General features: G+C 34.3%; 1 protein-coding gene across 1 annotated transcript; it reads right to left on the bottom strand.

Annotated features, from left to right (window-relative positions):
- Positions 1-3,799: 3,799 nt before the first annotated feature.
- Positions 3,800-123,133, bottom strand: LOC134271150 (Kv channel-interacting protein 4-like). Its single transcript, XM_062753403.1, has 5 exons — positions 123,007-123,133; positions 103,019-103,138; positions 7,031-7,164; positions 4,093-4,156; positions 3,800-3,949 (listed from the first exon to the last, which is right to left on the bottom strand). Exons 1-5 carry the CDS (start codon positions 123,029-123,031, stop codon positions 3,858-3,860), a joined length of 435 nt encoding a protein of 144 aa, XP_062609387.1. The 5' UTR covers positions 123,032-123,133; the 3' UTR covers positions 3,800-3,857.
- Positions 123,134-125,272: the final 2,139 nt, after the last annotated feature.

Below are 125,272 nucleotides of genomic sequence, written 5' to 3'. Positions count from 1 at the left end.
CATTTTTAACCTATACTAAAACGTATCTGTGGAAAATAGGGGGGCTAAACCTACGAAGATATGTTCAATGTCTATACTAGGTATATATTTGGAAAAAAAGTAGGGGGGCTAAGCCCCCCTAGCCCCCCGGTTCCAACGCCTATGTAGATAGAAAATATATAGAATACAAATAAAAGATAAACAATTCCAATGGAAAATTAAATATTACAAATGGTTAATTATGAAATACTTATACAAATTATACAATGCCACTGAAACATTATACAATACGAATGGATAGCTACAGAATATAAATAAAAATTATGAAAAAAATATATACAAAGTCAATACAAATGGAAAAGATCAAATATTGCAATACTTGACATGCCACAAATATATTGTCATAGACGATAACTACGCTGAAACAACTTTTGTTTTTTCTGACACTTTACATATTGAGCACTTTGCTTGCTTTCGCTTTATACTTTTTGACCCGTTCATCCGTCTGTCTGTCTAGCCGTCTATCTGTCTGTTTGTAAAAAAACAACTTTAAAACTGCCAATAACTTGATTGGTTGAAAGTATGACTTTCATATTTCACATGTGCATTCCTTGTGGCAAGGCTTTTCTTTGGCTACCCACACATGTGACATATACAAATATATATTGTTTTGGGTCTAAATATATATGACCTCTTAGTCTTAACATTAGAGTTTGACCCATATTGCAAAAAAAAAAAATTACCAGACTTAAAACTTGGCCATAACTTTTGAACAAATGGTGCTAGGGCTTTCATTCTTCTCAGATTTATTAATAGTGACAGGACCTTTCCATGGATACAAATATTTTACCTTCACCTTTGAGTATGACCCACTTAAAAAAAAAAACTTTCCATAAATTTTGAATAGTTAGAACAAGAGCCTTCATATTTCACAGTTGTATTCCTTATGTCAAGAACCTCCTTTAAATACCAACAATAATGACCTTTTAATATTGACCTTAGAGTTTGATATAAGTACTTTTGAAAAACATTAATCTTGACCATAATTTTTGAACAGTTGGGGTTTGTCTTTATTATTTACCGTTGTATTTTAAATGACAAGGCCTTCCCCTGGATACCTTTAATTGATCTTTTGACCTTGACCTTGGAGTTAAAAAACTTTTACCTTGGTCAGTTTGTACTTTGGCTTACATAACCTCAGAAGTATATTCATTTGGGTAGCAACAACTTTGATCTTGGAGATTAATTTGCAACAACTAATACGGGGCCTCAGTGTTTCACAAACATATCTTATAAAATTTTTGACAAAACAATGGAAAAAGTGAATTCATTTTATAATAAAGCTTAATTTAATATAATTCATTACAAAAAAAGTTCTACGGTTTCAGACTCAAAAGAATTCATGTTTATCAAAACCGGATGGTTCTACGCCATAGGCCAAAAGTCCTTGAATCTCCGACCTGATAAAAACGGATTCCGACAAAGATTTAATTAGTAATGTCCTATCTCACTGTCATCGCTGCATTCTACACGAAAAAGAGATTTTCATGCATCGCAAAATATCTGATAGCTTGTCCAATTTCATTACGATTTCCCTGCTGAATCTTATTCGGTATAATGGGGATACGACTTTCCAAAGCCATAGCTATTGATTTCTAAGCAAATACTAAATAGGTCTAGAAAATGGCGAAAACTACTCGGAAAGGTTTAGTTAGCTTTTGTTCAATTTTTTTCCCTGCGTGTTGGAAAACTTTTATCAGGAATCACACACTTTAGCAATGTAAGGATTTTCACTCCATTACGTGTAATATGAGAAAAATTATCTGATGGTTAATGGATGGTCTAGGAGTAAATTCACCATATTTGATTTGTCTTCAAACACTTCAAGAAAAAAAGCTTATCCGGATGACTAACAGAAAAATTGCAATGAAATGGATCTGGTACACGCAGCTTCCAGAACTGTACTTCAATATAACCCCTCCTGAAATAAGGGTGGGGTCGAATCCGTTACTGATCAATAACCAGACAACCCAAATCTATGATCGTTAGAGCAAATTTACAGTTTGTTGAAAAAAAAAGTCTCTGGATTTCTTTTCTTGTTTCAACATATTTGATTTATTAGTTGAAATACACTGAAGGATTGATTGATTGACAAGTATATTTTTTAACGTCCCTCCGTCTCGAGAACTTTTCACTCGTATGGAGACGCCACCACTTTCCGGTGGAGAGTTGCAAATTTTGTCCTACACTCGGCACTCGGGCCATTGACCAAGGAGGGATCTTTTTCGACATTTACTATTACTTCGCGACTTTAGAGCAGACGCTCTAACCACGGGTGACCACCTAACGACAGTGGACATATCTTACAGAGCTTAGTTGCGGATGTAGTTTTATGCTGCCCGTAAGAACTTTGCGCTGAGCGATTTAAAACAGTCCTCGGAGAAACTAATTCAATCATTAGAATCATGAAATATCCTCAGTAAAAATCTTGCCCCAATCCTATATTGAAGATATATTTCTCAGTTAAATAGTTATCTTTTAGCATTAGTCAAATATCTGTTTGCTCATTACTGTCGGTATACAGACATACAAACGGTATACAACGCTGAAGTTTTTTTTTTTTTTTTTTTTTTTTTAACAGTCTTCGGACTACACTTCCTCATTTTTGTGATTGGCAGAAATTTCAAGAGGAGAAAATTTTCAATCATTTCATTGATTGAAATGCCGTTTAACAAAGGGAGATAATTTTCTGATGATCTGATTTCGTACGACTTATCTATACAGTGTATTTCAAGATTTTCAATCGTAAAAATTCTGACAAAACGAACAGTGGAAATTGGCAGTAGAGTAATAACCCATAACTAGTTAGGGCTTGTTTATGCCAGTGACAAACACTAATGAAGAAATATAAAACCAAGAAATTCTCAAGAATAACTAATACAGCCTGATAGGTGTAGGTCAGTTTATGGTTGTAGCTGAAGGCGGTAAGCTTTTTTAAAAAAGCTCTACTTGGTAGATTAATTCTAATATTCTTAGGGTTGTTTTTAAAGAATGTAATGGATTCAAGCAAACACAGCCTACTAGCTACAATAAATTATTTGCTGTTTCAAAAACACACTGATATATATAGTTAATGAAATAAGCTACTCGGCAGCACTTAAAGGTAATGGAATCGGAGAAATAATGGTGACAGGAGATTCTTCAGTCCTCTCAAGTCATTCATTATGGATGAGCTCTAAGTTGTGCTGCCTTATTATGGAATCCATTAAAAAAAAAGACCTAGCTCTTATCAATTTAATTTATAATCCAAGCATTTCACATGCACTCATATCAATAGTTTCCTAGCTTCTGTTACATCAGTCGATCTCCTTCAGTTTTACCATTTATTTTCTCAAATTAATTTCGACAAGCTTTTTCATAGAAGCTTTGTCCCCCGCTTAAGGAAAAAAAGAAGAGCATGCAAGGATCTAGGTGTTTTCACTTTAAAAGTGCAAACTTTGTAAAAGCTTCTGGTGAGGGAATGCCATTCATAAATGTTAAGCAATCATTCCTCTCTTTGCATCAGTGAGTCTGAGTAAATTTCTAGTTATGGAATTTCGTTTGTTGTTTTTTTTTTATTATAATTATTTTTTTTTTTGCAAACCCTATTTCAATTAAAACATCCAAGCAAAATAAGGAATCTCCAAGAATAAGTGGAATTAAACGCTTTTAAACAACAAACCATAAATAATATGACATTGAACACAAAACTCATGGCTTCGCCCAATATGCAAATTGTCCCACGTGTCCAACTGCCGTTAATGCCCTAACATACACAACCAGCTGGACTTTGGCTCTTTAAATAGGACACTTTGAACAGTATGCTTGATATTTTATACTTATATAAAAGCAACACTTACCTCAAAACTAAGGGAGCCATTTCGGTCGTGATCGAAAGTGTTGAACACGTAGTGGGCATAAGCACTGGAATCTGAAAACAGAGCGCTGAATTCAGGAATAGATAGGTATTTATAAATTATATCACTAATTGTAACAAAATTCTAAATGATATAAAGAGCATTATGATACAAATCTCCCCTGAAGACTTAAGATCCTCCCCTGTTTTGTACTTACCGCCTTGTGGGAAGAATTGTGCATAGATCTCCTTGAAGGTTTCCTCGTTAACGATCCCGGTGGGGCACTCCTGTAGAAGAAAGGTGCTGTCTTTGAAACAAACTTATCTAAACATTCATCCTCTTTATTACCTGAATACACCGATTAGAGAAAATAACAGAAAGATTTGGGAATATCAACAACCACTGTCTTTACAAATAAAACCTAATTTCAGAGCACTGTTTGAATACTCTAGACACGTACAAATCTGTAGTCAAGTCTCAAAAGTTAATAAATTCTCACCTTTTTTTGGAAGTATTTTTATATTTTAAATTCAGTCAGCTATGAAAAAAGCACAAGTTTTGATACAAAAACATGCTTGTAAGTTTTGCGAGTCTTTGGAGCATACCAAATCGTGATCACTACTGTAACGTATACATTGCATGTAGGGGTAGTAGAGGACTAAAATGGGAAGAAAGATATTTCTGTCATATAAAACATATCAAAGACATCACAATTTTAACATGTTTTTGTCGTTGGAATTCACAATCATGATGAAAGGTTTCGTTATTCAGAACTGAATGGATGAAACTTCTTTTTCACTCTGTGGACGATATTTAATTCTTAATAGGACTTTTAATTGTCTATTGTTAGAAGAGTTTATAGTTTTGTCTTCATTGATATATATTTTGATAGATAAAGTTCATTTGCTTTATCTTTTTCATACACGCATTCACCTTCCCAATTGAAAGGTTTCTGATCTACTCCGCTCCTATGTAATCGAAACCCTGGACCTGGGAAGATGACACCTATTCAGAGAAGACAATGCAACACACAGACACAGCAATCCTTGTTTATGACAATCATTTCAAAACTTCTATTAAGGTTCTGAAGGATTTCAAGAGATAACCGATCTTGGTCCCTACATATTGTTGAAATTTCTAAAGAAATACAAGAAATGTGGAGAATTTCATGTTAAAAGACTTCATTGAAGGAGGAATTTTCCCAGAGAGATTGTCGAATTACAGGAAGAAAATTGAATCCCACGTCATGTCAGAACAGAGGACCTAGAGGAGAAGAATCAATTGATGTTCCATCGATCTCCAAACGAGACAAATTAATAGAGAAAAGAACAGGCTAAAGAGTCAGCAACGTAACATCAAATTATTGCTGCGGGTTTGTTTAACTTGTCATACAAAAATGTTCAAATAACAGCCGTTACCAGTGCATAGAGAAGTCGTCATGTTTTATTTCCTGAAAACAATCGTGACTTGCCAAATCAAAGTTGTAAAAACAAAATAACTCGAGTTTCAAGCAAGATCTGTAATTGATCCTAGACATAAATCATTTCAGGGGTTCTCAGCGGAGGTAAAACTTGCTCTATACAGAACCAGGGAACTAAAATAAAGAATGATTAAATTACATAACTGTGCAGGAACTCACGTCAAGATTGGGAAGCTCTGAAGTCAATATAGATAAAAGAAAATCTACAATGTATCTGCACATTTCTTGTGAATTGCGATTCTTTTTAGAACTCCTCCATTTCTTTTGAAGATATTTATAAAGTAAGATTTGCATGATTTTTTCATAGAAAGTTGTTTTTATTTCAGTGACAACGAAATAGCATATCACTTGGAAGTTTCACAAACCTCGCTATTCCAGCGTTATCGATTGCCGCGCAGGCGTTCTGCGCTTAAAAAAACCTACTTCCTGTAATTAAAATACTTCAAAGCTGAGTAAGGGTCTATCATTAAGTGTTAACGATAGCTCGTTTCGGGAAAAAAACTTTTTTTAAAACGCAAGCATAGCGAACCAATATCACTTGCTTGTTTACAGTGTAGAACAAAACAAAGGGCTGTGGGAAGACCTGCTTGTTGTAATATAGTGAACAAGTCGTATACTAGTAAATATTTAAATTACTTTCACGTAAACTAAATAAATTATCGTCTACAATGAAATGTATGAAGGTAACAAGCAGTATTCAAGATCACAATACAAAGCAGGAGCAGAGCAAACACGGACGTCTAAAACATCAGGTGCGATCTGGTGCCAAGTAGAAGAGATTTCCAACATGCTAGTTGCATCTTCTTTAAGTCGGCATGCAACTTGTTTACGCTGACGTGGAACTTGCTTATGTCGACATGTAACTGTTTACACGTAATTTATGTTGACAAGTCAGATAAATATGTTGACATGGCTTTTTTTTATGTTGACAAGCACCTTTTTTGTTGAAATACAAACAATTATATTGACATGCAATTTATGTTGAAATGCAAATAATTCATGTGGTGAATATACTTAAATTCTCAAAATAAGTTGCATACCAAACATATTTATCTCGCAAGACAAAGCTGAAAAATTTGGATATTAGCATATTTACAAGTTGCAAATTAACATAAGTTGTAACTATAAGTCACATGTATATGGAATGGGCGATATTTGAAAATTTCTACGTATTTATCCGAATTCATTTCTCATGCATGATACTTCCTTATATATTTATGTTGCATGATGACATATTCATGTTTTATGTAAGAACATGCTTGCATGTCGATATTGAGAAAAAAAAGAAGAAAATACCCATGTGAAATCTATTTGTTTTTATTTAGCTTGGAATAAGGCATGCGATAGGTGTTTTGGATTGAGGTAAACATGGACATGCTTCTATACCCCATCATGTGTAAATAGCATACTCATAATCCATACAATGTACAACTGACAACAGTCAAGTAAAGCTGAAGCAGGGTTGAGCCATTTGTTCACTTTTTCATATTTAACGAAACCCAGATTACACTATATAATACCGTTTTCGTAAACAGCAAACTTTAAAACGAATGGCTCAATATTCAAAGTGCAAACAGAATCGCGGAAATAGATTAATTAATTATGAAATTCTTTTAAATAATTTGTGCGTGTTGGCGACACGACGGTTTGACGACATCTATGAAATCTCACAAATACATTCTACCTGTTTGAAGCCGCGATACATGATCTGAAGTTCCTTCTTGCTGAACTTGGACTTCCGGCACAGAACTTCAAGCCCTTCCGGTTTGTAACGAACCACTTGCATTTCCAGATCCTCCAAGTCATGATCTGAAACAAGGAGGAAGGCGACATTAGAAGATTTCATTTGATTGGCAATCCTTTGCAACCGTATCAAGATTCTTAAAAACCCAGCCATTTCTATCATTCTTCTACCAAGGAAAATCAGGAACAACAACAATCTTTTTAAATAATTTCAAATAGCAAAGGTTGCGTTATAATTATTACAGTGATCGGATACTACTGAGTAATTGGCAAAGTGATAGAAGTTATACCAGTGTAGACTATATTGCAACATGTTTAGGAATGTTTCTATCTTATCCAGTATTTGTGGATTTCTTGGGTCTTAAGTGGACATTTATTGTACCTTTAACATACTGTGCAGACCAAGTTTCTCAAATGTTTGAAAATGAAATTAGAAAAACAATTCAGGTATGAAAAAACAATACAAGATTTTCTACCAACGTTGTACTTCTAAACGTTCTATTTGTCATTCACGAAATTGATAAAACCCAAAACATAACAATTTTAAATATCTGCCTGATGCCAGAGTGTTCTTTGTGCCTGAGGCTTCACAATATCACTCTGTTCATTTGTTGTTTTTCCTCGAAACTGTCGGCATCACGGAAGCTGTTTTATCTGTTGCCGAGCTAGCTTTGTAGTTGTAAGCTTGTGTAAATATATATCGGTAGATCAACAAATAACATGTCAACGATCCAAAAACATCTTCCACACAACGAGAACTTAATTTGGTATCTATATGAGTGTCACCCCCGTGAATAGCACGCACTCGGCATCTGTGTGAATGCCGAAAGTATAAGTTAATTAAAATGTAACTTAATGTCTGGTTAATAAATCCTACCGAATAAAATTTTCAATAAGCTTCAAAAATCATGTCTTACGCCCAAAAGATATTGGAGAATATGTCATATTGTTAATATAAATCAATGCACCTGTTTTGTATACAGGACACCCCTGCTTATTTTTATGGATGGATGCCCTGTATACGAAACAAGTACTGCAGGTTTGGGAATGTGTGCATGATGTCAAATAAAATGCTAATCTATCCTTTTACTGAGAAGAGCATTGAGATGGACATTTAGGGGTAAATGCATACGTGCACTCCTGTTTCCAGAATATATACGACTTCGCATCTTTGGTGAGACGCACCTGTCTGACATTCAGAAGAGTTCAAACCCATAAACACTGGAATAGCTAGAATAATGACCATTTCTGTACCACTAATGACGTCTATAGCATTATTGTCTCATTTCCAGCTCAGAAAAGGATTCCAGGAGAAAAGAGCCGTAAGATACAAACTAAGTCGAGGATCGGCGTCTCCAAGCCAGAGGAATTGATTTTTTTCTTATTCTTTGCCTTTATCACGACCAAATTGTCCTTAATTGGACGAACACAGAACCTATTTGAAGAAATGTCTACAATTTGAAGTAGTTATCAGGAAAAAAAGCCAGCTCAATGCTGCAAGGCAAATTTCAAGATAGCAGAAGCAAACAAATTACGATCTAGAGAGACAGTCTGCAATTGTAGCTAAAAAAGTTTATTATTGCAAATTTTATTTTATGGACTCAAATTGATAGCACAACTAAAGAGTTAGTATATTTGGGTTTATCTGTTGTTCGATCTATGTTGTACGTAATATCAAACAGCTGGAAGGAAGCATACCGCCCTCCAATCAATTATGACTAATAAACATTACTACCAGTAATTCACAGTTTATAAAATTGATTTTGTAAAAACAGGATTTTATATTCAAAAGTCGATAAATTATTTCTCTTTCAAGTTCAACACACACATACAGAGAGGGAGAAGGAGAAAGAGACACAAACACGAGATTTGATGTTTGACATTGAATCAAGCACAAAAACAACACCGTCATTCAAAACACGAAATATTATTTCATCTAACAGTACGTCTATTTCTTTTAATGAAAATTGCATGGAATTAATATTACTAGGTATCATATGTAAACCGAAGGTAGATTTTAATTTAAAAGTCTCAGAATCTCTCTACTTACTGATACATTAACTTTTGCCTATAAATCTAATAACTGTAAGGTGTTAAATAAGGTTCCAGTATTTCACACCTTTACGACACCTTCAGTCAGGTACGCGTACATCACCGTTGGCTGCAGACGTTTCCGATTTTTTTTTAAACAATAAAATTAACGTTAAATAAAACAAGGCTGCAACATTGCTTTTTCATATGCAGCCATAAATCTCCAGGAAAGAAAAATAAAAGAACATTCTGAGGTCCTGGTGTCTTTTACTGTTCGCCCTTTGTTATGAATTAAGGATGAATTTCTCATAAATCACAGGAAGTTCTCCAAATCCAGACCGATGTTTGAATGAGACCATCAATTGCAAACTTATACATATTTATAATAAACCAATTAATATACGTGAAATATTGCATCTAAAATCAATTTACGAATGAAGAGAAGTATTGCTGGTAAGTCTTCAATAGCGCTAGACTTAGAAAATTTTCTTAACCTTCATTGAAGATGAGGCTAGAACTTGACATTAGAAAAGATATTGTGTTATATAAAAAGGCATTGTACCAAGTAGCTAGAAGACAAAAACTATTCGAACACACTTTACAATCTATGTTACAACATATTGTAAACAAAATATTTTACCCGAATCCAATACTTTGTCGTATATAGCTCCCATTTCAGCGGATTTTAATTCCAGATAAGAACTGTTTTTTATAAACAAACGATCGCCATTAATATTTCTTATAGATCCTGTCACACGTATGCTACAAAGGTCTTGACATTAGCTGTGAATAGCTTTGTTGTCACGATGTAATTTTTTTCACCAATGTCCCTGTGTATCAGTCGAAGCCCGAATTCTCGTTAACGCTAGTAATTGTTCAAACCTCCACGGAGAATCTGCAATCCTTTTTGTTACATTTTGACGAAAGTTTTAGAAAATGACTTCTGGAGATGTAATAAATGCCACAATTATCCACGGATTCCTCATCTTCCCGCACACGCACGCATTCTATATACATTGGATTGCCAGATTTCTTAGAATTCCAAAGTCAACACGGTAAAACAAATCTCTACACCAGGAAGCCAGAGCTAACTTTGGGAAATGCTAATTGCGGATTGGACACGCGGCTGAAATCACAGCACAGACCAATCCCTTGTAACAAGTGAATCGGTCGACAATCCGGGTGTTCGCGTACTAACTGTAATAAGAGATCGATACATGGTCCACAAGTGATTCACATTCAACAGATCGCAAATTACCAATTTACAGGTGCCCGCTGTCTCCTCTTGACAAAAACTGTACAGTACTTATGATCTGATGGTTATTTTATTATCTGAAAACGTTACCGTAGTGGTAATTGATTTCGATTAAACGCCAGACTTTAGTAATAATAGATCTATATTAAATTTGTTACAGAGACAGTATATAACAGGGTTTATTTAATAAAAAAATATCCTTGCAACTGGAGAAGCCCACACACAAGAAATAATTTGGTGCCTTTTGGTAAACAATGAGGAGTCAGAAGAAAACATGTTAGAGACCCTTCTCTTTAACATTAACTGACAGTAATAATTATGTTACCTCTGTTCTACATGCAACATCACCACTGAAATTGTAGTTCTTGTTTATGTTTTTTGTAAATGCCACTTATAAGTTTTAATAAGATGTTGGAAAAATGTAAAAAAGAGTCTTAGCGATTTTTCAGTTGATGATCTCACAATGCATGTAAAATTGAAGTCTGCATATATACTGGTCTTATAGAGTGCAGGATTTCCCCTCTAAACTCGTTATCCCCGGTAAACTGGCTCTAGAGTAGCACGCCCATCCCACTCCACCCCATCCACAGGAAAATACAGTAGGATCTAGAGTAGGATATGCCCCCCCCCCCCCCGGAGGAAAATGACTCTTGTAGATAGGATTTCCCCTACGGAAATCCCACATTCGTTTCTCGGGGGGTGAACTCCTACTCTGCTTTATAAAGTGCAATTTCCCGTGGTTGAGAGCCTACTTTTCACCCAAGTAAAATTGTTACTCTTTATACATGTATATGAGAGGGTATTTTATTTTATGCCTATTTCTTTAATTGTATTTCAAACTTCATATTAATTACGATATTGATCAATATGCACGTTTCTGTCTAAATTTCTAGTGTTTAAAAATATGTTTTAAAAAAAAGCTGCAGTTGTCATGGAACTGAAACTAAATTCATTAATTTTTTATGAAAAAAAATGAAATTTCGCAATACTTTAAGAGAATTTTCTTTCTGCTTTCTTTAAAAAATAACACTTTTTGAGGACAAGGAGCGTAATAATAATATATTTTTTTCAATAACATATAATATTCAACGTAGAAAGGTATGGTTTTGTTCGATGTGTTTTATTCAGCAAATCTCTCTTCTTTTTTCTCTCTCTATAGATGTTTTGTTCCTAAGATAGATTTTCATAATATATCAACTTATTCGAACATACTTTTTCTTTGATTTAAAATAATTTTGTATCTTCTTTGATCGTCATAGAAACTGAGTGTGAACATTCTTCCATTCATTAGTACAAGGATCAGTGAGTAGAGATCTCATTACTTAAGAAGAGAGACAAACAACATCTCGAGAAAATCACTGACGAAGGTGATTCTTGTAGCAAGATCATAGACAGTAATTAAAGAACAATCACTTAACAAGGGACACAGACGAAAGCTTATATTATAAGCAGAAACTCTGATCAATATGTGGAAAGGAAATGCCTTGAAGAACAGTCGCTTCTTTGGCTTGTCTCCTCGGGGAAGACGAGAGTTTTTGTTGACAATGAGACATCGATCAGTCCGTTACCACAGTGACCAAGTAATGGAGGATACACCGCTCTCCTTCAGCAGAACATCAATACCAGCCATCATTCCGCTCCGGTCTATCGGGTCCCAGGAAAGGCCTCGTTAAATCTGAGGACCTGACATTCAGATTGGCCATAATCTCAGCATCATCACGTGATTTTTTTTATTCGTGACGTCATACTTGCAATTTTAATGGTTCTAAGACAATTAGCAATACATTCCGGAAATGCCATAATTAATTGTTCAGCACAAAATTATTTCGATTTGGTAGACCCTGTTTTAATGAAAGTTACGTGACTATGTGCATTAAAACTAGCGCATGTTTGGTTTCTACTGTAAAACAATACCTGTTAAACATTATTACGAATAAACCATCGAAAATTGATATGGCAGTTCCACTAGAAATCATATGGATTTTAATAATTTATTTATGCTGGGATTTAAAGCTAGACTGAGTAGAAAAGACAGTAAAATGATAATGATTCACCGGATCTAAACCCAGCAGCTCTATCCAGGTAGAAAGTGCTTTTAATTTGGATTGATTGCTAGGAGCGAATTAAGAGGTTCTTACATTACAAATACTCAAAACATATATGGCATTTAGTTAATGAAATACAAATAAAGCCTTAAAATACCAGGATAATCATTGCGTGTACACTGTAATACCCGTCTATTGAGTTCTCTAGAAATTGCCGTCTTATAATTTTATGAAGAATAGTTTAATTATGAACATTTTCATTTATAAGTCGCTTCCCCTACATTTTATGCCGAAATAAGTTGGTCTTTGGCGTATTTAGATAACTAAGAAAAAGATCGCCCCTCTCCTTCCCCCAAAATGGGGTTTTTGAAGTTAGGGTAGCTTACGCTATTTTATTTACTTATTATTTTTTTTTGGAGACTCCTCTCTGAACAAAGCGTTGCTAGACCTTGCACGTTTTATCCACAATAATATATCTCGAATTTATTCTTATTCAAAGTTAAATTTTCGTTCAAGAATTATTCCTATGTTTCATAATGCTTAGTTCGGATACTTACTGCTTTATGTACCGATATATGACACAACAAAGATTTGCTCCTCGAATAATTAATTTAGAAGTCAGCATTGGCAAATTGCTAAAAAAGTACTTAAAAGAATTGGACAAATCTTTTGTATAATATATGAAAACAACAGCACAATCATAAGAATTTCTGGAAAACCAGTTGTAACTTTTATAATGAATGTAAAATCGCCGAGCTTTGAAGTTGTCAATTTTCTTTAACCGATCTTTCTGAATATTAGTATATTCAATCTTTGGTTGATAGAAAGTATTTCGACGATCATATTACAAGTTACAACATTTGACTATTTACTACATAATATATTTACAAGAAAAGCTAGTCAAGGCATGCACAATTCAATAAATTAATATTTATTTCCAGCTTTGATTATTTTTTTTATTATCCATTTTAAATTTATAAAAAAAAATCCCTGTTCATCAGATATTGCCTTTTTTTTATAATCACGTTAATAAAATTGCTACACTAGTGAACGAAGTCTACAGATATCACAATTTATTATTTCTTCTTCTTTACGGAAATAAAAAAAAAAAAGGACCAACAACTCTGGTTAGCGAATGAATAGCAGAAATTAGAGTTATCGTTCTTTTGCCACAACAGAGAAGGAAATACAAGCAATTTTGTAAATGCAACATGCATGTAAATTTCTAGTCCTATATATATACGGTGGCATGCAATATAGCGCATTATTATCTACCAGTATACTGATATATACTCCTTGCTGATATAGGTAGGCATTGCACATACATATACATGTATATATTTATATGAAAACATATATTTTATTTCGCTCGTGTTCAGAATATTAAAACTCTCACCAACTGTACGTGGGTCCAATGTGGAAGAGAAAATAAAAAGGTAGAAATTAGACAAATATAGAAATCATACAAAATGGTGAAGATGAAAATTAATCAACTGTGCAAATGAAATGAGGGAAAATGTGATGGGATGGTAATATGTAAATAAATTGTCTTAAAGTTCGTGTTAAACTTTCCTAAACAGATTTTTCTATTATTCTGAATGAAAACAAATGCAAAAATTATTTTGCGACAAGTTGTAATTTTATTTATTTAAGGAATGACTCTAATCCTTGGCCAAATTATTCGATTATAACCTGGTTTGGGTCAGTTTACGCTTAATAATCCGCGAAGCGGATTATAAAAAAGCATAAACTGTCCCAAAATAATTAAACAACTGTGGGTGTAAAATTGTGCTGCTTTTCAAGAGTTCAAATTTGCCGCTCAATGATACATCTTTAGTAACGGAAGTGATGTGAAACAAGGGGAGGTAATAACTGATACACAGATCTAGCAGCCATGATGTTTGTTTACATGAGGTAAGATCGAGCTACTGTTTGAAGTTAAAGGTACATTTATTAAATATGGAATTTTCCATGAATCCCAAGGACTGGAAATAAGGGGATTGCATGGATACAGATGATTAAGCTGGTTGTCAAGGGGTGTGTCCCCATACCAAACCAGGTTATTGAGAAATAATTTGCGTTCTTTTTTGGAAATCAACCAATGAGAGACTAGAATACAAACAAAATTAAATTATTACTTTTTACACAAGGAAATTTAATATTATATTCCTTGTGTGTTAAGTTCTGCATTGTGTAAAAAGTTCACAATGGAATAATTATATGTTAAAACACAGAACATACTAAAAAGCATGTTAATATTTAGTGCTTTAATTGATTCCAATAAACTAAATACCGCCCCATGAATACCGAAAACTTAAGTTTTCGAGCAAAATAATTAAACTGGAGGTCAACATTACCGCTACATTGCCAAAAATTTTAACTCATTTATACCGATACGTCGAACGATCATTACATTTTATCAATAGGACTTTTGCCGAAAACAACTCATTACCGCTACATATCGAATCAGCCAGCAATGGTAGGGAATACGAGTTCCATTCAATATATTTGGCCCTCTCTTATTAACTTTAAAAAATAAACTGAATTACACGATCGACTTTTAACGAGAGAGAGAGAGAGAGAGAGAGAGAGAGAGAGAAAGCACGTTCCCCAATATTAAAGACCCTTAGAATTCGTTTGTTTGGAGAAACGATATTTCAACTGAGCTGTTCTGAAGTATAATTTAAAAACATGACAAACGAGAGGATCTAAGCAATCTTTCTTGTATTAATATTGATACAAAAAATGAAATTGACATGCATTTATAAATTAAATAAAACACTAAGTAAGGCTTTCATTTCAGTCCACAGTATGACTTTAACAATAGCATTGCAGACTACAGACTTGTTCCCATCACCCTTTCTACATTTATTTATTTCAACTTTTTTTTAGAAATACATGCCAGATACATGTACCTATGCAGTGAAGTATCCCTAATAATGTAGGTTAGGTATTGAATGTTAACAGAGATATGCGTAATAAAAAGAAAATAAACTTTCCCAGGAACAGAGTGTAACATGCAATGATCTAGTTCCGATTCTGAGAAAAGCTAAAGCCATCATCAATCACTCTTGCTACGAGTAAATGACAGGAGATGATGAAGATATTGAACAATCCGATCACCCTTATCACCGCCGGAATACCAGAGTACTGCTAAAGTGACCTTGAACTTGGCTCACACCCTGTCTGGCAAGAAAAGAAATTTCTGATTCCTCCTAAGAATATTGTTCAGCGTTTCAGTCTTCAGTTTTCCTGTGTTTGTTAAATTGCACTCACAACATCAATTTTCAATAAATTAATTAAGTACAAGAAACAACCCCAAGATCATATGTCGTTACATGAGACAAGTACAAAATAGTAGAAATAATTTTAAAATCTGAAATTAATCATCCCAATGTACCTCATCATAACTTTTGATCCAGAGCAGGCGCCGGTTCTGACGGTTTCCTGGCACCTCAAATATCAAAATCGTAAAAAAAATAAAAAAACAACAACAAAAACCAAAACGGAAAAGGTCAGATATTTCGGACCAACAGGAAATAAATGAATACGTAAATAATATGATTTTCTTTTAAATGTGCAACCTGCCATTTAATATGAGATAGAGTTGTGCAATGGACATATGCGTAGAACAACATGATATTCTTTGTTTCCTTTTTCGGTAAGAACGGGTGTTTTCATTTTCTCAGAGAGCCTCAATGCCACCATTTTAGAACGGCTTCGTTCTTCAATCAATATAAATTGCCCGCCTGGCGCAGTAGTAAGAGCGTTTTAATTGATCTTAACACATTGCTGGTTTGAATCCCATTGCGAGACCTGGAGACCGTTTCTTCGATATTGACGCCTAAGGTTCTGGCGCCAACACTGCTCAATGGCAATGTTGGCCCTAAGTGCCGAGTATAGTTCTTGCGACCCTCCTCCGTCAATTGGCGGCGTCTCAATTTGATTGAAAAGTTTTGATTGATTGTATGTTTAACGTCCCTTTTGAGAATTTTTTACTCATATTGAGACTGATTGATTGTATGTTTAGCGTCCCTTTTGAGAATTTTTTACTCATATTGAGACTGATTGATTGTATGTTTAACGTCCCTTTTGAGAATTTTTTACTCATATGGAGACGCCACCACTTGCCGATGGATAACAGCAAATTTTGTCCTATGCTCGGCAGGTCTACGGAGCAGGGGGGACTCTTTTTCGTGCCAGCACCTACTGCGACACGGGACCTTGGTTTATACAGTCTCATCCGAAGGACCAGTCTCTATGTCACCCAGTGGGATTCGAACCCACGACGTAAGGATCAACTCCCAACCTCGCGACTCTACAACAAACGCTCTATACCACTGTGCCACGCGGGAATCGATATTACACATATCAAATCCATCCGTTAATACCAAACTACAGATTTAAAAATATTTTATTTTCAGCTAAGAAATCAATGTAACTATGTAACCTTTTTTAAGTTTCATTCATAATAAAATATAAGTTTGATTCAATTTAATCAAAGGTAACCTTGAAAAAATTATTTCTACATTTTCAAGTTGGAATTCGTTCAAAGGAGTCGCCCGCGTGGCAGTGGTTAGAGCGTCTGCTCTAGAGTCGCAAAGGAAGGAATTGATGCTTACGTCATGGGTTCGAATCCCACTGCGGGGCGTGGAAACCAAACCGTATAAACCGAGGTCCCGTGTCGCAGTAGGTGCTGGCACGAAAAAGATCCCTCACTGCTAAATGGCTCCGAGTGCCGAGTATAGGACAAAAATTTATGGCTAACCACCGGCAAATAGTGGCGTCTACATATGGGTGAAAAATTCACGAGAGGGACGTTAAACATCATACAATCAATCAATTATTCAAAGGGCCCAAAAGTGTTTTCTATTTTTGCTTGTTTGGAAATATTGACCTGTAAATCCTGCCGTACATGTGGGTGATGGACAAGGAAATGAATTACATTGATCCATGCAGAAGTATAATTTAGGCATCATGTCACCATACCTCAATGCCAACAGACATAATTATTGATGCGTGACCTTCAGTCTATAGGTCATATAACAAAAGTGTATATCTAGGAAAACACTATTTCATCCATTCCAAATAAAGGCTCTATAATTACAGCAAGGATAAGATTTAAAGTAAAAACCAATATATAGCTTTAATGTGGATCTTTTAATTAAGGATTAATTTGGTTTTGTGTACGTCCCTTCCAGAATTTTCATCTCTCGCTTACACCGCGGCGTCTATTTCAATAGGGAACCTTGGTTAATATAAGATCTCAACAGAAAGACCGTCCACTGGGGAGACGGTCATAATTCACATTAACGTTGCAATCTACACACAGAACATGAACTTCGATTTACGAGGGCTAGGTGGTTGTAGCCATTTTTAAACTATATTGACCTCCTTTAGAAGAAGAGCTACATATAAAGATATACTAAATGAAGGGTATGGAGATAACGAACAGCATCCAATACCAAAGTCCATAAAACAATACAAAATAGGAGCAGAGCAAATACGGACCTCCAAAACATCAGAAATGGGATCAGGTGCCATGGAGGAGTGAGCATCCCCTGCTGGCCGGTCACATCCGCCATGTGCTCCTTGTCATGATCGGGAAATAATGGAAAAATCCGTCGTCAATTCTGTATAAATAATGGACTAACAATTAAAAAACGCCAGTCAGCATTTGACTTAATGATAAATTGTATTTGCTGACAAGGTCATTGTATCGACCAAAGAACTTACGAAATGATGACTTTAAACGAGACAACGGATATTCTTGTTTCTTCAACTTGTTTGTCAATAATTTACCTCGTTTTAGAAATTGTTCAAATATAGAGCATGCTCTTGCGTATTGAATCAAATGAGATATATAAACGCCGTGTGCAGGTGATGAAGGTATATCGCTGCATAAGTAAGGGAAGTTGACGATAGAAAAGTTAAAGTCATCACGTTTATCATAGAGCTTGGTTGTTAGATTACCATTTACGTCTTTTTCAGGTAAAATATCCAAGTATGAAACAGATTTGTCAGAAACGGTGGTATCTTTTATCTCAAGCTCACTAGGATATATCGTATCGACATAGGAATGGAAATTACCATTGTTAATTGACAATACGTCGTCGATATACCTATTAGAAATATTGAGTTGAAGGCCACACCAAGTGATTTCTTCTTTTCACGCATGATTTTGCACAAATTCTGCTTCATATGAATACAATGATAGGTCTGCTAATAATGGAGCGCAATTGGTTCCCAAGGGAATTCCAATAGATTGTTGGAATACCTGGTCTCCAAAACCACTACTGTCAATTTGAAGCTCAAGCATCTTTTTGATGTCAATTTCAGAGTGTGTGTGCAATCAAAATGTGTATTAACAACATAATTTTGCAAATGACCAATGACCAGATAAGTAAATTTACGAGTTCCATTTTTATTGAAAAAGCAGCTGTCAGTGATATCAAAAAGTCTGGACTTTGATTTATCGTGAGGAATGGTTGTGTATGAAGTTGAAAAGTCGTACGTTTTTAAGCTGTTGATTTTCGTAAAATCTTGCGATTTAAAATTGTCCAAAAGTTATTTGGGATTTTTGAGCATCCACATCTGATTTCATTTCCACTTCTTGAATATAATTTTTGAACAGTACTCTTGAAGTTTTTCCTTCACTACTGTCGGTATCTTTAATAGTGAGGAGTAAAGAAAGAGGCTTGGTTGAACCACAGGCCTTTAGATCGCTTAGAAAAAAATTGAGGTGTTGAAATTTTACACATGATTGTTGTGTTCGTAAGGATTATTATGAAGATTCGGAATCCAATTATGTATGGTACTTCAAATTCATTTGGTTCTTTGGGATATTAAAAATATTCAAAACTGACATATGACTAAAGTGATCATTTTAAACTAAAATGCATGACTTTTTTCTTTGCCAAATGATAGCTTACAGCTTAAGATATCATATTTAAAAAAATAAGTTTTAAATAATATGACATCAAGCCTTCTTAACTCTCTTAATTAAAAACTTAAAGATCATAAACAAAAACCATGCATTTGGTATTAATTAAAAGTTTGAAGACAAAATCAACCAATAAAGAAAAAAAACAAAAATAATTTGGATGAAAAAATCTGACAAAGAAATTTCAAAGATAAGTCTTAACCTTTGGTTAACAACAATTATATACGGATCAGGATGACACTAATCCATCCTATATTTATATGTACATGTATCTAATGTGCATCACGTACAGAATCAAGATCACTGGACAGTAAAAGAAGGACATTTTCACTGGAAATTCTTTAATCGACACAAACCACATTATGAAACTTAATCTTAACAGACACAAACTTATACAACAAACGTTAAGTCAAAACATCGATACAAACGTCTACATGCTGTTAAATAACTAAGACGTTGCGCACGGTGTTGGTACAATAATATCTAACTCTTTATGTCGCAAAGAAATTGGCGGTTTCGCGATGTCATATTTACTTTAAATTAAAAATAAAATCATTTATGTTATCTAAAGTAATGAATAATTCTTAAAATTTTCTTTAAAATTATTTAAAATTATTTTAGCTATGATGAGGTGTTACTCAGTATTGGTCATTTACGGCGAAATTCCCGTGTCCGACGTTACATCAATTATTGTTCGCGCAACTAAAAGGTATGAAAAAATGCACTTACAATACTCTGAATTAAAAGAAATTTAGGAGGTACAATAAAATATATGCATTCTTTAAGATATTGTTGAGTTTTTAACATCATTTTATCAATTTCATGAATTTAAACTGGATCTACAGTGCTTAAGTAAAATGTCTAACAGTAAGAAATCGTTTCTTTACACTGACATTAGCCGAAATGGAGATGTGTATCAGACATAAATCCCAGACAAATATTAATTTTGGTGAAAAATCTTTTTGTACATATATTTCTTAGATTAATTGAATGGATACATTTTATATTACTTTTCCAACGTAAATAGTAGGAAGGCTTTCTTAAGTGTAGCCATTTTGTTATGCACGCACGAGTCACTGTATTGTTACTAAATATGTCTCAGTAACATAACAAAAATATATAAATTAATGTGAGATATGAAGCAATCATGTATGTAGCCTGAAAGAACATTAAATGCTGCATTTACTAATTACACAATCTTTACAGTAATGGTCTACATGAAATAAATGCAAGCATCAATGAAAGTGTAGCCATTTTGTCACAGGTACGAAAAACGTCATTTTACACAATGCATACATATGACGTCGGGAGCGTCAAATTATTATCGCCGTGACTTTTTTCATGCAGGTCCGTAGTACCAACTCACAGGTACTTGTAGACATGCAGGCCAAGCCACCCCACCCCCAATATTCAACCCCGGAGCTTGTTGGAGATTTTTTCACAAATTATATTTATTACACTTAATCATCATGTGTACATGTAACAAAGGAAAACAATTATGAAAACCCCAAAATGATATCGTTCCACAAAAAATACCCTACTAAACGAAGTATGCATTCTTTCACCAAAAATAGTAAAGAGATTCTAGAATTTTCGTGATAAACGAGATTTTCAATAATGGTGAAACGTCTCCATCCCTCCCTTTTTCATCCCCTCAATATACTAAATTGATACTTTTTTTTTAAATTCAAAATTACACCAGTTCCATTGAAACGTAGGAAGTATAAAAACTTTAACTCTCATTTTTTCTCTATACACCCAAAGCGCATGCGGACGCTATATAGAAATAAAAGACTTGTAATGAATTAACTGAAAAAAAAATATCGAAGGAGGTTGAAAGGGAAAACTACTTATATATTTTCTCCTTATAAGACAGACAAGTGAGAAAAATAGAGAGAGGAATATTCACTGAGTGCCTTTGGCATTGCAGTAATTAAAATTTTATTATTAAGATTTATCAATAAACATCTAAATATTTCAAAAAAGAACGTTCAAACATTGAACATTATGTGCCCTTTTATTTTATTTTTTTTTATACTTTTGAAAAATAAATTTCATTTAAAGAACTAAAATATGCATGTATAAGGTTCAAAACGTTATAACAACGTTATGACTTTTTAACGTTATTTTGACGTAACGTCAATGTGTATCAACACCGTGCGCAACGTCTATATAGTACGGTCGAATTTCGCGGTCTGAGGAAGACAATTTGATTACGAATTGTCGAGTTTTTTTCTTAATTTAATGTTGTGCATTATGTGGAAGGCATAAAGTTGTGGGTTTCTTTATACAGCAAAAGTAAGTTCCCACGATTTCACGAATTTTAATTTCAAAACATATATCATATTCATATAGTTTAACATCCATAAAAAAGGCCTCAAGACCATAGACTGAGAACAGACTTAAGTCAAAATTTAACTTTTGAATATTTTTATTACGATTCAATGAAAATGCTTAAATACTTTCAAGTCGTTACATATTTTGATACAAACATAACTTAAAAATTTTGTTTCATTTTGGAATTTATTTCAAAAGTTACACAGATATGAAATATTGACTCAATAAGGCATGTCGTATATCATAATAGCTTACTGTGTTTTATAATGAAATATAAAGAGATAACGTACAGAATTAAAGCCCAAAAGTCAATTAATTCAAAATAGGAGCAGAGCAAGCACGGACCTCAAAAACCTCAGACGTGGGATCAGGTAATCATTTTACCAAAACTGTATGTATTTCACAGAGGTATATTTACTATTAATAACCATGAAAACGCCGATCAGGATATCAAAAACCGATAAAAAGAAATTATGCATCATTGTGTAATCTACGAGTGTACCAATGATTTTTTGTAATCCAACCAAAACAGTAGGAATACATGTAGCATTTAAGTAAATGTACATGGACATACCATAAAACTTTCAAACAGATGTGTGGTCGAAGAACAGAACTCAGAAATTCTTCTGTAACTTCAGCATTAGAGTTATTTGCTTATCATACTTACCTGAAGAAAAAGGGTTACGATATACCGAATAGTGGATAATCTCATAAACCATGTAAACTAGGAATCGCGAAGAGGGATATAAATTTCATCCATCAATAGATGATATTTGCAAATTAGGTCAATATAGCAACCATAGAAATAATAAAATCCTGTTTTGTGAAGATTTTGTTTAAATTCCGTACAATTAACTTGTTTGTCAGCAGCTTTCTCGAGTTTAACATTTATTGAAATATATTTATTTTATGTACCGGGTCTTACTAGTATTAAATTGAGTTGCAGAATTTTAAGTTAGGTCGCACCGCATTCGAACATACAAGTAAGAAAAAGAAATCTCATTCATAATCTACTACATGTAATTAAAAACCAATTAAATAACATAAGATAAATTAATTATTGATAGGAGGAATGCCCTAATACACCTTTAAATTAGTATTTTATAAGAAATTATAAGGACCCGGGAATTCGTTATGGGGGAAAATCTTAGAACATACCGTGAATAACAAAATCTTACGCTGAAAAATCAACAGTTCTAAATGAAATGTTCAGCGCCCTCACATTTGAATCGTGAACTGCCAAAAAATTGGGGTAACTTACCTTTCTTTCTAAATTCATTCCTTTTAAGGTTAAGCCAGTTGGTTAGAGAATCCATGCCTCTTGGCCTGCTCAGGTTACAGCAGAGGAAAGAGTATCCAACAAGAAAAATAGAGCAGTTCGGCAACAGTAAATTATTTAGGCATTGCTCTGTTTTTAGATCCCCAAAATAAGCATGTAAATATTTCCCCCGAGAGAATCGGTATACTGTAGGAGATCTCTGTTATTGACTTTTGTCGAGAGTAGGACTTAGTCCAAGAAGTGAAGTTTCTCTTGGCCTAATAAAATAAATTCCTCCGCCCCGCTGTTGAGGATAGATATAAAACAATAAGGGGAATTAAATATTCATGACGGGCTGCAGAAAACCACTTACAGCCATACAAGGTCTTGTGTGAATCATTCAGAAGTGCAGTTAGGGGTTCCGTCGGTTACTATTTGTGCTGTCTCATAAAAGTAAAGCCAAGGGAAAAAGAAGTAGGTTGTTGCATGGAACGTCTAGAATGGATCTATAGAGTGGAGCACTAGGCAGAGACCAACAGGGTTAGCGTTCTATGCCCAACTTTTACAAGGACATCATCCAATTTCTTTTCTTTACCTACTAAATCAATTTTTGTGCTTTAGGTGAATTGCTCATTTCCTGTTTTATTTTCTGTTGTTTAATTAGTTAATAAATTGTCATATAAATAAATATAATAATAGCTGAAACATTCTTTACAATTTATCTGTGTACCCACTAGCCTGGAGCCAAAACATGCTTATCGACTGCACTTTTTAAAAAAAGAGACACACAGGTGATTGAACCAAAATCACCAATTGAAAATATTTCTTCCAATACTGGTATTATGGTAACACTTAAATAGGGATCTATTTGTATGCCCCGTAATCGAATATGTGGGGGGGTTTATTTGTTGTCTTGTCCGTCTTTCTCTCTGTCTGTTTGTCCGCAAAACTTTGACCTTGCTCATAACTTTTGAGTGGGTGGGCCTGTGGGGCTATGGCTTTCACAATTTACAGGTGTATTCCTTGTGATAAGACCTTTCTTTGGATATCAAAAAAATTTGACCTTGGAGTTTGACCCATTATTACAAAAAATTATCATACTTTAACCTTGGTCTTACATTTTGAACCGTTAGTTACAGGGCTTTCATACTTCATACATATGTGTATTTATTGTGACAAGACCTTTCAGTGGGTATACATATTTTTGACCTTGATTTTAGAATTTGACCCACTTTTTTGAGACTTTTAACCTTGGCAATAGCTTTTGAACAGTTTAAACTAGGGCTTTCATATTTCAAAGGTGTATTCCTTTTGGTACCAACGACCTTGACCTTTGGAGTTTGACGTGCATTTGAGAAAATTCAACCCTCACCATAAGCTGCAAGGGCATCAGTGTTTCACAAACACATCTTATCTAAAACCAGAATTCTGTAAATGTAAATCTTTACACGCGCATGTACCATTTTTCTTGTTGTTAACATGTGAGACGGAAAACAAAGTTGCATTACTACATCAAAGAAGAGGCCCAGGGGTCACACTGCTCACCTGAGTAGCTCTGGCCATGTTGTTCTTCACCAGAGTTCCCCCTTGTAACACCTATTGAGACCCCACCCTATCCCCAGGGGTCATGATTTGAACAATTTATAATTTGCACTACTCCAGAATACCTCCACTTATGTTTCAGCTTTTCTAGCCCCATGGATGTTGAGGAGAAGTTTTTAAAGATTTTCCAGATATATTTTAATGTTAAACTTGGATTCCCTATTGTGACCCCGCCCTATCCCCGAGGGTCATGATTTGAAGAATTCAGAATCTGCACTAACCCAGGATGCTTCCAAATAAATTTCAGCTGTTCTGTTCCGAGGTTATAGAGACGATTTTGAATGACCATCACCCTATTTTTGTATAATCTTCATTATCTCTCCAATTTTCAAAATTTATACTCTTTTTTTCGAAAGGATGCTTGGTACCAATTTTGGTTATAGTTGGCCTAGTGGTTCTTGAGAAGAAGTTGAAAATGTGAAAAGTTTACAGACGGAAGGACAGACAATGGATGATCAGAAAAGCGTTTGACGTCTTTAGCAACAACCTTCAACAGTTAACTGACAAACGCCAACCAAAGTTGTATTATTCTTCAGCTTTGGCCTTAAGATGGTAACCGCTTTTGTAGACATTAGCCCTAATTTATAAAACAAAGGAAAAGAATGAACAAAAATATTGATGTTTTATGCCAAAAAGGAAACATTCTATTAACCATGAAAATGAACCGAGAAAGAATTAATACTAGTGCAATATTAGTGTCAGTATCATTTATTCTTGGGGAGATTCGTTTTGTCAATTTTATAAAGATTGAATAAATATCTTGAAAAATTCATAAGTCGTACGAAAATAAGATCACTAGAAAATTATCTCCCTTGATCTGAATAAAATTTTATCAAATGAAATAACTGAAAATTTACACATGATGCATTTTCGACAAATCAAAGAAGAGAGGAAGTGCTTCGTCCAAACACATTAAAACACCTGCTATCTTCCAAGACGGTAATGAAATAATCATGATTTTTTTTTTGGTCAAATTGTGAAAATGATTGATTTTGTTGTGTATTTACAATTTTGCTTGCCAGATATACCTTTTTTAAATTAGTTTCTCGCAATATTTATTCTTTGGTATCCATGGAAATAACATTGTAGTCCTTAACAGACAATTTCAGCTGATATTACCTGGTACTATTAGCAACGTATACCCATTAAAGAAACAATAGTGTAATCCAATGGAGGCTGGTCAAATAGCTCAAAAAATCCAATAATCAAGAGAGCTTAAAATTGCTCGCCAAATGTGTTATCTGTGATCATATAAGTATCGGGATATAGCAGTCATGCAGCTATAGATGCATGAAATCCCATTGAATGTTAGTAAGCGCTGTCTTAGGCTCTAGGCGTTGTTTCGGTTCATATCGGGATCTAGGATTACCTCGGCTCTCGGCGCTGTATTGGTAACTATCGGAGGATTACGTTGTATCGGTAACTATTTCGGACTCAGGGATTACCATGTGTGTATGCGCTGTTTCGGTAGCTATCGGACTATAGGGTGTCTCGGCGCTGCGTAGGTTACAACCGGGCGCTATGATTGCTTCGGCTTGCAAACTTCTCGCTCTTATTGTCTTAATAGACCGTCACAACATCCTAATCAATATGGCGACTCGGGAGATCGCAGAATTTGATTTGTCATTTAATCAAGTCTACCATATGCCAAATTCGTGTCATAAAATCGATGCTTTATACCCTTTAAATCTGTGACTTTCTCAAGAGAAGATCAAGCCAGGCCTAAATCCATCGCTCTCTAACGAAAATGACAGACTTTGTCTCCCAAAGTGTTATTTGATAAATGGCTATTTTGAATTGGAATCGTATGATTTACTATCTTGTAATGCAAATAGCTGAACACTAGTTTTTTTCTTGAATATCAGCCAAATTCAATAGGGCACCGAGGAGCGTAGGGGATAAATTTCTACTGAAGTACATTTGAGCTCCAACTGTCGGCTACTACACAGAAATCACTTATGTTAATTTCACATCGCTTTCACTCAGAAGAAAAAATATTTAAAAAGCCACCGGATCTTTTCATATGTACTAGTAAAGCGTGGTGCAAGAAGCCTTGGTGCTTGACATCTCTCTTTGCAACTTATAGAATCAATAAAAAGTGTACCCATTTTTGTAGTGACTTTTCTTTTAGCTAAAGAACTGTTTTAACAACTAGCCTTGCACATAAAAAAAGATTTGGAAGTTTTTTCAATCCCAGAAAAATATAATATTGTAAAAAGATATATAATAATTATAGAGGTGTAGCTCGACGGATTTTTCCGTTATTTCACGATCATGACAATGAGCACACGGCAGGTGTGACCGGTCAGCAGAGGATACTCACTCCTCCATGGCACCTGATCCCACCTCTGATGTTTCGGAGGTCCGTGTTTGCTCTGCTCCTATTTTGTATTGTTTTATGGACTTTGATATTGAATACTGTTCGTTATCTCAATATCCTTCTGAAAAAAAAATAGGATGGACGACCAGAGAACTACAGTGCCACCTATGGGCAGCACAGTAGGTCCATCCTATTTCTTCTGACCAGCGAGGTACAGATCTGCAGCTAATACAAGATCTGAAAGAATTTAAAAGTAATGAAGTCTTGAGCTTTAAAAGAGTCCTGGTATATGTAGGTAACTATCTAGTACAATCACATTCTAAAACAAATGAAACAAAACTGCGTCATTTTCTCCTTTACTTAGTGAGTGCATACGTCAGTCTTTTGTGACGAAACAGAGATTTCATACAACTCTCTAAGAGGCTTAAAAATACGTCAATCAGAGATGGGTATATTACGTACAGCTGTCAACTTGGATCTCTCAGTAACATCTCCTACGCTATGACTGGTTGTGATGTATAAGACACTTTTATTGTCTTCTCTCATTTTCAGCGTCAGCTTTCTTACTAGTATTAAAATTCATTGACACGTTTTGCCCGTTAAGCGGGCACCTTCCTAGCCAATGGGGGAGTAGTATTCACAGCAGCATCTTAGGACGGTCAGAATGCTGGTAGATTTTGTTTGATCAGCGGTTTCTATTGATTGGCCCCCAAGGTTCTGCTAAGTCATTAAGTTGTCTTATTAACTGCAGAAGGAAACAAAATAGAGAACTCTAGCACACATCGAGTTTTTGACGCCACCCAGAAGTGGTTGTACAGATGAAATGAGAAAAAAAATTCGCAATAATAGAAATTGGTCCAATAGAAGTGTTTCCAATAAAACAAGACCATAAACAGAATTCCTTAATAAATCGTCTTTTACATGAAATCGGGGAAGTGGAATTAAGGTTATAGAACAATAGTACGAAAAAAAACTCTTAAAAGTAAATAAAATTAAGTATTAAGTATCGTTGTTTCTTTGGGTTTGCTAAAATAAAGGGATCTAAAATAGTGTCTCCCTATTTGGGGGTCAGGAGTTGACAACCTTGAAACATCAGTCGGTAAAAAACTTATCATTAAATTATCCGAATGCTGAGGAAATTCAATAAATACGACTCACTATAGTTTAGGAATGGCTAACAAAGGGGATCGGTTTGACACGGGACTATAGAGTGAAAATGTATTATGAAGATTTTACACGAAGTTTGTTCAAAATTGCCACCGGTCTTAAAATGACTCAGGTCAGCGTTGAGGACCCTGGGCCTCCTATACTTTTGTTTTATTAGAATCACAGAGAGATATAGCGCACCAGGCAGAGAGTCGAATTTTGTGACAAGTCCCACAGCACACTCAGATTTCTAAAAGAAACGTCTATGAAACTACGCAAGAGAAAGATGTGGCCCATGTCAAACCAAAATCAATATAGAAACAGTTTAATGTTGATAATTATACCCCATGGAAAAAGTATCCATCAAGTCCGAGAATTTTATCTGTGTGAAAACCGTCACATAAAGTTAAGTTTTTTTTTCATACAATATGTGATAAAGCTTCGTTTCGATTAATAGTTCACGTCGAAGTTGTTGTGCAAAGCAAGTACAAATTAAACGCAATGCAGATTGGGCTTTCGGACGGCCTTTTTAGTGCTTTTGTCAAACTATGACGCTTTTTTTTTTTTTAGAATTGAATTCACCGTACAAAATACACTTCTGTATACTTACATGTAAGATGTAGGCTCATAATATACTACTAAAGTATAACGTTTTTAGTAAACTTTGATATAATAACCAATTTCGTCAACTAACGTCCAATTTCTACATTTTACATATTCCTGCCGTTAGTTTAACACTATTAAGTGTGACTTATTTAAGATTTTTTTTCTGTCGAAGGATTAAATTCCTTATGACTTAAATGGAAAGCTCGGGTCAGATGAAATATTTTACTCTCGTCGAGAAAATTAGATCTTTCCAGTGACAATTTAGTAACCATGCATTCAGTGACAGTATTGAACTGTGGCAGATAGGCTTCTATTATCTTTCAGTCACAATTCAGCTACATTTCAAAGGCATTCAACTTACGTCTTTTCCATTCTTTCACTGGCCTTCCCGTACTAAACCGTTGACTATTAAATTATCTTCCGTTGGTCCTCCGAGAACCTTGCAGTGGTAATTCATTGCTGCGTGAATTTTGGGTACCTTTTTATTAACTATTCAGTAACTTTATACGTATCTTTCAGGCCAACAGGAAGAGCAAACAAACGTACATTTCAAGTTTCTTTGCAGGCTGTTCTACCAAAAAGAAATCCCGACTGGCCAAATTACGGGAAAAGAAACCTTTAGCGTTGATATTAAGGGGCACAAGGGTAATGCAGCTATGAAATATATGGATTGATTGATTGTATATTGTTTAACGGCCCTCTCATGAATTTTCACACATATGGAGACGCCACCACTTGCTGGTGGAGAGCTGCAAATTGCCCCCCGCTTGAAAAGTGGGGGGTATTAATTTGGGTTTGTCCGTCCGTCCGTCTGTCCGTCTGTCCGTCCGTCCGTTTTTCTGTCTGTAACGCTTTCGTTTCCACACGATATCTCGAGAACCCTTTGAGCTTTTGCAATGAAATTTAGCATAGCAACTCCCTATGGACTAAAGAAGACCCCTATTGATTTTGAGGTCAAAAGGTGAAAGGTCAAGGTCATAAATAAGCAAATTCTCTCTGTTAAAACACTTTCGTTTCCACACGATATCTCAAGAACCATTTGAGCTATTGCAATGAAATTTTACATAACAACTCCCTGTGGCCTAATGAAGACCCCTATTGATTTTGAGGTCAAAAGGTCAAAGTTCAAGGTCGTAAATTTATACATTCTGTCTGTATGTAAAACTATCATTTCCGGGCGATATTTCAAGAAGATTTTGAGCTTATGCAATGTAATTTTATACCAAAACTCCTAGGACGTCTCTCGCCCCTCTCAAAGTACCCTGCCCCGTTTGTTTTATTAGTATTTATAGTATTACATGTCGCTATTTTTAGCGCAGGGGCATGAGGAGAGTTATTGCGTATAAAACAGGTTCTCGGCGGACATTATGTTCTTATTACATCTATTAGAACTGTTTAATAAAGGCTAAATAAATCAAACACCATGGATTGTGTAAAATTTTGAGAATACCGAACATGAAAACATGAATATATACATGTATGTGACTTCAATTCTGCATATACTTCGCAGCGCGTAAAGCGATTCCGTGGTCTAGTGGTTATGTCTCTCGCTTCAAATGTGAGAGGTACCGGGATCGAATCTCGGTCGATCCTTTCTTTTTTTCTTTTTTTTTTTTTCAAATACTTCTTTTTTTTACTAAATGATAGTATTCAGCATGTGAAATGAAAAATTTATGAGGTTATAAAATCATCATTACAGTGTGATAAACATTCCATATAAAAAAAATCTTCTATACACATAATAAAGAATAAGCAATCAAATCTTTATATGCATATTGACATACATGTATTTTATTTGCTTCAGTATACATGTATACATTTAATAATTCTACAAATTCAGTCAGGGGGAGCCGACTTTTTCCCTAAGCGGGGGACACGAATTCTCTGAATTATTTTGTTCTATACTCGGCACTCGGGGCCATTTAGCAGGGAGGGATCTTTTTCGTACCAGCACCTACTGCGACAGGGGACCTCGGTTTATACGATCTCATCCGAAGGACCGGTCTCCGCGTCCCACAGTGGGATTCGAACCCGTGACGTAAGGATTGACTCCTTACTTCGCGACACTAGAGCAGACGCTCTAACTACTGCGCCACGGGGGCAACTGAAATATATGGAGATAACGAACAGTATTCAAGCTCAAGATTCAATTAAACAATACAAAATTGGAGCAGAGCAAACAAAGACCTCCAAAACATCATGGGTGTGATCAGGTGCCATGATAGAGTGAGCATCCCCTGTCGTCCGGTCAAACCTGCCACGTGCTCCTTGTCATGATCGTGAAATAAAGGGGGGGGGGAATCCAACAATTCAGTGTAAATATATACATAATGGTCTAACAATTACTATGAAAAAGGACAATCAGCATAGGTCGTAATGATAAATTTAATTTTCTGACAAGGTCATTGCATCGACAATAAAACTTACGAAAGAATTTTATGTTCTGTTGCATGAAAAACATAGCTTTATATCATTTCATGATAATTCAATAGTCTTATTTTCTAATGCTCAAAACCCACAGTTTTATATCATATTATGATTATTCGTGGGCATTTACATTTTGCTTTTTGCTTCATGTCATTTTAACAATATTTATACATGCAAAGCAATCTCATAGTGGTAATCATTTGTATGAAAATTAATGGGTTTTTCTGAAGCATGCTGTTCTCGGTCAAGAGCCTACGTCTGGAAATTGCATGTCTGATTGTGAGAGTTGTTATAATTAATCTATTATTGATTTAACCAGTTGTGGAAATTAAAACAAAAAATGAAAAACATAAAGATCATGAGATTGAGAAGTAGATAACAAGTAGACAACAATAGGAACTGATATCTGTAGATTCTTGAAGTATTAGATAACATTTTGAGCCCTCACGGGAGAGCCAGACGAGAGTTTTTTAAACAGACAAAATTAAGGTTGTACAGTAGCATCTCCTACAGGGTACTTTTTATGTGATGCGCTGTAGATATACGCAGTAAGCTCTATAATCTCTCTCCCCTGATGACTACAATTTAAATCTAATTCAAATTATTCCTCCGCGGGAGTAAAGTGGCAGCGGCTGATAATGATGTGATGTACCAGAGATTACCAGACGCAGCTACACGCCGCAGGTTCTCCGCCGCTACAGGTGGGACGCCTTATGTAAATTGTTTTAATGTATAATTTACATATCCTGCCATGGTGTGCTGATAAATATTATCAAACAATCGGTTTTAAAAAATTGAATCCCAAGAGTTCTGAAGATCGTAGAGGGCTATCATGTCTTAAGTGATCACTGACGTAATTTGAACAGGGAATTGGTTCGTTTTAAGTCTTCGAAGTTCACAAAATTCATCTTACGAAAGATAAGCATGAAAACAAAGAATATAGAGAGTAAATGCAGAAATTTCTTATTCACTACGTTACATTTAACCCATTTAAATTCAAAGTTATGAAGAATTAAGAAACACAAACATCCGGTAAATGGCATAATCCAAAAGACACATCAACATTATTGATTTTAACGTGTAACATTGATCAAATACCATTTTCAAAAGATAAATAGAGTCAAATCAACTTTTTAAAATAGTTTCAGCCAAACTGAAGAATTTGCATTACCAACACGTGTTCACCAACAACCTCCTACATAAATCACACATTAACCTCGTTATTCTGATAAATGGTGCAATCTTGACATCTAATGCACCAAAATGCATCTTCCGCCTTTGAAAAAACATCTTACAAGAAAAGCATATGTTGACTTAACACCTCTCAAATGACTTCACCAAAAACAAAACAACAATGATGAGCATGTAAACATAACAACATTATAAACCGCAAGATATGAGGGTCATTGCAGTGCTGCTGGGCAAATCTTGGGGGTAGCTGAGTAAATAAACACGATATGGTTTCAATTTTCTGGCTGGAGGTGCATCAATGCACGTGCATTTTTGCATTAAGGTCGCGTGGATTGAGAAGGTGTTAATATCCGCCGTCTGCTTCTAATCAGCGCCTCCAATAATTACATGAGATATCAACTCATAATATTGTATGTAGGAAAAATGTCTGATCCAGATAAACTACCGACTTTTACATTGCATTAATTGCTAACTTTTTACCTTACATTTTCCTAGAGAACATTTAACTCTATTACTCAATATTTTCTTACGTTTATTCAGAGATCGTCAAAGACAAAAGATCGTACCAATTAAGTGCCATTTTTATTTCGTTCCTCTAGACTTCTGACCGAGAAACTCCATTAAACGATGCATTTTTCCATTTCTTTTACAGCTCATTAAGACAAAAGTCATGCATAAATTTTCGATATTCGATTTCCCTCAATCGATAGCTTGTTAACAAGCATGCCAAATGAAGGACTGTCCAGGGAAAATCACAGGGGGTTAGTAATCGTCCAATGTTGATCCGAGAGTAAAGACACACGCAAGTAACTGCTTCATGATATTCAATGCGTCATATTCTTATTTTGAAATTAAAAACTGTTACTTAAATTTCTCCAGTCATAATGGCAGTGGAAGGCTTAATAAATCAAAAATAGAACAGATGACTATATGAAATTAATATGTAAAATTCTAAAACAAAAAGTTAACAGATCTCGGGTAAAAACCTAAAACTTACTTTTCTCTTTGTTGAAAAGAAGGTGTTTCCTGAGCGGAGGAAACAGTCGGTAAATGATCATGCGAAACATGCGTCCACTTTTGCTAGGACCTGTATCTCCACACATAAGAACTTAACAGAATTTATCAATGGATGTTCCAGTTATTCCATAGTCATTTCAGCAACAGGTAGTTCCAAAAACTGGCGACCTTTGGATCACAGGAATTCCCAACACGACAAACGCGGTTAATCAGAAATATGACTAGATACAATTCTTATTTTATGCTTTTTTTCTTAATCAATAGTATGGGACGCACTGTTTGCAGACTTCTTCATTTTCGTGGCATTCGGAATTCAGCCAATAACTTTCAAATTATGAAACAGAAACGTCACACGGAAGGGGATCCAAGAGGAAAGGGCGGGAAATAAATCGAGAAATTCCAAGACACCGAAAGCTCTCAGAAAGTGGTTGCTTCAAACCGTACAAAAGAACTCTAGATGCTACGCTCCAAGTCTTGAGGCGAACTGGGCTTTGTGAGGAGATCGCATGCAAGGCTGTGATGATCTGATATAATTCGCTTATGTTTCGCCAAATCCTAGCGAAAGTCCATACGATAGTATATGTAGGAATACATGAACGGTAAACAGTTGATCGAGTCCAGTAGGGGCTACAAAACGATCATCAGACTTAATTAAGCCTTATTATTTCCTAGGCTATCTTTTATTGGGAATGAATATTTAATTAATTCCGTATTCATACACGGTATAGAACACTAAAATGTGTTCTAGCAAGGTCCCTGTACACAATCGCCTTTCTGTCTATGATTAAAATGTGTCTAATTATCTAATAGAATCAAGCCATCTCTCCTTGACCTTACTCTACCTTCTACAAGCCCCGCGCATACGTAAAAAAATATTCTTGATATCAAATAATACTTCCTTGGAAAACGTAATCCTCTTCAAGAACAAACCAATAATTATTTTATATCGATAATTACAAAAGTGTAATTTTACAAAAATATTTAAGGCATAAAATCTTTTTGCTTTTATGAAATCAAGAAACAAGATTGCCAGCCAACCAAAGAATTAGGGAGTGGCTTAATTGCTAAGACTTCCATTTAACTCTTATCAGACTTGGCTGAATTGTAATAAATTAAGCATATACAACCAAAACCGTAGAAATCTCTAAAGAAAAAGATTACAAAAACGAGACAACATTCTTGTATTCTATCGAATCATGGTTCATCAGTATTCGGGTTATTCATGTACACTGTGTGAATAGCTCATAAAAATCAATGATCGTAATTGTCTGGACATCACACATTATGGATATATAACGAAGGAAACATCCCCAAAACCTCAGGCACAGAAACACGCTGTCATTATTGTCAAATCTGACAAAGGAATGGCATTTCTCATGCAGTGAACGTTAACTTTAAAAATTTGATTGGGTTCGTCAAAAGACGACACGCATTGGCTTTGAAGGATTAAGTAATACTCTATATCTAAAATGCAGCCATGTGGCGCAGTGCTTAAAGCGTCTGCTCTACAGTCGCAAAGTAAGGAGTTGATCCTAACGTCGCGGGTTCGAATCCCACTGTGGGACGTGGAGACCGTATAAACCGAAGACCAAGTAGACCAGTAGGTGCTGGCACAAAAAAAGACACATCACTGCTCAATGACCGTAAGTGCCGAGTACAGGACAAAATGCAGCTTTCCACCGGCAAGTGGTGGCGTCTCCATACGAGTGAAATATTCTCGGGATGGACGTTAAACAACATAAAATCAATCAATCTTTGTTACAAGCTACTGTTTTAAAATAAAATAAAAAAAAAATCACTCTCGTGATCCTTTTCAAAATTATTACTGTACTTTTGTTTAAAATGAATTTTTAATGTTTCTGCTCTTTAATTTTAAATCCCCGATAGAATTCCATGTTTCTATTTCGTTGGATGATGACATATATTTCTGAGACCTGGGGCAAGTTTTACAAAAGAACGTAGGAATAGAACCAAATTTCAATCTGCTCGTAACTTCCTATTATACTTTGATTTGAAAATTGTTTTAATCTTTTTAAAAAGACTTTAACATGCTATTTTTATGCCAACTATTTTAAACAGAATCATTAGAACCATTTCCAGCATAGTTTGGACTTTCAGTAAGGCGTGGCATTCTTGTATAATTAGCTTCTGAAATTTACACATCTTTCCTTCACTGTTGAAATATACATGGGATAGAAATTCGGGCAAATAATTAGCTTCTGAAATTTACCCAGCTTTCCTTCACTGTTGAAATATACATGGCATAGAAATTCGGGCAAATGACAATTAGTGTATAGAATAACCAATTACATGTACATTGTTTCTTCCTGCAAAGAGGTGGAGCTCAAGTCGTCTCATCGTTGTCAACAACAATTTAAAGTTACTGATGTAAGTAATTTCTTAACCAATGAGAATCTATTCGCCATTTGACAGGCGGTAAACATGTAGCGCCGAGAATGCCACGCCTTACTGAAAGTCAAAACTAAGCTGGAAATGTTTCTAATTTTGCAAAATTTTAGTCAACTTAAGTTTTTAGGTCCTAGTCTTAAGTTATTTTGTAAAACAGCCCCATGACTTTAACAACCATAGTAAATCAGCCACCTCGTCCTAACATCTAGTTCCCGCGGACAAAGCATGTTAACAACATTGAGTTCTACAAGACAGTGGTAATCCAACTTATACCAATAGCCCCTTTCTCAGAAAGAAATTCTTTAAAACCATATGAAAGTTGAAATGAATATTAAACATTTTAAATAATATTTGAATATTTATATATGCCTAACAATCAAAATGAATTTGAATTAAATGTACCATACAAATACAGGAATCCAAAACTTCATTAAAATTCTAACAAATAAACACAGCGGGTCCCAGCAAATATTCTACCAAGCCTCTTCCTTTAATAACATCTCACTAAGATATTTACAACTCCTACAGTTTCCTGGATAACTGTACAACAGTATTATTTTTGAAAAGTAATGTAAAACAGTGTACGGGGGTAATTAAAAACTTTACTATACGGGCTATACGAAACGAAGTCCAGTCTTTTGATATCATAGTCAACTAGTGAATACCTAATTACATAGAATTATCCAATGGTCCCGGGCACATGTTACCGTTGGACGGCAACGTGTTGACTCAGAACCCTTGGCATTGCGAGGATGTTTCAAACGTAGCTGGAAGGTTACGGGGATATGATAGTTACAATCTCTGTAACTCAGTGCAATTTGAAAGATATTAAAGTGAGCACGGGTAAAAGCTCTTTTTTAAAATACTGTAAATGTATTATATTTGGCGTGTACGATATTTGGCGGAAATTGAATTTTCAACAAGTTGGCGTAGATTTGATTAAGCGCTTTTTGAATGTAAGTTACACAAACCTTTACACACAAAGCATTTAGCGATGTACTTGATTTAGCGAAGGCTACTTTCCGCAAAAGGCACTAAAAATAATACACAGCCAAATGTGATACGTTTACAGTAGTCCATTTTGGAAATCTTAATTTTTTTTTACAAAGATTTACGAATTCATTATTGGCCTCAGTTCGATTTTATAAAGGCATGCCAGATGCAAAATAAATTAGTTTTTAATCTATGCCTGTAAAAATATACGTAATACATGTATGTCAATGATGTTTTGTGCTGGGTCATTTTGCTACCAAGAGATGGTTCAGGTATAACTTTATACAAATGGAATGACTATATTCCTACTATTCTGTGGCCCAGACGATCCCATCACCCCCTAGCTCCATGCCAGTAATCAACCCTATATATGGAGAGGGCTTATATAGGCTATGCCTGCTGCCCAATCCATTTATATATTTTACATAATAAAATATGTTCAAATCAAATCAACCCTATATCAAACCGAGAAGAATGTCTCGAGGAAATTTTTGGCAAACAAACACCACCTTTATAAAACAGGGGTAGCGGATGAGGGCAGTGAGTCACTTGCTTTTCCTTTTTATAGGTTAGTCTGTAAGACAAATTGATGAGTGTCGTACCTCGAGAAAGCCAGATTTTCAAAACATTTTAATATTTTTTGATACAGTTTATATTTAAAAAGTGGGGTTGGGCGACTTCTTGTAATAGTTTTCGGTAGCGGCTCAATTAAATCAATGCTAAAGAAAGAGTGTAGAATTCTAAAATTAAAGAGATATTTTGATTAACCTCTTTAGCTCACCTGAGCAAGTGATTTTTGTGATCACATTCTGTCCGGCGTTCCCGTCTGTCTGTAAACTTTTCACATTTTCGACTTCTTCTCCAGAACAACTGGACTAATTTCAATCAAACTTGCCACAAAGCATCCTTGGGTAAAGGGGATTTAAAATTGTTCAACTGAACCGCCATGCCCTCGAGCTCTTTTAAGGAGAGATAATTGAGAAATGGTGAAAATTAGGTGGCATGTTTTAAAATCCCTTTTTCGAGAACCATTGGGTCAGAAAACATAAAACTTAAGTGGAAGTATCCCCAGATAGTGTAGATTCAAGTGTGTTTAAATCATGACCCCGGGAGTAGGGCAGGGCCACCATATACGATCAAAGTTTTACATAGGAATATACAGGAAAAATCTTTAAAAATCTTCTCATGAACAAAAAAGCCATAATTGATCATATTTTGTAAGGAAGAATCCTCAAGTAGTGTAGATTCAAAATTTCAAATCACGACCACCGGAGATTGGTTGGGGCCAAAATAAAAGTTCAAACTTAAAGGGGAAAAACCCACAAGTCGGGACCACTTATACAGTTAGGCTTTTTAAACAGTGTTTGAGTTTGCTTTTTTCTGTCCACAGTGCTCGGATGAGCGATGTGACCTATGGGCCTGTCTTTGAATATTTGTATTTGGATAATGGAAAATTTAAATTCGACAATCATTACGTATATTTTGACTGTCCATTGAGCATAAAGCTCAAAACTCTAAATTTGTTGTAACGTGAATTTTGGGTATTAGAACCATTTCCAGGTAAGTTTGGACTTTAAGTAAGGCGTGGCATTCTCGGCGCTACGTAATAAGCGTCTGTGAAATGGCGAAGAGATTCTCGTTGGTTAAGAAATTAATAACATCAGGAATTTTAAATTGTTTTTGACAACGATGAGACGACTTAAGCTCCACCTCTTTGCCTGAGGAGACAATGTTATTGGTTATTCGATACACTAATTGGCATTTGCCCGAATTTCTGTCCCATGTATATTTCAACAGTGAAGGAAAGATGTGTAAATTTCAGAAGCTAATTATGTAACGTCGAGAATGCCACGCCTTACTGAAAGTTCAAGCTAATGTGGAAATTGTTCTATTTTTCATTTGAAAAAGATACTGCAGTAGTTGTAAGAGTCGTACAATGATCGTTTTGATCTCTTCTCTCAGTATTCACTACTGCATCAGTATTTTGATATCAATACAACACTTACAGTTCAATTACACGAGGAAGTTGTTCTTTAAAAGCTGGGCATTTTCCTTCTAATCGATTGACAACCGTAAGAAATCCGAGAAAAACGGTCATAAAATATATCAAGCTGCCCTTTGGGATTAGCTCAACAGGAGATAACGTATAAATTCGGGAAACGTGGAAAAAACGAATTAATGTGGAGTTCTTATTTAAATCCTTCATTTATTTACAGACAAGATACAAAGTTAATATCATAACTCATAGGAACCGCAAAAAAGTAGAAATACACCGTAATAAGACGAGCCTGACACGTGGGGAGGAAATCCACTTAAATCTTTCTCGTTTTTTGAATTGTAAATTTTCTTTGGACAATCATAGAGAACAACACCGAAGAAAGAGTTGAACTGCAGAGAGCATCACGATCATTTTACCGTGGAGGGCATCACGATCAATGACGGCGGATCTGTAGTGTTATGTTCATTAAAAATTGCAACAAGATTATTCACTTACACAACACTCGAGGAAAAAAACTGGAGAGTACTCTTCAAGGTCGTGTTATTGTTTATCGATGTTTACTGTAGTTTTACTGTTGGGTGAAATAAAGTACCAGTCTGTAACACCTTAAAGTATTATTCCTATATTAGTATAGATCAATTTCAAACAAGACCACTTTAGCCGAAGCACGCTATTTTAAGTAAATAGACCTGCCGTCAACAAACAAGAACCTCAGATTAACTTTATTGTTTCTACAGAGAACATGAAATATTAAGATAACAGAAAGTAATCCAGCTCAAAAGTCCACTGAACAATACAAACGGGGAACAGAGCAAACACGGGCCTCTAAAAACATCAAACGTGGGATCAGGTGACATGGAGGAGTAATAATCCCACAAACCCATCGTGTGCTCTTTGCCTTTATAATATACAACCTTCCAAATGTGAAATTACTCACAAACCAACAAAAGCGTCTTGCAAATCCCCTTTAGTAAGCAAACAATGTATTCATTCCAAAAATTAGCCTAACAGAAATTGCCTTGGGTTTTTTTTTTTGAAGTACAAGATTGGCATACATGTAATGCTCTAACCACCGTGCAGTTCGAATCTTTCCTCACTTGAACACGTCTGAGACATTTTGGATCGAAGTTACGAATGCAATCATTTTAAATTTGATAGTATTAGTAGGTTGTTTTACGTCCCATTCGAGAATATTTCACTCACCATACACCGTGAAAGGCTTCAAACTTTGACCTTTACTCGGCACTGACGGCCTATAGCTGTGAGGGATCTTCATCATGCCAACATCTACCGTGACACAGGGCCTCGGTTTTTAGGGCCTTATCTGAAGGACCCGCAACTTTCACTTCCAGGTAAATGAAATATATACAGTGGACCCTCATTTATCCGGACGCTTTGGTTCCCAGTCAATTTGTCCGGATATGTGAAGCATCCGGATATCTGAATCACCAGTTAAACAAGACAGAATAACAATTTCAAATTTCGTTCCGATGAAAAATCGTCCGGATACTGAAGCATCCGGATATCTGGCGTCCGGATATCTGAAGGTCCACTGTACATTGTTTAAAAATGACGAAAGTAAACTGAACCAAAGTGTCATTACTGATAACATAAGAAAATTGCCTTTTGAAGAGTTATTTGCTCTTGGGGAAAAAGAAACTAAGTTCAATTTTGTCAAAACATCTGTGGTTGATGAAGGATATGGAGATAAAGAACAGTATTCAATATCAAAGTCCATAAACAATACAAAATAGGAGAAGAGCAAACACGGACCTCCAAAACATCAGAGGTGGGATCAGGATCATCAGGTGCCATGGAGGAGCGAGCATCCCCTGCAAATTTGCAAATTCCACCAAGAGATTTGCATGAACTTTAATTACTTATAACGAAATCTTAATAAAACATGCCCTGCAATAGACTTCAATGTAAAACTTAAGTTGCAATTAATTGGAGAATAATCAAATTTTTAATAGTACTTTGGCGGATTACTTTATTTGATAACACCCATTCAAACTGCTTCCATGATGAATAGTATCGAGAGATTCATTTACTTGTAATTAGTGCAATACAATGGAACAATTGAAAAAGGCTGCTCAAAACAGAGTACGATGGAGGACTGTTGCTAAGGCCCCATGTTCCAACACGAACCATACATAAATGAATAGTCGTTTTACATTGAATACCTTAAAATGAAGAGAAAAAAGTTTTGTATTTCATACGTTTCATGAATAAACTTGCTTAATGTAATTAAAGCGGTTTTGTTTTTATTCGGTTTCTAAATCCAAAGCTTTGCAGTCGTTATCCCCCATGCTTACACATATGCACCCACAAAACACAAGTAAAGGGAAAAACTGCCCATTAGTAAAGTATGCTTTACATGCTGGCAAGAAGAAACAAATATAACTGGGTTCGCCTATTGCACAGTCGTCGTTAATTAGGAACGTATGGATTTTCTGCAATTTGAAAACTTATTTTTAATCTGGTTTGTTAAAAACGTTACGGGCACCTGTCAAAACCGACATGCCATGAGGAGTGAATGCTGTGATAAATGTTATACCACACAGACGTACAGACGGGGCACGAGAAAACCATAAATAGGGAACAGTTAGAAAACAGCGGGTTCTTCTGAACTATATATCTCCAAAAAATGTTTCCTAGCAAGTTAGCAAATAGTTGGCTAATTACACGAAAAGCCCATAGGCCTTCGTAGTCACCCGAGTTTAACGACTCTCCCCACTAATTCCCATCTTCGCCTCACCCGGGACTTCAGTGGACTTATACGAAATGAATTATAAGATTCCTTCATTGGATTTATCATTATACTAAAAAGAAAGTGTTTTCTACATGTTTTAAACTAAAGCAGACTTTTAAGAGGCATAAATATAAGTGTAGCTTCAAAATATTATGAAAAGTCTTCCGTATACGATTGCGCCTAATTCCTGGACATACCAATGTAACTGTGTAAACATAAAACAAGTCTGTGTGACCGACTTAGCATCATCCTTAACGATCCTAATCCCCGGATCCGGAGGGAACGCATTTTACAACAGATGTCTAGGAGTCATTTGCAAAGATATAAATAAATGCACTTTTCAGTAGCAGACTATTTTACCGCCATAGCGAAGCGGAACCTTGGACCCAGGGGACAAGCATTACATTAAAATGCAGACTCCATGAATTTCATTAATTGATAGAGGGTCTTGAATAAAAAACTTTTGAAAAGTGCATTCATTTTAACATCTGCAGTTGTGATCCATCCTCTCCGATCCAAGCTTTACAGGTACACGTAGCACTGAAACCTTCGTCCCTAAATACTCCACTTTAGAAACCGAAGCAATTGGTTCACTTATAGCAATGTTTGTAGCAAAGGTGATTTTAAAAAATTTACTAACACAAACCCCGTTGAACCATGAGTAATTTTTATGGATCAGAAAGAGGTTTAAGATTTTGAACGGATTAAATTTTCCTTTTTTAATTAATCTCCCCCACTTGAGCATCTGTGTACCAACATCCAGCTCATTGTGTGCATATCTGTCAATGGTCTGTATTAGCATCTTCTCAATTCCTAAATGTAGAGCCATCATCTACACCTGATAAATCGATTCAGTTTTTGCCAGACTTAAATTGTTCTCTATACACAAAGTCAGCGGATCGACCTTTCTACAATGAGCAGTAATGAGTTATCGAACTTTCATCGTATTCTTTTTTTGGTCTTTAATTAAACAGTCGTGGGTAGATAATTTTTCGCGCTCCTGCGTTGACATTTTATAAAAAGGTAATAGGGTTTGATTTGTAAACATAAATGTCAATCTGATACTCCCATGCATGTAATCCTACCCGGCTATAGACAATCTATATCATTAGAGCCTGTATTTTACATTCCGGACTTCATTAGAAATTGAACACTGGATCGTAAATGCCAAAAGTCCCTTCTGTTACATATTTCACGGCTAACAAGCTTTGGGTTATGGATACAGATTTCCCTGCATCATCACGAACACTGAATTTTGTCACACCACACTTCTGCTAAAACCAAAACATGTTCTCGTTCTCTCTCTAGTATCTTAACATGAGAATGGTTGTAGTCATATACATATGGAATTCGTAAAATATTAACTGTAAACAAGATTGTTGACATCATTGTTTCATCAACTTTAAAAAAAAAATTCAACAGATTTAATTTCCTTGTTTCAGAAATTTTTTGCCAAGGGAAAAAAGTTGACATTCTTACACCTTCACATCTTGACCTTGATATTGTATATATTACATGTATCTTGGTCTAGGATGCGGTTTCACTTTAATTCATTTATTATCTGAGAGAACCATATTAAGGGTACAAATAATTATATACATATTTTCCAACAAATTATAAGCAATTGGAAGAAAACAGGCAACATGATATATTTGTGGGGTACTAGTACATGGAATATATGCATGGAGATAATGAACAGTATTCAATCTCAATGTCAATTAAACAATACAAAATTTGAGCAGAGCGAATGCTTATTAATATTTGTCTTCAAATTTAAATTGAAGTCAGAAATTCAGCTTCTTGTATTATTCTTTTGCAAACTTTAGCTAGAACAATTATAATTTGATTTTTGTATACACTGTGATCTTGAAATCATATATAAAACGACCTTGACACAGGATCAAGGTCAACAACTGTCACAAAATACCTTTGTAGTTTGAATCTATTCCAGAAACTCGTTAAATTCCGGGTCCGGGTTTTTAGTACGATACTATCCCCTGCCACCTTTACCTCCGGGAAAATACTAACTCGGACCCCGTGAAATTCGGACAATTCAAAAAGGTTTCTTGACTTACTAAATACTGAATTTTCTACTACAAAGTAAATAAAAGTAAGTTAGAAATGTGAAGATGTATTTTTTCAGTTTTGTTTTGCATGTTAATCAAAAGACATGCATTAGGATGGTATCAATTCTATAGAAAAAGATTCACGATGTTCTGTCTCAGACTTTGATTGCAAATATTGTACTATCATTGCTCTAAAACAAATGAAACCGATTTTTTTTTTAAATTTCAAAATAATAAAACCAGTCCCAAATGCATTGCTTCTGTTCATACGGTTTCCTTTTATTGTAACTTCTCACTGGTTAACTGATTAACAAGCAGGTGACCTGATTTTTATTTAATCAAGCAGATTGTTTCCCAGTCAAAAGACAGTATAATTATAGGATATCGGGTCAGGAGAAAGTATGCTGTAATACAAACGGAACTACTCAGCTGTCATCGAGTGGTTGGAAGATTATTCCAGCCTTCATTAGCGATTATCATCTAACAAGATTATTACTATTCAATTAGAAAAAGAAAACCTGAATTCTTGGTCTATATGGCTCACGTCAGTGATGTTATAAACTTACCGACTGTTGGAATATGGAGATAACAAACAGTATTCAAGCTCAAATGTCTATTCAAATAAAACAAATAAGAGCCAGAGCAAACACGGACTTCTAAACAAACAGAGGTGGGACCAGGTGCCATGGAGGAGTGAGCATCCCCTGCTGACCGGTCATACCCGCTCCCTGTCATTATCGAGAGAAAGGGAAAGGGGATTTTAGTTGCTGACAAAGTCATTATATAAATCGTGGAATTTGTAAAATGGTGTTTAACAAGTCTACTTATATTTTTGTTTCTTCAATTTGTTTGTAAATAACTTGCCCCGTCTTAGAATTTGCCCGTAAGTAGAACATAATCGTACTAAAAAGGAAAGTTGACGATTGAAAAGTAAGCCATCATGAAGTTCTGTTGTTAAGTTAACATTAACGTTCTTTTTAAGTAAATTATCAAAATATGATAGATGCACTATAATAAACAAAGTCCAAAAGACAAGACAAAAACAGCAGTGTGGTTATTCTATAAATTTTATCATTTTTTCATGACAATTGTCGCTATATGACAATTCCTTTCAAAATTCTGAACTTGGTAACTGGTTGCCAAATTTGGTACAAAACAAGTTTTTTTCCGGAAGAATTCTAGTAACGCTGCACTTAAAAAAATTGAGAATATTAAATAAACACACCATAAACCTTTTTTAAAAGTGAAAACAATGTTTTAACGAACATTCAGCTTTGTCAAATACACACAATGCCCGACACGATAATGACGTAAGAGAACATTTAGAGAGATCATTGGTTAATGTGTCTTTTTTTGCTATATCGACTATTGCACAGTGCAACAACATCCTCAGAGCATTCTGCGTAATTTGTTGGAAATTAAAATCCTGTCCAACATATCCCCGTTTGATATTTATAGTAACTTTCTACATGTCTCGACGACGAAATGTCTGTCTTTTCTACACGACACTAAACACAAAGCTTTGTCATCAGGAAAATGAGAACTAGGAGCCATTCCACTTAATCAAAATTTTTATCTTCAGTCTTGCACTTACTGAATTTATCGCAAACAATTATAATGCTGTACTGCAATACCCAATGGGTTGACAGTAATTAAAAAGTTTTAGTCCCCCAAAAAATAACATAAACTTCCCGACAATTATATTGCAAAGTAAATCACAAAATAAAAGCTCATGAAGTATTCAAATTACTAAGAAATGGATTAAGAAAAAATAATTATTTCAGGTATAGGCTGAACTACGTATAGCTACTTTAATTTCAATAATAAACAAGAAAATTATCATAACTATATATTTTTTTAACTCATAATTTTTACGTATAACGAACCTAAAAAAGAAAACATACCAAAAATATTTTGGTATGAGTTTAACTTGTAATTTTTACTAAAAAACCAATCTAAAACAGATTTCAGAAGGGTTAGGAAATGAATATGATGAGATGCATGAGATGGTTTATATGTAACAGATAAGCAGACAGATAACACAACACCCTTTAGTCAGTTATACATGTACATATAGTAGAAAAGTTATAATCTTTCCTGAAAATCTTAGGTTTTTTGCAAAATGTTCCGTACATGAACTCAGAAAGGTGATGAATGAATGTTTATTATGATTACTCTTGATGCGATTATTAAAAGCACTGGATTTATTATCTAATCAATAGCTGTAGAGAATCAAGATACAGAGGCATGCAGAGTATGTAATGTCTTACCTTGAAGAGTCGCAAGTATGAAAGAAACAAAACAAGCAATCAATATAAAGACATATATAAAGTTCAAACATACTCAGTAAAAATTATATTTCCTTAAAACATTATTAATTAAATGAATATACTTAAATCTCTTTTTGAATTTATGATCAATTCAAAACAAATTGGTTTCGATTTTTGTCTGTCTGTTTGTCTCAAAATCTAGAAGTGATCATTTCTCTCTGAACCCTTTTGAGAAGAGGTTCAATTTTAACTATAGGTACATGTTTAATATTGAGTTCGCTGATCTCTTGCTGTAAAATTAAACAGTGAAGCTGACCAAAGTATTATTTTTAAAATCTTAAATGTCAAAGTCACTAGGAAAATCAAATGTGAATTGTATTTGGGCCATGCTTTTTCAAACAGTGGATTAAAATATTTTCAATTTGAAGTACCTGAACTATGTCCTCAATTTTAAGGTCAAAAGTCAATGTGATAATAAAATCATTCTAGACTATAACCTCGAAACGCTTCTTTAGAATGAATTAAAACCTGTGTTGTTGCTGGTGACATCAAGATATGATGTGATCTTGAGTTAAGGTTATAATAAGCCGAAGAGAAACGTTATACAGGTCACAAGTTACATTGTCCGCAGAAACTTTAACCTTAACCTTGTTTTGAATGGGTTGGCTATGACTTTCATATTTCAGAGGTATATTCTTTGTGAAAAGACCTTTATTTTGATTAGATCAAATTTTACTTCTTGGCCTTTACTTTGACCTTCAAGTTTGACCCACTTCAACCTTGTCCATAACCTTTTGAACCCTTCATATTTCAGAGGTGTTTTTCTTGTGAGAAGACCTTCCTTATGGTACATCAATTTTGATCTTATGACCTTGGGATTTAACTTGCATTTGAGAAATTTCAATCCTGGCCAAAAGCTGCCGTACGGGGGCATCAGTGTTTCACAAACACAACTTGTACTTTTAGTATCTGGTGTCTATAAGATTGGCACATACAGCCTTTGAAAATTAATTTAGAATTTGATATTCGATTTACTTTTTTATGCCCCCGTTAACAAAGATTCGAGGGTATATACTTTTTGTCGTGTCCATCCATCTGTCTCCCTGTTTGTCTGTTTATCCACAAAAACTTTAACCTTGCCCATAACTTTTGATTTAGCAGAGCTATGACTTTCATATTTTACATGTGTATTCCTTGTGACAAGACTTTTCTTTGGGTACCACCAATTTTGACCTTTTCGCCTTGGAGTATGATCCACTTTTACACAAAAATTCCAAATTTTTACTTTGGCCATATCTTTTGAACAGTAGATACCAGGACATTTATACTTCACATATGTATTCTTTGTTGAAAGACCTTTCATTGGATACCAACAATCTTGACCTTCTGACCCTGACATTGCAGATTTCCGTACTTGTGAAAAATCTTTAACCTTGGCCATAACTTTTGAACGGTAAGGGATAAGGCTTCATAATTATGCCCCCGTAAACGAAGTTTCGGGGGTATATAGTTTTTGTCGTATCCGTCTGTCTGCATGTCTGTCTGTTTGTTTGTCTGTCTGCCTCTCTGTCCGTTTGTCCGCAAAAACTTTAACCTTGCCCATAACTTTTGATTTAGTGGAGCTATGACTTTCATATTTTACATGTGTATTCCTTGTAACTAGAAAACTGACGGAATTATTCAAAAATACCTTGACCTTGGAGTTTGACCTTCTTTTCAAAATTTTTAATCTTGGCCATAACTTCTGAAGGGTTAGGGCTAGGGATTCCATACTTATGTATTTTTTGTGACAAGACCTTTCATTGGATACCAATTACCTTGACCTTGAAGATTTCTGCACCTATGAAAAAACTTAAACCTTGGCCTACTTTCATATTTCACAATTGTATTTCCAGTAAGAATACCCTACTTTTGGTACCAATATATTAAATCTGCATTTAAGAAAAGTTTAATCTTTGCTACATTTTGTATGTTGCCATACGGGGGCATCAGTGTTTCACAAACACATCTTGTTTAATTTACAAATTAATTGCGTGATGGGTTAAATTATTACTTGTAATTTACCACAATATTTATCCCAGAACATTGTTTCATTGAGTTAAATAAATGGTTAACACTTAAAAATGCCCATTTCAAACAGGACAATAGAAAATGGAACTGAATAATGTTGTCTCTGTTTTTCAAGTTAAGTGGTAGTCCTGGCGGTATACAAAGCAAATGTCATTATGGATGAATTAATTCATTCCCGACATGCAGCACCAATGAGCAGCGTTTACACCGGTCGGATGTGGAAACCATCACTTAATCTTGGAAAAGGAAACACAGCAAGAGAAAAAAGCGATGAGGTTTCGTGACAGCAATATTTAACATTGTTTAGAAGGCATAATACCACTTTGTTAGTTTAATAGACTGGAAAATCAGTTTGAAAAATCATGAAGGCCTTTTCCCCTCGTTTCTATACAAATGGCTGAGTGTTCTCAAACTGTAAATCTTTGTTACACTAGAGTACCTTAGACTTTTACTTCTGAAGTAAGCATCTAGAGATGTAAATTTCACTACTCTGTTTATAATCTAAAGGATAAGTCATATTGATTTGTACTTGATCAACCTATTACTGAATACTATATAAAATGATTTGATTAAACATTTCTTCTTCTTGTATTGTAAACATTTATTTCTGTAAACCTTCAAATTCCTTTGCAGAGAAATTATACAGCCTTTTCAGTCCTCGATCTTGGATTGCAATATTTTTTGATTTTTTCAAAAAACATTTATTTTTCTCCTAAATTTTGTCCCATTGTTTGAAATAACCCCTTTACAAGCATATTGTATATGAAATATGTAGATAACGAATATTATTAAATCTCTAGAAGTTCTTTAAACAATAAAAATTCGAAGCAGAACTATCACGGACCTCCAAAACAGAGGTTGGATCAGGTTCCATGGAGGAGTGAGCATCCCCTGCCGACCGGTTACACCTGCCGTGTATCTCAATTCACTTTTGGAAAAACAAACCATAGTTTGTAAAGAGTCCAACCTTTTATAGAATATTTAAAATAATAAATGAATTCAAATAAATGTACATGTACACTGACATCAATAACGTAATGAATGTCTATGAATTATTGATTTGCATGACTGATTATCTCAGTAATTTAAAATGTGCTTCCTGGGTACATCTTCTATAATGTAAATATAAAGCAATTAATGTTACTCGTCGAAACAAATTAAAAAGGTGAAAATTCGAATAGTGATCGATCTAAAAATACCTATAAAAAATACAAATCTGTCGACTGGAATTAAACACAGATCGCTGAACTTCCACACATGGAACCAGGTGCCTGAGAGGAGCAAGCATCCCCTGTTGACGGTTACACCCGCCGCGAGCCCTTTGTATTGATCAAGTAGACGAGGCATCTCGTAGTCGATTCAATTTAAGAAAAAAAACTTATTTTAGAAAATTAAATGCTCTGGTATAAATAAAAAACCATACGACTGTTTAACTTTTAACTTTCATTAAAGGCTGTTTTTAACAGTCTGCCTTACATTAATTTGAAAGCTTCAAACCATAATTAATATTTTTACGATCAGATTTCCTTTGCTTCATTACCACTGAAGTTATGTTAGCTCCGACGAACGATAATTGAAATGTAACTCAATCCAATATCGTCACAAAACAAATCAATGTAGCAATTGTAATGATGTTTGACTTCTGCATTGGCTAATATTACAAATAAAAGACTGAAAATTATATCAAGGCTTTTGTGTAAACGAAAGCTTTGAAGACGTTATCACAAAAAACCTCTTAATGAAAAACATGCGCATTAGGCTAATGAACGTTAATTATAGTCGTCAATTGTAAATCATTTCAGACACTTGGCAGATATTTACGGATTATCTTAACCTACAGAAGTGTGTTTTAACGGCGTTATGATTATATTTTTTAAGGAAGCACCACGACTTTCGTCTGTTACGTAATTTTCTGTGATTAAGTCGTCCGTGATGAGTGTCAAGACCGCCATATCTTTTTATCTTAGTTCCACTTGTTCAGATGGGACTTCAACAGTTAATCTATACGGTTTTATTCTTGAAGTCTAAGATTCGAAGACAGTTTCATTTTTTAGCAGTCATATTTATATGTAAGCAAGGAAAACTCAATAAAATTGTAGATGTACATGTATACTCATAAAGATTTTATTTAAACTAAAAGACGATTTTCAATTCGCCAGATTTTACTACAACTTGTGGAATCGCCATGTTATCTCACTTCTGAGTTTTGCGTTATTGCGATCAATAAGATCTCTTGAAACTCTGCAAACCCTAATTAGAATTCTGTTGTCAAAGGGATGATAGTCATATCGAAACAGATGTCCGTTTAAGATCACAGATCTTCGTAAAAAAAATTATACGTCAGTCGGATCTGTCAAATGCATCCGAGTGATCTGAAGCCCCGTGTTTCTGACTAACTTAAAAAAGGATGCATGTGGCAGCTATTTTAAGTATTTTTGCGTCTTTTTAATTTTCTTCAGCTTTCCTCTCCAGCGCGTTTGATCTTCTTGAATAACCCTGAAGTTAAAATTCCCAAATGTTTTGTAACACCCACAGAGAGTCCTCGAGCGACTGCTATATCACTGTGCAGCATAGATAAAGAGATTTCAGAGCTTTATTGAATTTCTTGTTACATGTTTACTGCTTATATACATGTACTTGTATAAACATATTTATTTCTTTAGTTTTAAAGGAATTAGTGCACTTTTGAATCCAAACAGATCCACGTACGTCACTGTAGCCTAATTGACCCTAAAGTGATAGTATCTGAAGATTGATTGTATATTGTTTAACGTCCCTCTCGAGAGTTTTTGACTCATATGGAGACGCCACCACTTGCCTGTGGAGAGCTACAAATTTTATCCTATACTCGGCACTTAGGGCCATTGAGCAGTGATGGATCTTTTACGTGCCAGCACCTACTGCCACAGAGGACTCGGTTTATACGAAGGACCGGTCTCCACGTCCCACAGTGGAAATGAACCCGTGACGTAAGGATCAACTCTTTACTCTGCGACTCTACAGCTGACGCTCTAGCCACTGCGCCAAGCGGGCGACGGTATCTGAAGAAATGGTGCTCTGACGATGCGAAGCAATAGTGATGCTATCGAAAGAGCATCGTTTCATCATCATGCCATCTCGATTCGTCGTGGCTTTATCCACATCGCATTATTGCTTGATCGTCATCTTTGACATTATCAAGACTCTTTCCATTGTTTGATCAACAATTGTTACTGTACCTCCACCAATTGTGTCGTGATTTGAACAAAACATGAATCTCAACTTCCTGAGGATGCTTCTTTATAAATGTGGCTAATCACGATTTTGCTGTTCCTGGGAAAAGTGTTCTGTTTACTTCTATGTAAATCTCCCATTGGGTTTCTCCTTACCCCTAGGGTCAAGATTTGATAAAAAATTTGATCGCCCGTCAAAGCCTCTTCCTACCAACGACTTTGACTTTGAAATGCAACGTAACGTTACTACAACGTCATGTGACGTCACAGCCGAAACTTTCCAAATTGCTCGAGCAGTTTGCTTTCCAAACGCAAGAAAGTCTGATCATGTGACCAACTGCATGTCATTGAAAATTGAATTTCAATGTTATTAGCATTGTTATATAAGGAAAAACATTATAAAATGTAAATATTATGACGATGACAATGATGTGATTGCAGGTTCTTGCAATGAAGATGATGCGATAACGATTAGGCGGCTATATGATGCCAAATCATGACCCTCGTTGGTAGGAAGAGGCTTTGACGGGCGATCAAATTTTTTATCAAATCGTGACCCTGGGGGTAAGGAGAAGCCCAATGGGAGATTTACATAGAAGTAAACAGAACACTTTTCCCAGGAACAGCAAAATCGTGATTAGCCACATTTATAAAGAAGCATCCTCAGGAAGTTGAGATTCATGTTTTGTTCAAATCACGACACAATTGGTGGAGGTACAGTAAACATGAAAAGCTACATTTCTTTGTAACATGAATGAAACCGTGAAATATAAATATAAGAAATAAAATATCATTTTTAGAGTTTCACTGGAGTATGACATGAAGTCGGTACGTGATCAAATCTACTATAACGCCCTTGACTATAACGCCCCATGGGCGTTATAGTAGATTTGATCACGTACCGACTTCATTCGGGCGTTAAAGTAGATTTGATCACGTACCGACTTCATGTCATAACCAAATGAATCTCTAAAAATGATATCTTATTTCTTAATTACTTCATCGTGTCCTTATTTTGGAGTTAAATAGTGAAGGTTGTAACCCGATGCCATGTATTTCAAAACAAATTTATTTGAAATAAAAACAAGGAATGTTCAACTTATTAAAAAGATTTCACAACATCTAGAAAAATACATCAAAGAATTTGTTAATGTGTTGATTCTTACATATCAATGAGAACTATACGCGTTTTATTACTACAAAAGCTTTCAAATATAGAGGAGAATGTGTTTGCTATTTTATGGTTAATAAATGGTACCTTCACCATTTGTAAAAATAGTATATAGACAAAGCACGTTAACATAAACTTACTAAATCTTATTAAAATCCTCTCATCACTTTCTCTTTAATCTTCTGTCATATTTCATTATGAACAGAAGACATTTTCATATGTTATTGTTAAGATCTTATGCTGACAGACTTTTCTCATATGGTCTAAGGATGATTTTGTCGAAACAGGAAATCTCAGTAAAACTGTTGGTGAGAAGGGGAAATCTTATAAGATTGTCGTTCATTTGTCTCCACTGAGAAGAAAACAAAGAGTCCCCTTTGCAGCCCGTGTATCTGTTAGTGCGTGTATATATACAATGAAAGATAATAAGGTACGTGAAACATAACGCTCACCAGGGAGCCACCTTAATGTGCCTCGACAATAACTAGGTAGATAATAAAACAGTCGTATTGTTCTGTCGCACAGATCTCTCTTCATTCTACTTATTACAAACTGTTACATTTAAGCTAAGCATGAAAGTCCACTGTGGGAAAACACAGCAGAAATAAGCAGTATAAACAACTGAGGATTTTTTATTGCCAGCACCTACTACGACATGGGACTTCGGTTTAATCGGTCTCATCCGATTTTGGACCTGTCTCCACGTCCCACGGTAGGATCAATCCCCTACTCCACGACTCTTCATTTATCTACCCAAAGAGTTAAAAGGCTACCATAAATATGAAGGCTCAAGCAAAAAAATCAATCAAATGACGATAAAATTTACCTGCAGCTCCAGGTACTTCGAAACTTAATTGAACTAAATCAGTGTTTATGTTTATGGCTGATAATCATACAGGGCTGGGAAAGGAATCCTTATTTACTGCATTTGAGGTTATAATATGATTTCTCAGCCTATGAACTCATTTTTGTCCTCGGGGAAATTATAAACACAATTGAAAGAAATGAGTGAAAAGGCGCTGATGCGTGTTCCCTAGTGATTTGACTGCAACCAAGCTGACAAATATAAATAAAGAACTTTCAAATTGTAAGTAGGTCAGTGGGTTTTCTTATTTGCAATAAGTATTGACAATACCATAACTGCTTTAGATATTCTTTGTAAATGAAGATGGACTAGGCAGTGTAGAAGCTACAAAGCACTGCAATCTTTTTCCAGTCAGAGAAAAGGAATTTAAAAATCCCGAATTGACTCGAGTATATGTTGGCATAACTATACGAAATAACCCTATCGAAAAATAACATACAAACCTAGTGAAGTTACCTTCGATGTATAAAAGTATAACAATCGTTAGTCTGTGGCGCAATAAATCACATTTTTAAGTCGACAAATTATTTTATCTGGGTAGATTAAAAATCACGATACAAAACACATTTTCCGTTTCCTGTTATGCGCAGTGCATTATGATCAATTTCAACAATGCTTTAAAATTATGAGAAATTAACTTGAGCTTTCGAGCAGGGATTATTATGTTCCCCAAACGAAGTTGGGGAACATATTGTTTTTACTCTGTTTCTTATTATTATTATTATGTTCCCCAAACGAAGTTGGGGAACATATTTATTATTATTAAGGTCTTCCGTCTTCAGCGGAAGACCTTATTGTTTTTCTTAGGTTTCTTTTCCACTATTTTTATTATTGTTTTTTTTTCTTACCGATTTTGTGCGCGCGATTTCTCAAGAACGGCTCGATCGATTTTCATGAAACTTTCAGGTCTGATAGAACATAAAAAAATCTAGATATATATTTTTTTATTTTGATGACGTCACTTCCGGTTCGGAGTTTTCTGCGATTTAGTGATTTTTAGAGGGTCACTTTGTCCGGAAGTTTTCTCAAAAAGCACTTAACACAGAAGCTTGATATTTTCAGTGATGCTAGAGCAACTTTTGGAGAAGTGCACTAAGTATATCACAACTACCGGAAGTACGAAGCGCCGACGCTCGCTATGGCCCGAAAATAGTCCTATCAAGAATTTCAAAATTTTAAGCACCTATTCAACGATAACTTTTTACCTAGAAATATTTTGTTAAAGCATGTAGAACAAAAAAGGTGTAGAATTTCAAGATCTTTTTAATGACATCTCGAAAAAAGGGCTGGCCTCTTAAATTAGGGGCCTGTAGGGGCTGAGCGTTTTTCCTTTCTACCTCAAAAAGTATTGAGAATTTGTGATACGTCAAAGAAGCAAAGTTGTTTAAAATGTCAAGCTGAATCTATTGAAGTCTTCAAAATACGTCCGGCGTCGTCACTTCCGGTCAAACTGGAAGTAGTCGGAAAACGCGTATTTTTGCCGTTCTTGACAATTTTTTTGGTAACATATGTCTCTGGGAGCATTAAAATTAATTTTCCGTCCGTCGTCGTCACTTCCGGTCAAACCGGAAGTAACAGAAAATTGCTTATTTTTGCATTCATTACCATGGCTTAAGAGGATTCGGACCATTTTTGGGCGTTATGTCTCATTTTTGTTAAAAATGACACCTACTTCCGGTCAAACAGGACGGAAGACCTACTCGTTGCTTTGCAACGAGCTCGGCTCTAGTTCTTATTATTTTTCTTCTTCCTGGGAAAATCTTATCCACGAGTGATCTTGTAAACAAGACATCTGACTTAGGTGAAACCTTTTTAGGGTTAGTAGGCATGTTATGTAGAGTTGCCGAACGAAGGTCATTTTGCGCGCACGTACTTGCAAGAGCGCGCACGTGCAGCACTTGAAATGACCAATATAATGGATATTGCCTTAACTTTTCTATTTTTTGATGAAAAGTCTTAAAACTCATAATGTAAGGATATATTAGTAGTATAGACAAGATGACATGGTCAGAATAGCAAGATCTCACGCGCATGCACGTGCGCTTCGCTCTGATTGGCTGAAACTAAAGTCTCAATATCTTTCTTGTTTTAAGTCATAATCCTTTGAAATTTTGAACTTAGTCACACATTATGAAGATCTACAGCATGATATATAAGACTTTTCATGAAATCACGTACATGCACGTGTGCTGGAAAGAGCGCGCACGTGCAACATGTGAAATAACCAATATAATTGATGAAGCCGTAACATTTCTATTTCTTGATGAATTTTTTTGAAACTCATAATGTAAGGATACATTAGTAATATAAACAAGACGGCATGGTCAAAATAGCAAGATCTCACGCGCATGCACGTGCGCTTCGCTCTGATTGGATGAAACTAAAGTCTCAATATCTTTCTTGTTTTTTGTCATAATCCTTTGAAATTTTGAACATAGTCCTACATTATGAAGATCTACAGCATGATATATCAAAATTTTCATGAAAGCATGCGCATGTGCACGTGCTGCAATCTGGTTGGCTGAAACTTTAAATGGCTATATCTCCTTTGTTTTTTGACGAAATGCTTTGAAATTTAAAACATAGAAATGCATTAGGATATCTTACAATATGATATAGAAAAAAATTCATGAAATCACGCACATGCACGTGTGCTGCACTCTGATTGGCTGAAACTTAATGGCTATAACTCCCTTGTTTTTCAACCAAACAGGATGGGATTTAAAACATAGATAGATATAAGGACTCCTGCAAGAACGTATGGCCATCATGGACATGCACGCACGCACGCAAATGGAACAAGTGGAATTAAAATGCTAAAATTTGAATGAAATTGATACACTTCTGAGTAAACGTTGTTAAAGTCTCAAATGCATAGAGTTTGTCTTATTTAATGAAACTTATAGGGAATATGGCAACAAAATGGAGTTGGGGAGCGTTTGGGGAACATCTGTAATGGTTCCCGTTACAATTAGCACTAGTTATTATTATTTTTCTTCTTCCTGGGAAAATTTTGTCCACGAGTGATCTTGTAAACTACACATCCGACTAAGGTAAAATGTTTTTAGGGTCAGTAGACATGTTATGTAGATTTGCCGAACGAGGGTCATTTTGCGCGCACGTGCTTGCAAGAGCATGCACGTGCAACACGTGAAATGACAAATATAATATATATTGCCGTAACTTTTCTATTTTTTGATGAAATGTTTTGAAACTCATAATGTAAGGATATATTATTAGTTTAGACAAGATGGCATGGTCAGAATAGCAAGATCGCACGCACATGCACGTGCGCTTCGCTCTGATTGGCTGAAACTAAAGTCTCAATATCTTTCTTGTTTCTTGTCATAAACTTTTGAAATTTTGAACATCCTTTATTATGAAGATCTAGAGCATGATATATAAAAATTTTCATGAAAGTATGCGCATGCGCGCGTGCTGCAATCTGATTGGCTGAAACTTTAAATGGCTATTTCTCCCTTGTTTTTTTGACGAAATGCTTTGAAATTTAAAATATAGTCATGCATTAGGATATTCTATATGTTTAGAAAAAAAATCATAAAATCACGCGCATGCGCGTGTGCTGCAATCTGATTGGCTGAAACTTTAAATGGATATATCTCCTTTGTTTTTTGACGAAATGTTTGGAATTTTGAAATATAGTCATTCATTAAGATATCCTTTAATACGATAAAGATGAAATTCATGAAATCACGCGCATGCATGTGTACTGCAATCTGATTGGCTGAAACTTCAAATGGCTATAATTCCCTTGTTTTTCAACTAAACAGGATGGGATTAAGAACATAGATAAATATAAGGGACTCCTACAAGAACGTGTAGTCATCATGCACGTGCTTGCACGTGGGTGCACGTGAAATGAGTTAAATTAAAAATACTCTTTAGTGATTGCAATTTTTAATACTTTTGGTTTAAATGCTCTGATATTAATATATATATATATATATATATATATATATATATATATATATATATATATATATATATATATATATATATATATATATATATATTGTAGACAAGATAATATGGTCGGTCCGCACATGAAAACGCGTGCAATGCTTAAATTTAAATATATTTTGTATTCTTTTGGGGAGACCTTGATTAAATCTAAATTCCATAAAGTATTTCTTATTTAATAGATATTACAGGGAGTATGGCACCAAAAGGGAGTTGGGGAGCGTTTGGGGAACATCTGTAACGGTCCCCGTTACAATTAGCACTAGTTTTGATTGATCTCGGTAAAATTCCTCGTGTTTTTTTCGATTGCAATCACTACACATATTGAATGCTTAGAAAACTATATTTCCACACCTTTTGTTTTCCCTGAATATCAAAATTATCAACTTCATCTTAAAGTAAATGCATTAACACTGTAACCTATAAAGGTAATTGTAGGGGTAATTGGAACAGGTTAATATTCATCGAATACAAGACACAGAAATTCTCGTTTTCTTGAAGTTCAATTTACTGAGAGCCCATCACTTCCGATAGTTGCATTAAAAACGGGGGGGAAAAACCATCAATTTTAATTCCAATTGACAGATTTTTTTAAAATAACCAATTGAAACAGAAGAATGAATGTATATGAAGAGGAAAGCACCGGAACAAGACATTAATGTCTCTAAATACTACTCTTGGTGTTGGGGAGTTTTAGCAGTTGTCTTAGGTTTAAAACTCAATCAATGAATAACAAGTTTCGATAGAGCTTACTTTTTTTTTTGCTTATAATTTATAGCAATTTAAATTGGTCCACATTAACCGTAAGAAAGTCAACTTTCTAAACATAAAATGGATATAACAGCTCTAGTCTTGTAAAATATCTTCAATATTTTTCTAAAGCGATTAAGAGCAGCCTCCTATAAGATGAAATTGAATAGATTTCCTAGAATTAGTCGAGGGAGTAGGATTTAGGCAGATCTGATGCGAATTCGCACTTTAACATGCATAATAAATGAGTTAATAACGCAACAAATAAAATCGGTTTTTGAGAAATCCAATTAATTCCTCAACAAGGCATACAAAAATTCAATCAATAACAATAAACTTTTATCTAAAAAATCGCATATGAAATTATTTATTTCATCTGAAAAAGGAAAAGGATTTTGATAATTTCACATAAATCAGTTTCCTCTTATAATAGCTTGTAGGGGCTTGTTAAATTTTTCAGCAATGCAATATAAAATTTATGATGGTAAATGTAAAATATTTAATTATAGATGTTATTTATATATATCCCCTGGACCACGAGGAAAGACAACGAATGAATAAAGTGGTCCTTACTTTGATAACTATAATAGCACGACGGCATGTGATTGAGCTTCAAAAATCCTGATGGATAAAGAACTGATCACACCTCTGATGTTTCGGAGGTCCGTGTTTGCTCTGCTCCTATTTTGTATTGTTTACTGGACTTTTTAGCTTGAATACTGTTTGTTTTCTCCATATGTTTCATGGTAAAGTACAAAGTTTGACAGAATCTTCGTAGATAGAACGATATCGTATGCACTCTAAGACAGAGTCCTAATTAATATGCGATGCAGTCATGTGAACTATTTAAGAGAGGGCCCAATAATATAGTCTCTGTTTATTGCATATATCCTGTATAAAGTGCTGAGTTTAACTTCGGGCTATATTCCATTTTCTTACGGTTTCCCGCCAGTAATGCTTTTCTAACTCCAAGAAGCCTTTTCCTCGAAGAAAGCCGTTATGATTTACGACCTTTTAAAGCTTAAATATAATAGGAGACTAATTTTGAAATGTCAGTGTCGTTTATAACAAATTTGGAGCATAAGATTCTACAGACTAATTGACGCGTGGAACGCACTCCGTCAAAAACATCAATTTGACCATTAATCACAGTGCATTCATTGACTTGCAACACGAAAGACGATTATATTTACAAAACCAGATTACGACATGGGGAGACATCATAAGGATTCTTAGCTTATCGAGTAGGTTACGAGTTCTTTGAAATTGAATGGTGAATATTGTTGTTGGAAAAAATATTCAAAGGTCAAAGAAATAAATGAAATGGGCATACTTTGTTTAGCTTTTAACTATTTCATTTATTTTGTTTATTTATTAATATATCGATAGTAGTATGAAATTACTCACATGATATCATTAAGCTGCTTGAGTTTCTGGTTTTTGGAGACTAGGTCTTCCAACAATCTGTCGAAATTCCTATGAGTACTAATTGCGCCCCGTTATTAGTAAACCTATTTTTTTATTCATATGAAACAGAATCGATCTATAACTACATTCACGAGAAGAAAACACTTGCTGTGGTCTTCAAATCGACATTTATGCAGATTATATCGACAACGTATTATAAATTAACAATACTAGCACTTACTTCCATTCATATGGCAACACGATACATCCCTGCCTAGCAGTGCTAGTAAGTTTGAAATATAGAGACCACAGAGTCTGACACATCTGTTTCATATTTTGATACTTTACTGGGAAAAAACGTTAACGATAACCTAACAACAAAGATTTAATATAATCGTGATGACTTCAACTTTTCAATCGTAAATTTCCCTTACTTTTGCAGCAATTATACACCCCCTGCGTTTAGTTTTCATATCTCTCAGTTGATTCGATACGTAAAAGTATGTTTTTCGTATAAACAATTTCTAAAACGAGGTAAGTTATAAAAAAAACAAGATAACGACACATGATATAGTATCAAAAGTCTCCGTTTAAAGTGTTCAAAGTTTTATGGTCAACAATGACCTTGGTCAGCAAATAAAATCTATGCTGATGCACATTTTACATACAAATTGTTATCCCTCATTATTAATTGTTTTCTTTTCAAGTGTCTATTTGTATTAACAGGAAAGAATGTCCACGAAGCGTGCTTTTATAATACCGGTATTTTCCCCTATGATATTTTCATGAATATAAACTATAAAAAGTCTAATGATTTATTATGGAAGATTGTCTGTATATTGTTATATATACTAGTATACAAAGAAAATAAATTTTAAAACTTTTTTCGAGTAAACTGTCTTTTGCGTTGGTATTTTATCAGAAAATAAAGCATCCCAAAGCTAAGATGGGGAAAACAACAATCGTAAGAATGTGTTTTTCACAAATTTATCTCACACGGCTTTCGTTCATAAAGTCCAATAAAACCCTTAAAAATCTTGGAAAGCAGTAATATCTCTTTTTTGAGTAGAAACAATTGATTGAAGAAAACTTATAAAACCAAAAACGCCAATAATTTGTGAGGACTCTGTTTATAGTGTTAGGTTTTACGATTCGAAGCCAACAAGAGTTCATATTACTTGGCAAAAAGGTGCCGAAAGATCCATAAAAACTCACAAGGGTAAAAATAAAGTACAGAAGATACAGAAATAACGATTACAGACAAAATTTGTTGTATAATAGTAAATCGACACTTAAGTATCGTTTTTAAAACACCTATATAGTATCGGGTAGACAATATGTTAACAACTCTTCAGAGTATACGAAAGATGAAAATCTTTTGATGGTGTTTTTTTTTTTTTACTTATTTCATGATTAATGATAAACTATGTTGTGCTGAAAGTGCCTTACTTTAATTTCATAATTAGATAGCAAAAAAAGGAACTACAAGAAACACAGATGATATGCTATACATTCACATGAAATATGTGGAAATATCGAACTGTTACGAACAGTATTCAAGATCAATTAAAAGTCCATCAAACATTACGAAATAGGAGCGGAGCAAACACGGACCTCCAAAACATCAGAGGTGGGATCAGGTGCCACGAAGGAGTGAGCATCCCCTGTCGAATGTTTGTATATAGACAGTTGATTGCAACAGCAACCTAAGAAGTTTTATCTGTGCTGCTGCTTGTCAAGTTACCTTTGGTAAGCAATTTGTTCTTTTATACTCCTACACTTTATTATCTGACTTAGATATATAAATATGCAATCAACATGCATTTCAATTTTTAAAGAACTGAAAGAAATGAAAAGAACTCTTTTAAAATTAGAACGAAAGGAGTAAAAATCCCTTTGAATAGAGTACATGTAGGTAAGATTTTTAAACAATAATTTCATGTTCTGTTGAAAACTCATTTGGAAAAATGCATATACTTTTCACGCTTCAAATTCCATAATCACAGAAGTACTAGTTTCATGGCAAGAAAGCATAAAGAGTGCCTTTCATGGTTAAGAAATTATACTTTCTACGGAAATTTTATATCAACAAATTTGACCCTGTGGGTCCTTATACACTTTACAACCATCCATACCGCATCACACAAATATATCAAACAAGTCAATATATTTTGTTATTAAGTAAAAAATGTCGCCTACGTTTCCTCTTAGGTCTTAGATTTGACGAGAATTTGCATTCTTTATCAAAGGCAGATGAGCCCAATGTTGACTCGAAGCTATGAAAGAGTGTAGGAAGGAAATTTAATGTTGTTAAACATGAAATACTGATGCATTTAATTTTATAATAGGTTATCAATCAGTTTTCGTAACCTTACATGTAAATATTTATCTGAATTTTTAATTAGTTTATAAAACGACTAAAGCATTCATGACACATCCGCATTGCCAAGTATGCAATCGTTCATTTTTTCCGATCAAACTTGGGCCAGAGATTTGGTCAGGTGGCATGTAGGAGTAAATATCCCCTGCCGACTCGTCACGCCCTCTGTGAGTCTTTTGACAGAATCGGCACATATGAAAGCAGTAAAACCTTGTAAGGTTAACTTTTATAGCAGGCACCTGTCGACTTCCATTTTGTTCATTCCAGCCAATTGAAGTAATACGTTTAATTTTTCCATTTAAACCTGGCATGTTCCTAATGAAAGTGAAGTATATTTTCAAAGTAGTAAAAGTAAATTAATCTTAAAAGTTTTTGTCTTTATTACTTTAAGGATTTATGGTTGGATAGGATCTTATCCAAAACTTAGCTTTTTTAAATCCCCGAGCTTTAGCGAAGGGCTAATAACAACCAAAGAGTGGAATAACAAAAATGCTATCCAACGTAGCAAAAATCATGGGAAATCACACAACCTTGACATTGTGAGGAAGGAGAGATTCTTTTTATCGCGTTTTATAAATTACTATCGTTTTATTTTATGGGATATCTTTTACAAAGTACGATCGTAGTGATTTTCTATAAATACACCTGATAAGGTATCGTTCCAAGTAACCTGTTAATGATGTTTCCTAAATTAGTCCATGGTTTATTCCTCTGAGGAAGGACTAACACGAGGCGATATCAGCAGACGAGTCAGACGACACCTTACTGACAGAACGTGGAGCCGGAAATCTGTCCATCTCCATAGAAACGGCTCAATTACCGCAATGTGAGGAAAATAATGTGTTGATTGGCTGAAAACGGATACTGATAGCAGGAAAATGGAGACCGTCATTTCGTGATATTTGTTATGTCCATTACTGCTCATTTCATCTAAATGAATTTTAACAACCGATTAAGTTAATTTTCTGTGTTTACTGTGAATGAATTGACAGATGTTGCATAGGTTTCAAAACTATTCGTATATTTTTACTTCAAAAATATTTGATTACAATCACAAATATTTTCGACTTAATGCTTATCAATTATTTATAACAAAGATTTATTAAGCATAAGCGATAAATGAAACATCCACAATGGCTAACAGGCATTTTGTTTTGTTAATAATTAATTCCTAAATGACTTACATTTTTTAAAATCAAAGTGATCAAATACAACTGTGAGGTTGAACATAAATAGTAATTCTGACATCAAAAACAAACAAACAAAAATGAAAAATAAAGAAATCCTGCAGTTTGTCACAGTGGTGCAGATTAAATGTAACATATGAAAAGGCCATTAGTAAGAGTATTTATTCCATTAATAAATATTTTTATTCTAATGAGTCATAAAATCACCCAAGGACTCCCGCCTCCTATTTTTGTAGCATTGTTTTATAATATACATTAATATTTCACACTTATGTCAGATGATGATTTCATTTCATGAATTGATTATAGCAATAAACTGTGCACTGGTATAAAGTACATACAGCATTTTTCAACTGCAAAAATGAATAGGTACCCCCAGGCCAACGTTAAAAAAATACCAAAATCATAAAAGACAGCGCCATCCAGGAAACACTATTAAGAGATGAATTATTCAACATTTGTCCAAGTACATTACTGCCTCCAAACCAGTTAAAACTTTCAGAGACAATTTTTCCTTTATGCAGATAAGCATGAGTTGAGAAGTAGTTAAAGAAAGGACAACAGTCTTGTACCTGAAGTTATTATCTGTTAAGTATCTTCAAATAATTTTTATTCCAACCTGAAGTTATTATCTGTTAAGTATCTTCAAATAATTTTTATTCCAATCATGGGACTAGATTGGAGCGAGTCGGGCTTATTCTGGCCTCAGTCTCCATTTCAACAGGAAAACTTGTTACTTTCATTATAAGCATTAAACCCCCTCCCCCTTCTCCACCCCAACCAGCCCATAAACCCTGGGACGTTGTGCTGAAAGTTGACCAATTCAACACACAGTTCACATATTCCAGTGGTCGGTCAACACTCAACACCGATATAAAATCACGATAACTTCTGAACTGGGAGGAGGATACACAGTCCAATAATGGCCTCTCTATCTACATGTAGACAAGAGGTTCATTGATTGGTCTGTCTGATCTCTTCAAGTGATTTGTCTGTCTTCATCGAACATGACAGTTCTCCAAAAGTTATGTAACAGTTCTTATTTACTCCAGCAATGTTTACGTTATATTCAACAACGTTTAGTTCTGAAAAATCCTAAATGATTAAAATCACTTTTTCAATGGATGAAGAGTTAAATTTATGAAATTAGTTATGAAGCTTTTGATTTTAGTTTTCAGAAAAAATGTTCTCATCTATCTATTTATTTTTTTCCCGTCAAAACAATAAAGTCCTCTGGATTAATAGAATCCACGAGAGACGACGGGCACCTGTTGCAGGGTAATATTTCAGATGTTGGGAGATATAACAAACAAAGTGTGACTATTTACCCTTACCTATGTCGAACAAGTAGCGATCGATTATCTTCATAATGCGGCTCCCTATCGCACAGATATAATTCATCTCTCTCGTCCGGTGTTTGTCTCGAACAAAGGGTGTGGTCTCTACGACGCTGGCAGGAGCCTCACTAGAGGACGAGTCCTCCATACAGACGACTTTTCCCGCCAAAAATATAGAAGGTTTGACCTCTAACCCGGAAGATTTAACAAGTCTACCGACAGAAAAACAAATAATTCACAAACACATGATAAAGATTATAACATTCACCACAATAAGGTTGTATAATGACGTTTTCTACGATTCCAAGGAAAATTCTCCACATTAGCGCGGGAAATCTCACGTCGTCTGAATCCGTCGCCGAGCTTCTCACATTACTAAATGGATTCTTTAATGCATACACATAATTATCCTAGGTAAAATTTGTACATAAAAAGCTGAGATATCCGATAGAATTAGCGTGGTTCAACCTGTTGCTCAAATTGACACATTCTCCATCGCAAAGGACTAAAACACACTTCTTGGAACGAGATTACGTGGAGGCACTGATAAGTGGTGACAGACCTTTCGTTTAAAACTCTCCAGGAAAATGGTTCCCTCGAGGTTTGTCATGACACCATATCTGCAACGCTATCGGCGAACTGCAGCTGACTTCATTTTAAGAGACATTCAATCTTGACTGCGACATGACATGAATACCCAAAAAATCAGCTTTCCTACCTTTAATGAAGGCTAGTCTTTGCGCTTTTAAATACCAATCAATTAGAATTATTTTTACCTCCGAGTATCTGATTGACACAGTAGAGGTACTTAGGACGCTGACAAATGGCAGCTCACTCCCACTGAAAATACCTTAAGGTTTTTTCGTCGTCTCATTTTTTCTAAGAATCGCGAAGTGGATGCTTTTCCAATTTTCTGTAATATTCTTCACGTATTACGCTTTCACGATATTTCCAGAATTATATGCTGCATTATTTTGAAATATCTGTTTAAATCGTTAATCAAGGAGGAGGAGGAGGAGAGATCCGCGTCTTATGTAAAGATCCGCTGGCTGGTAATTATCTAACTGTTGGGCGATTTTTCACTCCCCGTGTATCGGCTCTACAGTGTCTGGCTCATTGTCTCAGAACAGATGACAAAAATATATGCAGTCCTGTGACGGTGTAACTGCATCACGCACGCCGACGTTACAGCATTTTGATTTTTTTTTCAAAAGTTGTATCCTGGAAGCGTCCAGGAGGTGTGTCCCCCCTTAATGTCCTAAAGTTATGTGTGACTGTCGCCAGAGGTCTCAGTATTGAGCGACAGTCCAGGGAATCAGGAGTCTTTATCTGCTGTTAGTTATTTCTTTGTTAGTTATGATTAATTAGATGTTTTTCAATAATCAATAGTAGTTCAGTTCCATTGAGCACACCTGTAGGCATATGCACTGGACAACACGTTCGTTTTTAACAGATTAGCAGTAAAAAAATAAAACCAAAATCTAATAACAAATTACTGCATTGCAGCTAAAGTGCATGTTTAGTTCCCTAGCAAAACCTAATTGAAGTGTTTCGTGATTTTACGCCGTTTATGTAACGTGTTGTTGTGGAAGAGATCGATTTTCAGACTTTTCATAGAAAAAACTGGTTAAGTGACCCAAGGCGTGCCCGACTCCCGGCTCTTAACTGATCTTCTGGCGAAAAACATTTGCTAATATGGTTAAATAATTTACTTTTGGTAAAAGACCTTGGTTCACACGAGGTGCATCTGATAAAGCGTTATACTGTCATTGTTAGGATTTGAAAATTGAACCCAATGAATTCTAAGTATTGAATCAATGGAAGTTTAATTACTGAGAATGGAAAAAAAATCACCTAATTCTTTTTGAGTACATTTAAGCTCACCTGAGCCGAACGCTAACATGAGCTCTTCTTATCAAAATTTGTCCGTTGAATTTCATCGCCGTCATTGTTGTTGTCGTTAACATCTTATCTTTCATCTTATTCTCCAGGAACTCTAGACCAGTTTTAGCACAGTGCATCATTAGGTGGAGGGGAAACGAATTTATTCAAATGGAGGGCCTCATCTTTATATTAAAATGAGATAATTTTTCAATGGAAACATAAAACCTTCTCAAGAATAAATGTTTCTTTTAAAAAATGAAGCATATATTAGTGCCAGAAAATATCTATTAAGATGGTAATTAAAATTTTAAAGTTGGATATACCAAACTTTCCTTTTACTTTCCTTTTGTCTTTTCTAACTTTTTAGTCTGAAATTATGACTTTTTCGTTGGATTTTCCAACTTTAATTCTGGCTCCTCCAACTATTCAAAAGTTGGTACACATGTAATTACAAGCTTAATGCTGGTAATTCAAAGTTAAAAGTTAGATTTTCCAACTTCAATCTTGGCTCTTTTAACTTTGAAACTTCCTAAGTTCAATGTTGGTAATTTACGTTTTAAGTTGGTTTCTTAAACACTTAAACGTGTTTTATAAGCGATTGCTACTGTGTCATTTTCTAAATATATTATGTTTTTGCCCTTTCCCGACCGACTGGCTAAAATGACCAGACTCAAAACTTTGTTTTAACCTTCAGGAATCGATATCATTTTTCTCTTTGTTTCCTGACCTTCTCATCCCATCAACGTGTATGTTGAAATTTTCTGATAAAAACAATTTCCCACGTACCTACCAGCCCCTTATTTTTTCTGAGTCGGGAGAGAACAGACATTATCTTAAAGATTGCCTTATAGGTACAGAAGAAAAATGACAGAGTCGAAGGACATCTTCTCTCAGTACTGATGGTGTTTAGTTCCATCTTTCATACAAAAAGTTAATTTTATTCCTATCAAGGATAGGCCTTATAAAATAGTGTTTTGCAAGAATGGATGCCGAATAAGGAAATTATTTTCAAGAGAATAGACATTGTTTATTATACGCGTTCTTCCTTGCGTGACATTTGTTTTATGATAAAACATGCTGCAAAAGCTAGAATGCCTTCGGAATATGGCTATACCAAATCACAAGCTTTGGCTGATAGGAAACCCTACAATTTACATTTAGATCCTCGATGATTCTAGCAAAAAGGAAGTTGGACCCATCCATCATGCCAAGCCAGATCACAAGTTGAAGTTTAAAGAACCGTTTTTATAGGAATTACAGCAATAATGTCTGCTACCTAGGAACACGTCAAAAACTCTGCCCATCATCAACAAAGAAACTTGAGATCATCGATCTTATTTTGCTGGAGGAAATGGTCGCACTTGATTCGTTCAAAGGGGGTAATATCTCTAAGATAGGTAATCCTGAAAATTAAAATACGATGCCATCTCAGGCAATAACAACAACATCAAAAGAAACCGAACCTAGGTAACTGTTTTCAGCGAGAAGAGCTTTAATACTGACAATACGTGTTTCTTCTTAAAAACTTAATGAGGTTCATGTTAACCAGAGGTCCTCATTAATTTCGAATCTCTTTTGACCCTTTTCTCGCTAAAATAGCCACGCGAGATCACTTCTCATATATGTCAAGCAAAAAATGGTATAGTGAACACTTCTCTTCGATATAAGTATTGACAGTAAAAATCAGTTTTCTTGACATTTCCTTTTTAAAATTACTTGAAAATGTCAGGAACAAGAAAATTGATTGCACGAAGCTAATCTTATAGTTCGTATACGTCCTGCAATTATTCAATTACACCTCAATAGAACTTTTTTTATTTAATGAAGAATATGTATAGCATTCGCTCAGCGTTTGGGGGATTCATTGAGAAATGGGACAATGTTAAGGATGAAGAGCAACTGTCAAACTCTAACGTCCACTGATACAAAAGTAGGTACCTCTGAAAATACCAGAGGTGGGATCAGGTGCCATTTAGGAGAAAGCTTTATATGGCTGGTGTCACATGCACGCCTTGTACTCTTTGTCTAGATTGGGAAATCGGGAAAGTTCATAAGTTCATAGACAAGTTAAAGAATTTTATAATAACCAAAGAGTAATGGCGTTTTGAAAAAAAAAATGAAATTTAGTTTCTTTCTAACTAAATCCATGGCAAAGTCGCATAAAAATTACCGTATTTTAAGCTTGTCAGACGTCAGAGAATTCAAAACCAGAAGTCTCTGTCGAGACTGTAGCTCTACTGGTTTGTACTTATAACAAAGGATGAGAAAAGAAGCCATTGCCATCAGAAAAGGTGAAGAAGGAGTAGCGTTTTAAAGTTTTAAAGGGAATTTCACAGACATCTCTTAGTTTTAGTAACAATGGCAACACTGTTTATCAAATCAAAAACCGATGTAATATTTTATGTATCTTAATGTAGTCTACTTGTGTGCCAAGTAATATTGAAATCAGACCAAAACTCTAGGAGTAGCGTTTTAAAGGAGTTTCACAGAAAATTCTATTTTTAGTAACCATGGCAACACTCTTTATCGAAATAAAAAAAAATTTGCACTATTTTATGTATCTTAGTGTAGTCTACTTGTGTGCCAAGTAATATTGAAATCAGATCAAAACTGTAGGAACAGTAGCATTCTAAAGAAATTTCACAAAAAATTCTATTTTTAGTAACCATGGCAACACCGTTCATCGAAATCAAAACCGATGCACTATTTTATGTATCTTAGTGTAGTCTACTTGTGTGCCAAGTAATATTGAAATCAAACCAAAACTGTAGAAGGAGTAGTGTTTTAAAGGAATTTCACAGAAAATTCTATTTTTAGTAACCATGGCAACACCGTTCATCTAAATCAAAAACCGATGCACTATTTTAAGTATCTTAGTGTAGATTACTTGTGTGCCAAGTAACATTGAAATCAGATCAAAACTGTAGGAACAGTAGCATTCTAAAGAAATTTCACAGAAAAATCTATTTTTAGTAACCATGGCAACACTGTTCATCGAATTCAAAAACCGATGCACTGTTTTATGTATCTTAGTGCAGTCTACTTGTGTGCGAAGTTATACTGAAATCAGATCAAAACTGTAGAAGGAGTAGCATTCTAAAGAAATTTCACAGAAAATTCTATTTTTAGTAACCATGGCAACACTGTTCATCGAATTCAAAATCGATGCACTATTTTATGTATCTTATTGTAGTCTACTTGTGTGCCAAGTTATATTAAAATCAGACCAAAACTGTAGGAGGAGTAGCGTTTTGAAAAATTGTTTACAGACAGACGGACGGACGACGGGCACCTTACTATCGCATAAGCTCTTCTGGTCTCTGACCAGTAGAGCTAAAAATTAATCAAGGAAACATGTAATATAAACGAACTTTATATGTTTTTTTTATAAATAAGGCAAAATACGTGAATGGAAAGCTTATATCATTGTGAAAAAAAAATATCAGCACCATGGCAACACTGTCATTGAAAATTGATTAATTAAAAAAATTAATTCCTTGGAATATATCTTAATGTAGTTTAAATAGAAAAATGAAACGAAGCGAAGAAGGTGCATCTTGTTGTTTTCTGAGAGATAGGTGTACTATTGACAACTTACCACAGCTTAAGTTTATTGTTATGGGCGGAAGGGGCCAAAAACTGCGATGGGCAATGAAAAGGGAAACTGATATACAGTACGCATCTGTATCAGCCACTGAAAATTTTAATTAAGCTTGTTCTCTGAAACTTTATCCTCTATTTAATCCGATTAAAAAGTATATATTGCTTTATTTATATTGATCATGCAAGTAAAATCAACGAGAGAAAACCCTATTCAAAGGATAATTAAGGCATTTCTTCTTCCTAAAATAATGCCTTGGCATTTTGAATTGTTAAATTGATATACGGATTCACAACAAACCTTCTTTTAATTATAAACTGAAATTATGAATAAGGTATATTCTCTTCATATCATCAAAATATATCAGTTGAAAATTTAAAACAGTATATCATTTAGCAGCATCGACCTTCAAATAAAAATGCATGCAAATCTTTTTCAAAACAACATCCGGAACCGACATGTCAAATCTCAATACACTGACATTTAACTTTCGATTTTCTGAAATTGAAATGATTTTCTCTTTAATAAACAAAATTCAAATCAATTAAAAATTGTAATTCTATGAAGATGACGGAGTTACTATTAAAGACAGCCCTATTAAATACTTATTCACTCCTAGTTTAAAACATTGTCAGCAAATACAATTTATCATTGAATCAAATGTTGAAGAACGTTTTTCATACTAATTGTAAGTCCATTATTTATACAATGTATATTGACGACGGATTTTTCCGTTATTTCCCCATCATGACAAGGAACACACAGCGGGTGTGACCGGTGGGCAGGGAATACTCACTCCTCCATGGCACCTGATCCCACCTCTAATGTTTTGGAGGTCTGTGTTTGCTCTGCTCCTATTTTGTATTGTTTTATGGACTTTTGATCTTAAATACTGTTCGTTATCTCCATGTTTCATTAAGGTGCCCTGGGGAATATGTTTTTGCAGGATTTACAAAAACTTTCGGTCACGACGAGTTCGACATAATGATGCGTATGTCATTTCACGAGCCCCGTCTGTCTGTAATAGCTAGGCTATAGAAGTAACTGAAGATCAAAGGCTTCTCTGTCTCGGTATAACAAACAATCTAAGTCATCTGTTTAGGACCCAGACGGATTAAAATCACAAAAAGCCTTTTTTCATTAGTTTTAATATTTCTTTAATATAGACCTACTTTTATAAGATCTTCTACTGGGTGCACATTTCAGGCTTTTTACTCGGTTTAGCATGTTATGTAGATTTTTTTTAGTATGCCTTTGAGGCTCTTGGCGGGAACTATCAATCAAAAATGTTTAAAATTCAACATTAAAAAAAAAGAAAATCATTGTCACCTTGGAGTTAACATTTTTCGTAAACATCAATTTTCTAAGGAAATAAGTTGGGAAAATCTCATTTTTTAAATCCATTTAAATGACGCTTAGTACAAACCATTTATCAGTTGCAAGGATAACTCCAATAAGACACCTAAAGGCAAAAGCGACAAATCTACATGTCAAAAATTGTGGAATTTTTTTTTCAATGTGTATAAAAATATCAGTTCTATGAAATAGAATAAAATAGAATATTTTTTACATTGACTTATTGGTTTAAAGGCTCATTGATTTCGATTAGTCATTTATTTGTATGCAACTTCGTTTGGCATGGAAATCAATATCATCGACTACAACTAGAGTACTGCAAATACCTTCTTTTCTTTATCAAAATAAAAAGTGGGTAGTAATCGGATTTAAAAGTTTCAGGCAAATTATATTTAACAAAGGAATTTATTTTGCAAGTTTTAATAGCTGATGAGTTCTACCTTAATTATAAACTTTGAACTCGTAACTGAAATTTAATTTACTTGTCATTGGTTATTTGCAAAATAACTTTGTTCGAAAACACTTTGATTAAATTGTAAACACAAGTATTTCGAAGTTAATGTTACAAAGATGGTTGTGTTTCTTATTGAAAATATCTATGTAGTTTTTTTTTTTTTGAGATCAAGTTTTCCATGTTTAATCTGTTGGAATTACCTTGTGGTACCAATTGCGACCTGTTGAAGCAAAATATATTTTTTTAAATAGTAAAGGACGTTTTATCAACAAACAATATTCATTCTCATTACTACGTTGTTTTGATTTATCCTTCCAAACTTGAAATTAAAGATACTACAGAGTATGACGCTTGTGCTGATTTTTACAAGAAAAAACAATAATGGTAATCAAACAGCAAAACCTAGTGATAAACCAGATGTCAGACTTCAATTTTTCTACCGTCAACTTCACTGAAGTATTAAGCAATACGCCATTATTTCCCGCATATTGAGTTAGTCTACCAGTTGATTTGATACGCAAATTTATGCTTACGTACTGATTTTAAAACGTGAAAACTTTGAAAATAAACTTCATGAAAAAAGAGGATGTGGAATATGTCAGGAGGCGATGTGTTTCTGTCATTCAATTTTGATATTTCGCGCTCATTGCATTTCATCAGTGCATTGGCCAATCAAAATGTATTTTACAAAAAATGCTTATGCTTTTTTTTACCCCGTGGCACGGCGGTGGTGGCGCAGTGAGCGATTCATCTAGAGTCGCGACATAAGCATTTGATCCTTAGGTCGAGGGTTCGAATCCCACTGAGGGGCGTAGAACTGGTCCTCCGGAAATCGATATCCCGCGTCGCAATTAGTTCTAGCTCGAAAAAGACTTTGTCTCAATATTGGAGAAAATTCTTGAACGGGAAGTTATGCAATGAAACAGCATTTAGTACAGGTATAGAACCAGAGGTAGCTGTTTATTTATAGATTATCTTCTGTAAAACACTTCTTTTACTACATATGGTTTGATGATGATACAAGATCTAAGACACGCTGCTTCCTGTGAGAAATAGTGCGTATTTTAAACAAAGTTTTACTTTTTGAATCAAAAATATATTCCAGAGAGTGCACCATTAGTAATGCAATAGAATTTGAAAGAAAACTTGTCAAAATTTTTATTCTTCGTTATCTTTTCAATATCGAATATCTTTGAAGAGCTATATTAACTTAGATGATGTCAATTAAAACTCAATATTTACCGTACATCTTTACATTTTTCAAAGTAATATCTAACATCACATGCAGATTGTTTAACATATTGACAAAACAATATTTTAAACAAATTTTCACAGATGTTGCACAACTAGCATATTTTTAAAAGAAATGGTGTGATATTGACATTTTTATACGTCTCTATAATGTTTATCTCAATTTCATAATTTATGCTTCCAGAATCCACTATAACCCTGCTTTTTTGTCCTATTCATGTATTTCTAGATGGATATTCGATCATACATTACTATAAGACAGTAGTTTTTGTAATCGCAAAAAGGTCCATTCTAGCTTGTATTCCACTATACATGTATTTCAAGTTGAAGTCACATCTTGCATTTCTTCTTACAAATACACATTGACTATTGCTTTTTTTTTATTTACCAAAAACAAAGTCCTCCAATATGTTCAACTTCACCCTTCAACTATAGTCCCGCTGGAAATTTCACTACTGGTAAAGTAAACATATATTTCAAGTTAATCATATCTTGCATTTCTTGTTATAAATACACATTGGCTTTTATTTACCACAAAAGTACTAAAATATAGTCCCGCTGGAAATTTCATTACTGGTAAAGTAAACATAATTAATAATGAGATTCTTAAAAGTCTAAAATTTATAGAGAACTTTCACAGGCGACATAATTTCATGAATACTGTGAATTATGTGGAAGCTTCTTGTATGCGATGAGAGAAACATTAAAGAAAACCTTGACACTGTCAGTATGGATAGATCTTGAAATCTCGCATTACATGTCACCAATTGAAAGTCAATATGATAACTATCTATCCTTCGCTCTGTCGTCAATGATTTATAAATGAAAAAAGAATTAGATTACATGATCAGTATGCTCTGTTCCCAGCTGAAAAGCAGAACAGCATTATCTTTGTTTTACAACTCATTATTTTAAATGTACAGACGCCCCGTTTTTTTAAATTAAATATTTTGTTACAAAGAATTACATTCGTTATTAATGAAATTGTAATGGCGAATTGAAATTGTTAAAAATTATTTGAATTAGTTATAACAAAATAAAAAACAAATATTATTACAGAAAAAATCGTTGCAATACGTTTTAAAATTTGTTATTGCAATCATGACCAAGAGCACACGGCGGGTTGACCGGTCGGCAGGGGATGCTCACTCCTCCAAGGCACCTGATCCCACCTCTGATGTTTTGCAGCTAGGTCCGTATTTGCTCTGCTCCTATTTTTTATTGTGTCATGTATATTTTTTTATTTTGAATGCCTGTCCGTCATATGTTTTAATTTAACAAGTTCTTAAAAAAAAAAATTATAACATTTAGCGATAAGTTGATGTACAAGTATAAGCGATGCTTACATTTCTGATTGACAATGTCCATGCAGTTTTTTGGAGATAAGGTCTTCCAACAATCTGTCGGAATATCCATGGGTACAAATTAAGCCCCGTATATAGTATTCATAACAACAATTTTTGTATTCATAGAAAAAGATTTTGTTTTGCATTCAACTTGCCTTTCTGAGCTGCAAGTGAATATAGGCGTTGATATTATATCAGTCTTTATTTGCCTTTTTTGCATGTGTTACGTTTTTCTTTATTTGCCCTTCTGTATGATAGCCTATACTTTCAGTCTCCCATAATTATAGTATAGGAGGTATCATATGTTTATCTTTTAGATGCTATGGTTTTCGAAGCCTGCAACAAAGTAATAAGTAAGATTTTCTGTCATCTTGCTAGAAGGTGTTATTTTTTGCAAAGCTGCTCGGCGATATCAATTCCTTCAGCGTGTAAGATGGTATAATTTTTAACTGTCTACAAAATGTTATAATTATCTATATATCTACTGTAGACATATTTTTATTAGCCTGTTTGGAGATTTGTTTTTCTCCCTCACATGTTAATGCAAGGAAATCAATTTGCAAACATTTGAAAAATGTTTTTCTTCATTTAATTTTATAAATATGGATAGTGTGTAGGAAACATACCAAATTGTAAGACCAGTTGGTTCTGATACGATATAGGGGAAAACCATAATTAATGTGCTACGAGAAAATGCCAGATACTTAGACCGGAAAAGCATGATTTCCAGATTCTTAGGCCGGAAGAGCAAGGTTTCTCTCTGTAGTCGAATGAAAAGTTTGAATTCGCACGAGAGAGAATACTTGTTTCCTCAAAGTAAAGACCTGGATTTCACTGTGTATAATTGAGATGTCACGTATAGTGATCTATTCATTAGAGAGCCCATTCCCTCGCTATGAAGTCGGCATATTAATCAGTAAATTGTCGCGTAGAATGAGTTGGATTTCCGGTTCTCTATGTATCACGTGACTCTGACAATGTTCCTCAGGTAATAAAACAAGGTAGTACAATTAAGACATAGTGACCAATCAATATCACTTAGCCCTTCTTAAGGTTACAGACCAAAGTTCGCTACCTTTGGAATAATGGTTACAAAAAGTGAGTCGTTATCTACGACATGACAATCACAAAAACCCTTTACATGTACCTATATATTCCTTTAAATCAAAACTCGAAAATATACAACATATAAAAAAAAATGTAAGTGAAAAGTCCGGCCAACTTTACCCAACAGCAATCGCACACTGTTTTATCGGACATAGAGAAAAGTAATATGTCAGTTTCAACATTAGGTACCTAGATGGCATTTTTCTCTCCCGAAAACTGAAGTACTGATGAACAAAAATGTTTGTTCACTGAAGTATATACAAAGAATGTTTTCGATGTATTTATCCTGTCCTTAAAATTGAGAGAGAAAAAAATCTTAAATTGCTTACAAATGAATGATGTGTTTGTGTTTGTATGTTAGATTTCAATTTATTTAAAAAAAAAACAAAAACTAAAAGCAAATTAATTTAAGTTCAGAAAAATTACTTCAGAAATTACTGCAGTTAAGAGGGTTCTTAACATAAGTTTTAGACGTTTTTACTCTTTTTATAAATCTTCCTACAAAGTGACAGTTATAATGCATTTACTGTATAAAACTTGAATTTGCAAAAAGATGATTTTATTTTTAGCTTCTTTTTTTGTTTGTTTTATTTCTCGGTCGAACTGTTCTTTTTTTTTTTGTTACGTATTTTATTTACACTTTACGATACATATACTACGTTTTTAACATTTTTTAAAATAAGATTCCATAGTCAGGTTTCACTGATTGGTGCATTAAATACAGTTATTTCAGACCAGGACTCAGGGACTGTCAGTATTGATTGCGTGCACTGTTGGATGCTACGCGTGTATAAAGAGAGATAACCCCACGTTTGCGATGAGCAGCTGTCCACATTATAAAAGGACCTTGGTATTTACTCGCAGGTGAAGGAGTTGTCGCGATCCATAAATAATGTATTACAATAACCATGTGAATGTTTTTACCAGAATGAAAGGCATAAAGATAAGGAGCAGTTTTCAAGCTCAAAATGCCATTTAAATGATACAAACCAGGAGCAGACTTGGGATCAGGTGCCATGGAGGAGTGAGCATCTCCTGTGGACCGGTTCCAAACGACGTGTGCCCCGTGTCATGGTACTCGTTCTCGGCACGTGATTCAACCTCTGGAATTTCCTGGGGTGTATGTTGATGCCTTCATCACGGATTGTTTAGGATTTGTTGAGATCGATCATCGATTTCTGTTCGTTATCTTTACGTTGACAGGTCATTGTATAGAATATAAGTACAACTCGCGAAATGACTTCATACGAGTTTTTATCAACTTGTCTGTCAGTAGCTTATTTCGTTTTAGAAATTGTTAGTACCGTATATACTCGCCTATAAGTTTTTGTTTAACTTTTGTCTTCTTTCAGTAGCTTATCTCATAGTTTTGAACCAGTTTAGAAAAAGCCAATTTATAAGCGAGTATATAGTTTACTTACTGCATACTCTTGCACATCGAATTAACTAGGACATAAACCCCATCTGCTACATCATTATGGAAAGTTGATGATAGAAAAATTCCAGTGATTAGGTTAATTATATGAAGCTATTTTGTTAGGTTACCATTAAAGTCTTTTTCTAGTAAAACATCTATACACGAAATAGGTGTGTCAGACTCTGTACGGTATATTTTAACTTGAAAAGTGGGAGTATATACTGTGTTTTCGTCCGTCCGTCTGTTACATATTAATGGTAAATTTAATGAAACTTTGTTAATTCTTTATTACATATTGCCATTGTGCACCTCTATTTTACTTTTTTATTCGAGCTATTTCAGAAGGCAAAACATGGACATTGCTTATATGTTTACCTATGAATTTACAAATATATTTGATATACCATTCACTACATTATCGTAAAACATATATAGAACACATTTTACATTAAAACATTGACTCAGTACCTCTAGTTTAACTAAGTTTACTGTGTTATCGCGTCGATCAAAGCCAATAGTCATATATCAAGAGAGAAGAACTTTTTCTTCTCCTGTAATATGTTTTACGAACTTGGGGCGAGGCGATAAAACACTAAAAATTGATAATAAAAAAATATTTACCTGTGACGTCAACATGTAAACTTGTCAAACTGGGTGTAAAAAAAACAAGCTCGCTTTTTGAAAGTTTCATCATGGAATTTAATAGTGCTTGGCTTTGAGATTAAAGTATATTTTGATAAATTTGTTACTAACATAACCTCATCTCTTTAGATTAGATTTGATCTGACTACAAATATTTTAAAATAATTTTTCACCTCACTAAAAGCTAAATTTTGGCGTGTTTAATTCTTTATAGATATTAATTATTAAACCGTAATTATAATTGCTCATACATAATTTATATTTTTAACATTCACCCGAGTATAGTTTGTTGCTTTTTTTTTTACCAATACATCTAATAAATTAAATATATTGATTTATGATTTAAACAGTGCATCTAGCAGTGAATGTAAATTAACATGCGACACAAGTCAAGTATCAGGTAGATTAAACAGTCTCCACAAAATAAACACAGCTTAATTATTAAGCATAAAATAAGCGGGAAAAATTTAAAGCTTATCAAATATATTAAGGCTTAGTTTCACTTTAACATTTCCTTTGTCAGGGATAAGCCTTTTATCAATACTAATTAAATTGGTATTTCTCACAGATTATCGGGAAATACGTATAGCTCGTCGTTTGTGCTCATAGAAGTCGGCGATTATTGATAACATCATTACCATAAGTTAATACAGAAATAATGTGCGATGTTATCGATAAATCCATAACCCCCATCACTCCGTATGACAATACCTGTATCGACCTCCGTAATGTTATTACAACATAGAGTCGCTCATTCGGTGCATGGTGTCCAAAAGTTTATGTTTGCCACCAACAAATGTTATTAAATTTCGTAGATTTCTATCATCCGTATTGATTACACTCATTTACTGGGGGCAATAAACCGGGATTGAGATCTTATAACGAATTTATAGAATTAAATGGCGATAAAGGTAAACAAATGGTCCTACTACACCTGTAGCAGCAGTTAAGGTAAACATACCTACTTCACAGGTAGCGGGGGCATATGTGACAGTCTCCTTTAGATTTTTAACGTCTCACTCAACGAAGCACTTAAGCTAAGGAAGGTTTTAATGAGGCATGGTAGAGCATTCAAGTTGGTTACCATTTATCAGTTAACGAAGTATCGAAAGCTTTTAACAAAGGTAATGAAGCAGACATTATTAAAATACCCATCAAAGCGTAATCTTAGAAAAAGTACATTCTCCCTAGACTCTTTTAAAATGCTTGTGAATGTTGTCCATAACAATATGACGAACAGGTGAAAATACCCCACCAGACACAAACTGGGACTTACCTTTGGAACAAAACAGGAGAAGGATCCAGTTTATTAAGCAGCATTTGTAGCGGTACGTATTAATAAACCTTTGAAGGAACGAGATCTTCTTCTCTTCCTTGGGTACGTCACCATCCAGAAGTTTCATCTGTTCATTTTTACAGTTTGCAAGCCCGTTTCCAGCCATCTCAGACAAGACACACAAAATAAAACGTGGTCAGAAAGCTGTCGTAATAAATGCATCAAACATTGTCCCCGCCGAGGTTTTTGATATTATTTTCCTAAATCTCTTGGTAGGTTTTAATTTCTGAGAGATGATTACAAATTCCGTATTTTGCTCGTTTAAAGGCCAGTGATACTTGCCTTTGTGTACTCCTGTACACCATTAGGCGGTTTATGGCATCATATTCAAATCGATCTCGGCATCTAAATATATTTTCCTCTTTTTAAACTTCAGTGACAACAAATCTTGACTTTGTGATTATCTGTTCTCTCTTTAATCACCATTACGATTCAGTCGCCAGTAACCTTCCAATGGGTGACCAATCCGACACCGAGTCTTAAATATTGATGGTCCTAGATCCCATTACTTGAATTGTTATAGAATCTTCCACCACAGACAATCCGGAACAGAGGGATAGAAGGACCTCTAACTCGCCTTGTTTCCTCAGACTCCGAATCCCTGTCAAGATGTTGCAGCGATTAAGACCACATGTCATCAAACCAAATGTAAACCCGGCAATACCTGCTTACTGTTAGCTTACGACAGAAGCGTTGACTGATATTTATAAAAGTCTCCTTTGAGGATTCATTTTGTCTGTTTGCTTGTCTGGAACTACTACAAGTATGCGACAGAGACGCAAATTGATGCGCAGTGCATACATACTCGGTTGTTGATTTCCCTTAAGTAAAGGTCATTTGAAGCGAATCGAACTTCTCCTCATTATAGGCTAGACAACACGTTCATACTAATATGAATTTTCTAAAATTATAAACTGCAATATTAATATATGGAATATTATCTTTTCAGTCTAAGGAACTGTAAATTTAATAGTTAATTCTGTGATTCCGTGTATCAAAAGTAAATTACTTGTGTTTACCAAAAGTGAAGGATCTAGAATGTTAAGTGATCTTGGGGTTTTTGTATCTGATAAATGTATGTAAATTATGTGCTCACAAACAAGACATTTATTCTGTTGGGAAATCACAATCCATCAAACAAGTTTGCCATGCAGTAGCAATGTTGAGGTATTAAAAATGTTTCGTAGTCCGTATATAAACATTCAAATATCTTTATTTGTTAATACTTGATTACTAGTATTTAAGAACAAACGCAAAAACGCTAAATCAGGCGAAGACCTTTTTCATTGTTTCCAAATATACAAGTTTTCTCTAGAAACAGTGCAAGCATTGATCGTTATACCATAATCAACGCTTAGCAGAAGTTGAAGAAATCTACAAGTATCCAATAACTAATCTATTCCAATTCAATGTCACGGGATTTGACCAAAATTGCATTGTTATCACTACCCCACGAATATTACCATTCGTAAGCAGCGACAACTTCCTGTTTTTATATACATATCAAGGAGTGTAGATAGTGAAACTGTCGGATAAATCCGGATTTTTATAGTTTGTTTTATGAGTTCTTTTCACACTAATGGATGTGTATTTAGTTGATCTCTCCATCTTTTACATGCATAATGTACAAGCAATTTAGTCTTATCCATACTTTATATGTCTGGGGAAACTAACCTAGAAACGTCCACTCAACATTCATGAAATCTTTATTTATAAGGCTTTTAATTTTTTCAATCAATACAACAATTATTGACATTTTGTATGTCATCCCCGTTTTATTTTTAAGAATATTTTTTTTGTTTTAATAATTTCTTATCCAAAGATTATAAAAAACATTTTTTGTTTTACCTGATTCCTAATCTACTGAAAAAGCCTTTAGAAGCACATTCAAGATCACTTTTGATTTGTAAAGATACTAAAAATACAGCAACAAAAAGACCGTTGGAGTGTCACACTTAGAACCACTTCCACCTTAGTTAGGACTTTCGGTAAGGCGTGGCATTCTCGGCGCTACATGTTTACCGCCTGTCAAATGGCGAATAGATTCTCATTGGTTAAGAAATTAATAACATCAGGAACTTTAAATTGTTGTTGTCAACGATGAGACGACTTAAGCTCCACCTCTTTGCAGGACGAAACAATGTAATTGGTAATTCGATACACTAATTGGCATTTACCCGAATTTCTATCCCATGTAAATTTCAACAGTGAAGGAAAGCTGCGTAAGTTTCATAAGCTAATTATGAAACGTCGAGAATGCCACGCCTTACTGAAAGTCCAAACTAAGCTGGAAATGGTCCTAGTACATTTCTCTGAACATAATCATTATCCTTGAATTATCAGTAAGGTGAGGCACCTCATCCCATTTTGATTCTAAAGAGCTGTCCTTGCGAAGTATAATGTTGTGACGACCTCCTAATTAATAACCCATAAAAGGAATTTAGAAATCTCAGATACAGTAGCATTTTTTCGTCCTTCATCACACTTAATATATTTACTTACTGTATATACTTATACTTGCGTTTGGTAGTTAAGCCGCGGGAACGCGGTACCATTTTTAATAACCCTTTGCAAATGCTTGAATATTGTTTGCACAATTCGTAGAACTGTGTTAATGTTTGATTACAAAAATATTGTTCTCATCTAATTACCCCTTTAATAAATCTAAACAATATTATCATGATTATTGGTTTTATATCTGCCTTAGGACAAAAGCTCGGGTAAAATGGAATAAACTCTAAATATGGGAATCTGCGCAGAAATTTGATAATTTTTCGCATTCTTTGTTTAAAGTGGGTTTTTTTTATATTAGTGTTCACATTGTACTAAATTTTTGTATATAATATTAATTTCTTTTGAAGTGGTTATAATTAAGGTTTTTAAATGGGCGGGGGTTTTTGTCACAGAAAAAAAGGACCAACGCAATTGGGCAGGTCAATCTTTAAATTCAAGTGCAGAATTTGAATAAGGCTTTTCAATGGATCAGAATAATCTTTTGAAGCCAAAGATTTGACGTACATTACAGAATTAGAATATGTAATACTTGTCAAGTATATTATTTCTTTTCATGCCGATGTTTCGTTTCATTCGAGACATTTCTCGAGTCATACATGTATATGCAACCCATTTGTTTCAGGTTGCCCTGTACATAATGACCCTCTTTCTTATTTTAAGCGTTTTCTGAAGGTAAATTACGAAGTACTCACCAATATTAATGACTATCATTTATTATTTATATCTGGTCGGGATAACCTCTATAAACTTAATAAAGTGCACAGAGATGAGAACCCTCTATAAATAACAACAGTTGATGACATTGATTTAACCTAACTGTTACATAATCTCTGTAAAGCCTAGGATCACGCGTGTATATGATTGATCAAAAGGCTTTCCACTTATGGGCTTATACAAAATGGTAATATTTCTTCACTGACATGTAAGATAATGGGGCTGTCTGCTTTTTAAGGTTCTTCTATATATTTCACTCAGCGCTATGATTTCACCTGCTCTCGTATCTAGGGTGAGCACAACTTTTTGAATGGTTGTTGTTTAACGTCCCTCTCAAGAATTTTTCACTGATGTGGAGACGCCACCACTTGCCGGTAGAGAGCTGCAAATTTTGCATTTATGGCCATTGAGCAGTGAGGATTTTTTTTTTTTTTTTTTTGAGAGAGAAATTTATTTTAACTTTCACACAAATTAAACAAATATGGCCATATACAAGAAGGTTTATAATAAAGCAAAAACAAAAAAAAAAATAATAAAAACTAGTGTGAAAGTTTGTGGAAAGAGAGGGGGGGAGAGAAAGGGGGAAAGAACGAGAAAGTGAGCGAGAGAAAGATAAGAGGGCACACACTTTATTGAACAGGTAACTGTAAGAAAATTTTACAGTTTTTCTTCATCATACTTTTTTAACAAATGAAATTTTTCAACAATTTTTTTAAGGTTTAATTTTATAGACCTCAAAAACATATTGTTTTATAATTCTTTTTCATCCAAAGGACCAGACTCCACGTTCAGCAGTTAGATTTGAACCCGCGACGTAAGGATCAACTCCGTACTTCGCTATCGACCCTAGAGCAGAGACGTTCTTACCACTGCGCCAAGCAAAGGACTTAAACCAAAGTAAATCATACCTCTATATAGTGAAGCTGCACAAGGTATTCACTTTGGTCCCAGACAAAAGGCGATCTTTACAAGGTCACAATCTTTTATTACTGTTAAACTGTTTATAAATATTGAGACAAAGTCATATTCATCAAGTCAAGGTCAAATATCAAGGTATTTAAGGGTTTTTTAGCCTGGTCAACAGTTTTGCTGCAAGGGAAAAACTTCAGATTTACTGTGATACAGCATATTCTAGAAGAGGTGTAGATCAGATATTTTCATAAGTCTATAACATCAAAAACCTTTTCTAAATGTTGTACAACCATTCCTTACGATAAATTAAAAACGAAGCATTTTGATATGTAATGGTGTTGGCCGCCAATATCCACGGCTCAAATCCTGATATAATATCATAGACAACTGCTTCTACTCGGAAATTTTCACGTCTGATGATTGGTCTTCAACAAAATTAATTCGTTACCTACACTTAATGGAAAATATACAAAAATTTTAAAAATATATACACATGTATATTTTACAGCTGGAATTGGGCTCTAAAATATATATGTTTAGCAAGAATTAAGGGGACAGTATCATATACAGATATGAGTCGTACAAAGGTCTTTCAATACTTTGGACTCTTCCACAGCAGTGGATAAAAACAAATAAATTCAAACTACGTTGTGCATGTCTTTAAAATATCAGTTATTTGCAACACCCGTTGAACGAATGTAAAGAATAGATAAAGTCTTTGCATATTAATTAAAATTCATGCAGAAAGTTCAGTACCTTTCAGAAGTAAATATTCTTACATTGCATTTTAAGGGTTTGACTACCCTGTTGTTATTATAAATATTCAAATTCAATAAAGCGGGTCCGGGAGGGGACCAAAAACACAGAAAACTACGAATTCTTTGAAAGTAAGAGAGAACAAATCTTCGTCTTCTTCTTTGACCCGAGATGAACAGATAGCAGACGTAGGATAAAGAGAGGAGAGGACAGATTGAAATAAATGTGTGTCGCGATACTGTAAGCGTAATCTTAGCTTCATGTAATTAATCTAATAATAATTGAAACGAATCAAATAATGTCGCTTTGTTGTTGGCTAGAGATAAGACTGGTTTGAGAGTTATGCCTCTTTATCCAATGTTCGGTACTGTCGTATTGATCTGTTTGGCTGCTGCTACTAGTATTCATCGCTCCCCTCGGGCTCATAAACGACAGTAATCTTTACAGATGATTCTGTAATTCTCTGCATTTTTTTCATTTAGTGTTGAAAAAAATAATACCAGACTCAATCAAAAGAAGTTAGCGGCGGTTCTGAGTCTTCCGGGACACGTTTTAGCTTCATTCAAAGCCTTAGTTTTTTTTTCTCTGACAAGTTACATGTGCATGTTTTCGTTCAGCTGGGAGCATTCAGGAAATTTAACAATCGCATTCAGCTGCTCCTTCCTTGGGCAGCCCTACTTGTATTGTCCTATTTGTTACGTTTTTTCTTCATATCAGTTAATATATGATAATAAATACTAACGCAAATCAATTCTTTTAAAAGTTGTGATAATAACTCACTTAATTAATACATTGAATTCGCAATAACTCTCAATTTATATTCAGTTTCTGTTGTACCACGTTTCCTGTAGGACACTGTGTGGAAGGGCTATATATACATGTAATATGCATTGCCTTCATTGAACCACGGATAATTTTATTTCATTGACAAGTCTATAGAGCCTCGCACTACAGCACGGACGAAGACGTTCTATACTCTCTGTGTTCTATACTGTTTGCATGCTAAGACGATTGGCATGTATGATTGATAGACGACTCGGACCTGTCAATCGCTAGGCCTTTAACCCAGTATAACTTCCGTGGGTTCATCACATAAGATGCCGTCCATTCTTCAAATTGTTTACTTTGAAGCTACGTTATTGTTTTTTCATTATCTGAAAACTCACCACAGCAAAATAACCTCACTAGAAGACACCAAGTCAGAAGTCCCTCAAATAACAAAAATAGAAACACTCTGAATATAATAAGCTTCTGTCTGCGGGTAAGACTCCACTGTCAAGGACGTGCTTATTTATACACCCTGACAACAAATTAAATACTTAATCTAGTGACGGCCAAAATCACATCTATACACTTTAGGTCACTAGATAACGATATCAAGATGAAGTTCCTAATTAAAGGTGTTACATGTATTAATATTTGCTTTGATAAGTGTTAAGGGTATGAAACATATGAAGGAAACGAACAGTATTCCAGATCAAAAGTCTATTAAACAAATACAAAATAGAAGCAGAGCAATCACGGACCTCTAAAACATCCGAGGTGAGATCAGATGAAAACTGTGATATTTTAGAAATAAATTCTGCTAAATATGAATACAAATAGAGTTCTGCTAGTAACAACGGGGCACAATTTGTACCCATGCAAATTCCAACAGATTGCTGGAGGACTTGATCTCCAAAAACCATTTAGATATTGTCAATCAAAAATGTCTCCTTCACTGTTAAAATAACCCCGGTAGGCCCAGGATTATAGTGAGAAGTAAAGATATATACTGGAACTTTTACCGGTACTTTTTAAAGACTCTTATGTAGCTTAGGAATACAGATTATCTATATGGTATTTTAAAAGTATTTTGATTGTTGGAAATATTAGAAATATTTAAAACTGACAATTGACTTTAAAAATCACTCTTAGGGAGCTAAAGGTATAAGTTGGAACACGTACCATTGTAGAATGAAATATATGGAAAGAACGAACAGTGTTCAAGTTCAAAAATCCATAAAACAATATGAAATAGGAGCAGAGCAAACACGGACCTCCGAAACATCAAAGGTAGGATCAGGTACCATGGAGGAGTGAGCATCCCATGCTGACAGGTCAAACCCAACGTGTGCTCCTTGTCATGATCGACAATTCAGTGTATATATACATTAATGACCTAATGAAAAAACGTCAGTCAGCATTTGACTCAATGAGAAATTGAATTTGCTTACAAGGTCATTGTATCGACCATAGAACGTACGAAATGATGACTTCAAACGAGACTGCTTATTTTCTTGTTTCATCAATTTGTTTGTCAATAATTTACTTCGTTTTAGAAAATGAAATTTAGATTATAGATTTCAATTTAAAATTAAATTAAAATTTAAATTTAAAATTAAATTAATATTTAAATTTAGAAATAAATCTCAATTCCTCTAAAATACACTGAAAATAATGAGCCTTCCGACAAAGACAGTGTTAATACCTGCTTTATCAGCTGGGACCAGTACAAAGTGATATTTTTATCTATATATACTATTAATTAAAACCATGAGAATCAGTTTCATCGAAAGAAAAATCGAGAACGATGTGTTTAAGTAAAAACAAAATATAGATTGATAACTAGTAGCTTCTTGATTAAGCAAAAAGTTTATCTAAAGAAGACACAGGGCTGTTTATCATTGATGTTTCTTATATATAAAAAATATCATGAGGTTTGAGTTACTGGTTAATTGTTTCTAGTGCTATTTTAGAGCCATAAACGTGTATTTATTACTGAATTGTCATCTTTTTCTACAATAAAAAAGGTAACAAAAGTTCGCAGGGTTCATAAATTGGTTAGAAGAAACCCATTTCGAGAATCTAGTTGTTACACAAGACAATTCTAACTATTCTTTAAACAAATTAACTTAAACGTGTCGCCAATTGACGTTTTAATTTGAAATTGTAAATGTTAATATGATTTTGCCTCGATAATGTGTAAGGTTTCCAATGATAAAAAAAATAGCGTGTTAAAGTAATAAAACGAAAGTTAACAGACTTTTGTGTTAATGAGTTGTAACGTCCTCAGCGGTAAATGTTTTATATAAGTCTCGTCTATGGAATTACCCTTTCCAGTGTCAGACAGAGTTTAAATTTTAATATTACAAAGATCTTGGTTTTAATTTGCTTTATCAAATCAGGATGAAATCATAGAAAAGAAAAAAACTGCAATTTTACTTTAAACATTTACGGTAAATAAGCTCTATGTATCGTAGATAAAAACACCAGAAAATACCATTTTAAATTAGAAAAAAATATTAAGAAAAACCCCATCAACAATTTCCCCTAAAAGTTCTTCACACAATCGGATGGATATCTGGAACTTATACTATTTTATAAAATTAAAGTTTATTTGTTGATTAACGTCCTCGGGATTACTCATATGGAGAAGCCACCACTTGCGGTTGGAGAGTTGCAAAATTTGATCTATTCACGACACTAAGGACCATTGAGATTTATATCTTTTTCGTGCCAACGCCTACCGCGACACTGGATCTCGAATTATATAGTCTCTTTCGAAGGATCAGCTAGTTTTCACGTCCTGCTTTGGGGTTCGAGCCTCGACTTGAGGATCAACCCCTTACTCCGCAACTGTTACAACTAGTTGTGGCACGAGGGCGTATAAAATCTACATTTAGAATGAAATTTACGGAGGTAACGAAAAGTATTCAAGCTCAATAATCCATAAAACTACCCCGGGGTATAAATATTTTGGAGCAGAGCAAACGCGGACCTTCAAACATCAAAGGTGGGATCAGGTGCCATGAAGGAATGAGCATCCCCAGCCGACCGCTTTCACCGCCATGTTTTCCTTGTCATGATTGGAAAAAATCCGTCGCAGATTTAGTGTTTAAATTAATGACCTAACAACTAGTATGAAAAATGTTAGTCAGGATATGATTTAATGGTAGATTGTATTTGCTGACATGTTCATAGTATCGACCATAGGACTCAAGAAATGATGACTTTAAACGAGACAGCTGATTTTCTTGTTTCACCAACTTGTTTATCAATAACTTGCCTCGTTTTAGAAACTGTTCATACGTACTTAGATCGTGCTTTTGCGTATGGAATCAATTGAGAGATATAAACCCCGTAAGCAGGTGAAGGTATATTGCTGCATGCATACATGAATAAGGAAATTGACGACTGAAGACTTCACGTTTAACACAGAGCTTGATTAATAAATTACCACTAACGTTTTTTGTGACACGATAGCGGTGTTTTTCTTTGAAGTTGACTGTTCTGTATTAGCAATACAGAACGGGACTGTGGTGGGCGGAGCTACTTTCTGTTCTGTACTAGCCCTGTATACAGTAGGCCTATTGAATTTACCAACTATTCTGCATCTAAAATACAGCACGGTCTAAAAATAAATCTGATTCAATTTAGCAAAAGCACGTACAAATAGTATTATAAAATGCTGATGTTTTCCTATTATAAATTTTGGAGAAATACCCGGTACTTTCTTGAGAATGTAAAATGTCAAAATTTCTCAATCAATTTTTAAGTACCAGTCCACATAAAAATCAGACAAAGGGTGATATATGAGGGTTCTCAGAATTTGATGATTTTTCACTCATAGACTTACTTTGAAGTATGAACAATGTATGTAAAATGAAAAATGGTTTGAGTCATGGTAACCATGGAAACCCGGCCAAAGAAATTTCCTTAGCAACCGGCGGATTTTTCAGTGTTGAAGGACAAAAAATCACCTATCTTTGAGGCTTAAAATAAGTCGCAAATACCATGAGAATTATTCTTACTTATGGGTGTAATAAAGATACACATTTATTGTGTTCTAATAATGTAATAAAAAATATTTAGGTCCTAAGTCAGTTCTGTGGTAGACATTGGAATGTACACATGTTTTACAAGTTTTGCTGATTCAGCATTTTTCGTGATTTTGGCCATATTCAAGGCCAAATTTTAAAAATGGCCAGATTAATACAGTTGTTGCATGTATCTCGCATAAAAGCAGAGGTATTTCTCTTTTAGAATTTGAAGTCAAATCCATGGGCTCTTTTGAAAATCGAATCTGTTGCCTAGCAACAAAAATGGGCTTTTTGATGCATAAAATGAAAAAAAATGTAAAAAGTTGACGGAAAAATCAAATGAACGGTTATTTATGATAAATAAGATACAAATTTTAAAATACTATAATTAAATTTGGTCTCCCTAGCACATTATTGAATATTGCATAATTCTTTATCTCCATAGCAACGGCAGGTTCTCCATAGCAACAAGGCAAAGAAAGGTAGTTTTGGCGTGTATTCGTTTAATCTTATTTAGGCTTATTCAAATTAAGTCAGAAAAATGTGATTGAGCAAAACTGACAATGAACTGTTGGTCAATCTTAATTTTTTATCTCCATAGCAACGGCAGGTTCTCCATAGCAACAAGGCAAAGAAATGTAGTTTTGGCGTGTATTAGTTTAAACTTATTTAGGCTTATTCAAATTAAGTCAGAAAAATGTGATTGAGCAAAATTGACAATGAACTGTTGGTTTTATTATTGTTATTTTCTTTCTTTTTTTTTTGTACTTTATCAACCCATATGGCAAGGATTCCGTGTTCATGACAACCAAAGTTCCTTAGTCTCCTGTAAAACAGATTTGACTTTGGGATTGTATTGTTTGTTATGGAATTGGATATTCAAGTAATATGCTGATAATTGCTTGGTGATAGTTCGGTAAGACTTTAAAATGTTGTATCAAGTTATTAAATATTGTTCAATGACTTATTTCCATAGCAACAACACCACTCCCCTGGCAACGACACAAAGAAAGTTTGACGTATATTCATGTCACCTGTAAATCTTTATCTAAATCACGTCATGAAGAAAAAATGATGTTGAAATGTTTGTTTTTCGAAAGTACGTTTAAACTCATTTAATCCATAACAACTACTTCTAGCACATAGCAAACAATGTTACGTTTTCAGTATCGGATACTCTGTAGTCGTTATTCATAATATTGAAAGATTAGGCACTCGTCACAGATTTCTCAGAAAGTATTACAATGTATGAATTAAATCCTCATGAAAATAAATAGATAAATAAAATGAATAACGTCAATATGGAAACATTTCAAATGATATTTCCAATTGAATATGAAGATCAGGTTTTAATTATTCTATTGATACTTGTCATAGATTGGAGAGTGTTTTTTCCAAACGAAAAGAACCGTTCGCGGTAGCTCAAAGGTAGCACCTACTGCGTCCCACAGTGGGATTCGAACCCGCGAAGGAAGGATCAGCTCCTTCCTTCGTGACTCTAGAGAAGACGCTCTAACCACTGCTCCATGAGGGCAACGCGGCACATTAAAATAAACCAAAACAAGCATTAATTCAAAGAATTGTGGTCCCCCGCTTTCGGTATCTTTGTTGATGAGATGTTATTTTTTTATGACATATTGTGTCTAATATGAACATCCTATCATATGTCATTTATTTAGAAATTATCATTGCAGTTGATTTTTTCGAAGGAGGAAACCCTAATCCTGACTGTTAAATAGTTATGGCCAAAGTTAACGTTTTGTAAAAGTAGGACAACTCCAAAGTCAAGATCAAAGGGTCAAAGTTGTTGATGAAAGGTTTCCTCACAAGGATTACACATGTAAAGTATGAAAGCTCTAGCCCTTACCGTTCAAAAGTTATGGTCAAGGTTAAAGTTTTTTCATAAGTACGTAAATATTTAAGGAGAAGGTCAAAAGGTCAAAGTTGTTGATATTCAATGAAAGGACTTGCCACAAAGAATACATATGTGAAATATAAAAGTCTTAGTATCTACCGTTCAAAAGTTGTGACAAAAGTTTTTTTTTTTAAAAAGTAGTTAAAACTCCAATGTCAAGGTCAAAGGGTAAAAATTGTTGGTATCCAATGAAAGATCTTCTCAAAAGGATTACATATGTGAAGTACGAAAGCCCTAGCCCTCACCATTCAAAAGTTTTGGTCAAGGTTAATGTTTTTTTCATAAAAACGTAAATCTCCAAGGTCAAGGTCAAAAGGTCAAGGTTGTTGGTATCCAATGAAAGGTCTTGCCACAAACAATACATATGTGAAATATGAAAGTCCCTATACCTTCCATTCAAAAGTTAAGGCCAAAGTAAAACTTTGGAATTTTTGTGTAAAAGAGGGTCAAACGTCAAGGTCAAAAGGTTAAATTTGGTGGTACCCAAAGAAAGGTCTTGTCACAAGGAATACACATGTGAAATATGAAAGTCATAGCTCCACTAAATCAAAAGTTATGGGCAAGGTTAAAGTTTTTGTGACGGACAGACTGACGGACAGACGGACAGACGAATGATATTTAATGTCCCCTTGCTTTCGCGAAAGCGGGGGACAATGAGAAAAGTCGCATCGCAGTCAGTTACAGTTATTTACGTAAAATTGAAGTTTACACCATTTGAAAGAAATATTGCAAGATGTCCGAAGCTAGATCAAACAAATACAAATGAATTTAATAAAACATGGCTAGTCACGCAAGTAGAAACTTTATTTTTGTATGTTGTTTGGTGAGATTTGCATTAATGTAGTGCAAACATATTTCAAAAATTATGCAAACGATGGTCAGAGGGTCATCTTCATGTATCCGGTTAGTTCATATCTTAAAATGGAAATATTATGCAGCAAAAACAAAACAATTGACATCGAACTCATCCATGTCACACAGGGCTCATGGGTCACATCGCTCACCTGAGCACTGTGGCTAGGAAAAATCAATTTAGTAAATGCCTAAGTGGTCCCGATCCTAAAAGGGGGGGGGGGGGTGATTTGAACAAACTTGAATCTATGCATACTTGAATCTACACTAACTTAGGGTGCTTACATATTTTTTGACTAACTGTGGCTTTATTCCAAATAAGATGTACTTTTGCGGTCCCACCCAATCCTGGGGGTCATGATTTTAACAAATCTTTATCTAAATTACTTGAGGATGCTAACATTTGAACAAGACCAATCAAGATTTTTATATATTTAAAATATATATATATATATTTTTCCTATATATCCTTTGATCATCCATTGTGGCTGTACCCCCGGGGGTCATGATTTGAACAAACTTGAATCTACACTATTTGAGGATGCTTCCATATAAACATGACCAATCATGGCTTTGCTGTTATTAAATTTTTCCTATATATTCCTATGTAAGACGTTGGTCGTCCATTGTGGCCCCACCCTACCACCGGGGGTCATGACTTGAATAAACTTGAATGTACACTACCTGAGGATGCTTCTACATAAGTTTCATCTTTCCTGGCCCAAAGTTTTTACATTGATACCAGTAATTTATATCGATATGGTGGTAAGAAGTATAAAATTCAAGTCCATCCCCTTCCCTTCCCCAAGTAAACTTTTGATTGCTGAGCTGATTTGTTTTTACCTAGCCCATGTGCTCAGGTGAGCGATGTTGGAGATTGCTCCCACTACTTTGAGACGTGTTGCTTGGGCCTGTTCTCTGGGTAATTGCGTTTGAAGCTCCAGAGCTACAGATTCTTGTAAACTGAATAAGTGTCAGCTTCCCAACAACAAGTTAAAGATACAAGCTTATAAATATCTTATCTTTTGAAAAATGGAAATTATCTCAAATGAACACAATATATGCTAGATAAACATTACCAGGGTTAAGGGTTTTATTAAGTGTACACAATTTTGTATGCTTGCTCATTTCATATTCTTGTTTTCTTTCACTGCATTTAATTTCCAGTATTTTGCATTGGATTTCCGACATGCTTAAAATTTCAATTCCGACAATTTTATTTCATTTCCAACATTTTTTGTATTTCTTGGATATCTGCAGGATCCCTTTCTGACAATTTTTTTGCTTACCAAACAGCTGGAAATAAAATTTTAAATAAATTTATTTCATGTTCAAAAAATAAAAACATATTTATAATTCAATACATACTTATACAAGTAGCAATAATACTTACTAAGCATATCTTTCCCTGTGCTACATGTACAGGCGTAATTGTGATGTCTTCATATTAAAAACATTCTACTGTCTTTTGAGATGATTGTTTTTTTCCTATGGCTGTGTAAGAAGCGGGGGGGGGGGGGGGGGGGGGGGGGTATGCCGATACTTAGCTATTATTGAAAACTTCACTACAATATACATGTGCCCCCTCAATAATAATAATATCTGACGATCTTCTATTTTTTGGTTTGTTTGCCAAGGAATTTTCGGTTGTTGATAGTGCCCAAACTGAAAATATATGGTTGTAACCCCCACACCACCCCCGAAATTGCTTACTAAGGGTCTGTATTTACCAGAAGTGGTTTCTGTATGCCTTTTAATTTCCATCCTTGCATATCTGAGTTCAAACTTAAAACTGCACTTTTAAAGGGAGATGTGCCTCTGAGAATTTCAGGTCACCTGAGTCTTTCAGGTGACATATTGCTATCTCTGTTCGTTCGTCGTCGTATGTCATTCGGCGGTCGTAAACATTTGAACATTTTTAGCTTCTTCTTTGGAGTCACTGAACCAATTTCAACCAAATTTGTAATAACCCATCTTTGAGTAAAAGAGGAACACAACATTGTGAATTTCAGGTTCCCTGAGGGGTGGGACCAAAACCACTAAAATTAATGCAGTCTTTAAAAATCTTCTTTACTTCGATCTAGACATCAAGCAGTGAAACTGTTGGAATGATTGTAATAAGCATTGAATCTTCTACACTGTACCAAAATAGTAAAATTCTTTGCCCCAGGGTCAGGGGTTCTGTATGCTAGGGCTGGGCTAACTAGATTATATAGTGAAAATACATTATTTCTTTGAAAATCTTCTCCTCTTCTCCTGGGTACATAGTTACGATGAGAAAGAATTCCTGTTCTACAGTAGTGAATTTCATGGCCTTTGGACAGGGGTTCTGGTGTTAGGACGGGGCTTAAATGATTATATAGTTAACATTTTTTTATTCCCCTACTCTGTCTATGGTTATAAAGTTACCAAACTACATAGGCGTCGGAACAGGGGGGGGGGGCTAGGGCTTAGTCTCTTCCTAGTATAGACATTGAACATTGCTGCGTAGGTTTAAGCCCCCTACTTTCCACACACATTGCTGAATAGGTTTAAAGTTAGGAATTCAAAGTGGTGCTGTTTGGAAAAAGAGTGGTACTGAATGTCGAACCTAATACACCCCCCCCCCCCCCATGTCAAGGGCTTTGGTTTAAAACATAACCCAAAGTCAATTGCAAAACTCATTATTTTGGATTTCAATAATATATTTATGATTTATTCTGTAATATTTTTCATGAGTTAAGTCTTAAATCCTAGCAACTTTCATTGGATAAAAGTACTGCTTGAAAAATGTCAGAGATGAAAACTTTAAAATATCGGAAATGAAAACAGTTCCGGAAATAAAATGCAGCCATTGAAACCATGCACCGTGAGTGGCTTGAATCTAATCCACAATATCGTACATGTTACATTAAAATATTATCTATGGAAAACATCCTTAATATGGTATCATATGATTTTTGCCTGTTCACATATACAGGAAATTTTGCCCCGTTTTAAATTCGTCCAGTCACAATTCTGTTTAAGAATTTAAAAATGTACTGTGTTTTTTGAACTCGCCCCATTTTAAATTCACTCACATGTAGTTGTTGCCATGGCAACAATTGATTGAACATTTCATATATTTTTTTAGCACTCTCCACAAATACAATCATCAACACATGAATTTAATTTTCATTTCTATGACGAACACTGATCCATAAGTCAAACTCTTTACAGGAGGCATAGGGTACATTGGTTGCCATGCACTGGGAATCGTTGCCATGGGTTGATTAAAGACGAAAAAAATTAAGATTGACCAACAGTTCATTGTCAGTTTTGCTCAATCACATTTTTCTGACTTAATTTGAATAAGCCTAAATAAGATTAAACGAATACACGCCAAAACTACCTTTCTTTGCCTTGTTGCTATGGAGAACCTGCCGTTGCTATGGAGATAAAGAATTATGCAATATTCAATGATGTGCTAGGGAGACCAAATTTAATTATAGTATTTTAAAATTTGTATCTTATTTATCATAAATAACCGTTCATTTGATTTTTCCGTAAACTTTTTACATTGTTTCTCATTTTATGCATCAAAAAGCCCATTTTTGTTGCTAGGCAACAGATTCGATTTTCAAAAGAGCCCATGGATTTGACTTCAAATTCTAAAAGAGAAATACCTCTGCTTTTATGTGAGATACATGCAACAATTGTATTAATCTGGCCATTTTTAAAATTTGGCCTTGAATATTGCCAAAATCACGAAAAATGCTGAATCAGCAAAACTTGTAAAACATGTGTACCTTCCAATGTCTACCACAGAACTGACTTAGGACCTAAATATTTTTTATTACATTATTAGAACACAATAAATGTGTATCTTTATTACACCCATAAGTAAGAATAATTCTCATGGTATTTGCGTGTTATTTTAAGCCTCAAAGATAGGTGATTTTTTGTCCTTCAACACTGAAAAATCCGCCGGTTGCTAAGGAAATTTCTTTGGCCGGGTTTCCATGGTTACCATGACTCAAAACATTTTTCATTTTACATACATTGTTCATACTTCAAAATAAATCTATGAGTGGAAAATCATCAAATTCTGAAAACCTTCATGTATCACTTTTTTTACAGTTTTGTCTGATTTTTATGTGGACTGGTACTTAAAAACTTATTCCACACAGAATCTACAAGTAATTTCGATCCAAAGTAAAAGGAAAATTCGCAATAACGGAAAACACCCTCTGTACGTAATTTCGATCCAAACGAAAAGGAAAATTCGCAATAACGGAAAACATTCACTCTCCTCGTGCAAAATCATTCAAGTCCATTTTTTCCGCGTTTTTATTTTTTAGAATCCTTCTCGCTGACGACAGACACTCTTCCTTTCACTTCGTTTTTAATGTCGCAATTCAATTTGAAAATAAAAATCCGTGACATCAAAGTCCATCGAAGAATTTTCTGTAAATCCTGTTTTCGTAAATCAGTTAAACCGGGATTTAAAGACCCCTGAAATAAATTATGATATATCCCCTTCTTCAATTTAATAGATCACAACAATGACGGTTAAATTCTCGACCTTATCCATTAAGGCTGACTATCACTCGATTACATCTACCCCGTTAAATTGTCAAACTAATTTGACCGAAATTTACGTTTATCGTGGAAATATATATACTGCAGATGCGTACTGCCCGTCGGGGCCTCATCTACAGAATTGGATGCTGCAAAGTTATAAAGTGGGCGGAGCTATTTTTGATTGATCGTGTCACAAATCATTTAGAGAACTCGACAGGTTCTGTATCGTAGATACAAATTTGGTGGTGGAGACTCGTGCTTGCGCACTCGTCCCCCCCCCCAATTTTGTATCTACGATACAGAACCCGTCTCGTACTCTAAATAATACATCTAGTAAAATATCCAAATATTAAAGGGATTTGTCAAACTCTGTGGTATCTGAGTTTTGTTTCAAGTTCACTGGGATATATCGTATCGACATAAGAATGAAAATATCCATTGGTAACGTATTGAAAATATCTTAATGTTGAGTTGATGATCAAAGCAAGTGTTTTCTATTTTTTTTTTATGTAAAATATTTTGAACCAATAAAAAATATTCAAAATTTTGAGATTACAAAGCACAACCTTTTTCAAATATTTTGGAAAAATTCGAATTTTGTTTTGAACCTTTTTCTAAGAAGATGCAGAAAACCACTAATTCTTTAAGCTCTTCTTTATGAGGTGTGAAAAATTTATTTCAAATTATTCTATTCATTTATTAGCTCTACTGGTCAGAGACCAGAAGAGCTTATGCGATAGTAATGCGCCCGGCGTCCGTCCGTCTGTCTGTCTGTAAACAATTTTTCAAAATACTACTCCTCCTACAGTTTCAATCTGATTAAAATCAGATCCTTGCCTACAGCAATCTGATTAAAATCAGATCCTTTGATCCGCTCACATAGATTGCTACACAAGCGATCTACACTAGTGATCTATGTGAGCGGATCAAAGGATCTGATTTTAATCAGATTGCCTACAGTTTTGGTCTGATTTCAATTTAACTTGGCACACAAGTAGACTACACTAAGATACATATTTCTGTGTATCGTTTTTTGACTTCGATGACCGATGTTGCCGTGGTTACTAAAAATAGAAATTTCTATGAAATTCTTTCAAAATGCTACTCCTCCTACAGTTTTGGTTTGATTTCAATATAACTTGGCACACAAGTAGACTACACTAAGATACATAATTCTATGTATCGGTTTTTGATTTCGATGACCGATGTTGCCGTGGTTACTAAAAATAGAAATTTATGTGAAATTCTTTCGAAATGCTACTCCTCCTACAGTTTTGGTCTGATTTCAATATTACTTGGCACACAAGTAGACTACACTAAGGTACATAATTCTGTCAATCGGTTTTTGATTTCGATGAACGGTGTGCTGTGGTTACTAAAAATAGAAATTTCTGTGAAATTCTTCCAAAATGCTATGTCGCCTACAGTTTTGGTCTCATTTCAATATAACTTTGCACACAAGTAGACTACACTAAGATACACAATTTTGACTTCGATGAACATCATTACCTTGGTTACCAAAAATAGAAATTTCTGTGAAATTCTTTCAAAATGCTACGTCTCCTTCAGTTTTGGTCTGATTTCAATATAACTTGGCACACAAGAAGACTACACTAAGGTACATAATTCTGTGAATCGGTTTTTGATTTCGATGAACGGTGTTGCCGTTGTTACTAAAAATAGAAATTTCTGTGAAATTCTTTCAAAATGCTATGTCTCCTACAGTTTTGGTCTGATTTCAATATAACTTGGCACACAAGTAGACTACACTAAGATACAATATTTTATATATTGGTTTTTGACTTCGTTGAACATTATTGCCTTGGTTACTAAAAATAGAAATTTCTGTTAAATACTCTCAAAATGCTACTCCAAATACAGTTTTAGTATGATTATAATATATAATGTGGCATGCAAGTAGACTACACTAAAAACATAAAGAGACTTAATAAAGGATCATTTTTCTATTTATTGCTGTTGGAAAGTTTAAATTCCCAAGTACTGTACTTTTCTCTTCCTTTGCTATAAGTACAAACCAGTAGAGCTTCAGTCTCGACGGAGACTTCTGGTTTTATTTATATATTCATTTATTTATCTATTTTATTTTTGTATGTTTTTCTAAATTTACATTAAGGGAAATCCTATTGACTTTTGTTTTATTAAGCCTTTGCTGTCAAACCTTTTATACAATATTTGAACCAATGGAAATAGGAAATTTTAATATATTTTTTAACTTTAAGTCTGAAAAATAAATATCTGTCCGTAGATCTTATCGATTCCAATCTAAAGGGCGGAGCGGAAGCGAGAGTGAGGCTCTGATTAGTCGGAAAGAAAGCAGCTGATGGAAGGACGGTACATTTTACAGGTGTTACTCGGAGTGTATGTTCCCCTTCCTCTTTTAATGGTCATCATTGTATATAAGTTAATCCTTTTGCTACTAACATAACATAATTTTACACAATGATAGCTCATTCGACTGCTTTCTATGACTCAAAGATAGTCTTGAAAACCTGGGAATTTCTTGGTCATTCCCGCGACCCTATTATGTAAGGTTGGAATATATCACACATCACGATCATTTATGACTAGTACATAATTATAAAAATTTGTTAATTTATATGCATGTTACTTAGTCAAACACTAAAATTTTCAATGTGACAAAACAAAACCACGAAACATTTATATTTACGTGCTGGTTGCGTGATTATTCCAAACAATTTATGTACAACAGCATAAAAAAACTTTTAAAGAAAAATATTGTACATAGGAAAACAGTTCCATGTTAACCAAACCTTATATTTTTGTTGACATTTTTCCGATTTTATTCACTTGCATCAGCAGAGTATCGAGATATTATAGAGACTCCTTGGAGACAGACCTGTGTTTATGTTGCCAAGCAGATCCCGACATTACTTATGTCCTCAATTATAGCATATGGGAAATAAACAGAATTTTATATAAACCTGTTAATACGCAAACGCTCGAGAGTGTAGAATCAACCAATTTTCAATCAATTGGGATTTTTGGCTCTTTTATGTTACACCAACACCATATGTTTAATGGTAAGATTGCATGAGGAGATAAATACAGAGTTGTACTTTTCATCTTCATACGCCCCGACATTGCGTGTATGAAAATAGGATAAATTTTCTCGCACAAGTATGCAGTTCGAAACTACTCCTTTCAGTCCAAGTTTCTTTGTTCTTTGATGTAACTGCAATGCAGCGTTTCAAAGTTCAAGGGGGAAAAGTCCCAATTCCAAATATTCCAGCATTAGAGAAAATTGTTCCTTTCATGAAAGACGCATGGTTACTAATATTCCTCTTTTCCATATGATCGATTGATGTTTAACGTCCCTCTCGTAAATTTTTCAGTCATATGAAGACCCCACCACTTGCCGGTGGAGAGCTACAAACTTTGTCCTATAGTCGGTACTCACGGCCATTGAGCATCGGTTTATACAGTCTCATCTGAAGGACCGGTCTCCGCGTCCCACAGTGGGATTCGAAGCCGTGACGAAAGGATCAACTCCATACTCCGCGACCCTTGAGCAGACGCTCTTGCTACTGCGCCACGCGGGCGAGCTTTTATATCGGAAGTCATTATGAACGCATACTGTAAATACATGATTATTGTCATTCAAATATACTTAGAGTTTGACCCTATCAAGACAATTCTTTCAATTAACCACCGAAACTTGCCATAGTTAAAAGAAAACGGTATCATTCCGATATTTTGCAAAAGCCCTGAAGGCTATAGGTCTATGATTCCGTACAACGCATTATAGAAATACAAAAATGGAAGCACGCCTTAGGCTACAGACAGATGACATGCTGTTAATATTTAAATATTTTTTTGCGATACGCAGACATTGAGACATAATCTTACTAGCACGAACCACCATACTCACAAAAAGTTGGTCCAACCAGCTTCGAATATAGATGATGCTATGCTTGGTTAAGATTGCCTTGCATTTATTAATTCTCAAGAGTATTCACTTCCTAAATAGAAAGAGCGTATTTCATATGTAAGCCGCAAAACCGTATATTTCAATAGAAACGTTAACCACATGTGGGAGAACTTTATTTTTAACATAAAAGACAAAAGATCAAAAGCAGAGAATCCGTCTAAGAGTTATATATCAGTGCTTAAAGTCGTACAATTTTTCTTTTAACAAAGATGAGAAAAGTTCATGTAAAAGAGGTAGATGATCCAAATAAATGTATATTTTTTACCGTTTTATTGATATCTATACAACCACACTTCAAGGAAAGCAACATTGACTGATTTATATGTCCTCCTTTAATAAAGACAAAGACAAAAAAGTCATCTGTTGCAGAGGGTGCTCTTTATGAAGAATATGTTCCATTGAAGAGTTATGTTTACGTATGTGTGCCTCGATGGGAGAAATAAATAACTGCTATATAAGTTATATATCTATAATTGTTTAAAGAACGTGAAAAATTAAATGTTATTTTCGTTCATTAGTTCCCCTGGTGAAATCGTCAGTTTCGCTAACCTTTGGCTGATTTTAACTCGATTTGTGACAGAACACATTAAAAATTAAAATGAGTTAATGTGGCAGTAATATTGCATCAACACCTGCTTGTTTGTCATTCGATTAAGAGGAAGTTTAGATTGATTCATGCAAATCAGTATTTATAGTGCAAGAGGGAGCTTGTAGCATTAAATTTTTAAGTCGGAAATCAATTGATTTCCTGAATAATCTGTTATCTGTATCTAATCCATTAAAAAAATGTAATGAATATTATACAACAGCTGATGATACGACGCAGGTGATCTCCAATAAACATCTGTTAATCACAAGTAATATTATACTTTCATGTAAATTAGTTGAATCTGATTGGTCGAGAAACATTTGTTAAAAAACACTATTACCCGCTGAATAATGAAGCCACGCCCTCCAGAATTTATGCGCGCACGGTTCACTGTTATATGTGTTTGTATAAAACATTCAGTATTATATAATAAATATTGCATGTGGTTGAGTGTAACATTGAAAATTTTCACCCGTTGAAAACCATTGTCAATCTCGGTTACACTCAACTACATGCAATATTTATATTATATACTGGACAGAAATGTCCACAGGATAGACCCATTAAACAAAGAATATGTACATCATCAGTTACTTTATACAAGTCAGGTCCACTTCATAATGTGCCACTATGAACAGGTGAGTCCCATTAAACTTCTGTATATCATGTATCAAAATATTCAAATCAAGTCCATTAAAGAAAAATCTGTATATATTACTAAATCATGTATCAAAATATTCAGGACAAATCCATTAAAGAAAAATCTGTTTATATTACTTTGTCAAACAACTGGTCCACCAAAAAAAAACCAGAAGTCTCTGTCGAGACCAAATAAAAATATATTTTAAGAAACTTGTGTGCCAAGTTATATTGAAATCAGACCTGTATAAAAGGAATTTCAAGAAAATTCTATTTTTAGTAACCATTGCAATGTAAAAACTGATAATTTTATGTATCTTAGTGTAGTCTACTTGTGTGCCAAGTGATATTGAAATGAGACTTTAGCGTTTTAAAGGAATTTCTCAAAAATTCTATATCAACACCGCTCATCGAAATCAAAAACCGATATATTTTATGCATCTTAGTGTAACCAAGTGATATTGAAATGAGACAAAACTGTAGAAGGAGTAGCGTTTTAAAGGAATTTCACAGTATTTTTATCCATGGCAACATCGTCAAAATCAAAAACCGATGCACTATTTTATGTATCTTAGTGTAGTCTACTTGTGTGCCATGTGATATTGAAATGAGAAAAACTGTAGAAGGAGTAGCGTTTTAAAGGAATTTCTCATTCTATTTTTATATGGCAACACCGTATTCAAAAACCGATGCACTATTTTATGTATTTTAAGCCTACTTGTGTGCCAAGTATTCAAACAAAACTGTAAAGGAGTAGTGTTTTAAAGGAATTTCTAAAAAATTCTATTTTTAGTAACCATGGCAACACCGTTCATCGAAATCAAAAACCGATGCACTATTTTATGTATCTTATATTGAAATCACGTTTTGAAAAATTGTTTACAGACATAGACGGATGTCAGGACAACGCCGGACGCATTATATCGCATAAGCTCTTCTGGTCTCTGATTGTGCATAAAACAATTATTAATTAATTCATGTGTCATTAGGTTTAGGATTAAATTATATCACGGATCACTATATCAAGAACAGGTGAATCATTCAAAATTCCGTATATCATACGTCAATATGATCGGACATATTCGAAAAAAAATGTATTCATACTATATCACTATTTGTAGAGAAAAGGTCTATTCAACATAAATCTATCACCTGTCTTACTATACATGTCAGGACAAACCTATATCATGTGTCATTTTTTAAAATATGAAAATCACGTAAAAAAAAAAAGTAATTAAAAACATTTTGAAAAGTACAGTCAATTAATGCCCCATCTCAAAAAATGACAGAAGGGAATGTTTGACAATCGATATTGCTTACAATTGTTAGCAAACTTAATAAAATATATTGTTTTCCCAAAGGTACGGCATGTTTCGCCAATTTCTCCCATCTGTTTAAGCACTCCACTAAGCAAAAATATACAGCGACGTTTGTAGCCGCAGTAGTGCTAAACTCGTATAACTCTCTCTCTTCATGAATCTTCAAGGCAAAACAACAGAGCATGTTACGTTCAAACCAGCGTTTACCGCCAGGCTTGATCACTGTATCACAACGAGTCGACAGTGAATTTCTGTAATCGTACTCACTTTCAATTAAGGTAGGTTTAGGACAACCACACAGCGGCTACACCAACTTCGCGGTACACTACATCACTGTTACACTAAATAAGCTAACAGCACTACCGGAAACCCTTTTGCAAATATCAGACTTTACATAGGGAGATTAAGGAATAACAGCATCGATTGATCAATATGGAATAAATAAAGACACTTTAATGTGCTGTCGAGTCGATTTTAAATCATGAGTCCGGAACTTCATACATAAATAAATCACGTCTCGTCATTCTGTCTGATTTAAGAAGTAAATTTGGTAAATGAAAAATTAATCCCATCTCTCTCTCAATTCCACAGGACACAAACTACTGACTGGACTGTATTCATTTTCTGACTGACCCTCTCCGTCTGTCTGTCCATCTCTCCCTTTGTCGCTCTAACCTCCACTGGTCCCAAATGAATGACTGGTCTGCATCCGTTTTCTGCACCCATTGTCTCTCTCTCTGTCCCTCTCTCGTTCTCACCTCCACTGGACACAAAGGACTGACTGGACTGTAGTCGTTTTCTGACTGATCCTCTCTGTCCGTCCGTCTGTCTCTTTTTCTCCCCCTCTCTGTCCCTCTCTCGTTCTTACCTCCACTGGACACAAAGGACTGACTGGACTGTAGTCGTTTTCTGACTGATCCTCTCTGTCGGTCCGTCTGTCTGTCTCTCTCTCTCCCCCCCCTCTCTCGTTCTTACCTCCACTGGACACAAAGGACTGGCTGGACTGTAGTCGTTTTCTGACTGACCCTCGCTGCTGCACTCGGGATCTTCCTGGAGAAGATTTTCGGAGCTTTAACTTTTTGATTGCTTGTCCCACTGGAAACAAATTTGAAACAATCCATTAATCCAACATAATAGTCGATCTGGATTTTTTTTAAACTCCACTAAGAATAAGATAAAATAAAAAGCACCGCCTCTCAGTATCGGCAATAAAAAATAAAACATACTTCTTTGCTTTATCCTGGACATGCTTTTTGAATTTCTAAAAATTATTACTGAAACATTGGCACGCTCTTCTTAACGTACATATTGCATATGAAAGTGTGAAGATACATCATAAATATCACCACGGTACAGCGCCGAAAAAAAAAATCGAAGATTCCTTTCACTTTTCGCACTCTCAAAGGCACGTGTATAATCTGGTGGGGAAAATCAAATTTCAAATATCCATCATGCAGAACAATAGTCTGTGTATGCTTTAGTCGACCTAAGGTTTTCTCTCAAGATCAACACCGGAAGGACACACCATGTGTGTAAGGATGGGAACTGGTTACTACTTGTTTCGGATTCAGCTAGTTCTTTCATTGTATTGGTGCGCTATTGTTTTGCACGCTTAAACAATTTGTATATCTTATTAACGCTTTCGTTCCATTGATTTCTCGACCTCCAGGACCCCTGCTGACGTACTTTATTTCGGGGACAAATGAAAAAATTGATCCGACTTTCGGTAAAAGAATGTTTAACACTGATCTCGAAAAAACTTCAAATAGTTTTAAAAGCAGGGTCTTACTCAAGGAGCCAGAGAACTAATAAAAAAGTGAGATTTTAAATCAATGATGCAATCAGTGAGCTCGTCGAGTGTATGTTTAAATATTTAAAGAATCCCAGGGACTTACACCATTATGCTTTTACTTTTTTACACATTGAACTGATAAAGTCTACAGCTAAGAGTAATATTATCCGCATTGTCTGAGACATACACTCTGTTTGATACATTATGTTATCAATATAGAAAGAATATCCTTATATATATAGGACTGATTTTGTCATAATTGTTTCAGCTTTATGTTACCACCTCATATCATTCGTATCGATTTTTTAAAATTTCTGTAATGATAAATTAATTTTCAAACAATTTTTAATACCCAATTACAAGAATAAAGGAGTACTTGCATTCGTCATGTATTGTTATCTTTAAGCTGACCATTTAGTAAGAAGGAAGAAATTTTAACATTTGCCAAATTGCTGCCTTAAAGAAGAAAATTGTGCGGTTGAAGATAGTCGAAGAAATTTTAAAATAAACGTTCTAATGCTACGTATATATTTATTTGGGGACAGAAAGGGCGGCCCGTTCGCTATTGTGGGAGTTTGATACAGAAATAATAAGAGCCACAGCTCGATGAATGTTTGCAAGCGTTGAAAACTTATTATCTTTACGGCTTTTTTCTTGGTACTCTGTTTATTCTACTAATAAAAATATCTGCAAGACACATAGCGAAGGCACATTTGTGTTTCCGCCTCGTAGAGCGATGTGTTCAATAATTCGCTACTCTCGGCGGGCATGCACCGACTCTAGGTTCGATTATTTCGCTTTTAAAACATTCCGGTTATATGTATAATATGCATCGTTGATCTTGGGGATTTATATTCCTGTTGACGAAGAAATGTGACACTGAAACTTTGAGCTTTCATCATTAATAAATAAATAAATTTTAAAACTTAATAAAATGTTACATGTAATAGTTTGGCTTAAGGTACATGTACGAACCGTAATAAGATAAACATTGTATTACAATAAAAATCAAATAAATTACGCAGTACACGTACAGGTATCTAATTCATTCTAATTCGTAAAGTTTGAGAACAGAGTATGAAGATGATTATTTTTGTTTTTGTGTATTTACAATTATTTCATTGGAATGTTCTTTTCTGGAGTTCTTATTGGGAATTCATATCTAGAACTGCTTGTATATAAGAGGAATTCATTCATTGTCTCCTAAACAAATTTTATTTTCACAAATATACTGTATATATTGCTGAATAAAAAACTGAAAATAACACACGGTATATAAATTCGATCATTCTCTGGCCTATTCATCCTATCGATGATACCGAGCTGAGCGAGATATAAGAAATGATATGTCCCATCTCCTTCCAAGTCAGCTATATATATGTATATCAGACACTTATAGAGTAAACTCGGTTAACCAAACTGGAAAATAGGAATTGAAATCGGATTCCAAAACTTCATCAAAATCCTTACAAAGATACATAGCGGGTTCCAGTAAATGCTCAACCAAGCCTCTTTCTTTACCCCTCACTAAGATATTAACAGTAATGAAGGAAAAGCTTCCAGAATACTCGGAAACAATATATGTTCAAGAAGTGATGAAATTCAGATGTCAATACTTAAATATTCCAAGGAACTTTTGGACAATTTAAAATCAAAAGGTTTTACCAAAATCAAAAGCTTAAAAACTTACGAATTTTCAACTTTATACACAACCATTCCCCACGATAAATTAAAGTCCAAGCTTTTTTATATCATTGGCAGCAGCTTTTTCTATAAAAATGGAACTCTTTAATTTACTTACATTTACCTTGTCATTCGTCAATTGCAAAATTTTATTGTTAAAACACAGTCTGATTTACACATAAGACATCAAAAAGATGATTGAGCTTCTGATTGACAATATCTGTGTGGTTTTTGGAGTCAAGGTCTTCCAACAATCTATTGGACTTCCCATGGGTACCAGTTGTGCCAAGTTATTAGCAGACCTTTTTTGTATTCATATGAAGCAGAATTTGTCCAAAATCTTATACATGAAAAGAGGAATACACTTGCTGTGGTCTTCAACTCGACATTTAGATTTATCGACAACGGTTTGACAATTTAACAAGCTAATTCAACCCCATAGTCGCCAAATTTGTAAATTATCAAATGTATACATGTATACAAGGAAATAAAATACATGTATGTCAATATGCATATAAAGATTTGCTTTTCTTTATTATGTGTATAATTTTTTATATGGAAAACACTGTTATGAATTTTATAACCAACAAATTTTTTTTTAAAAAGCTGAATCTATATAAAAAAATTAAAAAGTATTAAAAAAAAAAGAAAAGAAAGGACCGACCCAGATTCGATCCCGGAACGTCTCACATTTGAAGCGAGAGACATAATAATAAGAGAACAAGTAATATTTATGTTTTCATGCGTAAGGATTTTTGATAATCCATGGTGTTTGAATTATTTAGCCTTTATTAAACAGTTCAATAGATGTAAAAGAACGTAAAGTCAGACTGGCCTGTTTTATACACAATTCCTCAGCCCCTGCGCTAAAAATACCAGTACTATAAATACAAACGGGGCGGGGCACTTTGAGAGGGGCGAGAGAGGTCCTAAGGAGTTTTGGTATTTAGGATTGAAAAAAATCTTCTTGAAATATCCGTCAGGATGTATTACACACAGACAGAATTATAAATTTATATTGATAGTTTTAAAAATCATTTTTCTTCATTAGGCCAGAATATAAAATTTCATTGCAATAGCTCAAATGGTTCTACTATCGTGTGGAAACGAAAGTGTTCTCTGTACAGACTGAATTTGATTTATATTCATATGAAGCAGAATTTGCCCAAAATCTTATGCATGAAAAGAGGAATACACTTGCTGTGATCTTCAACTCGACATTTAGATATATCGACGACGGTTTGACAATTTAATAATTGTAATTTCCCTTTTTAAATCAATACGATATATCCCGGTGAACTTGAGATAAAAGATAAAACAGAGTCTGACAATCTGTTTCATATTTGTATATTGTACTGAAAAAGACGTAAATGGTGATCTAAAAGCCAAGCTCTATGATAAACGTGATGACTTTAAATTTACAATCCTCAACTTCCCTAGCTTACTTATGCAGCAATATACCTTCATCACCCGCATACGGAGTTTATACATCTCAGTTGATTCGATACGCAAGAGCATGCTCTACGTATGAACAATTTCTAAACGATGTAAGTTACTGACAAACAAGTTGCTGAGACAAGAATATCAGCAGTCTGGTTTAAAGTCACCGTTTCGTAAGTTCTATGGTCGATACAATGACCTTGTCAGCAAATACAATTTATCACTAAGTCAAATGCTGACTGACGTATTACCGGGTATTTCCCGATCATGACAAGGAAGGGTGTGACCGATAAGCAGGGGATGCTCACTCCTCCATGTCACCTAATCCCATCTCTGATGTTTTTGAGGTCCGTGTTTGCTCTGCTCGTATTTTGTATTGTTTTATAGACTTTTGGTTTTGAATACTGTACGTTCGTTATTTCCATATGTTCCTTGACCATTAAAAAATCCAGAGGCTTGTGTCGTGCTTCAACTAAACGTATGTTTGGGACGAAAAGGTCAATAGCCAGTCTTTATGTGAATAATGGCGAGACGGAGGAAGCCCTACAGACCACTCTGTCTGATACGTCTAGGCTGTCATGTGGGTCAGCTTAATAACACTCATTATTATAGACGATAGATAACTATGTACTGTCCCTAAGGAAAATTACAGATATTTAAGACAAATTATGTATTAAAACACAGTTCCAGAACAGATTCCAATAACTAAAGAGAGTTCTTGAACTTCGATCATAGAGAAAACAAAAATGTGTTTGTGGAACACTGAAACCCAATGACTGCTCCTAGTCTGACAAAAACTCAAGTTTTTCCAGTGAAAATCAAGCTGAAAAAATGAAGGTCAAGAAATAAGATTTGCTTGTGAGCTTGTGACTCACAGTATAGCAGCTCATTTAAAGGTTAAAGATTCTCAAATGGAAATCGAAATCCGGGAATAGATGATGATCAAGAAGTAAACAAAAGTATTGGTATATCAAGAAAAGTCTTGTTACATGAAATATACGTGTGTGAAAGTCCAAGCCCAACTCTTTGAAAGTAATTACCAAAGTTGAACGAGATTAATGACCAGTGATGACGTGTCTAATACCAAATGAAGTTCACCACAAAAATAAAATGTTTCACTTGAAAAGGATTATAATGGTAATCTAACAACCAAGCTTTATGACAAACGAGATGACTTTAACTTTTCAATTTTCAACTTCCCTTACTTATGCAGCAATATACCTTCGTCAACTGCATACGCGGTTATATCTCTCATTTGACTTGATACACGAGAGCATGCTCTACGTATATGAACAATTTTTAAACGAAATCAGTCATTGACAAACAAGTTGCGGAAACAAGAATATCAACAGTTACGTTTAAAGCCATCATTTCGTAAGTTCTATGGTCGATACCATGACCTTTTCAGCAAATATAATTTATCATTGAGTCAATTGCTGACTGGCGTTTTTCATAACCAATTGTTAGTCCAATATACACTGAATTGACGCCGGACTTCTGTTATTTCCCGATCATGACAAGGAGCACATGATCGTGACCGTTCGGCAGAGGATGCTCACCCCTCCATGGCACCTGATCCCACCTGATGCTTTGGAGGTCCGTTTTTGCTCTGCTCCTATTTTGTATTGTTTCATGGACTTTTGAGCTTGAATACTGTTCGTTATCTCCATATATTTCATACATATGAAGTATGAAAGTCATTGCTTCAACCATTCAAAGTTATTGTTAAGGCTAAAATTTGTTACAGCTGTACATTTTTGCAAAATCTCGAAGGTCAAAATATCAAATATTATGATATCCAAAGACAGATCTTATCACAAGGAATAAACGTGAGAAATACGAAAGCCATAGTTTCGTCTAATCAAAAAATTTGCGCAAGGTGAAAGTTTTTTAAACAAACAATTACTAGTAAATTACTGGACAAACGGACGGACAGGGCAAACACTATATGCCCCGAATGTGCGGTAATATGGGCATAAACATTTTGAAAACATTCTTAAAGACGGTGAATGGATTATTCTAAGGTATAGTTTATATGCACCTGGATTCAGAGTTTTCGGTCTGCCCTTGTGTCAATTTGATTGTCTACGATGATTGACTGTATGTTGTTTAAAGTCCTTCTCGAGAAGTTTTCACTCATATGGAGACGCCACCACTTGCCGATGGAGAGCTGCAGATTTTGTCCTTTACTCGTCTCGGCACTTAGGGTCATTGCGCAGGGAGAGATATTTTTCGTGGCAGCACCTACTGCGACACGGGGCCTCAGTTTATACGGTCTCATCCGAAGAACCGGTCTCCATGTCCCACAGTGGGATTCAAACCCGCCACGTAAGGATCAACCCGTTACTTCGCGACTCTAGAACAGACGCTCGTACCACTGCTCCACCCGAAAACCTGGCCTTTTGCCAATACTTTTGAATGTTTAGTGCTAGGGATTTCATATGTTATATATGCAAGCCTTTCTTTGGTGACAATACTTTTTGCTTCATGACTTGATCTTCAAATGTGACCAACTTTTTAAAGACGTTAACGAAACATTAACCTTTCTTTTTACTTCTAAATGGCTAATGTCAAGGCTTTTATACATGTGTATAAAAGATGACAAGATCATTTTCTGTGTATCATACTCTTTTCACCGTGACCTTTATCTTACTTATTCGCTGCTCAAGAGCTTGCTGAGTACGAACAGTTTTAAAGCCTGGCGTGCGACTGACTGATAAGTTAATGTTACAGGGATTCCAACAACCTCGTTTAAATTCAGCATTTTGTAAATTCAATGGTCGTGATAATAACCTTGTTAGCAAATATAACCTTTCATGTGGTCGCCTATTTTGGCTGACTGTTTTATACCAATTGTTACGGCTTCTTAATGTTGAGTCTGATTACAGAAAGTTCCAACTACCTGATCAATAAATGATTACTAAATTCCGAGAGGCAGAACCAAAATTGTTTTTGCCTGACTTACCATCCAATCAAAATAAAAGAAACTAATTTTAACGTCATATGGCTTTAACACTCCTACTAATGTTATTGTGATTTAAATTCAAGACACGTGGTTTAGGTTGATCTATTCAAAGGTTAAAGGTAGAACCGGTTTTATAAATAAAATTGGCAGTAAACATGATATTGCTATAGTCTGTTTCTGAAAACATGTCCTGTAATTAACGTTTCCAGACTTTTCTGAAAGACTTACATGATGTTCAACAGAAAAGGGGTGGCTAAAGGAGGGAATGTTAAATTAACAATATATCTTATACTTTTCGACGAAAATTAGAGCTCACTAGTGACCGTTTCGCTAGTAAAAAAATGTGCATTATCATCTACACTGACAAACCTTTGTTTGCCTTATATGGCTATTGTTATAAATGCGCACAGGGATCTTACCACGAGCAACTGACCAATCGTTGAATGATTATGAATAGCAACGTTTACGCCAAATACATGTTTACATTTTACTTCGAACACGTAGTTCAGGTCAATCTACGATCAAGTAAATGGACTGCAAAATAACAAAAAATGTTCCTACGAACAAAAAACAAAGATAAGAAACTATGAAAGATGTTACGGGCGTTTTTAATTTGTTGTTTAATGAAAAAAAATGTTTTAATAAAATGTAGTTTGTGTCTAGTTCAGAACACCAGCGCTTCAAGGGTAAGGAAAATGAGCAGCATTTGCATTTAAATGGACAAAACTTTGTTTACGTCCGTGATCACGTGTTCAGCCAGGGAATTCACCTGGCAATTGTATTCACCAATAGTACAACAAAGGAATTAATACAGACGCAAATCGCTTTTGCAGTATGACTTTCAGAAACCTAGACTTCCGCCGTTTATTTAACAAATGTTTGTCATTATGAGCATGAAAATGATAAATTTTAAAAATGCTTTTCATTTAGTTTTACCATAAGATTTTCCTTTTTTCAAGCGTAAAATTCCTGTAGCATTCGTAGTAACCCATAATGCAATACTCATTTAGCTGATTGGTCAGTTAAAATCACGCTGGTGCCTCATTTGCTGATCTGACGCCAAAAAATATAGACCCGGTTCCCATGTAAAAATATTTGCCCAAAAAGAAATTTTAATTCATGACTGAAGAAAATTATAAAATAGAGAATACTTTTTAAAGTTTGAATGAATGTAAGAGAGATCGATTGATTGAAGTACATTTCTACAGACATTATCAGCTGATTCTAGGGTGGTGAAAACTGAAACGCAACATAATTTTTCTGTTTACCATGCCTCCACGTGCAAGTCACTTCCTCGCCACGTTTCCGTGAATAATTTACCCTATCTCGCTGAAATCTCGCTAACTCTCGCCAGAGCCACTGCCAGAGCTACTCTGAACTCATCGGGTTTTATAATTTGCAGAACACCGAAAAATAAAAGGTTCCGAACACATTAGTAGGGGTGTTTAAGAAGTCTGTAACAGTGGTGGACAGGGGTTTTTGTAAATTTCTAAGCATACATTTATGATAATAACCCACCCCTCCTGCCAATATTATCTAAAATACTGTCTAATTAACTGTTAGTTAATGTAAGTATTCTACTGGGTACAAATTATAGTTTTTGCATGTTACACTCATTGTTCCCATGTACTTCAAAATAATAAAAAAAATATATAGATTGATTTAATTAGCAAATGCATGGTTATGCAGAACTAATTAATTACATGTGTTTTCTATTTATTTTCTACACTTAATTACCCCTAGCAGAAATACTCACTGACAATGGAGGAGGAAAACAAAACACCCATAACATCAGTAACTGTAAAATTACTGGGACAACAACTTATTCCCTGACCGCCTATTTCAATGAGAATGCACCAGATGTAAAAATGTTTTATAAAAGATTCTGACAAAAGCTTGACAGAGGCATAAACATCATCTTTATACGAAGGACGAATTATAAAGATGTTATCACGTCTAATTCCGTGGTAAGGAAAGCCCGCCTCATTGACATCGGTGGATTGATCACTGAGTTCTTTTGTTGGTCTCAGTTCGGGGAATAAATAACTGTTATAGAGAATATTGAGGCATGTTACAAATCTTGATTGATTCGAGTATACATTCAAATGATTTGGGAGGAGATAACTTTACCGTCTACACTGATCATAATTTGGTCTCGCACAGCGGGGAGATGGCATTTGGTCTAAATTTGGACGAAATATCACTTCATTCCAGAGAGAGTGTAAATATAGAAAAATGCTGGTGCTATGGATTATTAGAAAGTTGTCAAAACATTTATAGTAGATAAATCTAAATTGATATCCAAATAAAAATAAGCTTGTGACCTTCATGTTTAGCACTCTCTCAAGTCAAGGACATGTGGAGATCATATATACTAGGAAAAGTGAATTGAGTGCGCAGAAGTGCTTGTTGTTTAACGTCCCTTTCGAGAATTTATCAGTAGTGCCGTCTTGGACTGAGAGGTTCTGTCAAGCCAAGATAATTATAATTTCTGACTATTTTCTTTTAGTTAAAACCTACGGAAGCGTATTAGTGCCACGCAATATTTTTTTTAAAGTTGGTAATTCCAACTTTAATATTGGCTTTTCCAACTTTAAAGTTGGTAATTCCAATTTTAAAGTTGGAAATTCCAACTTTAATCTTGGCTTTTCCAACTTTAAAGTTGGAAATTCCAACTTTAAAGTTGGTAATTCCAACTTTAATCTTGGCATTTCCAACTTTTAAGTTGGTAATTCCAACTTTTATCTTGGCTTTTCCAACTTTAAAGTTCGAAATTCCAACTTAAATCCGAACTTTTCTACCCCCCTTAATTTTTCTTAGTTTTTTTTCTTTTGTTTTAAAGTATCACAAACTTAATTAACGTGAAAATAAGACACTGAAATAGATTTGTTAGGAATTAATCATTGCAATCTAGGGGTAGGGGTCGAAAGAGGGGGGGGGGGGGTAAGAAGAGCGGAAGGGGCTATGTAAAGTTATAATATATGTACTTTTACAATGGAAAATAAAAACTAGCACATTGAAATAAATTGTTGAACTCTTTTTATCTTTGTTTCTTTTATTTTATTTTACCTTGACCTTCTTATGGCCTTATATAAAACTTCCAACTTTTAATTAGAAATCCTTATATTCCTTTTAGTTCTCTTGTGAAATTCTATTGAGAATAACTTCATATAAATTATATGTATAGAATTCCGTACATGACGGGATTTCAACTTAACTTATTACAGATATAAGTCATTTATTATGTATTGTATGAAAGAATGAGCTATAAAAATGACAAAAAAGAATTAAGTAATCGATGTAATCAAATTTTATTTGATCAAATATTCAAGGTAAATATAAAACAAAAACACAGATAAAAAGAGTTCAACAATTTATTTCAATGTGCTAGTATTTATTTTCCATTGGAGAAATACAACATTATAACTCCCCATAGCCCCGTCCGGTCTTCTTAACCCCCCCCCCCCCTTCTCTGGACACCTACCCCTAGATTGCAATGATAAATAGCTAACAAATCTAATTCAGTGTGTTAACATTAATTACGTTTGTAATACTTTAAAACAAAAGAAAAAGAAACTAAAAAGGAGGGTAGAAGAACTCGAATAAAAGTTGGAAAAGCCAAGATTAAAGTTGGAATTACCAACTTTAAAGTTGGAATTACCAAGATTAAAGTTGGAATTACGAACTTTAAAGTTGGAAAAGCCAACTTTAAAGTTGGAATTACCAACTTTAACGTTGGAAAAGCCAACTTTAAAGTTGGAATTACCAACTTTAAAGTTGGAAAAACCAACTTTAAATTTAGAATTTCCAACTTTAAAGTTGGAAAAGTCAAGATTAAAGTTGGAATTACCAAGATTAAAGTTGGAATTATCAAGATTAAAGTTGGAATTACCAACTTAAAAGTTGGAAAAGCCATGATTAAAGTTGGAATTACCAAGATTAAAGTTGGAATTATCAAGATTAAAGTTGGAATTACCAACTTTAAAGTTGGAAAAGCCAAGATTAAAGTTGAAATTACCAACTTTAATGTTGGAAAAGCCAAGATTAAAGTTGGAATTACCAACGTTAAAGTTGGAAAAGCCAAGATTAAAGTTGGAATTACCAACATTAACTTAAGTTGGAATTACCAACTTTGAAGTTGGAAAAGCCAAGATTAAAGTTGGAATTACCAACTTTAAAGTTGGCTTTTCTAACTTTAAAGTTTGAATTACCAACTTTAAAAAAAATATTGCGTGGCACTAATACGCTTCCGTAAAAACCACATAAAATAGAAAAGGTGCATTTTGTAGCTTCTAGTAAGACAAAGAACTTTATTCGGTAGTAACCAATATTTGCCCCCCAAATAAAACTTTGACCGAGAAATATTTTACCATGTTCTTAAACAGGGGGATATATGCTGACTTCAAAGCACTGAATATTTTTATAAGCAAAGACGTCATATGTTTGAAATGACGTCACGAAAATGACGTAAATTTAAAATTTCCATGATTTCTACAGAAAAATGTATATATTCATCGATATTTCGAGTAAAAGTCACCAAGCGCAGGTCTGAAAAGGGTCAATATTTTGATATAATGTGTAGAATGATAATATCAATGAAATATGTAAATATTGTTCCTGAGCAAACTTGCGCTCTGTAAATTTTAAAGCTAAAATTGATGCAATTTGTCCATTTTGTCCTCTTTCTAAAAAATGATATAAAATTGGACTAGTTTGTGACGTCATAAAAACAAAAATTGTTAATAAACTACTTTGAAACTTTAATGTGTTCTGTTAATTCATATTTCTTAAACAATTTATAGAATTCAGCACATTTCAATAATTTTCAAAAATTTGATTTTTGTTGGGGTATGCAATATGCCGCATATAGTTCTTCCAAATAAGGATCCAGATTTTAAGCAATAGAGGCATTGTATTGTTTTTTCAAAAGTATGAAAAATTGAGAGAAGGGACAGTACTACAGCTTAAAGTACATTTAAACTAATCAGAAGCCGGACAATCACGGACCTAAAAACATCAGAGGTGGGATCAGGTGCCATGGAGGAGAGAGCATAGACTGCTGTCCGGTCACAACCACCATGTACTCTTTTTCTTGATCGAAAAAAAAACAAGTCAGTGTGTAAATAATGGATTAAGAATTAGCATGTAAACATTCATTCTGCAATTGACTTAATAATAGGTAGTATTTGCTGACAAGGTCATTGCATATATCAATATCTATAAAATGTTCACTTCAAAGGAGATTGTTGGTCTTTGAACAGTAAAGCTAAAAACCATCTATTGCAAATTGTACACGTATGATTTTTGAGTTAAATTTCATTATCAATACCGTAACAAGGTCAGTGACCTACTTTTCAAGCTAATGGCCTCTGAGTATTTCTCTGTAAATACTTCAATTTTTCACACTTTGACAATTTTTTTTTCAATCAAAAAAATTACAAGCAACAAAACTATTGATAAAATGTAATAGGAATGGAACAGAGTTGCTTCATATTAATAAACGATAAGCGTTTGAGCTATAAACAAATTAATTACGCAGTCCGAATTTCCTCTGTCAATTTCTTATTTTTTAATCTAATATAACGAAAATCTGAATTATACATGTAAGAACTCTAAATTATTTATAGCCTTTGTTTACTTCTGTTGTCCTTATTCAAATGATATTATTATTACATGAGGTCAATGATCAATTATGGGAAATGTCTGAAATGATTTTTATTCATATTTTTGAATATCTTTATTTCATGACATTCTTCTTCTTCTTCCATACGATTTTAATTCAATTACGATCAATTACATGTATTTGAAATAAATAATGAGCTTTAGCACGCTCAAGTAGCAAGAAATGAAATTTTGTGACAAAAATGAAAAAATTCAATGTTTAGTCCGAATTTACTCTGCATTACCATATACTGACTATTCTTCCTGAATTTCTTCATAATAAAAATAATGAACTATTAACTTTTTAAATTGATACTGAGTTAAAAGTTGGTTATTTTATCCATTTAGAATAATTTTTGATTAAATATATTGTACTTTATAAAATTTCCTCTCTGTCTTCTGAAAATAAGTAAAAGCAATCTTTTCAAAAGTAAGGAAGTAATTGAAACGTTTAAGTCATCATGTTTCTCATGAAGCACCATAAACATCTTTTCCTTGAAAAGTATCTAAAACGAAACAGAAGATTCAGATTCTGTGGTATATTTTATTTGCTTACGGGGATAATATTTAGGATATATTTAGTCGACATATGAATGGAAGTAACTATTGTTAAGATATGTTTTTTCTCTGGTTTCTGACTAAACGAAATACCGGTATTCAATGTATATTTGCTTAAAATCTCATATTTAGGTGCAAGAGATTTAAAAAAAATAATTTTTTTTCTTTTCTCATCACAATTGTACTATCACAATTGTACAACGTTAAATAGATATGGGAAACTGAGTTTGAAATCTAGCAGAGACTAAATTTTTGGCGGAATGGTGGCGTATGAATATATCTTCTTTTCTTATTCTCAAATCTACAATAGAACAATGAATTTGGTGATAAATTTTACACAATCAAAGACTTGAAGATTTTATCGTGTTACTTAAATTAATAATAAGGGACTAAAGTTTTTAAAACATATCTTTAAGAAAATTATTTTCCAAACAATCTACAATTACGTATGTTTGCTTTTAAATTCTTCCAATCTAAGTACAGGTATGAGCCAAAAATCCGTAGAAAGTGTTTTTTCTCTCTTATTAAGGACATACGCAAGGTACCTTACCTACTGATAATTTTTCAAGACATTTTTAGTTTAAGATGATAGTACCATCCGATGTTCATAGACAAAAAATCTGCTTTTGGAAGATATCAAATTATGAAAATTTTTGCATTATTCAAAGAAAAATGTACATAAATTACAAAACATAGATTTAAGATTTTTTTCCCCATCAAAATCAGTTTTACAAGAGGTGTACAAATCCATACATAGACATTAAAAGTATTGCACATAGGACCTTCATTGAGTGGAACTTTTAAACTCCAGGGAAGAACCCAATAATGTTCAAACTACGTTGCGTATGACCTTAAGCCATCAATTATTTTGTTTTTGTTACATTTTGTATCTCTATATGAATTCTCTACCATGTGTGCAAATAAGAAAAATTTAAATATAGGACACATATAAAAATAGCTAATATTTGATAAAGAAGACGTCGACACTTTGTCAGAATGGATTAAATGTTAAAATCGCGTATTAAAAGAGTGAGGGGCAATATGAAACCCATCTATATATCCAACTGTATTCAATAATCCAGATGTGAAAAAAGTGTTGAAATCCTACCTACATATAATAATTAATTACATGTATTATGCACACGGGTTAAAATTCTCGATCGAGACTGGCCTCAACAATTGATTATCCTTAAGGGAAATAACTTAGTCTGGATTTTATGCGTAACAAGAAATCTATCTTGACAAACAGAAAGAAATCCAGAAAAAAGAATTAAATTACATGATCAGTACGTACTGGTCCATGTTGACAAAGCAGGTAACAACATTGTCTTTGTTTGTAGGGCTTATTATATAAATTGTATTCTAAAAGAACTTGGATTTTAATTCTACAAGGAAGAAATTCTTCAAAATCATATGTCAGTTTTGAATGTTTTTAATACCCAAAGAACCAAAATGAATTTGAACTACCGTATGTATATTGGATTCCAAAACTTCATAAGAATGCTTACAAACAAAGATACATAGCGCAAATGTTCAACCAAACCTCTTTCTTTACTCCTCACTAAAATGTAACAGTAGTGAAGGAGAAACTTTCAAGATTACTGAGCAACAATATATTCAAGAAGTGGTGTAAATCAGATGCGGATACTTAAAAATTCCAAGGAACTTTTGGACAATTTGAAATTACAAGATTTTACCAAAACCTACAGCTTAAAAACTTCCGACTTTTAAACTTTGTACCACAGAGTCTGACACATCTGTTTCATATTTGGATATTTTACTAGAAAAAGAACGTTAATGGTAATTTAACAAGTAACAACAATTATCTGTGACAAACGTGATGACTTCAACTTTTCAATCGTCAACTCTCCTAGCTTATGCCGCAATATACCCTTTTTACCTGAATACGGAGTTTATATCTCTTAGTTGATTTGATACGCAAGAGCATGCTCTACGTAAACGAGGTAAATTATTCACAAACAAGTTGATGAAACAAGAATATCAAGTCTCTTTTAAAGTCATCATTTCGTAAGTTCTATGGTCGATACAATGACCTTGTCAGCAAATACTAGACAGAACAATTTATCATTGAATCAAATGCTGACTGACGTTTTTCATACTTATTGTTAGTCCATTATTTACGCACTGAATTGACGACGGGTATTTCCGTTATTTCCCGCTCATGACCAGGAGCACATGGCTTATTGTTCTATGGACATTTGAGCTTGAATACTGTCTGTTATCTCCATGTTTTTCATTTTTAGCTCTACTGGTCAGAGACCAGAAGAGCTTATGCGATAGTAATGCGTCCGACATCCGTCCGTCTGTCTGTCTGTTTGTCCGTCTGTTTGTAAACAATTTTTCAAAATGCTACTCCTCCTACAGTTTTGGTCTGATTTCAATATTACTTGGCACATAAGTAGACTACACTAAGATACATAATTCTGCATATCGGTTTTTGATTTCGATGAACGATGTTGCCGTGGTTACTAAAAATAGGTATTTCTGTGAAATTCTTTCAAAATGCTACTCCTCCTACAGTTTTGATCTGATTTCAGTATAACTTGGCACACAAGTAGACTATACTAAGGTACATAATTCTATGTATCGGTTTTTAATTTCAATGGTGTTGCCGTGGTTACTAAAAATAGAAATTTCTGTGAAATTCTTTCAAAATGCTACTCCTCCTACAGTTTTGGTCTGATTTCAGTATAACCTGGCAAACAAGTAGACTACACTAATATACATAAATCTGTGTATCGGTTTTTGATTTCGATGAACGATGTTGCCGTGGTTACTAAAAATAGAAATTTCTGTGAAATTCTCTCAAAATGCTACTCCAAATACAGTTTTTGTCTGATTATGATATAATGTGGCGTGCAAGTAGACTACATAAAGAACATAAAGAGACTTAATCAAGGATCATTATTCTATTTATTGCTGTTGTAAAGTTCCAATTCTCAACTGCTTAAGTTCTTTTCTCTTCCTTTGCTATAAGTACAAACCACGGCGTATTGTTTTATGGACTTTTGAGCTTGAATACTGTCTGTTATCTCCATTTTTTCATTTTTGAAAAGTTTTAATTACCTGTCCATTCTGGTATGCATATTTAACATATAAACAACATGTATCTACAGTTTGATTCAGCGGTGACTGTCTCTAAATTTATGATTGTTGTATTCATATTTATATATTTTAGAACCCAATTTAAAAAATGCAAATTAATTATTAAATTACAACCATTCAAAATGTTATCGCAAGACGCGCGAGAATGGCAAACCTTTTCTCCATATAAATGCTTTTTAAAATAAATCAAAAGTTTTTCTGCTAAATGCCAGAAAGATTTCGGTGTCTTCTAGATTGCTGGTTTTGTTTGCTAATCACGCTCAGATAGAAGCAATTTCGCGGTAGTTAATTATTGAAAAGCAGAATCAATTACACACTAATATACGTTAGTAATTAGTGTGAAATTAGCCTAATGAATATTTATTGCGGTATTAGGAACATTGGATATGTATATTTTTCAATTAATGACAGCATCCGTTTTATTTCTGTGAAAAAAATTCATATTTGAAAGAATATTAGTAACTTGCCTGTGAATAAATACCATATTTTCTTAATATTTAAAGGAAATTTCAATTTAATTTTTTTTATTATTCAAGAACCTGTTTTTGGGGGGTATGTATTACTGGAAGAATACTGAAACCAAACTATAAATCGACCAGCTTTCTGTTTTCATAGAACAAAAATAATATTAATTTCATTTTAAAGAATTATGAAAGATGTGTTTAAGCAAGGCATCTGCATTGTTCATTGATTTAGTTTTCACGTTTTGTTCAACCTTTTGTAAAACTATGTCCAGTAAATCAAGGTGTTTGAATTTTCGCCCGTAACCGTTGAGTTTTACATAGTGAAATTGGAATCTTAAGTTAATTTCATGACATAGTTATTTCTTAAATTATTTTTCTTTTCTCGTCGCAGCTTCTTATTTATAAGTTTTGTGAAACAATTTTAGAAAATAATTATAAAAAGACGAAACCCATTTATGAAATAAAACAACTACAGTATCCGGAATGAAGCCTACTGGGAACAAATGATATTCGACATAATCTGTAGAGATGCAGAATTAAATAATTTTGATGTCATCGATCGTGGATCAGATTTCGTGCAGAAAGTTAGTTATCATCCAATTTACAACGGTAAAATGGATTTTATATCTAGCAATAATGTGTTCCATAGAAAAAATATATCTGAGAAGGGAAAATGTAATCTCCTGAGGGCGAGAGATCTGTGAGAAAATGGCAAAGATCACATGGGAAGGATCTAGTTGTTAAGTAGGTCAGTTTGTTTGTTGTTTAGCGTCCTTCTTTAGAATTTCTCATTCATTTGGAGACGCCATGACTTGCCGGTGCAGAGTTGTAGTTTTATACCTATACTCGGCCCTCATTGCTATTGAGCAGTGAGGGATCTTTTCCAGGGAACACTACAGTGACATTACAGTGGAACCTTGGTCTCCTCCGAAGGATCATTCTTAACGTGTCGCAGTGGATTCGAGCAGCGACGTAAGGATCGTCTCCTTACTCTGTGACACTAGAGCAGACGCTTTTTCCACTGCGCCACACGGTCGACTTGTTTCTTTTACAGTTTTATGTAAAGAATTTCTCTGAGAATCTTGGCACATATTTTTTAAAAAATTGTCTCTTTATGCATTGTCTTTTCTGAACACATTTTTTTTTCTTCGATGAGAAATGCAGTTTGTAATTTTGTTTAAAAGGATATCAGATTTTCAAAAGAAGATGAAAAAATCTTTTTATCAAATTTTCTCAGATGACATTTTATATACAAGGTCACTTTATCACAGAAAACGCCCAAAAACGTTTTATATTCTAGAGGGAAAAAAAACAGTCTTACCCAAAAAATAAACAGCCAAATTACTAGTAGTAATTTTAGGTGACATTATTATCAAAATTATACTTATGGGTTTTGTGTTTTTGGAAAAAAAAAAGTTTGAAACATCCATCTTTTTCATCCTTTTGCAAGCTAAAATGTGTTTTGGATGAAATATAAAGATAACGAACGGTAGTCCAGTTAAGTTTACTTGAACAAATTGTGATGCCTTGTCTTAATATTGAATTTACAGGATAAGAGAAGTACAAAATGTAGAACACAGGTAACTCAGGATTGTCGACCACCAGCTTGTTTTGTTGTAAAGAGCAAATTGAATTAAAACCGAAAAATATGGTGAAGATTTAGTGTAGAAATCAGAAATTAACAATCTTTCTCCAACATTTTTTATCAGGGGAATATTTCCTTATTTAATCTATTTTTTATAGTCTTTGTAAAGACTATCTATATCGAAAGAGGACTTTGATCCTGTTTTTCAGTGAAGTATTAAAATGAAAAATTAGCAGATATGAAAAATACATTGGTTGGTGATTTTTTTTGTCAAATTATTTCCCTCCAATTTACCATGACATGTTCTTGTATGTGAAATTGAAAATTAATAAAGCTATGTATGTATGTGTGTGATTTTTGTCTTTCCATGTGTTTATCTCTTGTAGGTTTCGTTTTGTGGTTTGTTAATGACTTAAGTACCTTTTTTAATATTATTTTTTAATTGATTAATTTGTTTTATATATAAAACTTGCCCAAAATATGTCCTTCAAAAATATTACATTTAAATACTGAAACTCGAAATACTGTAGTACCTGAAATTTGTTTTAAAATGCAAATATTTTTATGAAATATGGAGATACAGAACAGTTTTCCAGCTCAAAGTCCATTTTACAAAGCAAATCGGGTGCAGAGCTATTACGAATCTCTAAAACATCAGACGTTGGATTGCCATGGAAGAGTTAGCATCCCCTGCCGACCAGTGACACCCGGGAAAAGAAACAGGAAAATTGGTAGACAAATTAGTTTATAAATAATGGCGTACCAATAACTATGAAAAACATCAGGCAGCATTTAAATCAATGGTAGGTTGTATCCGCTGACAAGGCCATTGTACTGACCACAACTTGCAAAACGATGACCTCAAACAGAACTGTTGATATCTTTGTTTCATTGACATGTTTTTCAGTAGCTTGCCTCGTTTAAAAAATAAGTCATAGCATGCTATTAACTGCGTATCGAATTAACTGAAATGTATAAACTTTTTATGCAGGTGATAAGGGTATATTATTGCTAAATATTAAGTAAAGAAATTTGACGCTTAAAAAGTCATCACGTTTAACATAGAGCTTTTTTTGGTAGGTTCTAATTAACAATTTTTTCTAGTAAAATATCCAGATATGAAAACAGATTTGTCAGACTTTGTGGTATCATATATCATATCTGTGGATATTAAAATTACAATTCTGGAAATAGTCATGACAAGGACTTTCCACCTTGTCTTGAAGCCTTTGGACAGCAGTACCTGTTTTGTAGACTTTTGCCTACGTTACCACTTGAACCTGTTTAACAAAGAGCTTTTATTTTTTTTTCTGTGAGTATATGTTTCCTATAAAGCTTTCTAATCCAGAACACATTTCTTGGTGAGTTGCTTTATGTTTCCATATTGAATATGACATAAATATGCCCCCCTTGAAAACACACCATCTACGTGCATGTGCTTTGTTTCGTACAGGCATGTGTATTTTCTGCAGCAGAATAAAATTTGCCTTCATTAATTCTAATGGATTAATTTATAGATGTTTATTATATACTCCAAGATGATTAATACTCTTGATTTACATGACTTAAAAACTCTCTGATTTTCAAGGGATAAATATTTAGAATATCGTAAACGCAGAAATTCCCCTACATATCAATTTAACTCCTATCGTAATGTACTACAAAGACAGGTAAGTGAATTGTACTCACCTGCAATCGCCGGAACTATATTCATCGCTGTAGTTAAATCAACAAACCAAACAACACTGAATATGACAAGGAATGAGATGGAATGAAGAGATCTGATTATTGGGAAAGAAAGACTGAAACAATAAAGACAAGCTGAACACAATTATATCTGTTAATCATACGGTTAGACAGTCATTACCAACTCAGATAAAAATGATTATTTTATTACTACAAACGCCAGTTGTGTGGTAACGTAGTAAACTATTTGATAGTGTCTGAAAATTTACTCGAATTAAGGAAACACTTGAGTATGAATAATTCAGGTCGGGTTCGGTGTAACTGTCTTTCTCTGTTCTTCCTAATCGTAGATTTCCCAAGGTTACAAAACATAATCTGTGCAGTTATAACCAGTCAGTGTTTATTGACGAATACAGTAATTTCTCTGGGCCTCTGTTCCCGGTAATTGATGTATTGTCCAATTACGTTCACTTAAACCTTTCTGAAACAATATGAACTGTCGTCCGAAAACTTATTAGTTCTACAAGAAATACAATGACAATGTTTAACCAAGTTCTGCAAAAGAGAATAATTAACATTGTTTAATTGGTGTTTTTAAATGAAATGCTTGCTTGTAAATTCCTGCAATAAAAATTAAAATAAGCTAGTGAACATGTTGTCCATTGTAGATTGAAGATGCATTATCCTCAGATAGTGGCAATTCAAATTTGTTCAAATCATGAAACTTCGGGGTGGGGAGGGGCTACATTGCAATGAGGTAGCACCTTTTCTGATAGAGGGACCAGCCAGAGAAAAAAAAATTCAATTTGATACCTGAAAAAAAACTTGACTGTCTACGGAATTTCACCGTTTTTTCCAGATCATAACAAGGAACACAAAGTGGGTGTCACAGGTTTTAAAAAAAGGATGGTACTCCCCAATGGCACCTGTAAAATATCCGTTTTTGCTCTGCTCCTGATTTGTATTGTTCAAATTGAGCCTTGAGCATTCTTACTGTTCGCCATCTCCATATTTCATTCAGGAAATTATCAATCAGACAGTGTTTTATTACACAACATCTTTACCAAACAGAGAAAAATAATAACGGAAACTTACATGGGTTTACAGCTTTTAAAAATTGAATAAGAGATAAGCTTTATGTATGAAATGTCTCGTTATACATGGCTTTTCTATATCAATTTAATACACACCTCCTCTACCTCTCTTTCATAGAAGATGTCTGAGCAGAGTTTCTCCTCATTCAATCTTTTTATTATTAATCTTCCATCCCATCCTGTATCTATATTTGTTAACCAAATAGAGGAAAATAATGTTGCTTTAAGAAAAAAAGATTCCAAAGTGGGTGATGAGAGCGTCTGCTCTTGAGTCGCAGGTTCGAATCCCAATGTGGGACGTGGAGACCGGTGGTTCCGATGAGACCGTATAAACCGAGGTCCCGTGTCACAGTAGGTGCTGGCACGAAAATGATCCCTCCTTGCTCAATGGCCCTCTGTGCCGATTATAGACCTCCACCGGCAAGTAGTGGCGTCTCCATATAAGTGAAATGTTCTCGAGAGGGACTGTAAACAATATACAATCAACCAGAACGGGTGAATCGTTACTTTTAAAAAATTTAATTGTATTAGGTTTTATTAATAAGACGTTTGCTCTGACTATATTGCACATTAACGATGATGTTGCATTGTCATGTAAAATATTTTATTATCTCTTCAGCCAAACTGCTTTCTAAAAAATCCATTACATTAAATATTGTATCGGCAAACGGGTCAAAAACAATGTCAAAAGTAAAGCCGGTGTGTTGACACTTTTCAAGAGATTGCACACCTGTATGTTTATAGGTGTACGTATATTGCCGACCTTCTGGTCATGATTTATCATCCTCTGTAGATATGAATTTTAAACTTAACTTCCCGTCACAAAATTGGATAGTATATTTGATTTCGTAAAAAAAAATAATAACATCCGCATTGCATTAGCTAAATAAACTTATGAGGTTTGTTTTCATGGTCATTTTGTAACCTGATGCGGAATAAGTTTGTGACAGTAATTTCCTGTATCTGATGGTCAATGTCAATTACAACTGTCTCAATGAAAAAAAATAAACAAATCGTATCATATGTGAAACTGAAATAAGTAATGAACTTTTCTTTTCCAGTTGAAAATATTTTCAAAAACGCAATTATATCGGGAAGAATTTCGAGCTTTTTTTGTTTACGTTGAGGGGTTAAATTGTTTAAAGTTTTGATAATATTTTTTTCAAAACAGTGAT

This window comes from Saccostrea cucullata, unplaced genomic scaffold (assembly GCF_032062105.1).
Source record: "Saccostrea cucullata isolate Sc308-1 unplaced genomic scaffold, CSIRO_AGI_Scuc_v1 ctg185, whole genome shotgun sequence".
NCBI lineage: Eukaryota > Metazoa > Mollusca > Bivalvia > Ostreida > Ostreidae > Saccostrea > Saccostrea cuccullata.
The sequence above is the reverse complement of the archived record's forward strand: the minus strand, read 5'-3'. Positions and strand labels throughout refer to the sequence as shown.

Excerpts from the sequence above, each read along its gene's own strand:
- LOC134271150 (XM_062753403.1), bottom strand. The coding sequence starts at position 123,031 with ATGAATATAGTTCCGGCGATTGCAG. Across the intron at positions 103,139-123,006 it reads TATAGTTCCGGCGATTGCAG|TGGGACAAGCAATCAAAAAG; the intron begins GTGAGTACAATT and ends ATTTGTTTCCAG. Across the intron at positions 4,157-7,030 it reads GCTTCAAACAGGTAGAATGT|CCCACCGGGATCGTTAACGA; the intron begins ATTTGTGAGATT and ends CTACAGGAGTGC.